Source organism: Antedon mediterranea, chromosome 4, assembly GCF_964355755.1.
Source record: "Antedon mediterranea chromosome 4, ecAntMedi1.1, whole genome shotgun sequence".
Lineage (NCBI taxonomy): Eukaryota > Metazoa > Echinodermata > Crinoidea > Comatulida > Antedonidae > Antedon > Antedon mediterranea.
Window position 1 is genome coordinate 27,596,923 of NC_092673.1, and position 109,836 is coordinate 27,706,758.

At 35.5% G+C, this 109,836-nt stretch overlaps 9 protein-coding genes and 1 non-coding gene across 17 annotated transcripts in view; 6 read left to right on the top strand and 4 right to left on the bottom strand.

The window, feature by feature from the left end:
* Positions 1–403: 403 nt before the first annotated feature.
* On the top strand, positions 404–6,350 carry LOC140046216 (flavin-containing monooxygenase 5-like). The gene is made up of 6 exons (XM_072090782.1): positions 404–522; positions 1,229–1,687; positions 3,130–3,185; positions 3,583–3,973; positions 4,449–4,684; positions 4,887–6,350. Exons 1-6 carry the CDS (start codon positions 408–410, stop codon positions 5,202–5,204), a joined length of 1,575 nt encoding a protein of 524 aa, XP_071946883.1. The 5' UTR covers positions 404–407; the 3' UTR covers positions 5,205–6,350.
* Positions 6,351–8,384: 2,034 nt separating this feature from the next.
* LOC140047106 (uncharacterized) lies at positions 8,385–22,504 on the bottom strand. The gene is made up of 4 exons (XM_072091924.1): positions 22,457–22,504; positions 16,985–17,073; positions 9,496–16,292; positions 8,385–9,295 (listed from the first exon to the last, which is right to left on the bottom strand). Exons 2-4 carry the CDS (start codon positions 17,037–17,039, stop codon positions 8,945–8,947), a joined length of 7,203 nt encoding a protein of 2,400 aa, XP_071948025.1. The 5' UTR covers positions 17,040–17,073; positions 22,457–22,504; the 3' UTR covers positions 8,385–8,944.
* Positions 22,505–25,276: 2,772 nt separating this feature from the next.
* On the bottom strand, positions 25,277–26,350 carry LOC140047749 (uncharacterized). Its single transcript, XM_072092784.1, has one exon. It carries the CDS (start codon positions 26,348–26,350, stop codon positions 25,277–25,279), a length of 1,074 nt encoding a protein of 357 aa, XP_071948885.1.
* Positions 26,351–32,772: 6,422 nt separating this feature from the next.
* LOC140047108 (uncharacterized) lies at positions 32,773–33,850 on the bottom strand. The gene has a single exon (XM_072091927.1). It carries the CDS (start codon positions 33,747–33,749, stop codon positions 32,865–32,867), a length of 885 nt encoding a protein of 294 aa, XP_071948028.1. The 5' UTR covers positions 33,750–33,850; the 3' UTR covers positions 32,773–32,864.
* A 4,857-nt stretch (positions 33,851–38,707) lies between these two features.
* Positions 38,708–60,517, top strand: LOC140047107 (laminin subunit alpha-1-like). Of its 2 annotated transcripts, XM_072091925.1 has the most exons (24): positions 38,708–38,768; positions 39,634–40,045; positions 41,548–42,185; positions 42,573–42,754; positions 43,957–44,124; positions 46,699–46,878; positions 46,997–47,142; positions 47,349–47,653; positions 47,870–48,210; positions 48,939–49,070; positions 49,556–49,699; positions 49,851–50,172; positions 50,744–50,986; positions 51,501–51,871; positions 52,256–52,423; positions 52,762–53,040; positions 53,358–53,501; positions 53,665–53,840; positions 54,354–54,573; positions 54,896–55,077; positions 55,580–55,846; positions 56,236–56,473; positions 56,885–57,063; positions 57,733–60,517. In XM_072091925.1, the coding sequence occupies exons 2-24, from the start codon at positions 39,755–39,757 to the stop codon at positions 58,210–58,212; spliced, it is 5,796 nt and encodes a 1,931-aa protein (XP_071948026.1). In that variant the 5' UTR covers positions 38,708–38,768; positions 39,634–39,754; the 3' UTR covers positions 58,213–60,517. The 2 variants fall into 2 exon arrangements, with proteins under 2 accessions (XP_071948026.1, XP_071948027.1); XM_072091926.1 differs by lacking the exon at positions 38,708–38,768 and having other exon boundaries at positions 39,507–40,045.
* Positions 60,518–60,883: 366 nt separating this feature from the next.
* Positions 60,884–68,887, top strand: LOC140047110 (uncharacterized). Of its 3 annotated transcripts, none has more exons than XM_072091932.1 (10): positions 60,884–61,101; positions 61,562–61,753; positions 62,135–62,253; positions 62,447–62,601; positions 62,902–63,060; positions 63,637–63,904; positions 64,317–64,431; positions 67,004–67,075; positions 67,267–67,370; positions 67,749–68,887. In XM_072091932.1, exons 2-10 carry the CDS (start codon positions 61,583–61,585, stop codon positions 67,873–67,875), a joined length of 1,290 nt encoding a protein of 429 aa, XP_071948033.1. In that variant the 5' UTR covers positions 60,884–61,101; positions 61,562–61,582; the 3' UTR covers positions 67,876–68,887. The 3 variants fall into 3 exon arrangements, with proteins under 3 accessions (XP_071948033.1, XP_071948032.1, XP_071948034.1); XM_072091931.1 differs by having other exon boundaries at positions 60,884–61,110; positions 67,749–68,885; XM_072091933.1 differs by lacking the exon at positions 67,004–67,075 and having other exon boundaries at positions 60,884–61,110.
* Positions 68,888–69,169: 282 nt separating this feature from the next.
* On the top strand, positions 69,170–78,242 carry LOC140047109 (2-aminoadipate transaminase-like). Of its 2 annotated transcripts, XM_072091929.1 has the most exons (10): positions 69,170–69,277; positions 70,403–70,612; positions 71,069–71,187; positions 71,504–71,655; positions 72,874–73,032; positions 75,850–76,114; positions 76,562–76,676; positions 76,995–77,066; positions 77,263–77,366; positions 77,571–78,242. In XM_072091929.1, the coding sequence occupies exons 2-10, from the start codon at positions 70,439–70,441 to the stop codon at positions 77,722–77,724; spliced, it is 1,314 nt and encodes a 437-aa protein (XP_071948030.1). In that variant the 5' UTR covers positions 69,170–69,277; positions 70,403–70,438; the 3' UTR covers positions 77,725–78,242. The 2 variants fall into 2 exon arrangements, with proteins under 2 accessions (XP_071948030.1, XP_071948031.1); XM_072091930.1 differs by lacking the exon at positions 70,403–70,612 and having other exon boundaries at positions 69,175–69,277.
* Positions 78,243–78,841: 599 nt separating this feature from the next.
* Positions 78,842–84,684, bottom strand: LOC140047111 (PR domain zinc finger protein 12-like). The gene is made up of 5 exons (XM_072091934.1): positions 84,540–84,684; positions 80,316–80,644; positions 79,665–79,773; positions 79,294–79,494; positions 78,842–79,060 (listed from the first exon to the last, which is right to left on the bottom strand). Exons 1-5 carry the CDS (start codon positions 84,682–84,684, stop codon positions 78,912–78,914), a joined length of 933 nt encoding a protein of 310 aa, XP_071948035.1. The 3' UTR covers positions 78,842–78,911.
* Positions 84,685–90,453: 5,769 nt separating this feature from the next.
* Positions 90,454–109,836, top strand: part of LOC140047112 (far upstream element-binding protein 1-like) — a 19,457-nt gene continuing 74 nt past the window's right edge. The window contains exons 1-21 of one of the 4 annotated variants that reach the window (XM_072091936.1): positions 90,455–90,639; positions 92,797–92,944; positions 93,030–93,072; positions 93,524–93,579; positions 94,128–94,199; positions 94,615–94,672; positions 95,011–95,155; positions 95,609–95,707; positions 96,354–96,401; positions 96,688–96,753; positions 97,076–97,178; positions 98,558–98,655; positions 99,359–99,614; positions 100,074–100,234; positions 100,990–101,057; positions 101,187–101,295; positions 102,007–102,148; positions 102,837–102,926; positions 103,991–104,208; positions 104,822–104,870; positions 107,194–109,836. The exon at positions 107,194–109,836 is cut by the window's right edge and continues 74 nt beyond it. In XM_072091936.1, the coding sequence (XP_071948037.1) occupies positions 90,556–90,639; positions 92,797–92,944; positions 93,030–93,072; positions 93,524–93,579; positions 94,128–94,199; positions 94,615–94,672; positions 95,011–95,155; positions 95,609–95,707; positions 96,354–96,401; positions 96,688–96,753; positions 97,076–97,178; positions 98,558–98,655; positions 99,359–99,614; positions 100,074–100,234; positions 100,990–101,057; positions 101,187–101,295; positions 102,007–102,148; positions 102,837–102,926; positions 103,991–104,208; positions 104,822–104,833 (2,076 nt within the window). In that variant the 5' untranslated portion in view covers positions 90,455–90,555 and the 3' untranslated portion in view covers positions 104,834–104,870; positions 107,194–109,836. Of the gene's footprint in view, positions 90,640–92,796; positions 92,945–93,029; positions 93,073–93,523; positions 93,580–94,127; positions 94,200–94,614; positions 94,673–95,010; positions 95,156–95,608; positions 95,708–96,353; positions 96,402–96,687; positions 96,754–97,075; positions 97,179–98,557; positions 98,656–99,358; positions 99,615–100,073; positions 100,235–100,989; positions 101,058–101,186; positions 101,296–102,006; positions 102,149–102,836; positions 102,927–103,990; positions 104,209–104,821; positions 104,871–107,193 lie in introns of all 4 variants that reach the window. The other 3 variants (XM_072091935.1, XM_072091939.1, XM_072091938.1) reach the window with 3 other exon arrangements.
* On the top strand, positions 98,791–98,865 carry LOC140048152 (small nucleolar RNA SNORD36). Its single transcript, XR_011845060.1, has one exon. It is a non-coding gene; the product is annotated as a small nucleolar RNA SNORD36 (small nucleolar RNA).

Sequence of the window (109,836 nt, forward strand, 5' to 3'; positions counted from 1 at the left end):
GTCCTCCCCATTGTAAGTATCACTGAAAGGAATATTTCATTTCATTTTTCATTTCTTTATTCGACAACAAGCGGTCCAGGGGTTGCGACAGCAACAGAGCGCCATAACACATTTGTGTCCGCAACCCCTGTAACATACAACTTAATACAAGTTAAAAATGAATATAAAATATACAGAATATACAACAAATTTAATTAATTATATAAATATATCTAAAGTAATTCTGTAGCTTTGCCGCGCGCTATATTTCAAAAGCAATAGTATCGAAGGCATGCGCAGTATTGTTTTATTACAGTATGTTATTTAAATTATCAACACGGTACACCTGAAGTCATGTTCACGGTTGACTGATTTTTTAAATATAATAAATATTCACCGGTGTGCGTTGTTAGTTTAAAGATCACAAAATGGGTGAGAAGCGTATAGTCGTGATAGGGGCTGGAATAAGCGGTCTTGTAGCCATTAAATCATGCCTAGAAATGGGCTTTAAACCGTGCTGTTTTGAGAAGCAATCGTCCATTGGTAAGCTTGCCGTATCATACGTTTTGATACCTATTTTGATAGTGGGCTGTCTAGATTAGGCCTACTCAGTCAGGGAGGGGTGCTTATCCGGATGTCAAAGCTTTACTTATGGCCAAGAATTGTAGGCTATGCAATACGAGTCCAAGGATCATTTCATACAATAGGAATAAAAAAATACTGTTTTATTCTCTGTGATCATTGGCATGTAAGATGAATATATGCCTAGGTTTTGGTTGTTCTGTATTCCACGATTGTATCACCGCGTACGTTTCATTTCGACTCAATAATGTCATGATAGGAAACTACTGTACAATGATTGCAATTACCTTATTCTACTGTACAGACATAATCGGAACAATTATGCATTATCTCCTTTAGCTTTATGCATGTTTAAATTCGTAAAGCAAATCGCAATAATATATCGTGTGGTCAAAGAAAATTCTGCCTTTGCACGCCGCCATGTGTTGTCAGGGCAACTAGCAGGGTAACACAGGTGAGGTAGAAACGTGTCTTTATTATGGAAACAGCGTGCAATTGTTTATTATATTATCGTTTACCTTGGCGTACAGCGTAGCATATTTATACATTTTGCGGGTTGTGCTCATGTATTTATTAAAATTAATGCGTTCAATAACATCTGGCTGCTTTTACGAAATTCCTATTTGTCTTCCAGAATAGTAATGGTTTGGTTTGTCATCTTTTTCAGGTGGAGTATGGGTCTACGATGAACATATCAACAGAGGAGAGGCTAGTGCCATGTACGATAACCTAGTAACCAATACCAGTAAAGAGATGATGTGTTTCAGCGACTTCTCATTTCCCGAAGATTATCCGCCATATTTACTTATTCATCACGTGATTAAATATCTACGCGATTACGCTAAACATTATGACTTAGAAAAGTACATATGTTTTGACACAGACGTCACGGGCGTCAAACCGGTAAGTGACAGTGCCATAGTTGGACAATGGAATGTAACAACCAGAAGCCTAGAAGGTCAGGCCGTCACGACGGTATTCGATGGTGTGATGGTTTGTACTGGAGTTCATTCTAATGTAATAATGCCAACGTTTCCCGGAATGGATGAGTTTAAAGGTCAGGTGGTGCACAGCAACGCTTTTAGAAAAGGAGAGACAGTTAGTGGAAAGAATGTTTTAGTTATTGGTAAGTTAGGGTATACATTTGATTTCTTGTCTTTATCTGATGAAATTATTACAGTTTTGTCATCAGCCACGTCCACAGTGATTATTTAAGATACTATATTGATGACTGTAATGCTCTGTCTACACTATCAAACTTTATGTGACAAAACATGTGATGTGACCATATATGGACATGATTGTCATATCACTACCGTATTTGGGCATATCACGGGTGTCACGAAACCTAAGACCACGAAAGCTAAGACCCCTAAGACCTAAGATCACGAAAGTTAAGACCCAAGACCTAAGATTACAAATATTTATCTTTCGCACCTGCCTTGTATTTTAACATTTATTCTGAATACCACACCTTAGAATTGGCACTTTCATGAAAAAGAATCACATAAAAAGTAACAAATACATTTTTAAATTGATGATTTTACAGACGTTTTTCTCGCACACAAAATGACTAGCCTACAGTACAGTAGGCCTACCCCATGTTCAATGTTTTTGTTTCTATGGAACGTCAAAAGAGCAAACATTATATAGAGGGCTGAAAACTCTGTGGAGTCCATCTACAGTGTGGATGGAACAATGTAAAATTAAAATTGTAATGATAATAGTATAATCATGCAAGTACGAAGAAATAAATACTTGCAAATAAATTTTAATTTAAAAATCATGATAAGTTTTTTTTTGTTTCGTTTTCTTTCTGTTTTTATACTTGTACTATTATTGTTGCTCTTTTGGCGCTCCATAGAAACAAAAACATTGAGCATGGGGAGCTCGAGGAGTTACATTACAGTATACAAAGAAACACATCTGTAAAATCATCAATTTAAAGGATTTATTTATTTGTTATGTGTTTCTCCTTCTGAAAGTACTTATAAGTCCTAATTTTAAAGTGTGGTGTTCAGGATAAAGTTAGTCAACAAATTTGGAGTCAAAATACAAGAAAGGCAGGTGCGTAAGAAAAACATCCTCTGAACCAACACAATGGAGTAAATATATACCAACAAACAACCCGTCAAGTTTGTTTGCTGTAAAGAAAAAATATACATTTACTCAACGGGCGAAAATAATGTGAGTTTATCTATGTTTTGCGGTAGTATTAAATTATATTTATGGTAATAAATTAAACCTACTGTGTTTAAAATTATGTATGGATAAACAAGTATTGTTTTTAAGCTGTAGTATATCTTAGTATTTGTAATCTTAGGTGTTGGGTCTTAGGTTTCGTGACACCCGGCATATCACTACCATATTTAGGAACTTAACAAACTAGTTTGATAGTGTAGACAGAGCTTAAGTTTATTTGTTTTCTTTTACTTTACAGTTATTATGGAGACTTCCCAATGAACATTCATTCTAGTTGCATTGCGTTTGAACTACAGTGTATGTGTCATTTTATTCTCATCGTTGCATTAAAATATTTTATATAGATATTTTTAAATTTATTTGTAGGTGCGTCTCATTCGGCAGGCGATATATCAACCCAGTGTAGCTACTATGCAAACATGGTATGTATTAATTTTTTCATATTGTATATAAACACAGTGACTCACCGTGTTCTTATTTTCAGCACTAATAGCTCGTACTGTCTTTGCAAACGTTACGTAAAAGCCAACTCAGACAGCGTTGTACGAGGCCCGACGAGGAGTCGTCTCGTCGGCAGAAAATTAAACATGTTTAAAGTTCTCTCGAAGCTTAAAACCCATGCCACGTCTGGATTCAACAGCAGTGAAGAGTCAAGACGGCTTGTCAGACCTCGTCGTAGTACGACGCGGTCTGAGTTGGCCTTAGGCCTAATTCGATGGAAATAATCATATTTTTTATAATTTTGTTGAAAATGTGACCGTTTGTGGTATATTGCATTCACTGCCTTAAAATCGCTTCATTCTCTGTGTCATTTCTCAGACATATATCTGTATGCGTAGCGGTTGTTACCTACTTTCTAGACGAGGTCCTAAGGGACAACCGCTCGACTCCTTAGTAAGCCGAGGCACATTACACGTACCGGAATGTATACAAGCAATGGTAATCCAACGAATGTTTGAATCTAGAGCAGACTTTGACAGTCTCGGTGTCCGATCAACCAAATCGATTTTTACTGCATCTAAAATTATGTGCGACACATTTCCGGATCGGATCATGAACGGAACGATTAAAGTTAAGGATAACGTTAAGATGTTTACGAAGACTTGTGTAAAATTTGTAGATGGAACATACATTGACAACATTGACATCGTAATCTGTGCCACTGGATATCGCACTACTTTTCCATTCCTCGATCCTGATATTTTTGACGGTAATTTTAATAATTATCCGGTATTTTTGGATAGGCCTACTTTTTGAATAAACAGTAACACGTGCAATGTTAAAGACAGTTGTCCTATTTGGAACACGACACATTGTATTTATTTATTTCAACAATATATCGTTGATCATTAGGAACAATACCTTATGACAAGACATAAACATGAAAAAATTAAAATAGACATCATAACCGTCTACAGTAATGCTTATTTAGTGAGTACCACAACTGCTGTTTTGGCAATTTTTAAAGTATCCACTTTTTTGATATGATACAGCCAGCAGTCATTGAATGATTTAAAATAATGCTACTATCACATCAATTACTGTAATAGTTTTTTAGGTTCATTTATGCGTCTGAAGATTGAAACAAGTGGAGAGGAGGCTCCTCTACTCCCCACCCCATGAGCTACTTGCTTACCTATTGCAACTGCATCACTATAATAAGTATATTACTGTTTGTATTGCAGACACTAGGTTTGAGCTGTATAAGCATATTCTATCTCCTAAGTACCCTACTCTTGCGTTCATCGGCATTATTAGTGTGTTAGGAGGAGCTACATCACCGGTGGCTGAGCTGCAAGCCCGCTGGGCCACTTCCGTCTTTTCCGGCAACTTGCGAATTCCAGAGTTACCGACTCGACAACGTGATGCCAAACATCGAATTGATTCTCTTATCAAAAGGCATGGCTTCCTAAAATTAGCTGTAAGTAGGTGTATATATTATAATACAGTTATATTGTTTAAAATATAGCCTACTGTACAGTACTGTGACATGCTATTGAAGATGAGAATTTTATAAAAAAATAAACAGTTATGATGCAATTGCAAATAGTTTATTTCAACAATATTGCTAATGTTACTCCTTTTACGGCATTAATTAATCATATACATGACGTTTATTTTAGATTTCACACTTACCATACCAGGAAGAATTAGCCGGTGATATTGGTGCTAGGCCCAGCTATGCGCTGTTTTTGACCGACCCAAAGCTTGCTGCTAAGGTGTTCTTTGGACCGGCATACCCTTCGTCGTACAGACTTCAGGGACCACACCAATGGCCTGGGGCGAGAAAAGCTATCATGAATGCATGGGAAAATACAGTAAATCCAACAAAAACAAGGCAACTTGATGTGCAAAATCACGCATCCATATTCAAACCACTTCTCGTGGTCACCGTTTCTTTTTTGATTATGTTTATAGTATATTATATTAGCAATTTCTAAAACATATTGAGACTTTTTTATTACATGGAACGCTACAGAATTTATATATTTCTATAATTGTTTATTTTTATATTATCAAATTCCTAAAAACCGTTAACAGTTCGTCATTCCATGGAGGTACCTCCATGGTCATTCAGTCTTTGTGTATTAATAATCTGCATATTTTAAAAACACCTTTGGATTTTAAATTTATAAAATGGATAGATTGATATTGATCAACTTTACTTTACTGTGACACTGAAATCGGTTTTTATCCAATTCAGAGCGTTAAGTACTTTAAATGCACGTTTCACGTGACGGGTTCATATTTAATATTTACAATCCGTTAAGCTTCGGTCCTCCTAGGACGTAAGCGCAACATAACACAAGTAGTTGGACCAATCACGACACGATGTATCACCATCTATCGCATCGTGAGTGGTCAAATTATTTGTGTCGCGTCCTACTGACCACTCTTAAATCTAAATGCCACACAACGTATTTACCGTAATAATGGCTAAATATGGCGTCTGCAATACCTGGATGAAACAGCATTCACAATGCCTTTGTAATGTTTTGCACGTAAATCCGGTTATCTGATCAGAGAGGGTTTCTTTATTTCCATCAAACACAAGAAACATCAAACAAACATCAATTAGGCAAGTAGAAATTTGAGATTAGGTACAGATTAATTACTTCTGAATTATATTAATTCTGTAGTCTGCTAAATTGGAGTATTCCCATTTCACATTATCTACCTCAAATTACATTAATGGCAATATTAAAACAAAGTGTATGCATTCATAGTTATATTAAAGAGTGTATCGCTTTGTGCACTTTCATTGTGTTATTGTATTTCATAGTTTTCCATCAGAAAAATTTAGAAAAAAAGCACGGTCATGGTGATGTACTATTGCCAGATTTTGTTTAGATTTCTTAAAAGGTTAAAAGTAATTTATTAAATTGCTTTTGAAATTAGTTTAGTACGACCTATATTATCATTGTTCCAATTGTAACGGAAGGTTCTTCATGTACGGTAGTCTTCGAGGAAAGAAAATCTCGAATGACTAAATACAAGGAAGACAGAATGAATGTTTCAAGTTGCATAGGCACTGTATTTGTTGGTTTATTTGTTATAAATAAAGCTCTACAATTATCGTTAGTTTACTTGTTCTTTATTCGTTGTGTACATGTGCTCTTACTATAACATGGAATCATGGGATGTCCCAAAGGTAGACTACAGATGGCACCAGAACTATTAAGATGATCATCAACAGGCCCTGCATCACCTATTGATGAAATTGTCTTTTTTGATGTTTTTTATTCGGCATTTGTTGCTGTTGAAAATGTGTTTGTGGCTGTTATAATCGCGTGCACCCTTAGGTTATGGAAAAAACAAAATATTTTTATTTGTTCGTTAGCATTGTCTGACAAAATCTGTTCGTCTTACTTTTATGCGTATGAATTCGCAAATGTACGCATTTCAACACGATAAATTAGGGTTACAAACGCTTTAATGCGGCATAGGAACCACGTCTGTTCTAACGCTAGGCTCTATTGCCATTGACCGAGCCATCGCTCTTGTATGGGCACCATTTAATTATGACTTTATCGTCACAGTTAAACGCTGTATTATCGTGTGCGCTTTGATATGGACAATCCCATCTTTGTTGTATGCCGCAATAGTTGTGACTTAATATTAGTAAGAAGATAAATATTTTGGCACATGGCGTTTCATACGTATAGGCCTACTATTTTGAGATTCAAACTGTATTTCGGGCCCGATTTCAGGTTCAGACAAACATCGAAAAGCCTCGAAATAACTACAGACTTAGAGCAAGTCTATGGATGGTACTGTATGCCCGATATACTTTCAAGAATTCATACGAAGATCATGATTGGGATTATTTATATAAGATAATGTAACACTCTGACCATCAGGTCAACAACCCCTTTTCACTATTTCTCCCTACTCCATCTATTAACATTCCTAGTGGTTTCTTCCTATCCCTAGGTACTCTTTGTTCACTATCCTATAACCCACATCCTTAATCAATTACTGTTTCCTCATCATCATGGAATGTTCCCTTTACTAAATAGTCCCTTCCCAGTACATGCATATTAATTAGGACCATTCCTTAAATATGAATGTATACTGGTAAGAAAAAGAAGAGAAAGAAAAGAGAGCTTGATAGAATAAAACGTTTATAAATAGAGAAGAAAACGTATGTGATATAGCCAGAACAGACTGTATTGTATTTAGTATTGAAATAAAACTGTATCTGGACAAAACCATAATTACTGTTTGTACATTCTGTGACTGTGTGAAATCCTGCCGCTGAGACTATATGATATAGTAACGGATACACTAAAATACCACCGTTACAATAATATAAGATATACAATTATTTATTTGCGTTTTTAATTAAAATGTAGGCCTAACCTGTCACATTAAAATGTGTAATACTAATATAATGTGTCCATTGTAACTGGAGCTATTATTAATATAATTGTACACATGTATTTTATAATAAACAGTTAACAAAAAAAACAGTAGAATATCTAATATGGTCTTGCGAGAAAACTTCTAAATTGTGGGACGATGTGTTTGATTGGTTCAGGAAATTAGACATCCGTTTTAAAATAGATTATATAGACATATGCTTTGGTATTTTTGAATACAAATTTACAATTTTATTAACATGTTTTTTACTTCTTACTAAGAGATATATATATATATATATAAGTGCAAGATTTATAAAAGTCCTCTTAACTTCAATCACGTTAAGGACTGGGTACTTTTTACAGAAACTGTGGAGAATAATATTGCAAAAAATAGAAATAAGTATAATGTACAGTCCATATCAAAAAAGTATTGTAAACTAAATTAAGGAATAAGAGTTGAAAATGCAAAACTTGGTAATCGTTACTGACAAGGGGTTATTATAGCCTGGTTTAACTTAAGAAATGATTATGATGAGGATTTGTGGTATATCAAACATTGAAAGAGATAATGAAAAAAGAGAATGACGATTGAGATAATGTGACGTCCTCAAACGTCTTTGGTTTTTCTTTTTGTTTCGTTCTGTTAAGTGTAATGTTTTTTTTTTGATAAAAGGAGAAAAAAAATTAAAGTTTTTGAAAAAAAAAACAACAAAAAACAGTGGATACACTAAAAAACGAAGCATTTCTTTTCGGTCATTTGTATTTTTATTTTAACTCTCAACAACTAAACATTGTTAATAAATAAATATTAATTATATAATTTACCTTTAATAATAAATAGTATATTCATGCTTTAACCCTTCCTAAAATCTAATTTGATTACAAAACACAATACTAAACACATGCATGCATTATCATGTACATTATCTAGAGTTTGTGTATGATAAGCATAGTTAATGGCTTAGCCTTAGTTAAGTTACCCGCTAAGTTGGCTTAATTGACGAATATTAACGCTAACTTTGCTGGCTGAGTAACCAACAACTTACCTGGTTGCAACTAACCCTTACTTGCATTGAATCACAAACATTTTTTAGTCACTTTATAACTGTTTAGAGCGTCTCTCTTGGATTCATTTTACCGAAATTTCATACCATTTCTAAACATTTTCATGTATGATTAAACAACATTTTTACATTTTAGTAAATTATACCGCAATCATTCGGTACTACTTCGCAATTTTCACCAGTTCTCTTCGTTTTGTGTTGTTTATTTAGACTATGTGTTTTTTAAACACCATTAATGTTTTTTTAGCTAACTTACTGTGGTAGTGGCAACACCGTTTCATTGTTTAAAGACTTTTCTAGCAAAAGCTTAGTGGTTATACCTCCTAAGATATCAAGTTGTGAAACAACAACATTTAATTCTTTACTAGCCCATGTAACCATTTCGACTGCCATCAGTGAGTCGACTCCGTAGTTGATCATGGGCTGGTTGATGTCAATAGTTCCCGCGTCGACGCACAACAACGCACCCAATTTCTGCTTAACGCGCTGTTCTACATCTTCTAAGCTTAGTGTACAGTCGGTCTTTGAAATGTTGTCGCTAGCAGCCATGTGTTTGTACTTCATGTTTTCTTTGTAGCTGAACATTTGTGTTGCTCCCCAATCCTACAATTACAGAAAAAAAGACATAAATTACGATTAGGCATACAGACAAAATATGAACATTTTATAAATGAAAAGGAATGTTAAAGGAGAAATTTAAAAGTCGGCATAATAACGTACAGTAGACTATCATCAAAACGCTGTGATTATTTTCTATCATAAATTATTTAAAAAAGCTGTAATAGTGGATTAATATAACTTACCTGATTGGCAAGGCAGACGACAGCTGGAGAACTTGTTGATTGGAAAAGTGATCCAAATACTTCTAGATATTCGTCGATATGAAGAGAGTGATGTCCCTTTAATGCCAGACTGTGTGTGACCTCAGCTCGGTTTTCGAGAAATCCTGCACCTCTAACGGGTCCAATCTGAGCACTGATTGCAGGCAGACCGCTAACTCTTCGTTTTTCAGCGAGTGAATCAAGGTATGTGTTTGCTGTAATGTACATTGGTTGAGATGCATGACCCCATGTAGCTGTTACAGATGATAAAGTGAAGAATACATCTAAGTCGCAGTCTTTAGTGTAAGCATCCAGAAGCTTGGCACTGGTTGCTTTTGAATCAAGAATTTTATCGGTTTCTTCGTATGTAAGAGATTGAAGTGACTCATCGGCGATGTATCCGGCTAAATGTAATACACCTTTAATGGCTGGAGCTCTTTTCACTTTTAGATCTTCAAACATTTTTTTAATGTGCTCTGATTTACTAACATCAGCTGCGAATTGGTATACTGTGACTCCTTTCTTTTGAAGGTACTGAACGGCCCGTCGTCCAGCTGCGTTGCGACATCCACGACGAGACACAATTGCAAGATGCTTAGCACCTTTGTCTGCCATCCAGCGGCACATTGCAAGACCAATTCCACCAAATCCGCCAGTGATGATGTAAGTTGCATTGTCCTTGAAGATTGTAGAAGATTTGTTTACTCTGGGAGGTTGCATGTTTTCTGGGATGTTGAAAATCATCTTTCCAATATGTGAGCCTTTGGCTGTTCTGGCAATTACTTCTGGGTAATTTTCAATAGATGACACTTCAAATGTAACCGGTTTCAAGGAGTTATTTTCAAATAGTTTAGATACTTTCTGTAAAAGAATTCTTGCTTTTGGTTTTTGAAGATCCAGCATGAAATCGATTTGACAAGAGAGGAATGATTTATTCTCAAGAAGAAGTTGCATCTCAAGATCCGCATTCTTCAATATGTCACGTTTACCAATTTCACAGAAACGACCACCAGGAGCAAGGCACTTGATACCCTTAGTCAGCAGATCACCACCAAGAGAATTCAACACAACATCGACACCCTTTCCATCTGTCCACTTCATTACGTCATCATAGAATGCATCTGATCGTGAATCCGAGACATATTGAATGTCATGTTTTTCTTTGAGATATTGGCGTTTCTTTTGAGTTCCGGCTGTACACATTATCTTTGCACCAACCATCTTTGCAACTTGAATAGCACTCAATCCAACACCTCCACAAGCTGAATGTATTAAGACTGTTTCACCTTCTTGTAGATTAGCACGCTCAACGAGGCTGTGATACGAGGTAGCAAACACGATGGCGATACCAGCACTTTCATCCCATGATAGATTTGATGGTTTGGCGACGACAAGATTAGCATCGCAAACAACGTGTGAGGCAAAGCAATGATCACCAAATCCAACAACCTCTTCACCTTCTTTAATGTGCGTCACTCCTTTTCCAACCTTCTCAACAATACCACTCATTTCAAGACCAAACTTTCTGCCGCCTTCTGATACCAATTCCTCAAGCATACCAAGTGCCATCATCACATCCTTAAAGTTCAATGCTGTACTCTTGACACGGACTACTACTTTACCCTCTGCTGGTGGTGGCAATTGAGGTGTATATGAAACTCCTAAATCATCCAAAGACGCGAGTCCGCCGTCCTGTGTTAGCTGCCAATATGGTGTTTTGACATCAACAGCATCATTCTTGATCTGTAATTTTGCAAGTCTTGGGTACAGATATGTGTCGTTACGGATTACAATTTCTCTTTCTCCCTCTGGCTTATTAATAATATACTTCATTACGAGTGCAGCCTGAACTAGTGGTGCGTTATTTGGATCGGCATCGATAGAGAATATGGGAGTTTCAGATTGATTAGTGACTGCTCTAAACAAGCCAACAGCTTTACTAGCCTCAACGTTAACACTGTCTTTGTTTCCTCCTGCTGTTACAAGCCAAACTCTGCTGAAACTTGCTGGATTTTCATCAATGTGTTGAAGGAATTTGAGAAGTGAGTGGCAGTTGCTATCAGACTCACTCCATACATAAACAATCTCTTGAGGTTCATCAGTCGAACGTTTCATGACAGTGGCTAATGATTCGGATGTACAACTAGATGTTTTCTGGATGGCCTTTGATAGTTTTGTCTCCCGATCACATATCAACGTGTATTTTTGTTGAGTGGGTTTAATCTGCCCGGTTTTGAAGGATGGTTTTCTGGCAAGGTACATGCTGTGGAAAAACTCTCCAGATGTTGTAGCGGTTTGTACATCTACAAATCCGTTGTCGATCATGCAGTCTGCCCATTGCTTCTTCGAGAGCCAGCAGTTGCTTGTTCTGAAATCATCGTAAACCCAGCAGAGGTCAAGAGATCCAAAGACAAGTTCAGAAATGAAGTGTGTGTTGGTAGCCTCGTACATCAGGAATAAACCGTCATCGCAAAGAAGATCCTTTACTCGAGACAGTGTATCATTGATGTCAACAACTGAGTGAATTGTATCCATACATACAATAAGGTCTACGGTGCCAGGTGCAAATCCTTGTTCAACCAGATCTTTTTCAATGTCCAGTTGTTGGTATTTAACAAATGGGTAGTCAGCAAGTGTACTCTCAGCATGCATGAAAAAGGTGACACTAAGGTCAGTGAAAATGTACTCAAGACGACGGTCATCTCCAAGTTGTTTTAGTGGTTCCAAGACGTATTGTGCCAATCCACCCATTCTTCCACCGATCTCTAAGACTCGTACAACCTGTTTCTTTTCAGCTGCCATTTGAACAGCTTTGTTGATTACTTCTGTTCCGGTTTTGTAAAAAAGCCTTGTAGTTATGGAGTCAATAAAGTAGCTTGGAAGACACTCTGGTCTGAAGAGAAGTTTCACTGCACTACCTGGGTTTACCAATGTCGTAGTAAAGTTGTCACCCAGACCTCTGATCATTCCTAACTCATGTTTCATCTCTGGAACTTGTTCGTCGAGTTCGTTCAGCTTCTTTTGGATCATCTCATAAGACAATGGATTGGATGTGTTAGCAGCAACATTGTTCAGGCAATTTAGATAACGAGGGTGAACAGCATATTGCTTTGGATCAACGGTGTTCAATCCATGACAAATATACGATGTACAAACTTTCTTAATATCATCTACATATTTCTCAACCTTTGCGATACTTTTCATTTCATCAGGATAACGTGATTGTAGGTTCTTTTCGTCGAACACTTGGTTTAGGATTGATGTATCGTTCATGCAAGATTCAAATGGTTGCCAAACTGTTTCATACAGACAGTCATCGATGTTTACGTCGGTCTTGACGCCGTCGATTGTCTTGAATTCAACTTCGTAAAGGTTGACTAATACATCTCCACTTTTTGAAACAATTGTAATATCCCCTGTCATCGTTTTACTATCGCATTCATTAACTTTAGCGTATGCAAGAACCTCTTCGAATGGTTGGAGTTTAGGCACTCGCATTCTGATGCTCTTGATTCCAACGGGCAGGTAAAGAGTTGTTGTATCACCAACCGCACGTAGTAGAAGTTGAAAACATCCATCTAGTTGAACTGTTTGTATGCGTTGTTTATTATCTTCTGGTGCGATCAAGGTTCCAATAACTTCGCCGTCACCAACGCAAACGTCAGAAACAACCTGGAAAGAGGGGCCATAGTTAAGACCAAGTGATGTAAAGCTGCTATAAAATTCGTCCTTATCTTGACGCTGAGAACATCTAGCTGAAACGGCATCTATGTCGAAAGGTTCCACTTTTGTCTCTGTAATGGATCGTGGGATTACACTTTCACTGAAGATAAGTTTATCGGATGAAATCTCAACACGGTTGCCAGCCTTGGTACAGTTCAACTCAATGTAAGGTGATCCATCAACGCTTGAATCGTTCCATGTGCACACACGTTTAAATGATACATTATCCAGATTTGGGCACTCATCTGCTTTGAAGAATGACTGTAGCGCATACTCTACATAACCGGCGGCCGGGAAGACTACCTTATCTTTCACTACGTGATCAGCAAGGAATGGGAATGAGTTAAGAGATAGTTTGCCAAGTTGACCTCTGTATGTTGGGTCATCAATACCAAGACGCTTCTTGTAGGTATGTTCTGGTTCTTTCCAGAATGATGAGTGTTGCCATGGGTATTTTGGTACATCCACCCATTTACCATCGCCGTTGGTGATATTATTCCAATCCAAGGTTACTCCATTGATGTATAGTTGCCCAAGTGCGTTAAGTGCAGCCATTCTGTCATCATCGTTTCGTTTTCCTGTTGCTACCGTAACGATATCAGTTTTCCCTTGATCTTTTGCGGTTTGTTTGACGGAAGAAATGAGTGTATTAGAAGCAGCACATTCAATGAAGACATTGGCATCAACATCTTGAATAACATTCTTAAGAGCAGACTCAAACTTGACAGTGCTTCTGATGTTTTTCCACCAGTACTCGGTACCAAAATCACCATCATAGATTTCACCAGTCAAAGTAGAATAGAATTTGACGTTGCGGGTTCCTGCTGGTGTGATAACAGCTCCTCTCATCGAGGCACGGTATGGCTTCTCCATAGGATCCATGTAAGGTGTGTGGAAAGCACATTGCACACGGAGTTGTTTAGCTTTGATGTTCTTATCATTGACTACAGCTAATATACTTTCTTCAGATCCTGCCAGTGTTAGTGAACCAGGTGCGTTTTCAGCAGCTATGTACAAATCGTTGTATTTTGAGCAAACCTCTTCTGCTTCAGCTGTTGTTAAGCGAACGGCAACCATGCTACCTGCACCCTTGAGACGTGCTTGATTTTTGCTTCTGTAATAGATGACTTTGACAGTTTCTTCTAAGGTTAATCCTCCACTGGCGTATGCAGCAGCAACTTCTCCAAGACTGTGTCCAACAACTACATCAGGTTTCAATCCCCAACTGCGCCATAATTCATATAAACCTATCTGCAGGAAGCATATAGCAGGCTGGCTAATTTCCATATCGTTGATATTTTCCTCGTTGACCATATTTGCACCTGTGTTACCATTGAACAATCCCTTAGATTTGACCAGCGACCATCCGCTAACTTTACAGAATATGTCATCGCAGGTGTTGATAACGTTTCGGAATGTTGGTTCTGTTTTGTAGAGTTGTCTTCCCATATTCACCCATTGCTGTCCTTGTCCTGGGAAAACGAAGCAAACTTTATGTGATGGGTTATATGTTGTTCCAGACCATATTCCCTCTCCGTTTTCATTTGTGGTGAACTTTGTCAGTCTTTCTCTGAATTCCTCTCCTGAAGATGCGATGACAGCAAGTCGGTTTTCGTGGTGCTTTCTGCGAGTTGATTGCCAACCGATGGCGTGTGTGGCGTCTTCAGATGTTTCAAATTCCATCCATTTTGTTGCTACATCTTCTAGTGCTTTAGATGACTTTCCAGATAGTGGGACTAACACAGGTTTGCCCTTGGTCTTGTCATTACCAAACGACCACCCAACTGGTTCTTGTGCAGCTTTATCTTCTGTCTCTGGTGCTTCCTGTAGAATAGCATGAGCCAATGCTCCAGCAAAGCCAAAACTGTTAACACCAATTATTCTCTTCCCTGTACGTGGGAGTGGTTCAACCTCAGTCTGTACTTTCAGCTTCCAGTCGTCTAAATGAATGTGTGGATTTGCTGTTGTGTAGTTGATGTTTGGTACTAATGATCCTTTGTTTAGCATCAGTGCTGCTTTTATTGTAGCAACAGCTCCTGCAGCACATTCACTGTGACCAAAGTTTCCCTTGACGGATCCAATCCTCAGAGGCTCTTTACGATGAGAACTGAATGCTCTTCCGATAGCTTCTGCTTCAATTGGGTCTCCAACTGGTGTACCAGTACCATGAGCTTCAAGGTAATTCACATCAGCCATGTTGATACCAAATCGTTTGTATGTTTTTTCCATCGTGTGTTGTTGTGCTACCATCGAGGGCATAGTAAGACTCTGACTGTAACCGTTGGCGGCAATTGATATTCCGACGATAGAAGCATAGACGTGATCATTATCTTTAAGTGCTTGGTCTAAGGGTTTAAGAATCATAGTACCCCATCCTTCCCCTCTCACGTAACCTTTGGCTGAGGCAGAAAATGGACAGCTTTTTCCATCTGGTGAAAGTACGCCAAGTGCACTGAAGGCAACAGATGTTTCTGGAATAATTAAAGCATTGGCACCAGCAAGTACGGCAACATCACATTCCTTCCTTTGAAGAGCGGAGCAGGCGAGCTGCATAGCAGTCATGGAAGATGCACAAGCGGTGTCTACAGCAAAGCTAGGCCCCTTCAGGTTAAAAGCGTATGATATCCTGTTTGCGGCCACGCTATGTGCAGCACCCGTCAACATGTAGGCGTTGATCGTTGAAGTATGACACGTCTGTATACTGTAGTCCATCAGTCCAATGCCAACGTACACACCACACGTAGACTTCAATTCATCGGGAACAATTCCGGCATCTTCAAAGGCTTCGTGGGTAACCTCTAGTAAAATTCTCTGCTGGGGATCCATCGATGATGCCTCTTTTGGTGAAATCTTGAAGAATGTGTTATCGAACTGGTCAATTCCATCGATGAATGCACTTCGCCTGCACACCATCTTGCCTTGTTTGGTTTGGTCACTATCGTGGAAGGTGTCGAGTGACCAACGGTCAGATGGGATCTCAGTTACGCAATCTCTGCCATTTCGAAGGACCTCCCAGAAGTCATCTGGTGATGTCACACCGCCAGGCATTCTACATCCTGTAGTAGATTCAATATTTAAAACATTTAAAATGCTGTTTACAGTTAAGAATCCGTTGTTAATTATAGTTCAGTTTATTGCATATATTCATTATAGCAAATGCTGGTTGGCGCAAATTAGAAGGAAATACAAAATTATTCATGTAAGTTATACAGTATCTAAGCCAGTGTCGACAAATATTGGATTGACAGATAAGTAAGGTATGGGTATACAAGCCAGAGTTCTTGAACGAAATAAATGAATTAAATTGAAATAGGCACAACATAATTTGTAACTGTAAAATCACTTAATGTTCTATAGACGACGATTTGGTTTAATATTCCTAAAGCTCTGTCTACACTATCAAACTAGATTGACAAAAAGTGTAATATGCCCATATATAAGCACATCACATTTTATGTCACATAAAGTTTGATAGTGTAGACAGAACTAACAAAAACATTTGTATTAGTACTTGCTTATTTATTTTTAAAAAGAATTATTGTATAAAAAGTAATTTTTCTAAAGCTTGGTTCCCACTTGGTAAAGTAATTTGACCAATCACGACGCGATGGATCACCCGAACTGTCGCATGTGATTGGTCAACTTACTTGGTTATGCCTAGTCGTTGCGTTTTGGGAACCAATATTAACGAGTAGATGCCCTCTAAATAGGAGTTCTATAAATTAGTAATAAAATATCTGTAACTTACCCATGCCAACAATGGCGACTGGGCGAAAGTAATCGTTTCCATTTCCAATATCCATGTTATTTTGTTGTTAGTTGTTACTTCTTTACAATCTTTAAAAAAAAACATTTTATATTTTACACTATTATGCCTATATGCTTTTGTAGAAAAAAAAAAGATAGAATAAAATAAGTAATCATTACTGTATCTAACGGCAAATTCCGTGCTGGAGTATCTTTTTTTACACGTGGCTCCTGTAACCTTCCATGATACAGCCATCACATGAGCTTACTGTTTCATGGAATTTGCCTATGATACAGGACTATTTAGATACAGATACATGTCATATGTGGAGATACAGTACTGAGAATTGGGTGCATTGGATGCAGTATAATAACTGAAAGGTTTATTAATTGTTCAATAATAGTTTTAAACTTTACATTGATAATGCATAACGAAGAGAATTAAGAGACCGGAAGCATACAACTTTATAATAATGAACATTTCACATTATTCAAATAATTTACCACTAAGAATGCAATTAAATTATTCATAACCATAAATTTAAATTTATCTACGATATAGCCTAAATATTTGTTTTTGATTATGGAAGTATTTGATTCAATATATTAATTCATTAGTTAAAATAAATAAATAATATATACAGTATGGGCTGTATAGATAGTTGTTTCAGAAAAAAAAATAAAAATTAGTATTTGACATAAATTATAGGTATTAGATACTGAAATTAATAATTGGCGTAGATTTATGTTTGCTTACGTTGTCAATTAGTTGCTCCCACGCAAGGGCTTAAGCCCACTGTAAGTAATTTGACCAATCACGGCGTGGTTATTGTGACTGTCATTTGTGATTGGTGAACACATTACGTTGCGCAGTGATAAATATGCTTTATACACACATACGTCATTTCATTATGTAATTATTTAATGTTGTGCTATTTATAGAATAAAATTATGTTCAGTCATTATATATCGTTAGGCAAAATAGTTCGTATAGTTTTGTCAATTTTGACAACATATTCGTTAAAGTGGCGAGTGAGTGGCCGAGCGGTTAAGACAGTGGAACCGTAATTACGTAGCCATAACATCGGCAAGGGTTCGAGGCTCCACTCACTCCATGGTTCTGGTGGTAGAACGAGTCTTCTCGGATAAGGACTATAAACCGTAGGTCCAGTGTACACATAGCTCATGCGCACTTTAAAGAACCTAGTACATCTTTCGAGACGAGTAGGGGGTTACCCCGGTGTACTAGTCCACACAAACACAGCCACTGTCACACACAGCCACCGTGCAAATTGGGACTGGACCGTTTTAGAGGTGTTTACCACCTGTTGGTCCCGATCCTTCACTAACTGAGTTAGTGAGAAGTCGAATAAATAAAATATAAAAATAAAAAATAACTTAGGTAGCCTATAAAAGGTTATTACTTTATTAATTACGGTACTACCGTACCAGCATATGCAAACTGTCAGAAGTTAAGACGTTTCTTGTTTTGTGTGGTTCATTTTGCGTACTTAAAACAACAGTTATGACTACCAGCACATCTATTATACATACTTAGTTATGTATATTTACATACTTATTTTTACCTGTGTACATTTGCATTATACATAATATAACAATCCTATACACTATAAATAAATCCTAGAATAATATGATTAAGTATATTGCCTGTTCGGTACTAATTGATTAATTAATTAATTCCTTAGTTGCTGGTTTTACTAGTAAACAATCGTTCAATGTGTATACTTGTTTACTTATGGTATATCTATATACCTATCATGTAGTCAAATGAAATCATCATTTTAGAGAATTCTGAACATAAAATGGTAATCATTACTAATACAAATCAATTGGTTGCTTGTATAGTAAATATTTGCTTATTTTTTTCTTATTTTTCTTACCTAGATGATTGATTGATTGATTGATTCTTTTATTTTTTCACACAACATTCATAAAAATATAAATAAAAAATTAAGTACAATAAAGTGTGAAAAACAGGGTAACCACAAGCAAGCAAAGCTTTTAATCTGTGGCACCCTAACTTAAAATATAAATTTACAAATATATTACAAAAATGTTTTCATGTAGTAAATAAATGAACGAAAATACAACGTACTATAATATAATATATACTGGTGCGCGTCCGTACAACTGAGGACTAGTGCTGTTCCGCCGTACCACGCCGAGAATGTTAGAGAGTCGCTATCCAATCAAGTTCGAACAATACCATGAAAGCCCCAGTGGTCTAATGGTTAGGACATCTGCATATCAAGCAGGCGGTCCGAATTCGAGTCTCGGTTGGGGCGACTTTTTCTCATTCTCACAGATTTCCTCATCTTTATCGTTTCAAATTAATTAATTAAATTTCAGTATATCACCGGGCGGTTTAGAATTAATGTTCTGTGCCTGATTTGTTTAGGCCTATATATATAAAAGTATCTCTTCTGAGATCCCGCCTCGTGAATAAAAATACTGTAAGATGAGGGCGTATCAATTTGATCTCTGGTGCGCGTGCGTACAACTGAGGACTAGTGCTGTTCCGCCGTACCACGCCGAGAATGTTAAAGAGTCGCTATCCAATCGAGTTCGAACAATACCATGAAAGTCCCAGTGGTCTAATGGTTAGGACATCTGCATATCAAGCAGGCGGTCCGAGTTCGAGTCTCGGTTGGGGCGACTTTTTCTCATTCTCACATATTTCCTCATCTTTATCGTTTCAAATTAATTAATTAAATTTCAGTATATCACCGGGCGGTTTAGAATTAATGTTCTGTGCCTGATTTGTTTATATATATATATATATATATATATATACTTCACAGTCTCAGAATATATACGAAAATGTAATTAATTAAGTTAATGTTAGACATATTTTACAAATGTTGTTTTCGCAAAGATATGCTGTTTCTTTATAACTATTAATGCATTTAGTTAGTAATAGTTTTTTAAATATTGATATATTTTTACTCTCTCTTATATTATTTCTTATAAGTTGATTCCATAGCTTAGGTCCTCTATATGCTATACTTTGCTGACCCATTAAACAAATGATTTCATTATTATTTTATAAATTAATGTGCCGCTCGAGTTATCTCCAAGTAGTAGGGGTGTGATTTGATTTGAATTTATTAGGAAAATCATCATAAACAAGACATAAGTGGTAACATAAATTACTGACATTACAAATAAATACATTTATAATAGATTTTCCAGGATAGCCCAAAAAGCTATAAGCTTATTTCCATTGGGATCCTTTTATAATCTAAATATAAATGTTACAAAGTATTGTATTCAATACTTTAAAGCTCAGGTACAGGCATGAATTTTAAATATAATATTTGGTTAATTGTACATAAATCAAATATTTGTAACAGAAATCAAGACGAAAAAACATGAATTTCCCTTAATATGGCCAAATACAACATTTTGCAAAATTATTCCATAAAAACCAGGAAGACCTTTTTTCAGTAGTTAGGTAGTTAACTTAATGTAATAACATGTCTTGTGACTCCCTAGAAGGTGAAAAAAGATGGTGGATATACGGTGAATAATTTTTGCTATAGCATGAAAATAAAAATTTGAAGTTGAATAAAAATTCCAGAAATGTAATATTCAAGTTATATTACCTATACTTAGTCATCTGCTAAAATTTTTTACCACACTGTTTATTTTTCGTAGCTTTTTAAAATGCCTCTCTATTTACAAACTTTGTGTACAAAAGAATAGAGATTTTACTGTGTAATTTGAACTATTCCCCCACTGATAAGAAAGTGCTTATTTTCAACAAGCTCGTGTAACACAAATAAAATCCCAAAAATTATGAAACATAGGGGAAACTATAGATCGATAATTATTGGAATGTATGATCAATAGAAATGTTTTGCCTTTAATGTAACAACAACAATAATGGGTGTCTAGAAAACTCAGCTCAGATCTCAGATATATCTGACTTTTCTAGATCTAAAAAAAGTCAGATATCTGAGTTTTCTCTAGATCTAGAAAACTCAGATATCAATATCTGACTTTTCTAGTTCCAACAATAATATTTAAAATAAGTTAATTAAAAAGACTTAATTAACTTAAAATTATTTGGTTGAACAGAAATTCAATTTAACAGATTTCTTAGAATTACTTTTGTTTGGGGGTTGGTCGGTGTGTTAAAACATATATTATTTGGTTCACTTAATTATTAATGACGTCTCCTTTGATTTCCCTAAAGCAAAAATATAGTCAAATTGGTTTCCAGTCAATGGGTTTTTAGTTGAATTTTATCGTTTATTTTGTCACTTTATATAAGTGAAAACATTATTTGTTAAGGTTTTTTACTACCGAAGTGATTAACTTTGTTAAAACAAGATGGCCTAAACGAAGTCTTATTTATTAATTTTCATTTTTCATATTTGTGAGAGATGATACGAACATGCATTTGATACAATAATTGAAAATCATTAATTAAAGCCTAGCTTTAGTTGTATTATGTTCAAAATCTATTTACACTACTACTTGTATTCAGGCACATGGATAGAAATTAACTCTTTTTTTCTACTAGAAAACATTTAGTTCAAAATCAAACTCAAGCAAAAACAATAACTGAAAATCATTAATTGATTTGAAATAGGCCTAGCTTTAGTTGTATTATCGGTTTTTATCAAATACTATTTACACTACTACTACTGCATCCAGGCACATGGATAGAAATTAACTTTTTTCCTACTAGAAAACATTTAGTTCAAAATCAAACTCAAGCAAAAAAAAAGCAAGCAAGCAAATTTGTTAACAATTAATTGATTTTTCAATTAATTTGCAGGCATCAAGTACTTAATAGTACTAGACTAAAAGTAGCTATAAACAAAATATAACTAAGAAAACATTAACTAGTTTTTAACTACTTACGGTATGAAAAACTACTATATCGAAGGGTAAATTTCGAGCCCTGGACATGAGTGAAAAAACAATTTATACCCAAAAACATTGTTCATGGCAATATTGTGTTTTAAATTGTATACCAGTCAATAAAAAATACATAAGTGGTAACATAAATTACTGACATTACAAATAAATACATTTATAATAGATTTTCCAGGATAGCCCAAAAAGCTATAAGCTTATTTCCATTGGGTCCATTCATGAGTGAAAAAAACAATTTATACCCAAAAACATTGTTCATGGCAATATTGTGTTTTAAATTTTATACCAGTCAATAAAATATTTACAATAAATCAAATAGAATTAAGGGAAATGTTAAGATAATTTTTCAAAAGCAAACAACTTAAATGATTATATTAGTAAATTAAATTTAAGAAATTGCCACTGACTATGACATTTTTTAAAAAGCAAACAATAAACAATTTTAGTAATAGTAAAATATTTCAGAAATTGCGACTGACTAGTTATGACATTTGTTTTAAGCAAACAAAAACTAACAATTTGAATTATATATAGTAAAGTATTTCAGAAATTAAGACTGGCTTACCGGAATAAAATACTGTGGGACGTACCAATGGTGTAGCACAAGCAAAACTTGAGGTAGGTATGCGATTATCCTCCAACAACGCTAAGTATTTAAGGACCTCCGTCGCAATTATACTTTCAAATTTTAGCCCGCTTATTCAATGTTAGAATAACATGTATTATTTTGTGAAATTTCCTGGTACAAAAAATAACTATTACCGTACCGTATCTATTAGCATATCCGTCTAGTTAAATTTACACACAACACAAATAGGTTAAGCTTCCAAGTTTATTCAGAGTATCCATATTTAACAATACAAAATATTTATTTCTACTGATACTGTACAAGCAATGCTAAAAACTACTAAAGCTTAATAATAAACTACATTGTGGCCTCTTGGGGGCTACCACTCATATGACATCGCTGTATGAAAGGAAAAAATTATATTATGTAAAACGATCAAAGTAAGAATGTTCATTGTTCTCCTATTAAAGGCACTAAGGGCATGCCATAAATACGCTCGTTTGGATTAAGTTTTTGTTGCTAAATTCATCGTTTATAACATAAATTCGGATGATTTTTGCTATAAAATTTGGGTTTTCATAATTAATTAACCATTATCTATTATCGTTTGGTAGGTATTTGCAACATTCTGAGTTCCTTTTGTTTCCGTTTTGGTGTTTATATAGGAGACCATCCATACCCTTCGCGAGCGTGTACTAACGCCTCAAATTGCTTAGCTTGGGTAGTCCCCGGAACTCCACCCCAAACTCCTCTTTTACTTTCGCAAAAATGCTCTTATTTATTATCTGTGATTCTTTTCTATTCCCTGCCATCCTTCCCCGTACTTTCTCTCCCCCGTACTTTCTCTCCCCCCACAACTGAATAACATATCTTGTGATTTCATTCATCCACATACATGTTCACTTCTTCGTTCGACTGTCAAAACCACGAGGAAAACACACATCGTATGCGACGGTATCTGACCCGGGGTCACAACTGTCAATCAAATAACCGTTATTTCGTGTTGCAGCTAAGAATTGCTCAGCGATAACCGGTTAAACGGCGTTCTAACAACGATTTAAATTGGTGTTTTTAACCGGTTATTTTGCGCTGCCTTTTAACCGGTTACCACAAATGTGTCCTGTTTCTGCTGCCAAGAAAATGGAGTTAATTTATTCACACTGATTTTAATTTATTCACACCGATTTTAACCGGTTATTTTCTATGCAGCAGAAACAGGCCCTGGGCCAGTGTGTTGTCACAGGAGCCAGTAAATCAAATGGTTGTTATTAAGTATATCGGTAAGGATGTAAGTGACATCCGTTAGGTAAGTTGTGGAATTTGGGGGCAAAATAATTCCCCAGAATTATACCAGCCAAATGAGCGAATAAAATGAGTAGAAGCCCCCAAAGACAGTATTTTAGTTATAATAATGTATATTATTTTATTGTTGCTATTGTGGATGAGAACGGAGACATAGAGGGTATTGGTGGAAGATGCGCCCAGATAATTGGATGAAGATCCAATGGGAGATAAGCGCTCCCCTAGTTGAACATGTGTATTTGGATGAAGATCCATTTTTTTTTTTTTTTTACATGAAGCAACAGCAGGGAGGCCAAGATAATAGGATGAAGATCCAATGGGAGGAAAAGCACTACCCTAGCCGAACATGTGTATTAGGAGATCCACTTTTTTTTTTTTACAACATGAAGCAGTGGCAGGGAGGTCTTTGAGAATTGGATGAAGATCCAATGGGAAGGTAAGCGCTCCCCTAGTTGAACATGTGTATTTTTATTGCTTTTTTTTTGAAGCAGCAGCAGGGAGGCCTGAATGAAGCAGTGGAAATGAGCAAGTGGTGTGAGAGAGGTGAGGAGGAAGGAACGGGACGTTCTCACATGTCATTTTGAGCTTCTTTAACTACTTCTAGATTTGTTCTGATGTACCTAATATAGCAGTTGGATGTCCAACGACCCATTGTTTTAATAACATGATCCTCCACTCCTGCAGCCGCAGCTGATGTTGCCGCCCCTATTCTAAACGAATGTCCGTGAAAATGTTGGTAATGACCACAAATTGTAGTATATCATGAAGCCAGGATAAGAAAGTTACTCGTGATAAGGGCTCCGTACTAGATTCGTTCTCTAGAAAAAGTGGCGCTAGTGGAGATGCCCCTTGTCTTAACCTAATAGCGATGTAGTTAGACATCGTTCGAACGGGACTTAAATTATCGTTTTCGGAAATAGGTATTTCTACCCCTGTTCTAAATGGGCCGGTTTTAGATGCCTTTAAACGAAGTAAAAAACATTTTGACTCGGGCTTTAATGTAACATCATTAATTTGTAGGTATGCACCTGACCCTCTTATACTTGTAAATTAAAAACCCATAGAAAGCTAATTTAAAAATACATTGTAACATAATATCTATGAAAGGTGTAATTATTGTCCTACCAGCAGAAAGTATGGCGCACATATCGCTCAGGATTGCTGACGTTATCGGGGCGCGTTTTGCCTTACAGGTGTTTTGCGACTTCTTAATCCCTCGTAACACATAGTGGAGTCTGTTTTCCCCCACTGTAACATCTCGTAAACCTGCTTTAATATAGTGGAAACGTATTCCCGCCAGATACAAGTTAATTGTTTCAAATTTCAGATCTAGCGCTTTTTGGCAGTGGGTAACAAAGTATATAAGTTGGTCCTCGTCAATTAGCGGAAGTGTTGCTTTCTTTACTGGTACGCCTGACATGGTCAAGAATGTTAGGAAACACCGCAATGCAGATTTATATACTCTCTTCGTAGAATAAGAAATAGAGTTGTCCCATAACTGTTCAACTTGTAGTTTCAATTCATTAGAAGCTCTGAATGGTGTACGCATGGTGTCGGAAGAGCATTGGCTGTTGGTACAAGCCGTCGAAATTTCTGCATCTGGTGGCGAGAAAGAGCATCAGCTATAACGTTATGTTTCCCTGCAATATGAGTAGCGCATATATGATAATTATGGATAGCAGAATGATATGTTAGTTTCCTCATCAATTTCATAATATCAGGTATTCTGGACCTACCCTTGGAGACAATTTCAACCGTGGCCATATTATCGCAAAAGAACATTATTCGTTTCCTAGACCAATTATTACCCCATAATACACATGCCATGACGATGGGATAAAGTTCAAAGAACGCCATGGACGTCTTGTCCGTAAGGTATATTTGTGGGAAATTTCCCTGAAACCATTCGTTCCGATATATACCACCAAACGATGTGCGTGTTGCATCGGTGTACAGCGAAATGTCATTAGCAATTGTTATGTTATCATTTAAAAAGAAAGATACACCATTCCAGTGTTTTAAAAACAGGGACCACATCGCTAAATCGGCCCTACAATCTTTGTTGATACGTATATGATGGTGTAGTTTCTTGACTGTAGTTGACAGGCTGATTAAGTGCGATACAAATGAACGGCCAGGGTGTATGACCCTACAAGCAAAATTTAGATGCCCCAAGAGACTCAGTAATTCTCTTTTTGTACAGGAGGCACGCTTACTGAATTCCGTTGTAATATTTTGAATTCTAGCTATTTTTTCTGTTGGTAGTCTCGCTTCCATGTTAATCGAGTCGAGGTATATACCAAGGTATTCTAACGACGTAGAAGGTCCTTCTGTTTTCTTTTCTGATAGCGGAATACCAAGGGTTTTAAACATATCCAGAAAACGTATTTTGGTTGACTGTGCGTTTGCCGTCGGAGATTCAATTACAAGAAAATCGTCCAGAAGATGAAGAATATTATGAATGTTATAAACATTGGAAGCTATCCAACAAACTGCTTGGGATAGTGTGTCAAATATTTTTGGACTTGAACGACAGCCAAAAACATGTTGTTTAAAAAAGTAATAATTGTTCGTTCCATTTAATTCCATGGTAGTATCTGAGTCCGGGGTGGATGGGTATTATTTTGAATGCGTCGGTTATATCTGTTTTTATCAATAATGCTCCACGACCCTGATTTTTAATAATTCTAATAGCGTCGTCTATTTTGACGTATTGTAGTGAATACTGCTCTTTATCTATAAGTTCGTTCAAGCTCGGGTTGTTAATATCATCGTGCGGAGCGGACAAGTCAACGATTAGTCTCTTTTTGTTTGAATATTTGCCTTCTGCGATGCCAATAGGGTTTATGCGATATTGATTGTATGGAATAACGTTGTATTATATGGGCCTAATAAATATCCCTTGGTAACTTCTGTTTTTATCAATTCGGCAACCGTATCGGGTTGCCTTGTAGCCGATTTTAAGTTCTTACATTCAATCGATTGCTCTGGAAGTGATTTGATACCTGTAGAAAAACCATGTACCAACCCGTCTAACAAATAGTTCTTTAGATACGTGTATGGACACAGTGCCATATGCTTATGTAGCTGTTCAATATTTATAGGGGTGGTTATTGTTGTATCGTAGTTAGCTGTTTCGTTTAACGTTGTGCAGTGGCCCCTATCATTTGAGGCCCCTGTCCGTTTTTTGACCACCTGCACGCTGACTGTGAGTGGCCGCCTTAACATAACAAGCAAATGTGAGCTAAATTGCAGTTTGTCTTTACACACCCTCTATCACCCGTTATAATTGTTGCAGATTTCTCTGCCTTGATGAAAGACGCGTCGTCGACCATACCAGTCGTTGTCTGCGTTAGGGATGGTCGTATTCCTAGTAGCTTTCTTAGGTAAGTTTTCGGATATATCGCAGAAGGCTGTACTGTGTAGTGTGCTGCTGCAATAGTTGCATGTGTTAGGGCGACTATTGGCAAAAATGTTACAGAAAAGCGTGTTGTTTCGTATGGACCAGTCGACAAGGACATTGTTGTATCTCAAATGTGAAGCCGCAATTAAGCTAAATTGTTTGTGATATTCATAAAAACCATTTCCAGGGTATCGAGAAGCCATGTCTACAATGTCCCTTTCGTATTTGTCGAGCTCCTCTCTCCGCTGGGGGTGGGCAGTGCATATGATATGTTTATAAATCCGAAAGGCTTGGATAAATTCTCCAATATTAAGGGATTTTGCCAATCGTGGATCGTGTTTGAACAAATTAAGTTCATCTTTATTGTCTCGGGGCGAAGCATTGAATGAAGGAATTAATAGAGAAGCAAGATTAATGTTCCTACCTGATACTATTTGTTGGCGGATTGCAGGTGATATAGTTTCCACCATGGGCAGTGATTCCGCAGCGTATCCAAACCTGGTCCGTATGTGTGTTCCTCTTTGTGAGGATTCTTCAACAACAGTTGCCGACGTACTAGGCCGTTCGAATGCCTCGACTACTGAATGGCTCCAGTGTGATGTCCTCACTTGTCGGTGCTCTAGAGCTAGTGGCAGTATTATTGATTAGTGAAGGACTACCAACTGCCGGCTGTTGTTGAGAGCTCAGCGAACTCACTTTTTGTGTCAATGATGCCACATTTTGTTGCAGATTTTGAACTGTTGTTGACAACTTAGAAACTAAGTCTATCAGTACCCTGTTTGTAGGATTTCTACTCTCGGCAGCTTGAGGTTCAAGTGCTGGCCGAGCAATAGCGGCTTCATTGAATAAGCGCAACAACTGTGCTTTTGTGGCCTTAGATGAGTGTCCAATTCCAAGTTTCTTAAGTTCACCTTTTAGTTTCGCTACTGACCAATTATCATACGGCGCTGAGCGTTTGCTTCTTGTTGGAGCCATTTTAATAATATCAGTAAAATTAATGAAACTGCCGTTGAAGAATAATAAATGAAATTGTGTCTCGAATAAATTGATTACAGATTCGCTTGAAATGTACTGAAATACGCACAGTAAACAAAATGATACAATAAACCGTTGTATAAATACTCCAAGTAAGATGAACGTTTGGATGAAGGTTGAACGATTCCTATTATGGAACAAAGGCTATGATATGGACAATTAATAGTACTGAGATTCAAAGTAATATATCCACAAAGTATCCAAAGATTGAAAAGTTTGTACTACTATCGAACGGCTAATTTAACAATGAAGTGTGCTAGTATGCATCTTAGTAAACAACTGAAAACACACTGAATTCCCATTGGTTGCCAATTAGAAATTAGCCTATCCTACATTTTTTTGGTTCCACTATTAGATATACCCGTTGGTCTATAGAAATACATTGTCAATTACTGTGGTTGGAACTTTGATAAAGGGTCTCCCTTGACTAACATTCCGTTTTAATTACCTGTAAAAACAATATACCATTCATCCTAACACTTCTATTACTCTGAAATCTACCCACATTTATATACCATATCCTTAGTTAAAAGAAAGTACTTGTGCTGTGTATAAACTATAATTTATTACTTTAAATTTCCTGAAAAAAAATATTTTTGTTTTTTTACGTAAATAAATTAATGTTATTACATTTCGTCTGGAAAATCGTCACGAGCGAAAGTAAACAAAGATTTCAAACTACGAGTATGCATTATGCATATCCTAATTAGGATTGTTTACAACTCGTCGCGGTTGAGAAGGTGTTTTCACAATATCGCGAGGAAGTTTATGATTATGCATACAGAGTAACCAAAATAAGCGCGTTGCATTATGAGATATGTTTTGATCGAAAACTTTGACTGAAAGTCAAAGTTATTTTTTTTTCAAAAAAACGTCTGTACTTCAGTTAAATTTCTTTTTTCGACTAATTTTTGGTGAAAGTTAATAACTATTATGATACTTCAAATTGACCCACTTTTTTTCGAAATATTAAAAAATGTTTTTTTAGTCAAATGGACAATACATCTTTAATATTTTAATTGTTTGATTAATAGAAAACCGTTACATACAGTCTGTTAAGGAGACACTTTTCCATGATATGAACTAGGGGAAGTAAATAAACTATACGGAGTGTAGAAACCACATATCCACACGAAGCGCGTACGTACGTGCGCAGTGTAAGGTTAATAGGCTAGGCTAGTTCAGGACAATAATATATACAACGGTACAATAATTGAAACACGATAACATACAGTAACACGTAGTAAAATATGTAAAGTTAAAACGCTAAATATCAAAATGTAATAGTGCTAATAATTAGGACAACTAATTATTATCGTAAAACTTGTATTAAAACTCGCAATGGTTTGCTCATAAAAATGTCGATGTCTTCTCGTTGAAAACTTGACGCAGAGAGAGAGAGATCGCTCGTTGCGCGTTCACTATATTTACAACAGCAATTTGCATAACTTTACGCGTTGAGCGTACACACGCAAATATGTGTGTGAAGTTCCTACATAGCTCCCCCCTAGCTCTTTGCCGCTAGGTGAGAGCGATAGAAAAAATAAGTTCATAAAGTTAGTAAAAAGTATTCAGGTACAGTAATGCTCATTGAATTTTTGTGGCCAATGTACGTGTCGTCCAGAGCGAGTTTGGCGGGGTGGCGACGGTGCGATTGCAATGTGCGTCTCTGTCGTATGATGTTGCTGCCTGACTAGGTCCGTAGAATTAGTTTGATCCGTATCTAAGTAAGCCGGTTTCAGTCTATCGAGACTTACTGTGTCCTGTTTTCCTGCAAGTTGTACAACGAAAAATTTGTCGCTCCTGCTAACAACTTTAAACGGGCCATTGTAAGGGCACTGTAGAGGCTTGCGGACTTTATCACAGCGAATGAAAACGTGTGTACACTTAGCTAAATCTGTATGTACGTGTACCTTACGAGAATTGTGTCGCGTCGGTGTTGGACGTATGTTTTGCATAATGCGCTGCAGTCGATGAATATAGTTACTAGGGTCCAAGTCAGCATTAGTGGAAGAAGGCGTAACAAACTGCCCTGGCAAACGTAACGTGGTGCCGAAAACTAATTCTGCTGACGATAGCCCCAAGTCTTCCTTGACCACCGTGCGAAGACCAAGAAGTACTAGCGGTAAAGCATCTGACCATAGCTGAGGGTCGTCGAGGGCCTTAAGCGAACCTTTGAGTTGGCGATGGAACCTTTCTACTAATCCATTGGCTATTGGGTGGTATGATGTAGTGTGTATGCGTTTCGTACCCAGTAAGTTCACTAGCGCATTAAACAGCGATGATTCAAACTGGCTGCCACGATCGGTAGTAATGGTCGATGGTGCCCCAAACATGGACACCCATTTACAAACGAAAGCTTTAGCGACGGTTGCTGCCGAAATATCGGGAATAGGTATGGCCTCTGCCCATCTCGTAAAACGGTCAATGCATGTCAATAGGTAGCTGTTGCCATCAGACGGTCGAAGCAGACCAACAAGGTCGATGTGGACATGATCGAAACGCGCGTCTGGTGTGGCAAAAGTTCCCAACGGTGTAATAGTGTGGCGATGTACTTTTGCCTTTTGACACTGCACTGAACACAACACTTCGCCCAGTTACGTACGTCTCGATTCATGCTCGGCCAAACGTATCGAGTACTCACTAACTTCAATGTAGCCCTAATTCCAGGATGCGATAGTGAATGTAACGAATCGAAAACGTACGTCCCTGCGCAACTCCTTAGGGACGAAAGGTCGAGGAGTGCCCGTACTTATGTCACATACGATAGTTCCATCACTGGTGGCTATTGGTGCGTCATGCAAATCAAAAGTCAATTCCTGCAAATGACGAAGTAACTCCTCATCATTCTTCTGCTGCTCGGCCATGACTGTGAAGTCAATGACATCTGACGACTTCGCAGTAAGGACAGGTGTGTTAAAGGTGTTTTGATTGATGCGAGATAATGCGTCTGCAACTTCGTTTTGCGAACCCTTAACGTGTCGGACATCGGTGGTAAATTGTGAGATGTAATCTAGGTGACGAATCTCTCGAGGTGAGTAGCGGTCCGAGCTTGCTTTCAGTGCAAATGTGAGCGGTTTGTGGTCTGTGAGGATGAAAAATTCCCTTGCTTCAAGCAAATGACGAAAATGTCGGATAGCAAGGTAAGCGGCTAACAGTTCTCGTCCGAATGTGCTGTACCTTGTTTCAGCTGGATTCATTCTGCGCGAGAAGAATGCGATAGGATGCCAGACGTCTTTTACCATCTGTTGTAGCACACCACCAACCGCAAAGTTAGATGCATCAACCATTAAACATAATGTGGCGGATGAATCGGGATGTTCCAGATAAGTTGCCTCTGCAAGTGCTACCTTAACAGCCTCAAAAGCCGTAATCGCCGTCGGTGGTAATGTAATTGATTTTCGAGGTTTACCTGCCAGTAAATCAGTCAACGGATGAACTATATCTGAACATTGAGGAATAAAACGCCTGTAGAAGTTGATTAATCCTAAGAATTCACGCAGTTTACGGACTGTGTCGGGTACAGGAAATGTTTCGATAGCTTCTATCTTGGAACGTAGTGGTCGGATACCCATGTCGTCGATATGATGTCCCAGAAATGTCAAAGACGAAACTCCCCATTCACATTTGACAGGATTAACTACAATACCAAATTCTTCAAGACGGTCGAACAACAACTTGAGGTGAATTTCGTGTTCTTGTTCATCATTGCTGGCTATGAGAAGATCGTCGATGTATGCGTATACAAAATCCAAACCACGTAAAACTTTATCGATGAACCGCTGGAATGTCTGTGCTGCGTTTCTAAGTCTAAACGGCATTCTTAAAAATTCGAACATCCCAAATGGTGTCGTTATTGCGGTTTTCGGCACATCTTCTGGTGCAACAGGTATCTGGTGATAGGCTCGTACCAGGTCAATCTTAGAGAAAACTTTCTTTCCCTGAAAGCGTAGCTGTGAAATCGTGAATATGAGGGATTGGATATCTATCCGGAACTGTAGCATTATTGAGGGCTCTGTAGTCTCCACATGGTCTCCAATCACCTTCTGTTTGCTTCGCAACCATGTGAAGCGGCGAAGACCAGCAACTTTTTGACGGTTGAATAATGCCCAGCTGAAGCATATGGTCGAACTCAGCTCGTGCGATTTTGAGTTTCTGTGGAGCCAATCTCCGAGGTCGGGCAGCGATCGATGGACCTTTGGTAGTTATACGATGAGTGACATCATGCTTTAGTTTGGCCTCTTTGAAACTCGGACGTGTAATTTTGGGACTAAGCGAGCAGAGCTTAGATGCAGTACCTTGCATACTTAAATTAGTAGTAGAATCAATTAACTTGCGGTGTTTAACATCGACTAACAAACCAAAATGTTGCAGAAAGTCTGCGCCGACAATTGCTGAGGGAACATCGGCTATAGTAAACACCCATCTGCATGTCCGTCTAAAACCAAAATCAAGTGTTAAAGATCGTTCACCATAGGTGTTGATTTGAGAGTTTGTTAACGGCTTGCAAAACAAAATCACTTTGTCGCTGTTGACGGTCTTGTTTTGTTGCAGGAAGGACGCTAATCTCGGCTCCCGTATCTACTAAAAACTTTAGTCCAGTATCTCTATCATAAATGTGAAATAAGCGACTATCAGAAACGGTGCCGGACGAATTCGTCGCAGTTATTCGCCGGCTTTGGAGTTTTCCGAAGTTGGGAAACTGCATGGCGACCTGCACCTACGTGCTGCCTTGCCAAACCGGGTGTGATACCAGCACTGCTCTGAGTCATTTTCATTGGTTTGTGTTCGTTTAGCGCTGGAAGAACGGTTCCGATTTCGGCTTCTGCTCCTGCTCTTATCCCGATGTTGATCGTTTGCCAAGGATGATACCATTGCAGTCAACTTGTTAATTTCAGCTCGTAGCGTTTGAATTTCGTTTCGGTCGGCGTTAGCACTTGTCGGGTTAGAGATTGCGGCTACTCTGGGTTGGCTGGGAGAAACCTCTAAAATTCTGTCGGCTAATTCCGCTATCTGAGCGACGGTAACGTTTCCGCCTGTTGCGGCTAAAATCAGTTGCACGTTATTGGGCAATCGCTGAATGAACAACTGTTTCAAGATCGAATCCTCTAATGTGCGGCTGCCTAACAACTGATACATTTTGCGCAATAGTTGTGTTGGTTTTCTGTCACCCAATTCCTCCGTAGTGAGCAGTTGGTGCAACCGTTTCTTTTCCGAATCGGAGGTCCGCTTAATTAACTCTTTCTTTAACTTGCTGTATGGACCCTCAGCAGGAGGAGCTAAGAGCAGATCACGTACCTCCTGGACGATCGAAGGCTGTAACGACGCCACGATATAGGCAAATTTCGTAGCTTCCGTGGTAATATTGCGAGTTGCGAACTGCGCTTCCACTTGGGCAAACCATATCGCGGGATCGTTAGCCCAAAATGGTGGTAGCTTGAGGGTAAATGCCGCTAAAGGTAATGCGCGTTGCGTGGCGACTGGTTCCCCAGCATTACCTCCCGCTTGATCCACAGCAACTGCTGCTTCGGCTGGAGGAGGATCTTCCATTTTCGCCTCAAAAAATTAATAATTGTTTTAGGCCTACCTTATAATTAAAAGTAAACTGTGTTTTGTAACAGAAATGTTTTCAAAAATAGTTGTACGTAGTACTATATATATAGTACGATCAATGCTGTTTGCTGCCTCGTATACAGGATAGGCTTAGATAGGCCGAGTATCGCTAATAATAGCCTACAAATGTTACATACAAGAAGTACAGCCTACAGATGAATACTCCACTAGTCCATACGAATCACGTCGGGGTCACCACTTTAGGAAATAAGTAATTCGGTCTTTACTTACCCTATTTAGAATACGGTATGGAGTATTGTAGCAGTCAAACGATGTCCAAAGCTGGAAGTATCCTAGGCTCGAAGTAAATAAACTATACGGAGTGTAGAAACCACATATCCACACGAAGCGCGTACGTACGTGCGCAGTGTAAGAATAGGCTAGGCTAGTTCAGGACAATAATATATACAACGGTACAATAATTGAAACACGATAACATACAGTAACACGTAGTAAAATATGTAAAGTTAAAACGCTAAATATCAAAATGTAATAGTGCTAATAATTAGGACAACTAATTATTATCGTAAAACTTGTATTAAAACTCGCAATGGTTTGCTCATAAAAATGTCGATGTCTTCTCGTTGAAAACTTGACGCAGAGAGAGAGAGATCGCTCGTTGCGCGTTCACTATATTTACAACAGCAATTTGCATAACTTTACGCGTTGAGCGTACACACGCAAATATGTGTGTGAAGTTCCTACAGAGGTTTCGCAACCTTACGAATACGATAACGAAAACGGATACGTCACACATTTGTGAAACTTTTGAGCTGATCCCCATTTCATAGTCGTAAGCGTATTCGTGTTGACGAATATCACCAGTCATCATATTCGTAACTACAAAACGAGTATAGTTTTTGATCTATTTTGCACATTTTGCATTTGAATCAGGAATGATTCATGATTATAATATAATTATAGATTTATTGAAAGTAGGCTAATTTACTAAAGTAATTTACTAAAATGCCAAGTCAATTTATTTGATAAATAGCAGTTTTTAAAGTCCTCACTCGCTTTGATGTTAGGCAGCCAAGCACCAAGCAACACGTACCACTCTGCACCTGCGCTTCGCTCAAATTTACCGCAGTTATATTTTGGACGGCGCCCTCAATATTTCGTTGCCATCCGAAACAGATTTTTTTATGGCTTACGAAAAACGAATACGTGTGCGTGACGTATCCGTTGTCGTTATCGTAGGTTGCGAAACCTCTCTATTAAGTGGTTAAATTCAACCAAAAACCCATTGGCTGGCATTGTTGCTTGAAATTAAATGTTTTTGTTGGTAAATACATTTTTTTTTATTCAATTTTTAATCAAAGTGAATATATATTAGGTGACATTGAAATGGTTTATTCAACATAAAAAATTGTAAGAATTACTGTATATTTATTTATAGGCCTATATATTATTTTATTACACATTTATAATATCAATTATTGTATAATTATTATATAAATAAGAATGATTAGGAAGGGTTAGTGCTTCCCGAAAGCTCTGCAATTTGTTTCTGACTGTTTTGCCTTATCATTTTGATTTCGCTTTTTGGTGTTTTTATTTTCCCAAATAAGATCCGCCAAGAGTGTTGTCATTTTCGCATTTTGATTTATATAAAAATAACATTTACAAATACACTCTTAATTTTCGTTTTCAATCGTTCTCAATATTGTTCATTTTTATCGTTTACAAAAATAATACATGAATTAAAAATGTATGTATTAGCATAATAGGAGTATATAAAATTGCACAATATACTCGTTGTTTTACTTTTGACCCCTGAATTTCACAATACCTTAAACAGAACACAAAGTTGAATACCCTTATATATTTTAAATATGTATAGGAATTCTAAATCGAAAGATTGTATTGTATAATAATGGTACCAGCAATTTATATCTACATTACCAATTTACATCTATCAATAGGACTTCACAGCATGTTTGCGAGGCGTTTGTGGAATTAAATCAGTTGGCACTACATATCGTACCGCGCACTGATGTAGCACCCGATATTCTCTTCACTGTATCTCAACACTCTCGCATAGCATTTTCTGTCCAGTATCATGTCAAATTCTGCAATACATTGGCACATCTGGTATCTGTAATATGTTACGGTTAGGTTAGTCTTTGGGCCTACGATGTAAAACCGATTCTCTTCACTCGAACGGTATTTTCTATTCTGTTTCATGGCAAATTCTTTAATACAATGTGACATGTTATATGTTAAGGTTACGGTTAGGTTAGTCTTTGGGCCTACGACGTAAGACCCGATTCTTGTCACTGTATCACCACACTCGCATGGTATTTTCTGTCCAGTATCATGGCAAATTCTATGAAATTATGAAAGCGAATTCCATCATTGGTCGGATCGGTAAGCCTTATACACATTTTCAAATAATATTTAATGTTTGTTGAAGGCATAACACGTCAGTCTACGTTTAAAATTAGCGCAAAAAAGTTAATTAAATTCTGGACTGAGCGAAAAAATGCGGGTGTGCTATTTAAGAATTCATATATTAAATATAGGGGCCTAACTCGAGGTTTTGATAAGTTTTTGTGAATTAATTCATCATACATCAATGATGCTGAAAATCAATGCCACTGTAAGTATGCCCAAATATTCAGGAAGATCTGAAAAAATTGTGTACTAACAAAGCAACAAACACAACCAAGAAAGTAGGCTTTCGTCTATATTTGCACATTTCATTTGGCCAAGTAAAATACATCTTTTTTTTATAGCGCATACCATTAATATGGATAGACAAACTAGGCCTATATAGATCATGTTTCTCATCAAAAAGAGTTATTTCATGTTTTAAATGTTCTCCGCGAGGAGCGAGACAGATAGCCGAGTTGTTATCCATGACACATACAACATTGAATATGGCGCCGTGGTTTTAAATGCTCTATCCGCGAGACAGATAGCAGAGCTCGTTATCCGTGGCACATACAACATTAAATATGGCGCCGTGGTTAAATGTTCTATCCGCGAGACAGATAACAGTCTAATCTAGTAAGAGGCCCATCTAAAACAATATAGGCCTACTACTGTAGTATGTAAAAGTATGTATGTATATTTGTAATTGCACACGAAAAATATAGTTCTGTGAGAAGGTTTGTTCAGAATCTAGAACGATCACACCCGAGACAACCATCGGCAAGGCGGAATAATAACGCCTTCATAATTTACAATTGAAAACAAAATATTTCAGTTCAACCGTCGAAAGATGAGGGTACATCATTGCTATATTTGCAATTAAAATCCTTTAGTTGTAGCACGTGTGATGTGCGTGTAACAATCATGTTCATGAACTTTACCTAGTACGTATGATCAATAAACATTTATTCTTGTCAATTAACAACATACATTTATGAAGTTAACCCTAATGACGAATGCAACAATAAGATATGTCTAACATTAAAAATTAAATGTCTTTCAATTTCTAAGCAAATAGGCCTACGTTGGTTGGAAGACGCCGTGTCAATCCCGGGGGTTCAGCGATGTGGGATGGGTGTTATAACTTCACCAAGACAACAGTATTGCCTATTTTGACAGAAACCCTCATCCCATGTGCCGATGATACTGACAGCCTTTCCTAACGACATTTCTTTCTGGCGGTAGCTTTTGGTGATTGGTTATAGGCTATATACTTTGACTGAGCTTCAAGTCAGATAGTAGACGGATTCGAACCGCAACTTGGTGGTTCTTTATAGTGAGATGATTATTTAGAGACTTAGGTTAAGCAGAGACTTGTAAATTATACAACTCAAGACAAGTTAATATTTAATAAAGGTAAATTTTTAAAGCAATCGCGACAACCATCGAATCCAAGACCGCATCCATAATCTGTACACAACAGTGTTACTATTGGTCATGGAGCCGCAGGTATAAAATAAAAAGTTATTGATGTTGCACCATAGAGATATTAGTGAACAATAATATCCCTATGGTTGCACATGCGCAATTTTAAAGAACTATTCCTATATTTCAATTGTCTTCACTTCATTGCATCATGTAAACTATATGATGAAGTTGACAAATAGACAACAATTTATAAAATCTATTCTTCGTGTTTTTTTCATGTTTTTAACTTGATAAAATTAAAACATACTAGTTAAGACAAATTTTTCATTATTATATGAAGTCTGTTGTTTTTTTGGAGTTCCTAATTTTGTGATATTATTTATATTTTATTTTTATGTTTTGAGGAGCCTAATTCACTACACAAGCTATGCTTTTATTTAGGCTCCTCCACTTTATAAAGTTATTTATTAGTAAAATGAAATAAAAAAATGAAATGAAAATATTTCTTACAAAAAACGCCGCTCGACAGTTTAATTATTGTTTTTACTTCATTATCGTTTTATTGATATTCTATTTAATAATCTAGGACATATTATCTTAAAATGTTGATGTATACAGTATTATGATTGGATCAAACCGCAATCAAACACGGAGGTCCGGATCCCCTACATTTTACAGGTGCCTGGTTTTACACAACGGCAAAAACAAAAATAGAATTTTCCACGATGTGCGAGTCAATCAATAAAAAATATTAATGTTGTCGTAAATTACAATAAAATTATTGACAATTAACACAAATATCTTTTGGTCGAGTAGGCTACATCAGGGAAGGGTGAAATTCAATTCCCTATTTGTAAAAATGACAATAAATACTGTCGTATCATTAAAGTACTCGTAATATTTTTATGATACTCTAGTATTTTATATGATATAGCGCCATCTACTCAGAGATTAGCAAATCGTATCTACATTGTGATCTCTGTATTTATTCTCTTTACTTGAATACCTGATTAATATTCATGAGTGAATTCGGACAGCCAATCAGTGATCGATATTTTCTCAACAAGTTTAGCACGAACTGCTCCATTCATGGAAGGACAGCGTCCCTAACAATTAAATACAAAAATTGCTAAAACTATGGGAATTATTTTGGTAAGTACGATAGCCAAAAAGATATACTATTTGTAAAATAATTCACACTGTTATACATTAGTTGTTCCGTGCAATGAGTATTTATTATTTAATGAAAATGTTATATAAATTAAGACTTTCTCCCGCTAGGCCACCACCAACCTGTTTGAATGAGTTTACTGCCAAGTACGTGTTATGTCATGTAAGCCTGTATTGCAGTGCGGCATCGTGTGTTATTTTCTTGATGGTTGAGTGAAGCCAAGCAATAACAGTGACTCTATAAACTTCTATTATTTTTTTTTTTTTATTTATGGTAACGCTGTCAAATAAAATATAATGCAATATTTATTATGGTAAAAATGGATCAACCTGAATCATACTGGGGAATTATTCAGCATGCTCTAAGTTTCAGGGGGTGGTGGGAATCCGTGGGCCGGTAATAGTAGTTCGACCCAATTGCTTTCAGATTAGATGGGCCATATAAATTATTATTAAGCATACTAATCTATGTCCCGTATCGCCTGGTGGTAGAGTTTTATGATAATGTAAGTACATTTTTTAATAACATGCTAAATTTAATTTTGAGTTGAGTGGTAAATTTTACATTTTTTTTACGCCGTGGTTAGGATTCCGGCACCGGAACTCAACTGCCCAGCGTTGGGGAATCCGGCACGCGATTTTCTTATTATTCTCGATATCACTTTAAACACTTCGGTATAAATCAAGGACTTACGAAAGTTGGAAAAGCTCTCGAAAAAAATCCACAAAAGCAGCAGCTGATATAAACTACTTTAAAAAAAAAAATTTTTCTTTCTAGAAACGAGTTAAAAAATCATTTTCATAAATTGTACTCTACATAAATAATTTATTTTTTTTTAAATTTCAGACCAAGCATCCCAGTCATTCAGTGCTATAATAAACAGCTAGTATATTGATGGGCTTCCACTAATCTGATGCATCAACAAAATAGATGCTAATAAACTACATAATTATTTGAATCTATCAAAATGAAGAAACCACAGACTTTAATAATACAGCTATGCGAAATGTTTTTTCTACGGAACTATATACGTCATTTAGTACTTTTAATACTCTTGTCACAAGCATGGCTGCTGTGTTCGGGACAGTTGTCTCTGCAGTCATGTGAAACAACGGACATAAACGGTACAGTGGAATATTTCGCGTGTCTTGGAAGCACAGAGGGGTTGGACTTGTTAAGTATAACTTCTTCGGTGGAACCGGAGAATGCTACATGTGGACTAAGCTCTGATCCATTCCGGAGAACATTTTGCACATTAGTAAGTATAGGAGTTTTTGTGAAACACAAATAAGATGATTTATAGTACTGTACACACCTGTATACAGTACTGTACAAGAGCAAAAAGCATCCTGTTTAAAATTATGCATTTTGCAAAATCATAAACACCTCCATTAAGGGGATATCTGGATCCAACAAAGTGTCCCATTAACAGAGCTGTAGGGCTATGTTTCCATATGTGTTTGATCCAAAAAAAATGACTGAGGGTAATAATGTTCAGAGCTACAGTAGAGGTTTCACAACATTAGGCGCTATATAAATCCAGGATAGGCAGGGTATTATTATTAGGTGTTTGCTGATATTGAAACATACAGTAAATATGGCCTATCGTTTTTATTTTCTAGTAGGGTCCCCTGAAAAGGTAGATAATAGGTGTTCCCTGAACAGTGTCTGTAAGGAGATTACTGTATGTACCTGTACTCAATTGAAACACTCCATCCTGATAGGATTCAATATTCCAACATTTATTCTGTCATCACAAATGATCATCTGTAGGCCTACAGTAATATCCTTTTGTACAGTAGGCCTACTGTAATATTATGTGTATATTGGAGAGTGTATTTCTAAATGTAAATGAATATTTTGTGCTTTTAAATGATTTTTTTAATTTTTTATTTTTCCTAATTATTATTTGTGTAGGGCATACAGTACAGCTGTATGGATCTTCTTTAACAATAGCTATGATACACACAGCAACAGCTGTCATTCAAAGCATGATGTGTCTCTCAATTGTGTCGTTTCAATATTTAAATTCAAATAAGATTTTCTTTACTCTTATTAAATCAAAGCTACATATTATTGTATAAGGAAAATTGTGTAATTTAAAGATAATTTTGTACTGTACAGTAGTCAGAAATCTAGTGTATACTGTAGTACAGTATACAGTAGAGTATACTGTAATTATATTCTATGTGTGAAACAAAATTGGGTTTTTACACTCTTCCTTTTTTACATATATTGTATCGGGAAAATTCTGTACTTTAAAGATATACTATTGTACTGTAGTAATACATATTGTTTATTACAGTAACATCCTTTATTGAAATAAAATCTTGTAAAACTGAGTGTATACATAGTATACAGTGATTATACTGTAATAATTGCATATGTCAAGTTTTTTTATTTTATTTCTGTACATTCTTCTTTTTTTTTACTTTTTACATTCATTCATTGTTGGCAAGTTTCTTTATACCAAAATCAATAGATTGAAACTACTACATAGTACAGTGAACAATTTTGATTGTAAATTTAAATGAGGAAAAATAAATTGTTAATAGTTAATTTATGCATACAATGTAAAAAAACATTTACTAATCAAAAAAATTTACAATAAAACATTTCTGTCATTCATTCAGCAGTAAAAGAATAACATTTTGTTATTCTTTATCAATAAACATAATTATTACAATAAATAAACATAATTAGTTGAACCTTGCTAAAATTGACATTTGATTTAAATTTATTTATTTGTTTTGTGTTTAGAATTTAGAATTGGAGTGTTTTGAATGCGATGCTACATCAGAGCAATTATCACATCCACCACACCTAATGTACGATGTTGAGCCATCTCAAGATGCCAGCCAGAATACATGGTGGCAATCTGTGTCCTGGTATGATTATCCCGCTCCTTTGCACATCAACGTGTCCGTAGAATTTAATCACACATACTTTTTAAATAGTGATATAACAATAACGTTCCAATCAGGGCGGCCAAAGATGATGATTCTAGAAAAATCTGCAGACAACGGGTTGTCATGGGAACCGTATCAGTACTACGCTCAAGATTGTTCAGACTTTGACATGGTCCCGAAACTGAATACCGAGCTTGAATCTCCGACAGAGGTGATTTGCTCGGAGCAGTACAGCGGGACGCTACCCTATTCAGATGGTGTAATTGTGTTTCCTCTGCAAACACGATGGGAACTATTAACAGACAGCTTGTTAACGGAAGATATTTACGAAGCTTACGAATTAAATGAAGAGTTTCAGGAGTTTCAAAGATTAACAGATTTAAAGCTTCGGTTCTTGTATCCGGCAACTGACGGGCTAGAATGGACAGCTGAGCGTATAACGTTACTCTCGTATTACTATGCTGTTTCCAATATCAACGCATTCGTTTTGTAAGTTTGCTTTACCTCATTATTTTACTGTATTAAGATACTTTTAAAGTAATTACGATGTGTGCTGTATTTTTTATAATTCTGGAGCCTGACTAAAAGTACTGTTACAGTACTCATAGTACAATAGTCTCAGATTTTAAAGTTTTAGAATGAATATTACTAAAGCTCTGTCTACACTATCAAACTAGTTTTGACAAAAAAAGCATGATGTGCCCTGGTAGTCACATCATTGTCACATAAATTTTTCTATAGTGTATACAGAGCTTAATATTGAATATTCCAAGTCCTACTCAGGACTTGGAAGGTATAAAATCCAAAACCAGAATTTTTTTTAAAGAATGTACGACAGTACAGTTTACCAATGTTTTGTTAATTATTAATTTTCAGCTGTGATTGTAATCTGCATGGTCAATTCTGTGAGGAAGATTCTGACGGAATAGTATCATGCGTCTGTAACCACAACACTATGGGTTATAACTGCGAGGTTTGTCAACCTCTTTATAACAATCGCCCCTGGCAACGCGGATCATACGTCCCGTATCCTACGGGAACTGCAAACGAATGTGAGAGTAAGTTTGTACAAAAGATTTGTTTGCATACCATACTACCAATTTTTAAATCGGTATTGTACACTTTAGACATGCAGTGGTGTAGTGTACATAACACAGGCCCCTGGTTTAGCACTCCTCAGTGGCCCTTCAACGCTATTGGAGCCCAATTGCTTTGTGGCCCCTTAAGCTGGGAGCCTCTTGGTTTAGCCAGTGAGTGCTCGATAGCCATACTGCACCACTGTTTAGTTGATCTACTAATATTCTACAGTTCCAAAACTTTGGTTGGCACAACATGTCTAGTTTGCTGATTGTTAAAAAATGCTCTAACACTAACAGCAAATAATTTGGAATCTCATCCCCTTTTTGCGGAGAGATTTCAGATGGTCCATTTTGGGGGGGTTGACATACTGTACAAAAGACAAATGAAACACTACAGTATGTAGTAAACTTCATTAAATCCTTTCATTCATATTATTTTAGAAACCACCTTTGTATTACTGTTTAATTCACTTTTGCGATTATACTGTAACTATACCAAACAATCCCCTCTTTGTATTTCCTCATTCCAAAGAGGTTTTCAATGGTCTGGTGACTATTAGATGTTTTATGTTGCTATGCCTACCAATCTAAACAATGTGGGGATCAGTGCATACAGTTTTATTAGTGCCTACTGTATTATAAAGTATTTTATTTCCTCTTGTTGATTTGTTTTTATAAGTACTAAATAAAAATTACAAATCAATGAAAGTACATCGACTACGAAAGAACATGTATTATAAGTTATAATATATTATTCTAAAATGTATAAACCTAATTTCTTCATTTGTTACTCCGTCAAGGAGGTTATATTTACTGTTAAAATGTGTTTGTCATTCTTTTTTGTCTTATGATTACAATCCAATAGTAGTATTTGTCTATAAAGCTCTGTCTACACTATCAAACTAATTTAACAAAAAAACAGTGATGTGCCCAAATATGGTAGTGATATGCCCAAATATGGTAGTGATATGACATCATCATGTCCATATATGGGCACATCAGATTTTTTGTCACATAAAATTTTATAGTGTAGACATAAAAAACATGAAGTTACCTTTGATTACTGTAACTGACATTTTTATTTGTATGCTTTGGTTTTTTTTCTGTAGCCCACTGAGTGTACTCTATACATTATAGATTTAGTTTTGAGTGTAGAGATACATATTTTTGGTCATTTTTAGAGTGTAATTGTAACAACCATGCTGATAGCTGCCATTTCAATGAGACTCGTGGACATGGTGTCTGCGAGAATTGTTACGATAACGCATTTGGGGAATTCTGTGAGATTTGTGTGGATGGTTATTATCGAAACACATCTACACCAGCATCTGATATCGATTCCTGCATAGGTATGAATACATAATTTTCATTTATTTTATTTTACATTCAGTGAATGTAGTGAAGTCAGAAACCAACATATTGGACAAAATTGTACGAAAAGTTTACTTGTATATAAAATTCTTCATAAATAAACCTCAAATTATCTCACTAGTACTGTAAGACCTGAATATAAACAACATAGCCTTGCATAAAGAGGAATGGAATACTGTAATCCTGACGCTGATATTCATTTGTCCATGCCCAATCATTTAAAACATGAATTTAAAACACTTATATTTTGTACATAATATTGTTGACAAATTGTACTTTTTAATAACATTTATGAGATGCTTATTTTAAACCAAAGATTCATAATTACATCTCACTAGTCTTCAGAACGTGAGAACGCCAAAATGTGTTTTTAATCTCGATTCATGTTATTGATTGTGAAATTGTTCCTTTATAAACCGTATTTGTTCATCAGACCAGGGCGTTTTCTTTTACCACTGACTAAGTACTTGCTTAATATCAGTTCTATTGATTAATTAGCAAAAAAACCTAGATATCAAATCTCGGAGTAATTTACACCAAACAGTAAATTAAAATCGTGTTACTGCAGTAATTAATAGAGTTCATTAACAATGCACAACATGTTTTAGTTTAATTAAATTCTAGCTATACCGTCTGTTTAAACATATTGGCATAAAATTTGAATAATAATTTAAAATATATATTAGCCTGTAAATACAGGGAAAAATATGTTATTCTTTCAATGACATTATTGTATGCTAATGCACATTGTTTAAAGATGTGTTTTCCCCCAAAAACATGAAAAATTAAGATTAATTAAACATTTAAAAAAAATAATGTTTTCACCTATAAATTGACAAAATAAATGGTTATTGCGATTTTTTGCTTTAAATTACATTTTTTCAGGTAAATACATTTTTTTTTTTCGATCCACTTTTTGGTCAAAGTGGATAACTATTATGTTACATTAAAATGGCATATTCAACAAAAATTTTGTTAAGAATTATTTTTTCAGGGGGACAACATCTTTAAACATTTTCATTTATTTTATTGACTATCACCGTAGTTACAGTATTGTCATATTATAGAACACAAAGAAAACAAATAAAACACAGAACAAAAACAAAATGTAAATGTTTACAGAAAAATCAAAGGAAAAAAAAACGTTTTGAAAAGATTTTGGAAAGATTTTTTCACAGTAGATGTTTGACCAAACAATACCAAATTTGATATTCATCGATCTCGAATGCCTATTTTAAAAACAGTAGAATCCCTTCTATTCAGGAAGTACCCATATTAAAGGGACACATTGTTGAAGTAAAGAAGAAAAACAGTGTAAACCTAATAGAAAATACTGCATAATGTGAAATAGAAAAGTTGAGAAAATAAAAGTTTGTAAACAATAATCTTGCTGTATTGTAAGTAGTTAAATTATTTTAATTAGAAATTTATATTTATTCATTAACTTGTTTATATTGTTATACCCTGTACACATATTTGTTTGAATATTGTTTTGAAAAAAATGTATAATAAATATTGTTAATTTTAATTCACTTGCTAAAATAAGATTTAATTCAGGGCGTTTCCAAATGTAGTCCCTGTGGTCAGATGACTAAACAATGCCTTTTGATGTATTAATTATCAATATTCAATCACCATAGCAACGATTTAACTGTCATTTTCATTGTTAAAATATTTGAATTGTAAGACCCAGGTGTGAGGTTGTGATTCGACCAGCTGGCATGACTAACCACAGCTCATTAACATATTAAGCAACGCCTAATCAATATACTATATCAATAACCTATAATAATACCTGTTCTCAGTGTGACTCAATAATACTGCAAAACTGTTATTAGAATGAGTCATGTTGTATTTATTGTTCTATTGTTTGGGCAACGTTTACTTGTGAAAATCATTTTTGTTTTAGGGTTGAGTATGTGAAATTCACATGTCAGACCTGTTATTATTTAGTTTAATAGGTGAATAATTTTGGAAAGTCAATCTATTTAGTAACAATCAGGCCTATTAATAATAACAATAAGCGGCGACATAATATTAATGGAATATTTGGCAAGATAAAAAAAAGTACATCAAACTAGAAGCAAGTGATAGGCATGTGCTTAACAGAATAACTCTCTCGTCAACAGCAATAACATACAATATACTGTACATAGAAAGTACTAAAACATTTTGGACTTTTTAAAGTAATAATGACAAATCTCTATTATTTTCTTATTACTGTATTAAATAACTAATAATTTTCATTTGTGTGGCTCCTTTATGCTACACTAAACCCCAAATCGTCTTAATATTTAGTGCACTGGACTTATGGTTTATAGTTCTTAATAATAAAATAAATATGAGAAGACTCGTTATACCACCAGAATCATGGAGTGAGTGAGTGACCCCTTTCCAATAATATTATGGCTATGGATTACGGTTTGTCTTAACTGGTCGTCCACTTACTAGAGCCTTTTAGCTGTCTTAACATGTATCCATCATTGCCCGTGCAATATACTGTACAATTTAAAAACTGTTTCTTGATAAATATTAAACATGTTATTTTACAGAGTGTGGCTGTGAAGTACTTGGAATTCAAGTCAACCAAACGTCTTGTGCTCAATACCCTGAAGGCAATAAACCAATTGGTCAATGCACGTGCAAACACATGGTAACAGGGCGCTCATGCAGTGACTGTATACCTGGCTTCTTTGGTCTTGTCTTAGAACCGAACCCTGGAACTTGTAAAAGTAAGTTTTGATTTTGATCATCAACTCAAAGTTTATTTGTGATAAGCAGTCACTTTCATTTGGTATATTAAAAAATACACAGGTTTATTTTTCCATTTTTTTTCTTCATTTTTTTCAGTCTGTGTATGTAATTTGATTGGTACTCAGTTTTCTAGCAGCATATGTGCACAGGACGGACAGTGTCCATGTAAGACGGGTACAGGTGGTATAGAATGTAACATTTGTAAAGATGGATTTCACACATATCCACTTTTATATACAGAGGTAATATTTCATATGTGTCATATGTTTCACATGTGATATCTTTATTCAAGCCCATAAGTTTACCGTAACATAATACAGGCATCATACTGTACATACAGTGCATATGTGATACTGTATTACAGAATTTGCCTACAGTATGATACTGCACATTTAATGTGTAATGTTCAGAATCAGAAAACTAAATATTTTTGGTATATTCTATTCAGGACTGCATTCCATGTGGCTGTGACTATGGAGGTGCCATTTCACAAGTTTGCGATAAAGAGACCGGTAGATGTAGCTGCCGGTCAGGGTTAAGAGGTGACCAGTGCAATGAGATCACTCCCTCAACATACTTTGAACATTTGGACTGGAACACATACGATGCCTGGGAAGCAGAGTCCACATGTGAGCAATGGTCGGATCTCCCTGCGGACGCATTCACCGGTAAAGGATTCCGGCGTTGTCGAATGGATCAAGATCTGATCTTCACAAACGTAATGGGGTTTACATCTTTGCCATTTGATGAGACGTGAGTTTCTGTTTATTTAAAATATTTACATAGCTTTGTTTATTAATGAGAGATTTATGGTGTCACAGTCATGTTAGTTCTAATTCTTTCCAAAAGTAAATTTACAGACGTAGAAAATTCAAGACACAAAAACATTTTAATTTATTTTATTCCGTAAGTATATTTCATAATATATATTGATGCCAGTTACAGTATAAACTTGTTCACTTGACTTAGGGTTTGGTATCTTGTATTGCGGTATACTTACATATCTGCGATGCCATGGAGAACCACCGAACTTATTGTGTCAGTTGGAGGAGACAGTCTAACTACAACGGGTGATCCATGTCCGATTGCAGCACTCACCGTCATCAATACTATTGACATAGTTCTTGAGCCTGGTGAGAGAATAGCTTGGATGGGAAACATAACCGTGGATTCCTTGTTGATGGACCGTCGATGTCGCTATGTTGTGTCACTTTACTTTGGTGATTCAGGCCCGGGAAGTGAAACCATTGATATAGATGAGTTGGTGTTACTTCCAGAGCCTGAACAGTTTTTCGTCTACCAAGGAGCAGGTAAGATAATGCAACTATAAAAACTATTCTACTGCATTTGCTGCAGTAACTACATTTGTTTACTGCAATGATGTGTGATTATAGTTTGTTTTAATGTAGTCAGTCACTGCAGTAATTACACAATAAAGTGTGTTAAATATTTACAAAAACAGATTTTATATGTAGTTACTACATTAACTGTAGTAGAATCATTTCTTTTCATGGCCCTTTAATAAGCTCTGTCTACACTATGAAACTAGTGTGATGTGCCCAAATATGGTAGTGATATGGCCAAATATGGTAGCGATATGACATCAATTCATGTCCATATAATGTGTTTTTGTCACATAAGTTTGTAGACAGGGCTTAAGACCATGAATCATATAATTGTTTCAGATTATAAAAAAAAATTTTTACATTGAATATTATGATGAGAACCTGCTATAAAATACTCAATGTATTCTAGATGAATTGTATTCCGTCCAGTATATCAAGGCCAAATTTTAACCAGCCTCTAAATAAACACTTGAGACCTTCCAAAAAAATGATATTTACTCTCATTTGTAAAATGCATCTATTTATGAGTTCTAAGAAAGCAAATTGCATATGCATAATACAATTACCTTATTATTATATGTATATTATGTTTATGAGTCTGTTTCTTTGTATTTATTGTGTATAACAAGTATAAAGCGAAGTGTTATATCTACACCTAATTAAATTTGAAATGTCTTCCTCTGATTGGTTAGATTCTGATGTGCAAGAGCAGTACTTTCAGTGCTTGTATGACATCGCTGAATTGGTGACACGGCAACAAGCTATTGATAATTGTGAAAGCTTTGCATTTTCGGTATCGACAGAGCTTAATGATGGCGTATTAGGTGAGATATTTTACCTTTAAAATCAATAGTTATATACTGTATAATAATATTTGAATACGTGGCATTATAAGTTCATATTAAACACGTTTTTTAAACTAAGAAAATCAATTCTGCTTATATAATCAATAGTTATTTACTGTAAAATATTGCAAGTGTATGGTGCGGAAAAGTTAATGTAAAACAACTTATGTCTTGGCCATTTTAAAACAGCTATACTATATTTTTAAATATTGAGTGGCCTGGAGTTATTGCTTGGTGGTTAAGGTGCTCGCCTACTGATCCAAAAGTCCTGGGTACAAATCCTGTCAGATGCCAAGATTTTTTCTCATGACCAAGTATAACTCCACTCGCAAAGACTCCCACATTTGTAATCGCTTATGGCTATCCTTGGAAACATGTCTAAATTGAGAATAAAATATAATAAATGAATAAAACAACCTACAATAATAGTTGTATTTTAACTAACAACCTATGATTTTTTTCAGCTTGTAATTGTGACTTCATTGGTTCTCAGCTCAGTTTGTGTTCTACCTATGGAGGACAGTGCATTTGTAAGGCAGGGGTCGGAGGTCGTAGATGCGACCAATGTCTACCCGGCTTTTATAACTTTGGACTCACTGGGTGCATTCGTAAGTAGTTAACAGTAGTTAACAATTATACTACAAACAAATTTATTTAACTTTGTTTCCGTTTTCAGAGTGCTATATAGTTCCAACTTTGTCGCGTGGCAGGAGTCACAGTTGACCTATTTTAAAATAGCTTTGTGATTTTTATTTCCAGCCTGTAACTGCAATGCGACTGGTTCCGCATCATTAGCATGTGACTTCATTGACGGCCAGTGTCCATGCTATGAGGGTGTCGCTCGTTTCGGTGACTTAAGCACACGGAATGTAACGGATGACCTCCAGTGTCACGGATGTTTAAACTATTACTATGGCTACGATACCGGTGTTGGCTGTTTACCTTGCAATTGCAATGAAAATGGTGTTGATAATTTGCAGTGTGATCAGTACGGCATGTGTATTTGTAAATCAACGGTTGGAGGCTACAAGTGCGACAGTTGTCTTATTGGATTTTACAACTTTAGTGCAATTGGTTGCTTGTGAGTTTTAATTTCTCTATTGATTTTGTAGTGGAGCTGTAGTGGTGGTTAACATGCTTCCAATTCTAATGTTCTGGGTCCAATCCTGACCTACAGTCAGGGTTCAATCCTGCTCGCCAATGATGAGGGTTGCAACTGACTGTTCAGATTACTCCACTCCCTAAGCCTCAAATAAGACTTACTTTATAAGCACGATAAATTATAGTTAACATAACATAACATAACATAAATCTCTTTATTCATCTCATAAACAAACAAAAACAAGTGAGGAGTAAAACATGTTTTAAACGATGAAAGGGACCTCCAAGAAACCCAAAGGGGCTTGTGATAGGAAGCCCACTAAAACTAGTTACATTAATTAAGATACCTTAAAAAGAATTTTTTTTAAATAGATAAAATTAATAAATAAAAAAAAAAAAAAAAAAAAAAAAATGGCGAGTTTCTCAAAACAGTAGTATCAGGCTTACTATTAGTTTTTCCAACACTACCACCTAATAGTATAGGTCTTTTGCCAAGAAACAATTTAATTCTAAATATTCATCTACATTATGTATTTGTATTACTAAAATAGGGAATGCCTTTGTGATGAGATAGGTGCTGTTGGCTTTGCATGTGACCCTATGTCCGGCCTTTGTACTTGCAAAACGTACACAGTTGGCGACAAATGTGACCAGTGTCAAGAGGGATATTTTAATCTAGATTTGAAGCACGAGGGCGGTTGTCAGAAGTGTTTCTGTTTTGAACATGGAAGTGAATGCTCATCTGCTGCTGGATTCGTTGCTGCTACTCTTACGTCAGAATTTACGGACATGAAGTGAGTTTTTTTTAATTTTATATTTTTACAAGTTTTTGTAACTTCCAGAAAAATGTCTATGTTGAGCACCATACAGAAGGGTCTGTTTTCGAAGAGTTCATTTTATTTGTCCATACAGACAAGAGCGTAAATTTTCCACGTTTGTCTGTATCACCAACCAATCAATCTTAAGTTTGATAATATTTAATAAAAATATATTTAATTTTGTTAGCCCTGTCTGCGGAATAGAGTTTTCTGATACTCACAGCATTGTCATTTTTTTAGTGGTTATTTTATTTGTATCTTCATTGAGATCCAGCCAATGATACCCACAGCATTGTCATTTTTTTCGGTGCTTATTTTATTTTGTATCTTCATTGAGATCCAGCCACTGATACCCACAGCATTGTCATTTTTTCAGTGCTTATTTTTTTTTTTATCTCCATTGAGAACCAGCCACTGATACCAACATCATCATATTTTTTTTATTAATTTGGATTTATTTCTATGTACTTGTGTATTTGATGTTTTTCAGCCTTGATGGTTGGGTAGCCAGTGATTCAACTGCTTTGAACCCTGACCTCGATGGCCTTCGTATATCACATCCGCCGGGACAATCAGCCTACACTTATGTCTACCTCATAGCACCTGAAAAATACACTGGTTTTCAGCTAAGCTCCTACGGAAACACCATTACCTACTCCATGAAGCTGGACCTTGGGCCACCTGAAGAATTCATAGACAACAGGTATCTAGTGATTCAAGGTGGTCCTGGCAACTACCCTTTGTTTTACATAAGGGATCAGTTTCTGCCAACGGAAGACCGAATGGTTTTTCAAGCTATCCTACGGGAAGAATACTGGACATCTGACGGTAGTTCAAATCCCACTACAACAGAGTTCCAAGGTGAGTTTCTACTACTCAACATCCGCTATCTTTGTAATAGGATACGCTACATGATTTGCTTTGGTTTTATTTGTGTTCATTTGTATATACACTACTAGTAACTGCTCTCATCATATTTTGGCTATTTTCAAGCAAGGTAATTTTTACAGATATAGATCATTCATTGGGTAATTGCCACCACACAGTCATTTGCCTATTCACTTCAATTCAATTTATTCTGGATTTTACAATGCAAACAATAACACATACATCACACATGCTAGACCCGGGGGACTCCAACAGAAAACTGAACACATACATCACACATGCTAGACCCGGGGGACTCCAACAGAAAACTCGATCGCTTTCGATTCTATTACAACATTTTTAATTATTTCTTTACAGCCGTATTAGCCCAGTTGACCAGCTTACAAATACGTGTAACCTTTGGCCTGAACACGGTGAGCACTCTGTATGATTTCAGTATGCAAACAGCAGCCATAGTTGAAGAGGGTGGTACTCCTGTTACTTACGTTGAAGAGTGTGTCTGCGATACACCTACACTCACTGGTGGTATGTCTGTATTGTTTTATTTATTAATTATATATTTATTCGGTAGATGATTGATGTAGGCCTGTAAATAGCCAGCATTTAGGACCCTTTTTGCTCATGTTTGATCTGAGAGGCTCATTTGAGAATGTTTAATGTTTGTGTGTGTGGGTCTATATACACTATTTATAGCACTATACATGCATTTTGATGGAACAAAATTTTGTGAGACTACAGTTTATCTATACACTACATACATCACTAAACTGTTAATTTAAGTGTAATATCACATACTCAAACCAGTCCCGTTTGTGCCTAATAATCACTAGTATACTAATACAATTCTGTGCATATATTTATAGGATTATCTTGCGAAACATGTGTTGCGCTTAACCAAAGAGAAAACCTGACGCTTGTGGCAGTCGGAGGCGATGACCCATACTACACGTGTGTGCCATGCGATTGTAATGACAGATCAACGGATTGTGACCCTCTTACCGGTATCTGTACGGAGTGTCGACTGGGAACCGCAGGCGATTATTGCCAATCATGTGCAGAGTTTGTTCAGGAATCTGCCTGCGAGGAATGTATAAAGGATCATTATGGATTTGGAACTACTTTATTTGAAGGTGCTTGTGCAGGTAATAAGGCAAAAAGTAGTTCTACATACCTACCAAAAATAGAGTCTTGAAATCAACTAAAACTGATTTTCTCAATTTAGTTTTCTCTTTTTTAAATAATTGTTGTCAATATTTCTATGATTTACAAAGACATTGCTTAAGCTCTGCCTCCACTATCAAACTTCATGTGCCCATATATGGACATGATGATGTCATATCACTACCATATTTGGGAACATCACACTTTTTTTTCAAACTAGTAATGTTTGATAGTGTAGACAGAGCTTTAAATTTGTTAATGACAATAAAACAATTCATTATAATCTTTCATTTGACAGATTGTGCATGTAACGTAACAGGCACTGGTGGGATCACTGCCTGTGAAAACATTGACGGTCAGTGTCCCTGCACGGGCAACTATGGAGGCCTGAAATGTAGTAGATGTACTTATAATTACTACAACTATGGGGCAGGCTGTGTTCGTAAGTAAAAATAATTGATATCTGATTGTGTAACTTGGACTAATGTTATTAGTTATGGTATTTTTTATGTTTTTGGATAATTTTACATCATCATTGTCATTTTTTCAGTAATTTTTTTTTTTTGGATTAACATAATAAAATGTATTTTATAATTATTTTGCAGCATGTCCAATCTGCTACAACCTAATTAATGATAACTACTTCACATTGGTGTCTGAAAGTCAAAATGCGACAATACGCACAGAGTATCTGACATCCCAAGATAACTCGTCCATCATTGGTCCTTTCTCGGAGCGTTTGCAAGCATCCTATGATCAAATGCTGCAACTTGTTGCTGATGTAAGTTCTCCTCAACATTAATAATCGTTTCCCTCTTACAAAGTATTTTTCTAAAGATTATATGCTTCTATGAAAGGTTTTATACTGTAAAATTTTCCTACATAAGATTTCTCCGGGAAAAAATATATATATGACGAGATCTAATAAGATCGAAACAGTACTGTCTGCAGATTGGATATATATATATATATATATAAACAAATCAGGCAAAGAACATTAATTCTAAACCGCCCGGTGATATACTGAAATTTAATTAATTAATTTGAAACGATAAAGACCACATATGCATATTCATTTTGGTAAAGATGTTGTAATTACTTTTTGAGTAATCCTGCTAACAAACAAAAAACAGACAAACATACAAACACACGTGATCGATTACATATACCTCCGCCAAGGAGGTAAATGAACACTAGCTGTATGTATACAGTATGAATGCATGCAAAAGCAAAAAACAAACATTTAAACTCTCTCTCATTGTCAATTTATCAAATCTTTATCTTTTCATTTTAGTCAATGGATGTGATAAATGAAGGTCAGGATGTCAACGCTGACCTCGACCAATTGAATGCAACAATGTTTGAGTTAATGGCGACCTTAGAGAATGCAGAAATGACCATACCACTTGCTAATGCCAGCGGCTTTATCTCTGTCAGTAACTATTTCCAAGCTCAATCAGCAATAGCTGTAATCCAAGAGAATCTGCAGCAATCATTTCAGATACTAGAAAATGGTAAAATACTTTTATGTTTATTATTTGACAGACTTTCAAAGTGATTTGGACAGAAATGTAAAGCTCTGTCAACACTATCAAACTAGCGTGACAAAAAAGTGTGATGTGCCCAAATATGCCCATATATGGGCACATCGCATTTTTTTTCACACAAAATTTGGTAGCTTTAGAAAAATCCTTAAATATTTATTTACTTGAAAATGGAATTACTTAGATGGGAAATATTTCACTGTGATTAGTGAGTACAACCAGTGCCCCATATCAATACAGATATTACTGTACTTTAATATATTACATTAAAAATATTCATTTCTTTAAACAGGCACCTTTGAAGAGCGCCATCTTGTGCTTGCACAACTAAGAGAAAGTCTCGGAGGAATTGAAGACTTGTTTTATATTCTCGTGGCAGACACCACGATTCAGACCACACGAGTTGAGAGAGAGACCTCAGACCTCCGACTTATTGTAGAAAACAACAATGATATCACAGAATCAAATCTTAATGTGAGTGGAACAGTGTGTTCTTAAAATATTACAAATAGTTAAATATACATATAGGAAACCCACGATTTTTAAACAGAGTCTCATATGAGGTTTAGGAAGTGGCAGAAAATCTGTAAAGATTTATGTGACAAAAAAGTGTGATGTGCCCAAACATGGTAGTGATATTACATCATCATGTCCATATATGATCGCATTACATTTTTTTGTCACATGAAGTTTGATAGTGTAGACAAGGCTTAACATGATTTGAGCCAAGGGAATTCTGGGAAAGCAATCTTATCAACCAAGCCACAGTGGCAATACATAAACGTCTTCAAAATAGAACGAATATAAAAATGGATTTACTGTATGTATTATGTGTATTATGCCATTTGTTATAAATTTTTATTTGAGAAAAAAAACAATTTTTTATGTGGATTATTTTTTTCAGTCTATTGCCATTATACAGGTAACTCACTTTTATTTTGAGTCTCAATAGATGTCTTTTGAAATTAATTAACAGGTCGCCCAGAGTGCACAGGCCACACATGACAACACAACCTCAAGGACAGCGATGCTTCTCACGGATGCCAATGAGATTGAAGATTACGGTTTGAGCACCGAGGTCCGTGTGGAAACAGTTGAAATGAGGGGGATGGAATCTGATTTGCTTGCAAGAGAGAAAAGCATGTTGGCAATGGCGCCAAACAATAATGCTGAATCCGATATCAACTCGTTGGCCATCTCTGCCATCTCTAAAGGGTCACAAGCTGATGCACTTACTGACCTGGTAAGTATACAACGAACAGACATTGCCAGCCCAAGAGGGCGCACTGGCATACATCATTCCTTATTCTGATAATTTAATGTTGAAATATTAAAATCCTGACATGATTGTGTGTTTTGTTATACAATCAACTTTTCCAATACTGGACACTTTTCGCTGGCCTATTATGTCTGGTTTTCCGAAAAGTCTGGTATTCGGAATGTGTTTCTAATAGTAAAAGTGAATTTGGGACATTTTTGGACCTAAAGAAAAGTCTGGTTTTGATAGAGTTTCCGGTTATCATAGAGTCTGGTATTGGAAGCGTTGATTGTATACATCTATTTTTAATTTTTTTGCATAAATTACAGTTTTATCTAGTGTTAACTAATAAAGTTATTATAACACTTTTACAGGCTATTAATAGTTTAGAGTCGGCTACAGATGATTTTGAAACTGTGGCCGAAGCCGGCTCAGACACAAACGTGCTAATTACCAACGTAAACAATACGATAAACAGCGTGAATGCTCTCTATAATCGTGTAATTGAGGCTAATAATAGCGTGACAGCATCGAAGAAGCTGTCAAGTGAAACGTTTCAGGCCGCGGAGGAGATGCTGGACGTCGTATCAACCTTTAGTACCCAAGCGGCAGGTAACTATATTATTATTATTATCCTCTACAAAAAAATAATTTGCCGTTGCTACAGATATGGTATTGTGACTTTTGCTTCTGGCTATTAAAGGTACAGAATGAATGAACCTTAGGCTAATACCGGCCCTTGAAACCTTAACAAAGTGTCCCTCTAGACAATGAAAGACAAATGGGATTTAGAACATGATACAGATCAAACAATTCCATTGCAGACATTTGTTGATCTTCTATCTTTTGAAGCCATAAATATTTTTTATTCTACTTTGTTATAGTCAAATTTTGATACAAATATTTGTTAGTGTTATTATTTATACATTTTTATAGCTATGACCCACTCTCCTCCCCCATGAACATTTCTCTATCCATGTCTGTAAATGCGGAAACTAATTATTACCATTTAAAAAAAATTAGAGGTTCAGGCCGCTGCGGATGAAGCATTAACTAATGTTGCATTGATACAAAGCAGTAGCGAGGCTAACATACGTAAAGCGAATGATCTTGAGAACGAACTAAGACCAATAGAAGCTGACGCAACAAGAGGACGGCAAGATGCTGATACCGCATATGCCATGGCTGAGGAAGAATTTCAGGTGATTTATTTTGTGTAGCTTAAAGATGTATTGTCCCCCAAAAATATAGAAAATGAAGGTTAAAAAGTTATTCACTTCTGTAAAAAATAACAAACAAAAATAATTATTTCACTTAAAGACAAAAGAAACAGTTTTTTAATTTTTTTTATATATTTTTTTATTTTTTAATAATTGTTTTTTTTTTATCCTGTTTTTTGGTCAACGAGGACAATATATCTTTAAATATTTTGAAATTGCATGAACGGAGAAAAAAATATTAGTACGATATTGTCTTTACATGTCTACAAACCAATGTTGTCAATAAAGTCCTTGTAGTCCTGATAATAGACCCATGGTCATATCGTTCATGTTTCTACGATCTTGCAGTTGTGCAAGTCCTATTATGTAGATAAGTGGATAAATATTTGTTGATTTGAAATCCTTTTCTATATATCTTGGTATTTTTATTTCAACAAGTACAATACAATTCAAAGGCTGAATTTCTGCATTTTTTACACTACTTAAAACGACATCAAAAAGTGAAAAAACATTCATTAGGAAATATAAAATATCTATGTGTATCAAAATACTTTAAAAAAGTAAAAACAAAAATCTAAAAAAGAAACATCTTTTTAAACAATACAATGACTTTACATGGTAATTATATTGTTTGTTGCATTTATGCTTTAGGAGGTATTTGCTATAAACGATAGAGCCAATGACATTGCAATAGAGACTGCCAACACCCTTAACAACATAGACACAATCACAGAGAGTGTTAGAACCATCAACTCTAGTTTGGTGTCGCCCTCTGGCGAAAGCTGTGACTCATTCACTCCTAGTATCTCTGCGCTTGAATCAATAGTGACACAGGCTTCTACAGATGCCCAGTCAGCATCCAGCACCGCCAGTATGTCGCAACGCATGATTGAACAGCTTCTTGACGAGGTCATCGGCATCAGTCATGTGGACACATCAGCTTTGCCAGCTCTTAGTCAGCGTATAGTAGATGCACGTAATTACTTCACGCAAGGTCAGTTTGATACTGCGATTGCGACTTTAAAAGTATCGATTGATGAGCAGCAGGCGTGGCTGGACCAAACTGTTGCAGAAGTTGAAGAGATACAAAGGCAAATTGACAGTCTTGAAAGTTTTAGAGTGCGGACGTGATCAGTACTGCACAAAATGTAAAACTATTTGCGTTATTTCAACATTTCCATTTTTTAAGATCGCAAGAAGAAAAAACAAAGTAATCGTTCACAGGTGGATTTATTGCAGGGATTCACCCACCCCACCCCCAATCTCCTTTTTGTTTAAAGGTGGAATAAAGAACTTCTATGAAATATTTTCCGTGGAGTACCACCACCACTTTTCCGACATCTTGGAGTTCACAAAATATGTAAACATTAGTAGGATTGATTGAATCATCCATTAATCTTTTCCATCTGAAAATGTATGGGCTTCCAAACATTCAATTAGTATCATTGTAGGTAAGTTTAGTAAGCATCAATTTAAGGCATTCGATAATTTGTATACTTGGGAACGTTCAACCTCGTCTAGACCTGGTTGATTGAGAGGCATATGAAACTAATACCGGATTCACACGTACAAGATTGTACCTGTAAATTTTCAAAACAAGTTGGTAGTCTTTACAGGCCTCAGAAAGGCCTGTAAATATTACTTCAATGTCACACAATTGTATCAATCAATGATACACACTTATGTTTCTAATTAATTTTGTACATGTACATTACACTCACTGTAACAAACTAACGTGAAAATGCATTCTAAAACTCTGTCTACACTATCAAACTAAGTTGAAAAAAATGTGATGTGCCCAAATATGGTAGTGATATGCCCAAATATGGTAGTGATATGAAATCATCATATCCATATATGAGCAGATCACAATTTTTTGTCACATTAAGTTTGATAGTGTAGACAGAGCTTAAGATTATGTAACAATTTTGTTGCATGTCACGTGTGTTGTATGTGTAAATCAGGTATTAGTTCGGGAATGTTTACTTCAATCATACAAATTGTATTATTTGCAATTAAAGTTGGAAGGAAATATATTGGAATGCTTTATTAAGCATTTTCTGTTGAATTTAGAGAGTAAATATGCAATTTGATACTAAAGTGTTTTTTAGCATGAATTTTAATCATGATTACAAATGTATTAATAGAAATTATAAAGAACAATAAAATGCATTTGAATGCAATTTGTTGTACATAATAGAAAAGTAAGGCAGTAGTTTTTAAAAAGGGTAATTGAAATTTTTTTTAATTTATTAATTTAAAAAAAACAGTGAAATAATAAAAATGCACAGTTTTAACATATTTGTAAAAATGTTGGGGAAACAGAACTACCGCCTATTTTGATTTTTTGGTTTTTTTTTACCTAATATGCTTGTATATACATTTCTGTATCTGGCAAATGAAAATTACACTTAAAATATCCTTTGAATCGGCTCGGAATGAATCAATGTATTTCTGGGTCAGCAATAAATTCACTCTTTTGTCAAATGCACTTTTATCAGTAGTTATCTAGATATAGCCTTTCTTGAATATATAATAGGTTTGATTTGAAATACACAACTTTTATAAAGTACACACTGACGACAAAAGAAGGAATGCACTACTGGCAAAAGGTATTTCTATCAAACTGAAATGAAAAGATATTTTAATTTGAGTGGAGAGAAATACAAAACACTTTGTGGGGTATTCAAATTTAATTTTAGACACTCGTGTATTCTTATCTATATTGTCCGTTTTGGTCCATTGATTAATTACTGTATATCACTTCAGAGTTGTTGACTTTTGCATCAATACTCTCTCATTTACATAGAATAGGATTTACTTTCAATAGTTCTTTGTATGTGTCCAATCCTCTAAATTGAAACAGGTCTTCAATTGACTTTTTAACAGGGTTTCTCATTTGAAAAATGTTATTTATATACATTATACTAGTAGTGCAATATTGTGTATTTTGGTAGATTTTTTACCTACAGTAGTGCAAACTGAAGAATTTAGAATTTCTAAAAATATTAAAGGTTCTCTTTATATTTATGATTAACGCTCTATTGTAAATTATAATTTTGCTTATTATTTTACTTGTTTTTCATTACTGCAGTAAATTCTGTACAGTATTTTATTCATTAATATGAGCTGCAGTAACCATGTACTTAAAGATTATTTTAAATCGTGAAGTCCAATTGTCCTTGATTTTGTGTGCTTTCATTTAGAAATATAACATTTTTCATGTATATATTAATCATTGTTCATATTTTAAATAATTATGTTATTTTATGAGGGTAGTGATCCTTTTGTGGCAGGTGCAGAAGGTGCTTTGATGTGGTTTATTTGATTAAGTTTTTAATTTTTGTCAAATGAAATAAACATTCCATTTTCTATTCCATTTGCTATTCATGAATTTTAAATAAACATTAATCACAAAGGGTGCATTTATACTAACATCTGTGACAGGGTAAACAACGCAATATGCTGCTTACGTTAATTTCACGACATTGTATAATGTTTTTTGTCATACGCAACAGCGAGGACAAACTCGCCAATTACAGGATGGATAAACTTTTAAAATTTATCGTGCTCATTTGAATAAAGTTGAAAAAGTCGTGATTTACAACCCTGGCACTAGGTCAGGATTTAACCCGGACCTTGGGATTGAAAGGCAAGCACGTAACAGCTCCCTGTTACACACGGTGAAAAGACAAAACAAATGTTACTTCCGCGTTCATACAATCATTAGTAATGGTACACGCGCGCGTACACACGCTGATGAAAATAATACGCGCGCGTGAACTTTGGGGGTGCTGCATGTTCTATAATATGGGCTGTATACGGGGCGGTATACTATGACGTAATTATTAACGGCGATGTCAAAGCATGCAATTGAACGGTTCATCGGGTTCGCTTCCTAACTGGGGTCAATATTCAATAATATAATAGAGTAGAGTAGAGCAGTCCAGTAGTAGTAGTAGTGTTCAGTGTGCATGAGGTGTTATTTGCCTACTAGGCGTTTTATTTGAATACGGAGTGGTAAGTAAGGTGCGTAAGTTACTTTTGAGATATTATTCAATTGAATAATGAGGCATAATTGCAAATTATTCATTTACGAAGTCTATATTTTCCCCAATTTTCACACGATTTGTTTTAGCGCCTAGTAGTAGGCCTTGTATAGGCAAGATTGTGTTTACTATACTGTCTGTACACACAACACAGCTTGCATCGTAGCCTACTGTGGACTCTAAAAAGTGAAGGCTAGGCCTCTATTTTATTGAGATAGATATAATATCTGCAGTACAGTTGTGAATAGGTTGTTAGTAGGCTGTACTTCAAAGCCCCCTTCCCCCCCCCCCCCCATCTGCTATAAATAAAAACAACGGTACACCTTACGTACGGGATACACCGTCACGCATGCATAGGTCTATATAATTTTCCTCTCCTTTTTTTTTGTGTTTTGTGGTTAATTCCCTTTTTTCCATAATGATTTTTCCAGAATTTTCTAAACCTTGACAAAATGGAGAACGGATTCAAGGTTGAGGATAGGGACTATAATCTATACCACACATCGTATTATGAAGATCATGATATTGGTGACGATAAAATATCACTAAATGTGGGTGCACCAGGAGTCGATGTTCTTCGATCTTCAGCCCAATTTATGCTGAAATCAACACAGATGAGACTAGTAAGAAACGTATTTTTTAAATGTGATCTCGATAAAGTGTTTGTTTATGCGTTCGTTTTCCAAGCGCTCACATTTTACGCTCGATCGTAAAAAATCGTGGTTTTGTGAATTTGTTTTGTTGCTAACACTCGCCATGGTCGAGTAACTCCATGCTCTGACTATATTACTAGGTATATCGCAAATTGCATGCGCGACGCATGGTGGAAAGGGTTTGGAAGCAAACGTCACAACGCGTACGTACGTGATTTGTTGTTTGTTGTACGTGCACGTCTTGACGTTTGCTCCCAAACCCTTCCCATCATACATTGTGCAATGACGTTCCTCGCGGAATCAAGCTGTTTGCGATCAACCTTATTACATAATATTTTCTAATTCCTATAGGAAAAAGAAATAGCTGGCAATGGAGACCTATTGCAGTATGGGAGTATGATGGGTGATCCCGATTACAGAAAAAACGTAGCTAAACTTCTATCAGAAGAATATAATGACGATGTCCACTGGTAAGTCAGATGTTTGCCCTACTTTAAATAAAGCTCTGTTTACACTATCAAATGATGTGCCCATTTATGGACATGATGATGTTGTATTAATACCATATTTGGGCATATTGTACGTTTAAGTCTAAACAATTGTGAACACAAGTTGCGTATAATCTGCATTCAAATTTAAACTCAAAATGGGCTCGATTTCCAGGTCTTCTCTTTTAACTACTTCCGGTGCTACGGCTGGCCTGTCTCTACTTGCTGGTGCGTTCTTCAATGCCGGTGACTACATCTTCATTGAAGACCCCACTTACTTTCAAGTAAATCGGATCGTTGGTATTGACTTAGGGCTCAAGACCGTACCAAGTAAGTTACATCAGTCGCCAGGAAGTAGATCAGGGGGTATCGTGTCGGGAATAAGTAGGCCTAAATGCTCCTATATACACGTACCAGAAAAGTTTGTTGTGCGGCTAAACTGCGTTTGAATTAACGCCCTGCGCTCTTTTCTGCTGATTAATCACTAAAGCTCTGTCTACACTATCAAACTTTATGTAACAAACAAATGTGATGTCATATCACTACCATATTTGGGCAAGTTTGATAGTGTAGACAGAGCTTATACAATAATTCCAAATGACCAATAATGATTTTTTGTTATATAAATAGTTCCATTTACTGACGATGGTATAAATTTGGAGATTTTGACGAAGGAAATCGAAGTTAGACGGCCGAAAGATTTCCGGCCAACTACTGAACGACCTTTCTGGGCTCTGATGTATGCTATCACCGTCTATCAAAACCCTACTGGAATATGCTATTCTAAAGGTAGATATTAACAGAGTTGTCACTGAAAACATGATCTGGGGCCAAAATCGGTCGTGTCGGACCAGTTTTGGCTCTAAATTGGTGGCCAAAAGCATTCCGCCACTGCAAAAATAGTTCGGGTTTTTCTTCTGTCGATTTTAATTAAATTATTAGGCATACGATATGTTTTAAGTAGTTTATGGCTAGAACAATATCAATAAGTTATCTCATCGGATAAATACTATAAACAAATATATTTTATCTAAAAACATGACTTGATTTTAGCCTGCCACACACTCACATGGCGGGTACCGCTGATATTGCCAGCTAGGTGTTTTGAGGCCTTTTCCTTCCTCGGCCTAATCAATATAGGTATAATTGTTTTCAATTAACGTAAATTGATTAACCATAAATCAAAATAAATTTAATTGTTCGTCATTATGGGGAAGCAAACAAAAGAGCAATTAAACGGATTTAAAAAAGCCGGCCGATTTGGGTGTGACACACTTCATCTACGTAGTTATAACAACCTTTATTCATGGGGATTCAGATGTGTTTATTGGTTTCTAAATGAAATTAAATCCTTTTTTATTTCAGAAAAATGCGAAAAACTCCTGAAACTTGCTCGGAAAAACAATATTATGATCATTTGCGATGATGTTTACAATTTACTATGCCTAAACAAGAACGACGGTGATGACTTTGAAAGAGCGCCGCCAAGGCTTCTGCAATACGATGTCAAATCAGACGAAGATTATTTCGGCAATGTTGTGTCAAATGGTAGCTTTTCCAAAGTTCTCGGACCGGGTCTTCGTTTGGGGTGGATTGAAGCACCCCTAGTTGTGCTCAGTAAACTTCTCATGAAGTGAGTCAATGTCTTTGTAATAATAGGAAACCTTGATTTTCGCAGACCTAGCCTATGACCTGCCCGGAAATTACGTCATGTTTATTTATATTTTTTTGTTAATCTTTATAAATTTAATATAATTTTATTTGTTTCATATTTATGTCTTGTCATGTTGTATTTTTGTGAGGGTCACTAATGATCAGCTTCGGCTGAATGGATGGACCACTCGTAAAATTGAGATAAGATTGAATAAAAAAAACTTTGCGCATGTGACATGAGGACATTTTTGGACGTTAACCGCAACGTAAGCGAATTGACCAATCACAAGCAATGAATTTTTTCAACTTTAACTTGTGATTGGTCAATTTGGGAACCAAACATAATCGTACATACGTATAGTAAACATAATGATACATATCTGTTCTTACAGTGGCTGCTTAATTGGTGGAGGTGCATTGAACCATTACACGTCCGGCATTGTTGCATGCTCACTAAATACAGAGTTATTCAACAACTACTTATTGATGGTAAAAAACGAAGGAAAGGTATAACATTATGTTCTTCTCATTCGTTCCACAACTCCACTTTATCCACTTCATCCACTTCACATAATGTTCTTGCTTATTCTCTGTATCTTCTTGTTCATTATCTCCTATTTTATTATCTCCTTACCGCCATTGCTCGGTTACCGCCATTGCTCGGTTACCGCCAATTCTCAATAACCATTACAACGACTGGGTAATTACATTCAACGAATACAGTGAGGAATTATACATCCCAGCATTCCCGCATATACAGCGTGCAATGACTTTACTAGGTCGTAGAATAATTGAAAGGTCCACATGTTTCAATGTGTCGCAACCAAGTTGAACCACTCAACTGGTTCGAGAAACCAAAATAGACACACTCGCGTCATATTGCGAATTTTGGACAAAAAGTGTTTTGAGAGCGCTTTTGATTTAAACATTAGCGCGAGCCTATCTTACCGCTGAGAATTGTATTGGGAAACCCGAAGACTTCACGCGAGCGAGACGAACTGACTAAGAACATTATTACTATAGATTTTCACTTCATACACGCTTATTATTGAACAATAGTTAGTATAAATAACTGCTAGTTAATTAGAGACATTCGATGTTACTAAGAATACTAAAGAAATTACTTATAATACAAATTTAAAAGATTTATAACGATTCTAGTTTAGGTAACATTCGCCCATTAACAATGAAAACAAACAAATCCTGCGTAGGAAATCGCGGAACTCTAAAAAGTTTGTTTTAATATCACGCTAAAATTGTTTCCGAATTTTTAAATACATATTTGTAAATAGCATGTTAAATTTCAATATCTTTACTTTTAATCCTCAAAAAATCAAAATGTTGATATTTTTTAAAAGAATTTTATGATCATTTGAAATCGGGTATATTTACTATCGATCGCGCTCCGCCGGTGCCCGAGTAGGTGTGTACGCGTCGCTTTTGCAGGCTCTATTCCCAGTAGCGAGTTTCGGTCGCGCTAACATAAGCAATGTTTTCTACATTTACATGCATTAGGGGTAAATTATGTTTAATTGTTTTTACCGCATAACAAAATTCCCAAATTTATTTCTTTTCTTGCCTAACCGTTTCTGTCACCCTAAAATCAAATACTTTAACTGCATAATTTTAAGTGACAATAACATACAAATAGGCCTACTTTAATTTGATCACTTCTTCGTAATACTTTAAAGTTGTTGTATACAATTATTTTAAGAATATAAATAAAAACACACAGAAACTAATAAAATGGCAACTAATTGAAAAGTCAAACTCATTTATTTCATCAATTAAATATTTGAAAAAAAATCAAATCAAGTAAGGTACTGCTGTGTAGGCCTTAAATATGATTATTGTATTTTTTAGTTTTAATTTGTATAATGGCCTAGGCCTAATAATATAGTACTAACAACATGTTTATTTCTAAAGGCAAGAATAACAAACAGCTTTATTTATTTACCTTCAATATTAAATCTATGAGAAACCTCAATTATGAGAATCATTTAAATTTCTGTCACCGTACATTTCATTATAATGAAAACCTTTAATTTAAAAGACATTTAATTAATAAGAGCTGGTCAAATTTTTTTGAATGTCAACATGCTGTCCATAAATAGCCGCTTTCAAGTGATGCAAATGTTTTCTGGAGTCAGATCCTATAAAAAATATAGAAATATAAAAAGTATCTTAATTTAAATATGTATTTGAAAGATGGGCTAGAGGTATACTGCATGATAAATTAGGCTGAAAAACCTAAAATGTGGTCCTAGGCCTACTACAAGGCCTAGCTTAATGTTTTAAATCCCATAAAACGTTTGAATTTAATACAAGTACAAAATCTAATTTATATAGAGTTGTAAAGTGTGGTACATTCAGTACATTAATTAAAATAAATGAGAATGGGGCCTAATATTAATAAATAAACATGTAAAAAATTGGCCTAAACGACTACGTGTGTATCTATACGCATTGATTAACACACAGTACGCGTTGGACCATCAAGGCTAGGCCCAGCTTCGCACAAACCACCGTTATACATGTGATTTGTTTACCTATTTCAATCGCCATTTAAAAAATACCTGAAAATATCAACATGCCCATTTTTTGTCAAACGAATATTTACATTACATAGTAACTTTTTATTTAGTCACTCGTTTACTCAAAAATTGAGGAATTTTTTTATGGTCTCGTAAAAATGTACAATATTATTATTGATAAAAACCGTATAAAATTTAACAAAAAGAAGAGCAAATTCAATGATTACCTGACACGATCATAACTGCTATCCTGTTCCAAAAACCAAGTCACATGCTTCTTCAACCCTTGCTTTAATTATTGTCATGAATTATTCATAAGGAACTATAATTTAAGGCTTTCAATTGGTTAAAAGAGTTTAACCCTATTAAAATTTTTAATTCACATCATTTCCGGGTGATGTTGTCGCGCTTCGATGAATCTCAGAAATCACAAATGACCGCTAGAGGGCTCACTACTTTTTTTCTAGTCTAAATGAATGTGTAGACCTACTCGCATGCGCACGTTACAATGGCGATTTCTTGTCACTGTGTTTATTTCATTTTAGAGAAAACTGGACGCTGTTGCAGATGTAGTTACAAAATGTTGTCCTAAAACGGTTAAATACAAGATACCAGAGGTAAGCGACAGTCAACACAAGAATGCTTGGTAGAGGTTGTTTCAAACCCGAATCTTCTGACGAAGGGGTGGGCGGGGGAAGGGTGAAGATACATCCCCTCCTGTGATGATTCACTACATTTTTCCATATGGTGCATAATGGATTATCTAAAAACGACTATGCCTTACTAATTTGTATTATTTTATTTTCAGGGTGGATATTTTATGTGGTTTGAGTTACCAAGTTCGTTTGATGTTCAAGCATTCGGTGATGTTTGTAAAAGAAAACACAACATATCATTCACTCATGGAGTAACGTAAGAAACATTTTGTACAGGAACATATACGACGCACAAAGTAATTTGATCGACCAATCACAAGCGACGGATCATTCAAACTGTGGCTTTTGATTTGTCAGATTTCTAACTAAAGCTGGGTTCCCACTACCGACGCAACGGAAGAAAATTCCCCTTCAATAATTGTGTTCCCCCTCCCCCCCCCCCCCCGCCTGCGTAAAAATAAAACCTGCGGTGTTTGCAGTATTGTTGCGTCGTCGGTTTCCACTTGTGATTACGCAATGCAGCAGATCGCTAGTGGGAACCACGCTTAAAGCTGGATATAAATAGCATGTTATGTACGCGTACAAATACTGATAATAGTTAGCTTTGTTGAAATAAATAATGTTATCTTTACAGATGCTCAACGGCAGGCAATTGGCAGAACTGTATCCGTATATGTTTTATGTACTACCCTGTTGATGAGCTGGTTAAAGGCGTCCGAACGCTACTATGTGAACTTGATTCACGTCTGAACGCACAATAGAATGATATGACGTAACGTAATGAAAATCAGTTTCATATTTTACGTTTTTATTATTACTGCTGACTACTGTGAGACCTTTCGATATTCGAAATCATTTTATTGTTTTAACTGTTTTAAAAGCAATCGAGTTGCAATGTATTTATATATATATTATTTTACATGCCATATTTATGTTTAAAACAAGACGACGAGAATACATTGTCTAGCTCATTTTTTTTACTATAAAAAAATTAATATTCTCGCAGAAATTCCCATCCTGTTCGCTAACCTCCTGGAGGTGGTTGGTATTTCATCGCTTAAATGATTAAATTATAGTACGTTATAAATAAGTGAGATTATACATACCAACGATAAATACTCTATAGCGCACATTATTATATTAGGATTATTAACTTTAGTTTTATGTCAACAATATGTTACGAGGGTGGTCTATGAGTACGTACGTACACGTATATTTAAGACAACTTCGCCGCTACGTCGTTAGCAACTGTATGAAAAAAAACTCCTCTCCACGATATATTATTTTTTCTAAACAAATGTCTGCATAAGAGTATAATATAATATATTCAATTCAAATTTGTTATTATTAATTCAATTATATATTTATTTACTTATTTACTCTTAAATTGCTTTTATTTTTGTTGGCCAATATTTATTATTTTCAAGGGTGCTTATTAGCTTAACGATTTGTGCACGCACATATCTTAACAGTAGTATGTGGAAATAAAATAGAAGTAACGTTACATTGACACTATACGATTTTTCTTTAACGGTGCCGTCCTCCGATCATCGTGAATCGGGACCGGTGTAAATGCACTTTTAATAGAAGTAACGTTGCATTGACATTATACGATTTTTCTTTAACGGTGCCGTCCTCCGATCACCTAACTTCTTTAAAACCAAACCAGTATAATGTTTGTTAATTTATTTTGTTCAACACACAATGAAAGAAATTTAAATAAAATTAATAAAAATATTACAATATCACTTGTAGGTTTACTGTAAATGTCAAATTAAAAATAAAAATCATTTAAAGGGTAATAAGAAACAGAATATTTGTTTGCCTGTGTTTTGTATTTGATCAGTAAATATATAATACCCGAATTGTAAAACAAAAACAATGCCGAGCTACAAGAAAGCTAAATCACCGTTATAGCTTTTCAAATGTGCAGTTCCAAACTAAGTTGTCGTTCGTCTGGCATGACGTATTATTATGCGAAACTGCTGGACCGAATACATGCAGCGGGAAAAGGGCGTAGTTATGATATAATGCAAATACGGTTCATAATTAATTCGTTTGGCATTTAAATTCACTTTCCTGTTTTAACGGGTGGAATTTTTATTGAATTACCCTGGTGTGTGCATATATGTCTATATTTCGTGTATGTATTTAACGTGTAAGGTAAGGTTAGTTATTTATCAATATTAAGGGGCTGAACTTGATTAGTTTTAACTATTTTTAGCCCTTCTCTTGATTATTGATTTATTTATGTTACAATGTATATACTTTATATTTGTGGGTAAATAAAAGAAAGAAAGGCGTTGCAGTGACATTGTTGTAAGGCCACTACCCTAATAATTTGTAAATGGTATAAAATCAGACATTTCATTGTCTTAAAATGTAGGTCTATGAATTCATTGCCTATTTAATTTCATTCCTAAAAATAATAGTATGTACCAAGTAGGCCTAAGCTGAATGCTCGAATTGAAGTTAGCGACACGAATAGGATAATCGTGAAATACAAATGATACTCCAGGGCTACCCGTAGGCATAAGTCATTGTAAAACTATTAAGATAACAATGTACTTCCTATGACGCGCAAAGCTTTTTGGCGCGGTTGCATTCTACCGAAAATATTAGTTTATAACCATTAGTATGTATAAGAAATGCTTAATAATCTAAGCTCAACGAATATTCGGCATCCATTCTGTAATTCTGATGATTGAAGCTTAGAATATTATGAGACGTCCTGTTATAATTATTATTTTCTAACTATCCTAGGCCTATGAAAAACATTGCGTAGTTATATTATGTACTAGGCCTACTGTATACTACATTGGCAAATAATGTGCATCGAATTTAAGATGTAGCTTCGTGGCCTGCCTACCGATCACAGGGTCCTGATCAGATCCAGTCAGAAGGAAAGGAATACTCCCGACTGAGTGATGTCGGCAACTGTATTTATAGTTTTTCCTGTGAACAGGTTTGCCATCTTTCAGAAGGACACAGTGAATGATGAATTATCATTATCCTTGGCAGTTTGCCTACATTAAGCGTGGTTCCCACTAGCGACACAACGCAAGGACGTAACGCAACGCAAGTGAATTTACCAATCACAAGCGATGGCTTATTCGCTTGTGATTGCTGTCTATAACTTCGCTTGTCATTGGTTAAAACGCTTGCGTTGCGTTTACGTCCTTGCGTTACGTTCTAGTGGGAACCAAGCTTTAGAAATAATTACGAGTCAGTCATACTTGACGAAGCGAACGGTCCACTGGAGTAAATGCAAAGTATTTTATCTTACAGTACTGAACTCTCTGGATATAACCTTCCTCAAAGAAGATGGCTACCAAATTCCGCACAAAGGAGGAGGATTATTACGGCTATTACAAACACAAATATTATGAGATTTCGGCAATTGGCGAGGGAAGATATTCGTTAGACATGGGCGGACCTTCAGTCGATATCCTCCTATCTGCAGCTAAGCTCATGAGGAAGTCTACAGAAATTAGATTAGTAAGATTATTAAGAGATAACAGTGATCCCGATATGTATAATTGGGTGGGCTCTGTGTTGAACTTGCTTATGAAATGAACATATGTTTTATTTAATAATGGTAATATTTGGCAAACATGGCATTTCATAGTATCTGAGTACTTAAGTTGAAAACACAAGTTAAGTCTGGTGGAACAAACTAACAATCTAACAACTAGGATGCTAAGCTCCGGATATTAAAGGGTTTATTTATGGCTGCGTGTTCCACGACCATTAATAAATACAGTACTGTTTGGTATTTGTCGCAGCCAAACATAAGATCAAAGGACTTTTACGAGTTCTTATTTTGCAAGGCGAACTGAATGTCCTGTTGTTAGATTGGGCCAATGTTATGGCGCCCTAGAACTTTTCTTGTGAAAACCAACACTTGCTCAAGCCCAACCATACCACAAGTAACATCTAATTTCCAATCAACAGCAACAAGAAATATCTGGCGATGCTGACTTGTTGCAGTATGGCAGTTCTTTAGGAGATCCAGACTACCGGACAAATGTTGCCAAATTCCTCTCAAGTCACTATCAGGACAGCGTAGATCCGTAAGTTACCTTAATGATTTAAAATGGAAAAGTTTTTACGAAACTTTTTATTTAGAGAGTTCATCTATAATTAATGCAAAGCTCCCCACACAGTGACATCAAGTATAAATACCGTTCCGACCAAACAGTAAACCATTGTTGGACAATATCAATTCATGCTTAGTTGTTATTTACCCAATAATCGTGAAGCAAATTGTTACGTGCACACATTATACGACAGTGACCAACAATACGCGCGTGTACAAATATTGATATCAAAGTACGCGCGCTTCACTTGGTGTCGTCACTGACGATGTTGTGTCTTCTATAATTTCAGTGAATCCATATTTACTACCTGTGGCGCTACGATTGGCCTGTCTATTCTAGTGAGTATCTTCTTCAATGCTGGTGACGTCATCTTTGTTGAAGATCCTACTTTCTTCCGGGTCAATCAGATCGTGAGAGGTTATGGACTTACGGTTGTACCCAGTAAGTAGCCTAAACTTAACATACAACGTCGACCTGTAAAGATCGGATTAGAAATTATGGTTGCTTTATTTGAATGACGCAATGAGCATAATCATGACTCGAAAAAAACGCAATACTATTGGTCAAATTTTCGCTGACGTAATGTTCCCACTAGGACGCAACGCAAGGAGGTACACGCAAAGCATGCGTGTTTACCAATGACAAGCGATAGTTTGAATAATCCATCGCTTGTGGTTGGTCAACTCACTTACGTTGCATTACGTTCTTGTGTTGCGTCTCTAGTTGGAACCAAGCATAAAGCGTGGTTCCCAATAGAACGCAACGTAACGCAGCGACGTATTGACGCAAGGTGCTGTATTGCGTAAATCACAAGTGTGAACCGACGACGGAACAGTGCTGTAAAGTCGCAGGTTTGATTTCACGCAGGCGGGAGCAAACACAATTATCGGAAGGGCATTTTCTTACGTTGCGTAGGTTGCGTTACGCTGCGTCGCTAGTGGGAACCACGCTTTAAGGCACAGCATTTGACCAATTAAACTATACTCCCTGTACTACTGTTCTGTCTCTCCCAAGACTCCTATTTGTCAATCTTGTTTATCTTTTAAGGCCAATTTACACAGACGAGCGGTAACGGTAAAGCGTGGTTCTCACTAGCGACGCAACGCAAGGACGTAACGCAACGCAAGTGAATTGACCAATCACAAGCGATGGCTTATTCGCTTGTGATTGCTAACTGTCTATAACTTCGCTTGTCGTCATTGGTTAAAACGCTTGCGTTGCGTTTACGTCCTTGCGTTACGTTCTAGTGGGAACCAAGCTAGCGGAAACCCGTAGCTTGTCCCACGTAGAATCTGTATCTGTCCTGAGCGGAAACCGCCCGCCTGTCCGCTCCGCGTCGTGTGTAAATAGTCATAATGAATAACATAGATTCTATTTGTACTACCGTTACCGCTCGTCTGTGTTAATTGTTTCCCACAAGCGACGCAACGTAACGCATGCTACGCAACGTAAGAAAATGCCCTTCCAATAATTGTGTTTCCCCCCGCCTGCGTGAAATCAAACATGCGATTTTTGCTGCACTGTTGCGTCGTCGGTTCCCACTTGTGATTGCGCAATACATCACTTTGCGTCGATACGTCGCTACGTTACGTTGCCTTACGTTCTAGTGGGAACCACGCTTTATACATTTTGGTGTTTTTGTATATTATTGTTTCATAGTTCCACTTGTTGATGACGGGATAGAAGTTGAGATGCTTGAGAAAGAGGTGAAAGGAAAAAGGCCGCTAGATTTTCAGCCAACTGATCAACGACCATTCTGGGCGTGCATGTACCTGATGACCGTATACCACAATCCTACTGGAATATGTTATTCTAAAGGTAGGCCTGACGTCATACCTGTATTTAGACTATTTTGTCATCTATCGTATCGTGATTCCCCTAGGACGTAGCGCAGGGGTGGCGCCAGGATCTTCCCGACGCGGGGGCTACATTCCCCGACGAGGGGGCTATGCGAGCGAAGCGAGCATCACTAGGCTGGGGGCCAGGGGGCCGCCAAGGGCCCCCGGTGGGGGTCCAGGGGGCGAAGCCCCCGGAAGCAACGCGTTCTAGCGTCATTTGAGGTCATTTTAATCAGATTTAGGGTAGCCATTTTTTCCATTTTTTATAATGCATAAATAAAATACTGCGTGCAAAAAAACGATGCGCGATGACTGTTTCAATCCATATTTTTCAATTTAAAAAATAAAATTTCAGAGAAAATTTAGAAAAATAGAGTTGGAGGTCCCGGAAATTGGACTTATTATACTTCAAAACATGAAACAAAATATATAAGTCCCTATCATGGTTGTGACTGAGCTAAGAAATGTTTGAAAAATAGAGATGTTAGGTCCCGGAAAATGCACTTCTTGTACTTCAAAATATTACCAGCTTTATTGTTGGGGCTGAGCTAAGAAACTGTTTAAAACTAGAGCTGCAGGTCTTCAAAAATTGCATTTTATACTTTGGAAAAATCAGGCCTAGAGGCTTAAAAAACGCAAGCGTAGACCTTTTTCAGTCGGGGAAATAAGTTTATTCCTCCCAAGTGTATGCGTGCGTACCATCTGGACTTCCGAGAGTTGAGAAATTCATGACATACAGGACATTGAAAATGTAATAACTTAGCTATAATAAGATGTTGGCTAAGCGAAAATGGCATGTTTTTTTGTTTAGTAATGGATGAAAAATTTATTTTAGGTGCCCCACGGTACAGAGAAGGTTACTTGTAAATTAAAAAATTGGTGAACATACGGACAATTAACATAATTCGTTTTTGCTGCTGTAGTGTAGCGTACGTCGACGCAGTACACGACGTAACCGTCAGTAAACTTCGCCTGGAAAATAACTACAGTACACATTTTGGTCCCTGGATGGAACATGATATCACGCGTTTCGACCCAACGTTGAACGATTCGTACAAAGGGATACCGACAGACAAGTGCGAACCTAGCTATTGTTTAGTAGTAAGTTAGATCGCTGGCAATAATGATTGCATATAAAGTGCATAATATCACTCTGACGTACTCTCACGGTCAATGAAACGTCGTGGTTTTCTAGGCGCTGAAGCTAGCTACGAAGTGAACGCGAACGCTTTTTACTGTATATTATATTCCCCGACAAAAAGTACCCGTGTTCCCTTCGGTAACCGCCGGTAAACTTCGCCTGGAAAATAACTACATTACACATTTTGGTCCCTGGATGGAGCTTGATATCACGCGTAAGCGTGTCGACCCAACGTTGAACGATTCGTACAAAGGGATACCGCCAGACAAGTGCGTACCTAGCTAATGTTTAGTAGTATTGTAAGTTAGATCGCTGGCAATAAATGAATGCATAAAAGTGCATAATAGCCCTCTGATGTACTCTCACGGTCAATGGAACGTCGTGGTTTTCTAGGCGCTGAAGCTATATGAAGTGAACGCGAACATTTTTTACTGTATATTATATTCCCCGACAAAAAGTACCCGTGTTCCCCGACGGGGGGGCTAGGCTCCCCGACGAGGGGACTAGAGCCCCCGTAGCCCCCCCCCCCCCCCGCTGGCGCCACCACTGACGCAGCGACGTATTGACGCAAAGTGCTGTATAGTATGGAACGCCGTTTACGCAACATTTCGATGATATGAATTTTATGACGCGATATGTGAATGAAATGCATCGATATGAATTAAATGGTGCGATATATGAATGAAATGTTTTGAATTGAATGCTTTGAATTGAATATTTTGAATGAAATGTTTTGAATGAAATGTTTTGAATGAAATGTTTTGAATGAAATGTTTTGAATGAAATGTTTTAAATGAAATGTTTTAAATGAAATGTTTTGAATGAAATGTTTGAATTGAATTGAAAAGTCAAACTATTGGTGGCGTATGTCATTCTCGCTCGCGATTATTTTCTCAACCTCTTAGGCCTAAGCCTGGGTACCCTCATCTCCTTTCTTCCACGCTGCCTTTACAGAGAATCCTAACAGACCTGGGTTCGGAAATATGTATTCCAATGTTTCAGGTCTGTTAGGGAGTCTCTGTAAAGGATTCATATTGATGACAGCGTTGAAAGGAGATGAGGGTACCCATGCTTAGGCCTATTAAGAGGTTAAAAAAAAATCGCGAGCGGGAATGACATACGCCGCCAATAGTTTGATTTTCAATTCAATTCAAACATTTCATTCAAAACATTTCATTTAAAACATTTAATTCAAAACATTTCATTCAAAACATTTCATTCAAAACATTGCATTCAAAACAATTTATTCAAAACATTTCATTCAAAACATTTCATTCAAAACATTTCATTCAAAACATTCAATTCAAAGCATTCAATTCAAAACATTTCATTCATATATCGCGCCATTCAATTCATATCGATGCATTTCATTCACATATCGCGTCATAAAATTCATATCATTGAAATGTTGCGTAAACGGCGTTCCATAGTATTGCATAATCACAAGTGGGAAGGAACCGACGACGCAACAGTGCTGCAATCACCGCATGTTTGATTTCCCGCAGGCGGGGGCAAACACAATTTTTAGAAGGGCATTTTCTTACGTTGCGAAGGTTGCGTTACGTTGTCGCTAGTGGGAACCAAAATTACACCCTACGTGCACTAGTGGGAACGAGCTTTAATGTAACCGCGTATTACGAAATTGATTTCTTTCAGAAAAATGCAAGGCGTTAATAAGACTAGCCCGAGACAACAACATTTTGATTATTTGCGATGACGTTTACAACTTACTTTGCTTTGAAAAAAATGGAAACGCATTCAAGAGAGCGCCACCAAGACTTTTTCAGTACGACGTGAAAGCAGACGATGATTATTTCGGCAATGTTGTATCAAACGGTAGCTTTTCTAAAGTACTAGCACCGGGTCTCCGGCTTGGTTGGTTTGAAGCTCCAAAGGTTGTCATTAATCAACTGCTGTTGGAGTAAGAAACAGTCTTTGTTAATATTTCGAGAACACAGTTATTGTAATGTCCTAGAAATACATTATGGTTTTAAGTACAACGTGTGAATGAAGGTCTAATTGTTTGTATAGTGAAAATTCTGTATTAAATTTTTTCACACAAACTTAATTGCCATTTTAATTCCAAATTTATAATATTAACAATAGTGATATAGAATATGGGAGTTCACACACACAAACGGAAGACGGCGCCGTATAATTAATCCCTGTATATATACATTGTTTAACTAAAATGCACCGTCTCGTTCTGTGAAACGAAAACAGTGTGAATACAGATTTATTGTTGTTAATGGGCGTGAAAAGTTATTGGAAAATAGATATGTGATCGAAAGACGACGTAACGTCTTTTTCGGCTACGACTGAAAATCCTGGCTCAGTTTGAACACAGGTTTAACTTGGTGTTTTCTAGCGGACGTATACAAGGTGGAGGTTCTATGAACCATTACACATCCGGGATAGTTGCAAGTTCATTGAATACAGATTTGTTCAGCGATCATTTGCTAATGGTTAGGAGCAGAGGTAAGGTACGTATATTACGGGTCAACCTTCTAAACACCACACGCTATCCAGTACCATATGCCGTGCCACACTATACCATCCCTAAATGGGATCGACACTGCACTGCTGGTTACCGAGTGGGTCCAATGGCCTACATGTAGCCCTACTCCAAATTTTCTCAGTTTCTAGTTAAGCTTGGGGACGATAAAAACACTTTAATTACTTTTTAGATGAAACAAGTAGGACTAAATACTTCAAATCTGAATTCAGTTGTGTGTGCAGAAAATGTTCGAATATGTTCTTGTTAGGCCCATATCTAATTGTTGTTGATTTTTTGTTTGTAGGAGAAACTTGACGCTATCCTTGGTGTTTTTCGTGAACGCTGCCCAGAAGGCGTAAAATTCAGCATACCAACGGTAACTTTTTTATAGAAATTATTGAATATATCTTTTTCGTATTTCTTTCACAATGATAAACATTATTAGGCTGTCTTTCGCAATTGCGAAAGAGTTTTCCCGCGCAAGGCAAGTGGCGCGCTTACGTCATTGTATTGCGATCAATTGTGAGCAGCCAAGATTGAGTAGATTATTCATTTTATTTATAATATTGCAGGGTGGTTATTTCATGTGGATAGAATTGCCAGGTTCGGTTGACATCCCAGAGTTACACGAGTGTTGTTTGAAAAATCACAACATATCATTCCATCACGGAGTAAAGTAAGTGTTGATTTTTTAAGCAAGTGCTAAAGAAACAAACGAGAATCCACTTAATTAACTTTCAATGTTACTTTGAGATCATTTAGGCCTACTTGACGTGTATAGTGCATCTGTAGCTTGGTGGTTAACGCACTTGTCTCGGGCCTTAATTGTTTTAAAAAATAGCGCTACATCTAGACACGGGATAACTTATTTCCATTTTAGGTGCTCCGTGCCTGGTAGATGTCAGAATTGTATACGCATTTGCTTCATGTACTATTCTGCAGCAGAGCTAGTTACAGCCGCTACCAAACTACTCGAAGAAATTGAAGTTCGTCTAACGGCGGTAAAGAATGTGGACAAGGCAGATACAAATTAAACATGGTCCTTGTTCCGTCGGTAATGTGACTTTATGTGACAAAAAATGTGATGTGGCCATATTATATAGACATGGTGATGTCATATCACTACCATATTTGGACATTTCTCTACCATATTTGGACAGAGTTTAAGTCAGTTGTTCTTGAAATGTCGGGCCGCTTGTTTTGTTGTCATTAATTAATTTTAATGTTAAAGTTTTACAGTAAAGCGTCTTTTAATATTTCTGTTTCAACCGTAATCGTAAATATATGGGATCATCAAGATATTACTTTTATCCTATGTAATCATGTTATAATGAACACCTTACAAGTTTAGTATAAGCATTAAAATGATAAAATGTGATGATATAGACAAATATAACAAGCACAGGTGAAAATCAATTATTTATTTATCTTACAAAATACTGCAAATGGAATGTATTGAACTGCGCATGCAATAATAGAAATATTACCATAGCATACAGCATGGAGCATAATATTATAAATCACAAATAATAAACAGATTTGAAAAACACAATCAATTATATTCATGTGCACTTTTTAAATTTGGTTCCCATGATTCCCACCAATTTCAAGCGACGGTTTGAATAATCCATCGCTTTTGATTGGTGTTTCGGACACGTAGAAACGCACGCCTATATACAACAACTTGCATAATGTACATATTATCGGCACGACCACCCCAGATCCCACCTCCCACACACACTCATTTTCGTTCAAAGAGAATGCTTGTGTAATCTTTTCCAGCATCGACCAAAATGATCCCAAACCCCACCTTCCCTTTCCCTCCCTTCATAATCATATCGACCTTTTCCGATTGAAGCCATTTACATTAAGTGACGGTAGGGGAAACAACTGAAGATTTTAATTAATATACAGACTTACTAATGACTTGTGCTTAGTTATTGCTACTTTTCTGGGCTAATTTTGTCTAGTACTTTTACAATATTTCGGACAATAATCAATTCAACTGGTTTGAGTTTTACCAATTTTGTAGAGCGCCCTCTTTACCGGCACACAAAATTGTTCGATCCGACCGTCAAGAAATTAGCAACAATGTGGTTATTTTATGTTATAGCATTAATGGTCAACAAGTTGTATTTACTTTGGCTCAGCTATTCTATTTTCTCTGTACATTAATATTTACGATGCAGCATTTATTGTGGTCAGATATCGCTTAGGCCGCTCATGTCAACGAGGTCTGCATCGGAGTTTGTGCGATGCAGGTCGATGAAGTTGTTGATGGCCTGTGACGAGCGCTCTTCTGGTGGGCCCTTAGTCCAGCTAATTGTGAATAGGCACTTTCGCAGACCAAGCATTTGTATGGCTTCTCACCTGAAACGTAAGAATTGTTTAGAATTTATAACGTGTCACGTGATTTGATTTGTGTATCGAACATGACGTCACACAAAAATAACGATTACGATCATTCATTGATAGAAATAAGATACAAACAAAATACGAACATATTACGAATGGCAATGAAACGTTGGCTACTCTAATATTATAATAAACAAACTTGGATAATGAAAACACGTGACATGAATCACATTAATTAACATATTTACCTGTATGTAAACGAATGTGGTTCCTCAACGTCGACGATTGGCTGAATCGACGCTCACAAAATCTACACGCAAACGGCTTTTCAAGCGTGTGTATGCGCATATGCGAACGGAGGTTACTACGTGAGTTGAAGCCTCTGTGACAGACGACACAGTGCAGACGACAAGATGGCAAGGCGGGAATCTTTGTTACGTTCAAGTCTTCTGTAAAAACATTGTGTTTCGGTAAGTAATCTGTTATTTATGTATGTATGTAGTGCACTTTATTCAAATATTGAATGCTTGATTAACAAATACAACCATATAAGACAGATATGTATGATTATTCACTTATTTGTTATTTAAATTGATTTATTATTATTACTAAAACTTACCGTTTATTTGTTTGTGTTCTTCGGTTGATGTCGGTGACAACGGGATGCCGAGAAACGTTTCGTAAAAGTTACCGTAATAGACGAGTAATTCTTGGTTTGGAGGGATTGCCTATAAAGACAAGCAGACAAAACAAAAGTTATATCGTGCCTAAATATCTGTAAGTACAGTTTTACTACTGTCTATTGTTAAGCCTAACCATCGGATAAATTGGTTCTCATGTATTGTACGAGTAGTAGCTAACTCGTGCCACACATAGTGGTGGGTCTATGATTTTTTTTAACGAGGAGCTCCAAAATAATTCGTTTCTCCTATGCAGAAACAACAATTATAACAAATGTGACAATATGACCTTCAAAATAGATTGCTTTAGTCTATTAATATATAAAATAGATATGAAAATGTAGTTCGTAATGGCAAGGAAATCTAACAACAGGATGATGAGATCAAAGAGTTTATCTATGGCTGCAAGACGATGCGATCTTAACACAAAAGTACATATTACAGTACTGTATTTGTCGCAGCCAGACATAAAATCAAATGATTGTTACGAGTTCCTATCTTTGCAAAGCAAGCTCAGTGTCCTGTTTGTTAGATTGCCTTAGTAATGCTAGCTCTCCCTTGGACCCCAAACGCAACTGTTTTCGACTTACTTTTAAAGCCCTGTAATATATCTCGGTTCCTAATTGGAACACCTCCAAGTTCTGTTCATTCTCGTTACGAGCACAATTCACGTGACACATCCAGGTCTCGTAAGTTTCCTCCGACGCATCAAGATAGTGAGCAAAGTTACCGTCACTGTCAAACACCTCCCATGCATAGCGATTATCAGTCATAAAGTCCATGTCTTCAGCGGAAACTATCTTACCCGTGAATGGACCCATTTCGGTTCCTTCTTTTATCCATGTTGTTGAGAATATGCCGATATCGGAGCCCGGTAGAGAGCTAGGCATAATACTTAATTGGTTCGGTACTGGCAAGTCTGTGAAGTAAATACATTGCATTGATAACTTGTATATACAACTGCACTGTATCCTTGAAAGTAACGAAAGAAATGGGCTATGAGTGGCTTAGGACCTTGTTGTCTACCCCGTCGTACTATGTCGTTTTTATATATTTTGAAATTTTGTGTATTTTTGAAGAAATGAATATATTATTTACTATTACATTTAACGGAAACGATAACGGATACGACAGCGAACAAACAAACCAATTTTTCAGTACACAGTAGTAAAATTGGTTTTGCTTTGGTTTGAACTACCATTCTATATTGAAAGCAAAACTAATCGGAAAGTTTTAAGCCCGCAGATATGCTTACTAGGCATGTTTGCATTTTGTTAATATTTTTATTCAAATCTATATTCATTATCTCTGATACAATTTCTCGGTTAAGTCGTCCTGTTTCGGTTTATATGGACTAAATCCACTTAGTTGTACGCGATGATGGACATATTTATAGTTATGTGTAACCAAGTTTCATCGAATTGCACAAAATGGTCTAAAACGTCTCCACCTGTAACTTATGCCTATATTCATTGCATAGTAAGCAAATAAATAAAATTAAACAAGCGTGTAATATATGAACGCCAGCGCAGTGATAAAAGAGTAGGCCTAGCAGCTATAATGTTTTAATTAAAAGTTAAAAAAATACACATATGTCATTCAATGCCAGCCAACATACGTGAGCATATGGGTCGTCGCGATGCAACAACGTCAAGTTCACGTATCAAATTAGCAACAAGAGCGGAAATTAAAATTAACTGTTATTTAGCGGTAAAGTTAATGTGGCGATTCTGATTGATGGACCTATAGAAAATGATCTTACATTGTGGTGTGTTTATCGAAGAAAACCTGTCGAAAATACAACGCTTTTTGGTCATCAATACTAACATTAAAAGCGTTGATTGTATTGTTCGCCATAAAAGAAAATAATATCACCCTGAAGCGGTAAAAGTAACTGTAATATTAAATCATCAAAAGTCATTTTAGTAGAGTAAAAAAACTACACCAGTCGTGTAATAGCGGTAACTAAGTATCCTACTAAGTAGTTGTCCGTATCCATTTTCTATTGTTTCACTAATAGGTCTTAACAATTACTTTAAGCTTTAACATAACGTCTTAAACAAGAGAGGTCAAATAGTTACAAAAGCCCCCGGAAAGTCGATCTGCAGCCTCCTGCTCAAAAGCCATTCACTGGGGTTAGCCTCAGGCTATCATTTTCGTGTTTTCTACAGTAAAAGGGTGTAAGAACTATGATAAAAAAAAGGACCCGTTAATGCATACCCGTCCTCGTTTTGCATTGTGATTTTTTTCAAAGAAAGTTTGTGTAATTGTTGTGTTTACATTTTTCATTGTATACATCAATCAAGGAGCTATAACATTTTCTGCCTGCATCAATCAGTCAAGTTACTTAAAACCAAGTTTGAAAATTGATCCAAGTTCTTTATATTCTAGTAATTAACCAATTAATTTATTTTCAATCAACAAATAAAGTTTTATAAATGGTTTTTCTGACTAGTTTTTTTTTTCAGTTTAAACCAATTAAAATGGGTACGTACGTACGTATACGACGTCTGGGCAACTAAACTATAGTAGTTAGGCCTATAATATAATGTGTGTCAGGTCATGAGGTAAATAATATGGTCTGGTTCTAACATTATTTAGACTTATACAATGTAAAATGCCATATCATGTGATCTGACAGAATGTGAAATACGAGGGATTAACATTATACCTTTAAAATCGTGGGAATTTGATTTAGTGATAATGAATATGCTGTTATGGATGATTAAATTTATGATGTTAATGATAATAAATGTTGATAAATATAAATAATTAACAAATATAAATAATAATCATTAGGCCTATTAATGATTACAACCACTTGAATTAAACCAACGAATTCTCACAATAATGGTATTAAAGATGTATTGTCCCGCAAAAACATGAACATGAAGATCAGACCATTGTTTGACAGACATTATTATTTTTTTTAATTACATTTTTTTTTTCAGGTAAATAATTATTTTTTCGATCCAGTGAACTATTAAGTGACATTAGAATGGCATATTAAAAAAGCATATGAAAAAAAAATAATTTTTTTAGGGGACAATATATCTTTAAGTATCAATAATCGTGTAAATGAATAGGCCTACGGACGGTTGATGATGGTGATGATGATGGTATAATCGTAATCGTCCTAGAGGTCAATGACCTCCTCATCATTTTTATAGGTCAGCTTTTGTTTAATTATCCTAAATTAAAAATATGATGCTGGCAGTATTATATTGGATACGTTTGAATACTTTTAAAAATTTCTATTTTTAAAGTAATAAAGTATATCATAATGCGAATACAAACGTTGTAAAGAATACTGTTATTGTGATACTGTTATATATGCTGGTACTTTACGCCGGTTTTTGACCCTGATAACGTACGTTTTTTACCCCGCAAGTGCACATGAAATAGGCCTAAGAACCTTTTTTAAATTTTTTTTTCTATTTTCATCAGCTTTGTGTCTATTCATTGTACGTAATTAAAAGCCTATATAATGTACGTATACCAAGTAACATGTTTAACATTGTATTATTGTGAAATGTACATCATATTATGAAAAATATTATTTATTGAGTTTATTATATTATTCCTTGGTTATAATATTTACTTATAGTGCGCTTTTTACTGTACATCTTTTGTCTCCGCCTTAAACAAAAAAATTAAGAAAAATTATGATTTTAATTCTAAATAGTCCTATAGCAATAGAATAACATTGCGTATATATTTCTATTTAACATGGCAAATTTGTCGTATATGCTTCATTATAGGCCTACGTATATGTCTATATTAATATTATGGCATTCTTTCCTTTTTGTAACATTTTAAAACCATGAATTTACAAGGATGTTATGAGATTGTAGTCGTATTTAATAACCTTACTTTAAATGTGTTAACATGATTAGGCCTAACAAACGAAAAGCAATTGTTGATAAATAAGCTCTATAAACTACGTGCAAACGTAACATTGCTTTTAAATCATTCACATATTGTCTGAATTGTACCGCCAACTGACATACCTACATCGTAGGCCCAGAGTGCTAATGAAGACACAATATGTTCATTTCAAACTCGCGTGATAACACTTTGCGCAATAACGCACGAGATTGGTTATGCATTGTTTCACTACGCCGGGTTCACACCGGTTGCGTTTTACGCCAAACGTGTAGGACCTACCTGGATTCCGTGTACCTAAATTGTCACTGTTTACGACAATCATCTGTTGTCGGTCGGCTATCCTATATTTATTATATAGCTAGGTATTAGTTGTGAGGTCGTCACACGTGCGTTGTATGTAGTTTATCATGCCGTTCTGCTTCTCCATTGTTTACATAACATATTATCTATTTTAGAGTGTCCAACATATTTCCAAATACCTACGATTATCATTTCGAATAATAGTTACATATACTCATAATAATATTATGTTTAATTCGGTATTATTCGTCAAAAACATTCTCGACAAGAAACCAGTAGTAGTTATTAAAATTATATTACATAATTGAATGTTATTTATTATGATATTTTAGCTAAACATCGTTTAATGTAGTAGTTATGTAATAAACACATGATAGATATACTTGATGTCTTGTTATACTGGGCCGTTGGTGTCGTATGCTTGGCACATGCGTAATGACGTATTACAAAGGTCGAAATTTGTCGAAATTTCGACAAATGCCGAACAACTTGTCGAAACGCGCTGTTTATAAATTGTGTTTTTAGAGTTAAATTTCAACTTTTTATCACATAATCTGTTGATAATGGCTATGGGAGTCTACACAGACTATATTTAACTGTAAATTAATGAAAATAATTATGTTTACCTTTCTTTTTCTCGATGATTTCGTTGGCACTGTGTTTCGTCTGCCGGGTGACCGTCTCCCCAACGACGTTACACCATTTACCGTAAAGCGCGTTTCGCAGCAACTCGGCTGTAATCAAATTACTCGGTAAAGAAGACTGGGACATTTTTAAATTTCGTGTATCTACCTCGATAGATGAACTGTTAAAACACTTGTTGAAATTTGCCATTTATATATAGCCAGCAGTCAAAGTGGTTGAATGTTGTCGGGCAAACGCCACATTGTCCTAAATCGCATTTGATTAGTTGCTAATGAAGTAGCTAAACACTCTTTTAACAATCAGGCAATGTTGAACAAAGGCTGACTAAATTTGTGTATCTTAATACGACAAGTGTCTGTTATGATATGAAAACGTGGAGAACAGCAGCACGGTGGCTGCGCCTGTCCTGTAGTTCAAACCTCTAAGCGATGTGCACCTGCAAGTTGTTCTAGCGGGTGCCGCGTGTATCTGGTCAGGACGCAAACGTCAGAGTCATTAATTTCAATGCATAAGAAAAGAAGTAAAGCTGTACTGACAGGTGAAGAGCATGCTAGCTAGGGAAACTCAATTAATATAAATAAATGCCTGATAAATGGTGCGCCAACACACGCTCAAAGTTTGACAAAGTTCGTGGCAGCTGGTTTGGTTAACGTGTGTTCAACGTTACCAACTACACGTAGCCTACAAGCAACAACACAGAAATATAAAATACTTTGTTAAATATTTAATAAGACAGCGATTAAACAAAGCGCGGCTACTAGATAAGTTAGAGTGATTACTAACTTGTTAGTTGGAATCGTTTACAAAGGAGAAATATTGGGGACGGAGAATGACTTATTGACGACATAACCGCGCCGCGAGAAAAAAAAAACAACACATGAGTACAGTCCACCCACACGAAACCATTCAAAACACTTGTTGCATTTACATTATACATTTTATTCAGGCAGATGTTATTAAAACGAATGATTTATCCAACAATGTCATACCAACATTTTCTTCACTTGAGATGTCTTCTTATTAGCAAGATAACGTCATTGCAATTATTTTTTTCCAATATAAAGTTGATGTAAAACCCTTAAACGTATGCCATACGCACAATTCGAAAACACTGCGTATCTTAGCGCAAATATCATTATCGATTTAATACAGACTATTTTTACACAAAAAGTTGTTTTTTTTTTCAATCGTAGGCCCTGATTAAATCGACAAGATATAGTAACAGATTGCGCTAAAATTATTGTTTTATTGATGGTGTAAAAACCAAAAGACCATAAATAATACTTGTATCATTGACGTACAGCATATCATGGAGTAGTTTAAAAGTGATTTAGTACAAGATGATTATTGATTACGTTAAAAAATAAGTATTTCTAAGGCCATATTCTCATTCAATTATCAAAAATGTACATATGTAATAACCAGCGGAATTATAGGCCAATTAGATAATTGTATATACTCTACAGTGTATAATATCTCGATTCCATCATCTTCTATTGGAATAATTTAAGTATCCGTACGCACAATAAGATTCATAAAACTGTTTATAATGGTACACGAAGATACACTTTAACATGAATATGATTTATTTATCCTTTTGATATGTTATATAACCTGTAGGGTAACAGTACGTTCTAGTCCAGCCCCTTCTAGATAACTTTTGTTTTGCATTATGTCTTTGATGTTTGTTAGTTATACATTTTGATATTTTATACACTTTATACCAGAATTCAGCTTTACAATTTTAATAAATAAACCTGAAATAATATTACCATAATCACCTCAACGAAAAAAGGTATTTGCAGTGTAAAAGAGAGTGATGAAATATGGTCTTAGTAAACCAGAAAAGTGTCTATGTAGAGACATGTAAACGTTTGATCCCAACAATATTTTAGTGTTGTGATAAAAAAGTTTTATCATCAACACAGATGTTAATACGCTATATATTTATATTGAATTTAGCCCTCGCATTTTCAAAGAATTGCTGCGGTTGTTACAACACAAAACAAACACTTGAGATTCTTTGAATATATTAAATACATTTTCTAGCTAATTTGATAAAAACAATATGTTTGTGTGAATTGTATTATTGGAAGTACAAACCATCATTCAATGAATTGGATTAAAGAATTAATGGGAAGAAGAGAATTGGTGGTGTCCACAATCTTAGCCATCGCAACGCTTACGGCATATTTATTGAATTTGACGTTGCCGTAAATGATTATTATGACAATTGAGTTATTTACTGAGAGCAGACAGTGATTATATGATGATGATGTTGAATATGACGATGCCATAGAATTGTTTATGGTGATGGGCCTACTAATACGCCTATGTAGGCCTATGTATTTGATTGGCTGTTTAAAGTATGGCGTAGGGGTGCATACGTTGTGCCCATTGGTTATAACATAAGAGGAGGCCAAAACAATATAGCCAATTGCGGATCCAGAACGAGAGGGAGGAGGACCCATGGAAGCTGTCGCTTCAATAGGTTTACATCCGGGTACATAAATCGGCTTTTCCGATATATATTTTATTTGTTAGGAGAGCAGACTAAACATTATGATTAAATAAAAAAAAAATGTCCATGCGTCTATATTAGGCATATCGAGAGTAGGCCCTATATCGAAGTAATTATATATAAAGGGCCTGAAAAAATGTTATATGCCCATATATAGACATGATGATGTCATATCACTACCATATTTAAACATAGCACTACCATGGGCACATCAAACTTTTTTGACACATAAAGTTTGATAGTGTAGACAAAGATTAAAGATGTGTTTTCTCATTCTCCTCTTTCTTTTCTCTCCCATTTCTTTATTTCAGTGGAGGGAGGAGGGTGGTATTAACTACTAAGAAAAGCAATTTTTAAAGCTTAATATATTTATTTGAATTTTATGTTTTTACTTATGTTCTTATTGTAAAAAAAAATAAAAATTAAGAATAATTGAGTAATTGTATTGCATTTTTTATATATATATATATATATATATATATATATATATATATATATATATATATATATATATATATATATATATATATTTTATATATATACCTTTGTCGTGGATATGTATGTGTGCAATTATGTACTCGAATATAATATGCACTTGTGTGTTTTTGTACAGAGACATAGACCTATTGGTTTTTGTTTGTTTTTTGTTTGTAGAGAGGAATAGTTAAAATAAAAGAAAGTTATGAAAAAAGTGGATAATACATATAAAAGTATAAAGTATATATATATATATATATATATATATATATATATATATATATATATATAACTGAACGAATTGTTTCGATCAAATCGTATAAAAGATAAAAGAAAGTACAAGAAAATTAGGCCTACTGGAAAAAAAAATCAGAATAAGGCCAAATAAAAAAAAATACTTGTTAAGCGTCACACCCTCATAAATTTTCAGGGGCGGGGGGACGGTTTTTTTTTTTTTTTTTTACTTTTTATGGAGGTATAATTTTGTGCGATGGACGTTTTGGCCCACTTTTTTTTAGGACGAAACGTCAAACTTTTAAAATGCGAAACAGAACAAAATTGACTATGTATGAAATATTATTGCCGATGACAAAATTGAGTTTTGTATTGTTTATATCCAGACGTAATTAAAACATTAAATTTAATTGCCACCGAGCGAAATTGTAGGCCCTAGGCTAATCCGTCCAAGCTGCCACCCCCGCCTCACTCACTCGTCCGCCGTCTCTCGCTCGACTCATCTATCCAGGAAATTCCCTATCGCGAGAAGCATGATGTTGGTCTCAATAATACTAAATAGTGGGCTGATTTTGAAAACAGCTTACGGCATTTCTTAAGTGAATTTTTATTCAACGTATTCATTCTTCTTTGATGAATCCTTTGCCAATTGCTGTGTAAATCAGTATTTAAAGTTGTGATGCGAAAAGTGTGTGTAATTATTCCACACAGGTAAACCAGGCATAAGAAAACGCATCGCCGGGCCCATCGCCCAACAGGACCTCGTGGTGTGCCGATCTCGAGCGCGAGATCATCGTAAACAAAATTGGTAGAGCCCATTATGTATGGGGTGTTTCCTATTTACGAACCTATAAAAAACGCGCCTCGACCACTGTGTAGGCAAAATATTTATTTCGTTAAATCCCTAAATTGATAATCGTGTATTCTGTAATCACGTGACTGATGATGTAATCCTCAGCGACGTACTAAATGCACGTGATTTAATGTGTTGGGGAAAAAGCCTGCTGTTTACCACATTACATGATTCGCGGTGCTATTCGCGTTTCCTTGACGTAAATCGGCGGCGTGTAAATGAAACAATTGTTTTCACCAAATTGCCGTTGTCGACAAAGAGCGATCGGTGGCTAGCTAGCGTGGCTAAGCTAAGAAGTACGTATTTTTCAAAAATTACACCAGCCTAGCAAACATTTGCTAGTTTTTTGAAATTTTCAACTAGCAATTATGAAGAATCTACTAGCAAAATGCTAGTTGCTAGCGTGAATTTTGAGCCCTGCTCTGGAGCTGGGCCGGGCCGCTGAACTTTCCGTTATATATGGGTAAAAAAAAAAAAAAAATAAAAAGAGAGGCGGCTGGATAATCAGGAGCGGGCGGTGACGCTTAACAAGTATGTTTTTTTATTTGGCCTAACAAGGGAATATATAATTATTTGGATGAAGTGTAAAATCATTGTATTGATCATTTGAGAATGAAATGAATAAAATAGTGGTTAACGCCACAAAAGAGAAAAAAAAACTACTAGTTTTTATAATTAAAGATCGAATGCACTTTTGTAGGCTAACGTTATTAATCTCTCGCGTGTGGCAGTACGCAGGCCTATTGGCGAGCCCTGTATGTAAAAAACTGAATTACCAAGCGCGATGTTAGTATTGCTTCTTTCCACCATAATGTTAACAGTAGTAAGGGCTACTAAATAGGCTACTCTTATCTACGATCGGTAGGTAGGCCTACACAGTTATGATTGGCCTATTACCAATTACCCGATCGATATATTAATCTTGAATTCCTTATACAAACATCAATAAGCCACTATAATTGTCTATGTTTGACTTCCCTATTGACTCTTTCACGTAAGGCGCCTTAATAACTCATTTGAGGAATCTTAAGGGGCAGAATTTGAAGATTAAGATGGATAAATCAGCCGCGATACTCCCATTGTTAAAACAATATTTGTAATAATATCGGAGGCTACACAATAACGTAAGAAACTTAACTCCTCCGACGACTGCTGTTAGTGAACGTCACTTTCTGCGGCCATGTTTGATTGGTCCGTTCCTCTATGAAATAAATACAAATTTACCCCTCCCTCTAACTTATTTTAATGTTGAAATGTCGTATCGTATTTTCAGAGAGCGGGATCAACGATGTTCATTAGTCTCATGTTGCAAGATTTAGGTGCGGATAAATGTAAGCCCCTACGTTCTGTTTTAAAATCACAAATTAAGGCCTGCAATAAAGAATGATCACACATTTACTACGGAGGTATATACCTCCATACATAAACAAACGAATGTAACGACGTTAAAATTGTATCAAATCAAACATACTGGTACCGGTATAGGCTAGCTAAAAATTGAAAGTACTGAATTGTAATTATAATAATAAATGAAAAAAGTAATGAAATTAAACTTTAATGAAAGTATTTTTTTCTTCAATCAAACCCTCATAAATGTAAAATGAAAGATTCAAAGTACGAAAGCCGTAACATGTACTCTGTCACACAGGATAATTAGTTAAACACTTTAACAATTTTTTTGCAGATCTGAAAATATATAGACTTTGCGTTTTAATATTGGATCTGTGAGTGGTACAAAAGGATCACTTTTATTACTCTCTGCATGCTGTAAGCGTACTTTTTTTGGTCATCCGCCCTCTTTTGCCAAAATGCATATTATCACGTGACCTAATAACGCCGACGACAAAGCCATTTTGGAGTTTGCTTCAGCACATGTTCGTTGTTAATATTTCTGTTTAAAATATTGTCTAAAATGAATGATTTTTCTGCAGTACCACCTCCAGGCACAGCTGGAAACAACCCAGCATTCGCTGATGCTCTGCAAAGAGCGAAACAGGTTTGTAAATGAATAAAAAATCCAAGTTTAAATGAGGCACTCTTTGTGTCGTCTGAAAAATGTTCTGGCCCTCACTCTCTTTCTCGGCTGGCCTTTCGCGGCATGTACGCTTGGCATACATCAGACGCTTGGCGTGTCCCAGCCCCGTCACACAAGGAAACGAATTCTCATTCGATCCTCAGAGGCTATTATTTGCATTACTATGGCATATTTGCTGATCCGAACTTTATGCTAACATGAATATATGATGTTATGATGAATATCAAATCAAGTGAATAATTTATAACACTAAATTAAACAAAAAAACCACTTTATTTTGATTTCATTTCCTTTTGTGTAAAAAAAAGCTGAATACTCTTGTAATAAATGCCCTGTAATAATATAGGCCTAGTTAAAGCCCCATTCCCTACGTTTTTTAGATCTAATTTAAGAAAAATAATACTATATGGTCCTATTGCGATAACTTTTTTCGTCTTTAAACGGTTAAAAATGTGAAAAATAAGTCGATTCTAATAATTATAGCGGCCCGCTATAAATCCCAAAATACATTGCGCGCGGATTGATATTTTTGTTTTTCACCTGTAATTCGCCCACTTTTCGATCGATCATGAGGCCAAAACAAATGGAAGACTCCTAACTTTTCAGCGAAAATACCGGGTTTCCCCAATTTTTATCAACGGAGTCTGGCAAAAATAGAAAGACAATTAATGCAGCAACTATACAACGTCAGGCTAGGGTAGATGTACCAGACCTCGGCAGGTTACAGGGAAATTCGTTATTTACGTGTATTTTTTAAAAGCATCACAAAATATATATATACTAAAGTTTTTAGTATTTATATAAGTAGTAAATACAGTGTGAATTATCGAATAAATATTTATAATTAACAAACAATAATAAAAAATGTGTTTTTTATTTATTTACCAAACCTCGGCATGTGTCTGCCAATCCTCGGCATACGCTGCCCAAGCAAGCCCTGGAATTACGCGCGAGCGATTGCGCAATCGATCGTCGATGAAATAGCAGGCCTAGCTAGGCTAGGCCTAGCCACGGCCAGATGTGAAATAAATGAGTCAAAAAACAGCAATATTAAATTTATTTTACCAACAATTATATTTTGAATAAAATTTAATAAACAACATTGCAAATAATTTAATTTAATTAGTTATTTCCGTTAGGTGCCGAAGTCTGGCACATATCATTAATTATCAACCAAACATCTTAACACCCCTCATAAACCCTATATTTTTTCATTGGTTTGAAAATGGAATATTCTGGAATGTTGATACACTACAGTAGGAGCCTATTTCAATCCCAGACGTGTCCCTCGTGTGTAATTTTTCATGCCCTGGAACTTTAAATGGAACAGTCACGTGTTAGCTCATTGGTCTATTTTGCTGAAATGTCACTTCAGGTTTCAGTGTTTATGGCTACTGGCAGACATGTTTCGCTGGTGTCTAGTAAACGATCGGTGGTTTATATTTACCACCTATAAATAAAGTATATTATACGTTAAGATAAACAAAAAATATCAATTATTTAATTAATTATAACTAATATAAATACAACCTGCCGAGGTTTGGCACATTGCCGAGGTCTGGTACATCTACCCTAGGTATATAGCTCGCGTACGATGTTCGTACGTTACCGATGTTTACCAGCTAGGCCTACAAAACTAAGCCTAGCTAGGCTAGGCCTAAGACCGTCCACGAGAGGTCGATCGCCGCGAGCTACTTAGGTAGTGCATTGTTTCTCACTTTTTATCATAATTTACCATAAAACGTACATTTAAGACAAGGAATGACATGGTTTAATGTTTTTAAAGTGATATATATGTATTATTTTCCAAAAAACGTCCAAAATTGCAGGGAAGGGGTCTTTAAATTGTTTTTTTGCCAAAACATTATTTTAGAGCATTTTATTATTTAATGCCCATTTTATAAAAGAAATTAATAATACATAATAATAATATAGGATGTAGGCCTAACTAGGGTCTGTATTATTATTGAAAAACTTAATTTTTATTTCATAAAAATATGAAAGTCTGGATGTAGATTTCTATTACCCTCCTTATGATTGGGATTGATAGAATGGAAAATGTTAAAACTGTGGTCTACAATACAATATAAAATATTTGTTAATTATTTGCATACACAGATTGCAGCAAAGATTGGCAGTGCATCTGGTGGTCCACCACCACCAAGCATTATAGAACCCCCTCCTGGTATGAACCTAGGCATGAAGCGACCCATAGATGACACAGATGGCATGCCAGATTCTAAAAGATCAGCAGCTGAAAATGACCGTAAGTTTTCATCTCAGCACGCAAAATTAAGTGTTTCTTTTAACTTTAATATATTGAATGCATATTTGTTTTCATTTATTCACAGCTTTTGGTGCACAGTTAGCAGCATTGGCCCAACAACGACAAGGGTAATTATGTTAAACCTATCAAACTGTATGTGACATGATGATGTCAACTACCATTTATTTTCTAGTTTAATCGTGTAGACAGAGCTTTACACTGTAGTTGTATAAATGGATGTAAATGAGTTTAATTGAAGTGGATGCAATCCATGCATTGGAATAGAGTTTAGGTGTAAAATAGGAACTGCATGTGGATATAAGGCCTAAAGAATAATATTAAAGACCATTTTTGTATTCATGGTTTAAGAAAGCCTCTAACTAACAGAAAATATCCGAGACCAAAATAGCAGCATAAAAGTTGTTACTTTACTGTCTGAACAAAAACCTTCATTATTATATTAAAACAAGAAGAATGGTAGAAATTAAATATGTTTTGTTTAGAACATATATTCAAGTTGACTAATACTACCAATGTATAAATGTTGACGTCTGACGTCCCACTTTGTTTCTACTTCAGCATGCCTGCACAAGCCTCAGAAGAATACAAAATACCAGACGGTCTCGTTGGATTAGGTATGAAAAAGATAATAATTGTCAATGTTTTTTATTTATTGTGCAATGTAGATGGATGTAGCCAGAAAATATGGCTGAATACTGATATGAAAGCATTTCACACCCATGTCTTTTAAGCATTCACATCTTGTGGCAAAGATCTTACTTATAATAATAGCTGTGGATATCGCTGGCTGAATCTCAATGGAGATACAAATATAAATAAGCAAAAAGCTAAATCAAAGTAAAACGGCCAGAAAGAAATTGCAGAGATTTTGGGTAACACTAATCATTCTTCAGTGAGAGTACTTAGACAAAAAACTAGACTCAATCTAATAATATAGAATTAAAATACACATATTTTAGTTACATTTAACCATTTTGGGAATGCACAAATCAACTTTTTATATATAAATTGAAAGACTATATACACTTTAAGTAGGAATAGTGTTTTAAGACTATTTACACTCTCAGTAGGAATAGTATTGTAAGACTATATACACTTTAAGTAGGAATAGTATTTTAATAGGTTCCCTAAATTATTAGTTACAATCACGATTGTCTTCCAGTTATCGGCCGAGGTGGGGAGCAAATCAACAGACTACAAACTGACACCGGTTGCAATGTTCAGATCTCACCAGGTAGGCCTCTCTTCCTCAAAAACTGCTAGGTCAACCGTTTAAAACATTTTGAAACGTTTATCGTTGAACTCCTATTTACATTTTAAATGGTCATTTTCAAAATGCTAGTGTTTAAACAATTTACTTAAATGTAATTAATAATTCTACTTATTTACAGTTTGGTTTTTAGTGATTGACAAACTTAATTATAATTTAGTATATTTTAGTTCTAGGTCGTGACCCTTGACCCCTCATCCCGTTTTTACGCATGCATGATATCACTATACTATGTTGCTAATACAAATCTGCATACATTAATCTATACATTAATCCATGTTGTCTCTTATTACTGCTTTTACCGTTTTTGTATGTCTTTTTCAGCAATATCGTCATTAATAACTAAATAGTATGTTTAATGAACTTATTTTTTCTGCAGACAGCAACGGCATGTCTGATCGTGTGTGTACGCTGTCAGGCAGTACTGTTGCTGTAATGTAAGTATTAATTTTTTTTTAAATACATTTTAAAGATAATAATAATGATACCAAATTTCTATAGCGCTCTTTTCATGAATGATCATGCTCAAAGATTTATTGTCCCCCTGAAAAAATAATGATTCATGCCTGGAAAAGTGAATAACTATTTAACTAAATTTATTTTGGTTTTATTCATCCTTTTTTTTCATAAGTGTGGAAACTATATCCTTTAAAAAAAAAGTTCAAAAAATGTGCTTATAAATTCTTTTTTGAAAAAAAAATTATGCAAATGTAGATTTTATTCTTAAAATGTACTTACTTACCGCAAGATAACTATCTGCTTTAACTTATTTCAGGACTGCAAAAAGTCAACTAGATAAAATAATAGCCAAAGCCAAAATGACCGAAGCAGAGGGTACAATGACGGAAGAGATGATGATTCCAGGCAACAAAGTGGGACTTGTCATTGGCAAAGGAGGCGAGACGATAAGACAGTTACAGGTTAGTGAAATTAGAAGTTATTAAGGAAGACAGTGGAACCGTAATTACGTAGCCATAAGACCGGAAAGGGTTCAACGCTCACTCGCTCCATGGTTCTGGTGGTAGAACAAGTCTTCTCGGATAAGGACTATAAACCGTAGGTCCAGTGTACACATCTAGAAAGAACCTAGTACAGTAGACGAGTACGGGGTGACCCCGGTGTACTAGTACAGATGTTTTGCCCTTACTTGGATATATGAGAACACATTTTGGGTGCAACTAGCCCACGACCTCCTGATCACAAGCTTTACGCTCATACCACTAGACTACTAATATTGCACTGATGACCAGGGTTAGGTTCTAGGCCTGAGGAAGCATCAACCGGATGATAATTTTCATTACTGAGAAGTAGTTTAGTATATTGCTGTCAATATCTAGTGTATGCAAATGATTTAATCCGATTTATATTCACAGGAGGAGATTGGTGTGAGAATGACCATGATACAGGATGGACCTCAAAATATTGGTATTGACAAACCACTTAGAGTAACCGGTGAACCATCTAAAGTGCAGGTATGGTAGCTCGTAACCAACTCTGTAAATGTTACATTAATTTGCACGAATGTGTGAAAGAATTTTAGTTTCTTATCATTATAAGTTATACTAATGTTAGGTTGAATCAATGAACAAAATGGTATCTTTTTAATTAAATATAAATGAACTTTATTCAATCAATCGTCCTTTTTTTTATAATGGTAACCATAATGAGGTATAATATTACAGTAGATTTTTACACAAACAAAAAACAATATAAATATTAATTATAAAATATATACAATGATTATTTACAGTAATGATAATAAAAAAAATTAATTGTTTATATTGACTATTATTGGAAACGGAGTTGAATAATAAATACTGAAAAGTTTAATTAGAGGTTTACAGTCAATTTAAAAGATATAATATATAAGTAATATTGTAAGTATTAAAGTAGCAGATAGTGTTTCGGAAGATTACTGAAAATTGGCAACGGTCTACAAATGAACATGGTTATCTGCTAACACATATTGCTTCCATGGTATGATTGGTGGATTGTGTCCGAAAACCAGTCATAAAATGAATCGTCGCTATCATTTATTAAGATTTGTTTATAAATAACTTCCCTCAAAAGAGTATACAATTTCAATTGGGTAGTTATCATACTAATTTTCTATTTCAGGAAGCCTTCCGCAAAGTACATGACCTGCTGGAGTCAAAGGGAAATGAGGTAGGTAAAGTTATCTCTAAATAAGGATGTAAAGCTCTGTCTACACTATCAAACTAGTTTGACAAAACAAGTGTGATGTGGCCAAATATGGTAGTGATATGCCTAAATATGGTAGTGATATGACTTCATCATGTCTATATATGGGCACATCAAATTTTTTTTGTCACAAAGTTTGATAGAGCTTAACAAACTGAAACAATAATAAAAGCATGGACATAAGTGTGCGAAACAGAATAGAAAGACCTTTTGCACCTGTTGTAATTTGTTTATGTTTATTATCTTTTAGATTAATCGTGGTGGAAACATGGGTAATTCATTTCAAAGACGAGGTCCACCACCTAATGGCCGTGAGGTAAGCAATCGCAGCACCTACATTTATTTATAATTTTATTATAATACACATTTGTTCTTATATTATAGTTGTATATTTTTATTGTATAAGTACAATCTTATTATAGTTATAAATTTGGTAGTCCAGTCTTTGACTGAAGAGGTTACCCAGTATAAATAAATAACAAATTCCAAAATTGGTTTGTATAATTTTTTGGAAGATATCTGAATAAATAAAAATCAGCAAGTTTTTTACATAACAATTATTTATAATTTTATGCAATAGTAATAGTCGCATAAAACAATTTTTACTGACCCGTTTATTGACCTGTTTTTTACTTTAGGTGCCGGTTCCTAAATTTGCAGTAGGCATTGTGATTGGTAGACAAGGGGAGACGATTAAGAAAATCCAGGTGGAGTCTGGAGCCAGAGTCCAGTTCCAAGACGGTTGGTTTGTTTTTATATTTTGTAACTAGAAGAATTGCGAGACTTATACAGAATGCGCCGACGATATGAGAGTGATCTCACATTCACAAGCATGTGTTAAATTTTTTGAACTAATTTGTGTTACTGTAGTTACTTAATAGTAGAAAAAGTCATGAGATTCAATAAAGATTGTTGATCTCACTTCTTGAGTTCGGTCAAACCTAGTGAAGCCTTTACTGATCAATGCAACCCTCACAGCATATCAGTTATGTCTGGCAAAATTACTTTGTTTGCTGTTGCCCTACAAAGCCAGGATTTTTATAGGAGCGTCCTTTTTCTGTCAAATTGGGGCAAGCATAAGCAACTGAAAAAAAATGTAGGTCTACCTAAAGGAGTAATCTGGCTAGGTATAGGACTGGACAAAAAAATTTTAATGAGTTGAATAGCATTTTCGCAGATGGTCTCTGTTTGTTAAAAACACTTCAAACAAGCACGAATGTGCAATACTCGGTACAGCGAAAGAAGCTGTATACAGACATATACAGTTATTTCACCATAAAGTTAAAGAAAAATAGGTTTCGCCAGGGCTTGAACCGGGACCTTATGCGTGTTAAGCAGACTTGACAACCACTACACTATGAAACCCACTTACACTAAAAATGTGGGTTACAGAAAGTTTTTTAATCCATTTAAATTACAAATAAATATGGTAATAAGCACAAAGCAAAATAAACATGTGTAAAAGTGATAATTACCGATTACACAAAATAAGTATTTAAAAAATAATAAAAATAAGATATACTGTGTATAATTATCATATTCCGTATACAGTACTTTTCACCATAAAGTTTAAAAAAAAGGTTTCGCCCGGGCTCGAACCAGGTACCTTCTGCGTGTTAAGCAAACGTGATAATCACTACGCCAAGAAGCCGCATATAACTACATAACGCTGTGGTGTGTGTCACACATTGTGGCTTCTTAATTAAACAAATTAATTAACAAAAAAGCACGAATGTGCGATACTCGGGGTACAGCAAATGAAGCTGTAATGACGTCATAAGACGGGATGTGACGTCACATACACATGAATAACCTACCAAATACGGCTATATGGTACCATCTTCGAGACGTCATATGGCTGCATCCGGTTTGAAATTTAAAAATCCGGATCTATAGATTTGAGGACATGTCCCTGTAGTATATTCATGCCAAATCCCAGCTCAATACTACAACTAATAATGGAGGAGTAGTACTTTAAAAATCGCACTTTTTACTTAATAGTGTCCAGATGGAGGAGGAGAAAATGAGTAAGTCCTAGACTCGGGTACCCCGAGTAAAAAGAAGAGGGCTACATCCATGGCAACTCAAGATTAATGTTAATATCTTGTTTTTTTTCTCAGATGATGGTGGTCCTGAAAGAATAGCTGTTGTGTCTGGAGCTGAGGATGCAGTCATGAAAGCTGCAAGTGAAATAGAGACACTCATTGCCAATGCTAATGTAAGTCAGCAGCTTAAATCCTTGTTTACACTATCAAACTTTATGTGCCCATATATGGACATGATTATTTATCACTACCATATTTAACCATATCACTACCATATTTGGGCATATCAAACTTTCCTTGTTTTGAGCTTGCAATGATGTTTGAATTTCTTCACCTGAATGTCCATGTGGATACAAAAACCGAGCTTTTTAATACTGAGCAAGCACGTGTGCTACCTTCACCATATGTATAATCGTACATTGTTTTTTTTTTACATGTGGTTAGTTGCTCTCTTTGTTAGAGAGAAAGTGTGTATGTGGTCAAGGACAAAGTCATGCAACATCTATTTATTAGTCAATACCACACCAATATCAATTTGTTAAAGAATACATTTTTTTTAGATTGTATTAGCCCTCTGGGAAAAAAACATTGGTGAATATTACATTTTAATTTCACATAATAGTTATTCACTTTTACCAAAAAAAATGGATCAGAAAAAAAAATTATATGAAAAAACTAAATTAAAATCTTGAGTGGTGGTTGGTGTTGTATCCTTATTTTTGTTTTTTAAATGCAAAATTGCCTGATTTGATTAATTCTTCATTTTTTTAATGTTTTTAATTACCTGTTGATTTGTATTTAAGAGTTTGTAAATAGTTACTTTATATGGTTTGTTTTGCCTAAAAAAACAACTTCAATTTGGGTTTAATTTTGTAGAGAGATGGTGATCGTGGAAACGGCATGTCTATGAGAGGTGGTAGAGGAGGTGGACGTGGAGGATTTAGAGGTGGACGAGGGGGCTTCAATAGAGGACCACCAGGAATGGGAGGTCCACGAGGACCCCCACCTCATCATGGTGGTCCCCATGGTGGCCCCCCTCATGGAGGAGGAGGAGGAGGAGGAGGGCCAGGTGGTATGAATACACTGGAGTATGGTGTACCGGCTAACAAATGCGGCATTGTCATTGGTAAAGGTACATAATCAATCATAGTAATTTAATTAGGGATCCGGTCAAATTTATTTTACTGAAGTAACTGTTTTTTACTACAATGTATGATTTCAGAAAAAGTTTGCTAGATAATAATTTAAAAAAAAATTTTATCAATACTCTCCCAATACCACTTCCAAAACCAGAATATAAAAGGTCCCAAATTATTTGCACCTGCTAGAACCCACCATCTTTTACCATGGATGTTGGGCGTATAATGTGTGCTACAGAAAACACAGGCTAGGTTTTCGCTAACACTACCAGGGCATTGCCCAATTGGATGGGTTTGATAGTAGGCCTAGCCACAACTGAACAATTCTATTAAATAGAAAGGATTTATTTTGCTATTTTATTTTGTTATCTTATTTTGTTATCATTTGCTTTACTTAAGGATAAAGTAATTATTGTTAATGTATTTGCATATCTAATTTGCATAAATGACAGGTGGCGAAAGTATAAATAACATTAAGACTACAAGCGGTGCTCATGTTGAGATCAGTCGGAACAATGGGCCACCAGGACAGAAGTTGTTCTTTATTCGTGGTACACAAGAACAGATTGATCACGCAAAGTTCTTAATTAATGAGAAAATAAATGGAAGTAATGTAAGTATCCATGTTTTCCTTCTGTAGTTGTAGAGCTCTGTCAAATAAGTGTGATATGCCCAAATATGGTAGTGATGTGTCATTTTGTCCATATATGAGCACATCACATTGGTTGTCACAAAGTTTGGTAGTGTAGACAGAGCTTTACATTCCTAAGACCAATCAATATCTTGGGGTCATACGGTATCTCAACTTTCCCATTATCTTATAGACTAGAATTGTCATTTCTAAGAGGTCCCAAATTCTTTGCACCTGCTAGAACCCACCATCTTTTACCATGGATGTTGGGCGTATAATGTGTGCTACAGAAAACACAGGCTAGGTTTTCGCTAACACTACCAGGGCATTGCCCAATTGGATGGGTTTGATAGTAGGCCTAGCCACACGCATCATTTTGTTTTTGTTCTGTAGTAGTATTTGTTTTTTTTTGCTGCTTTTAATAACAGATTGTAAAATATTATCTTGCTTATTATTGTGAATGAATCACTTCTGTGTAAAGCTTTGTCTACACAAAATAAGTGTGATATGCCCATATATGGTAGGGATACGATGTCATCATGTCCATATATGGACACATCACATATTTTTGTCACAAAGTTTGATGTTTAGACAGAGTTTAAAACACTTAAAGAAACAACAGAAAACCACAAAACTTTACTGAATTTTATTTATGTTTAAAACAACTTTTTTTTTGGCTGCTTTCCACACTGTTCTTCACAATCCATAAGAAACAAATGTACTATTTTCTGTTGTAGAATGATCCCAGAGGACCACCTCCTCCCCAAGGCGGTGCACCACCATATGGACAAGGTCCACCACAAGGGTATGTAGAATGATATTGTTTGAATCATCCTTCTATTTTTGATTGATTTTAGAAAATAAATCAAGACATGGTATATTCATAAATATATATAGTGTGTTTTTTCTAAATGATCCTATTATTTGGTTACAGAGGTCCACAGGGTGGACATCAGCCTCCCCAAGGAGGACCACCAGGAGGTCCTCCACAGCCATACAACCCACATGGATGGGGTAATTCATTTGGACAATGGAATCAACAGGTATGCTTTGATCTAATTCTGGTATTTATCATGTCCACAGCTAAACTTGGTCATTTCATAGTACCTATCGTGTCCACACTAGGATTGACCACAGCAACACTTGGTTATTTCCTATTACCTGTCTTGTCTACTCCACGATTGACCACAGTAACACTTGGTCATTTTCTGGTACTCTCCAGGACTGACCACAGCAACACAGACGGAGCCATATTATTTTGATTTATAATTGTCTGACTGTCTTCGGGTCCTCTTTATGTTCCATAGTCCAAACTCAAATAATAGCAAGTAAGCCCTTTATGTAACCCTGTAGGTAAAGAATAACCAAGATTATTATCTTATTTTACAGTCAACTCTGACTCCCTGAATACCTAACCCTCTTCTTTCAATTGTGAAGTGGGCCGGCCCAAGGGTGTCCAGTTTCATAAAAGTTAACTGTACCACTTGCACCTGCTAGAACCCACCATCTTTTACCATGGATGTTGGGCGTATAATGTGTGCTACAGAAAACACAGGCTAGGTTTTCGCTAACACTACCAGGGCATTGCCCAATTGGATGGGTTTGATAGTAGGCCTAGCCACAAATTATTTATAACTGATATAGATAATTATAATTTAAATCAAGTTAAATATGAATTGTATGAGTTTTTGGGCGAGTTAAAAAACTGTTTATTTTTGTGGTTGTCAAAAAATTATTGTTACTTGTTTTTACAGCAATCGCAGACAGACACAATGGCCGCTTGGGCCTCTTATTATGCCCAGTTCTACCCTCAGCAAGGAGGAGCGCAACCACAGCCATCATCGGCTTCAACTCCATCTACAAACACATCAACACAGTCACCGGCAGCCCCTCAAGGTACGTCCAAGTTCAAATATCAATACATACACCTTGCAATGCAATCATATTTAATACCCTTTTCAACACACTTTTTAGGGTTTGAGTTTTGCATGAAAATTAAATTGTTTTATTTATCACTGGTTTAAGGGAATTAACACAGTTGGCAATCGCGCGTGAGCTATTGCAATATAATATGTTAAGCGGCATATATATTCGACCCATACAGAAATCCATTCTACTAGACTGGTAAATGCGCATTTGTCGTAGCCTAGTACAACCGTGATAATGAACAATTTAAATGTTGACGTTCAGTGTGTGCATGCATAGTTAGCATAGCTATGATGCTGGCACTGTATTGGACAAATATTTAAGGTGTGAAATAAATCCTCCCTTATATTAATCTTTTTTTGCAATATCAAATGCATCCTAAAAAAGATTCTAAACCATCATATAAAGTTCTGTCTACACTATCAAACTAGTTTGATCATGAAAAAGAGTGATGTGCCCAAATATGGTAGTGATATGATACCATCATGTCCTTGTATATCACATTTTTTTGTCACACCAAGTTTGATAGTGTAGACAGAGCTTAAACCATCTTTTAAAACTCTTCTCTTTGTTACTCCCTTTCTTAATTCAACAACCCTCATCGTTCAACAGAATACATCAACGCCCAGCTAACTATTTGATTGGTTCTCTACTTTAGGTGTGAAAATGTCTGCTGACGGCCAACCGGATTATAGCGGTGCCTGGGAGGAATACTACCGGCAATTACGACAACAACAAGGTGGCGCCGGTAGGTGGCGTTTTTCACATCCGACAGCTATCTGCAGCAATGTTGAATTTTCTTTACTCTTCTTTCTTCTAACTTACTTTTTCTTGCCTCCCTTTCTACACCTTAGCTTTTGTATGAAATTGTGCTTTTAAGCTTGCCAGGCATTTCACAGTTTTAGAATATCTATTTAGCAATTACAGTCACTTTATTTTATACAATTGTTGTCACAGATGATGCTCAGATTATTAATTATGACTGCCAACATTTAAAAAATTTTTGGATGCTAAATTTAAACACCATCTTTAGCCCGTTTTGTTCTGGTAGGTGTTTCGCATAAAGTAGAAACTATTTGCACTCCTGCAAAAGCAATAACAAAATTTTAAGAAACTAGAATTCATCGCAAAAAGAGATATAGATATAATTCTGATGCCGACACTTTTTATTTGTGCTTTTCGCCTAGTGTAAAACAGGCTTTAGGAGTGGGGAATGGGGGTGTCCCCAGGGGGTTCAGCATTGGAAGAGTTAACTATAATTAAAAATTATGAACAAATGGGTGATGTTACTGTATACAGTCTATCGTTGTATCTGGTTGCATGTTTGTGTGATGTGGGAATGCACAAGCACTGTGAGCTCACAACAATTTCAGTTTTTGATAAAACACATAATTTTGATATAAACCACAGTTCACTTTAGCACTGCTGCAAGGACCCAAACATATGGCTATTTTAGCTTTACTGTATAGATGTTTAGAAAAAATTTTACCAAAATATTCATAAAGGATATCCTAGTTGGAACCTTGTATGTACAATGTTTAGGTTGACCATGGTCACTCATAGATTATAATGCACAATAGAAATATGCAGAAATGTAGTTCTTGTGTATATTATCATGTGTTGAAACAGTTCACCCGCCATGTAATCTGTAATTTAATTCTAGTAACCAATACACACAATCCTAATTTTAACATTATTTTACTAGTATGATATATTACTGTTTGTTAATACTGAAACATGCAGTAATAATGCATATCACTACCCTATTTGGGCACAGGAAGTTAAAACAGTTAAATTATTATGTCCCTCTAGCTGCAGCAGCACCAACCAGCCAACCACAACAAGCACAACAACCAGCTCCAACGAGCCAGCCTCAGCCTGCCGCTCCCACATCACAAGGGTCAGCAGCAGCCGGCGGCTCTGGTTCACAGGACTACAGCGCTGAATGGGCAGAGTACTGGAGACAGCAAGGCTATTATTATCCACAGACACAGGGAGGACAGGCACAACCACAGCCAACGCAACAACAGGTATTTTGAAGAATGTTATGTTAGTTTATTGTGCATATGTTGGAATATTGGGACGTGTGTCCTCGCTCCTTGTCTTGACACAGTTTTGATGGTTTCTAGGTCCAGGAGACGATCGATTCACCACCTGACCTAAGTCAGTCGTTCTTATCAAAAACTAGTCTTTTTCTTTGGTCAGCACAAAATGGAACTGATCTTTCTTTTGGGATTTTTCAATAGACTGAAAATCATTATAAAAAAATTTGTAATACTTGTTAAGGAAATGGCAATATGTACATAACATAACAGGTGCAGTTTGGTGGCAGAACCCGACATAGAGGGACCCTTAAGCATAAGCGAGTTGACCAATGACAAGCAACAGTTTAAATAATCAATCGCCAGTGATTGGTCAAATCACTTGTGTTGCGTTATGTCTTTACGTTGCGTTATGTCTATGTTGCATTACGTTTTTACGTTGCCTCTAGTCGGAACCAAGCAAGCATTAGGGGAGAAGAAAGTGATTGAATGTGCCGTCCACATCTACTGCAACTTGTTATTTAGTAGATAACGAATTCAAGTTGTGGATTTTAATTGCTTTAATACATCAATTCTGAACCAAACCTTTTTTGTTTTTCAGCCTCAGTACTAGAAGCAAGATAAACAATTTTCACTAGCAACTAAAACAGGTGAACTTATGATTTCAAACTAATATTCATATGGCTCTTTTATTTAATTTGCCAAATTTTATGCAAACATTTTTTTAAACTTTCTAACAATTTTTGCAATGCTTTAATACTGTAGACTAATAGTAATTGTCATTTGTGCAATAAGTTTTTAATAATTCTTGAAATCCCTTTTCTTCATCGCCCGTCCTGCCATTTTTCATCCCCACTTTTTGTACGCTTGTGTGTTGATTGGTTGATGATGTTGAGGTGAAATTGACTTGTATTGTTATAAGAACATTTTATTCTTATTTCTGCATCAATTCCGATTCTCCTAACCTCCCCCAGCCATTATATCCGATCTGGATACAAGAGGGGTCGTATATTACCTCTTATTGGTGTGATTGTTGATGCGTATCATGATATTGAAATATACTTTTCCAGTTCAATCATTGTTTTCATTCTCTTGCCTCAAAACATCTATTAATTGTTTTATGTATACATGGATGTTATTGATTATTATTGTTTCTTTGATGTTAAATAGGCATAATTTGGTTTTGTCTGATTTTAGGTTTGTTTTGAGATAGTTAGGTTGGTTATTGATCTGAAATTGGAACTATTTTAATTGCATAACTTTATAAATGATTTGATTATTTTATGAACTAAAGAATGATTTATTGATGAATTTGATCATGTCAATCTAATTAAACAATTCATGAAGTATGTTTTTTTATATTTTTTTTACCATACATGTTTTTATTTTTAATACAATTGGAACTATTTCAATTGCATAACTATAAATAACTTGATAATTATTTTATGAAATAATGAATGAATTATTAATGAATGATTATTTCAATCTAATCAAACAATTCATGAAGTATGTTTTTTGATATTTTTTTACCATATATGTTTATATTTTTATCCAAATGTTAAAAAATGTACTTATAATTTTTGGATTTTCAATGCATAAGCCCAATAGGTTCTTGCATACCAAAAGATTAGAGGTAAAAAACCCATAATGTAAATATAGCACGCGATATCACTGGTTAGCTCTCAAACGAAACTCCTTATCAAGCCCTTTACAGCGGTAAGTTTTGCTGGAAGGATAACATTTTTTGGTTTGTTTGGAATACCAAAACACCCCCCATGGGCCTTGTAGCACCCTGTCTGTTTACCCTTACATTCACAAGTACATTTTACCCACAATAGCTGTTTACATTATTTACATACTATAAATAAACATTCATAAAACTTAATACACCATCAGGGGAATTATTAGGAAAGTATTACTTATTATATAATAAGGCTTGTTGTTGCATGTAAGTTGTTGATGCATATCATTTACCAAGAAGACTTCTGCCAGGGCTGGGCTTGTACTGTAAGTATACAAATACAAATAGCAATGCTGTCTAAACGATTCATAATTGATATTAATGACAAAGATTTAATGAAATGTTTTTATTAATAACTGACTAAAAATAATATAATTAAATTAAAATTTAAATATTCTGATTATTGATTTATTATGTCTTCATTATAATATAAAATTTATTTATTTATTTATTAAAATGTATTTTTGATACCAATGATATATTTTGAAATATTAACAAACCAATCTTTTCACAATTAGCATAATATTGATGATGCTCACATTTTTTTTACAGTACATGTTTTAAATACAAAACTATTTCTTTTTTATGCTGTTGTATAAAACATAATTTTAATAAATATTTTGGAACAGTTTTACAATCATTCCAAAGAATTCCATATTTTTTCTATTGTATATAAAACTTACTATTACAGGGACATTGTTTGATATATAGTGGCCATAACAATTTAATCTTAATAGGCTACAGAAACTTTTTTTGCCATCAGCTATGCATACTTATCGGTTGGTGTTATGTAATGCAATTTCAATGCCATATTTTCCATATGTTGAATGCCATATCATTTTTTTGTTTATTATGCGATTGATAAACTATTTGAATAACATGTGTTCCTATTTGAATATTGAAGTATAATTTACATATGACTTTTAACCAATCAGTTTTGTCTTGATTTTTAAAGAATAACATTATGTCTGGTTTTTTTCCTAATAATTGTTAGTCTTTGATGATTATTTTTCAATGAATGAATTGTGTATATTATTATTATTTTATTATAGAATTATTCAACGTCAACGTGCATAGTATTTATAGAACATTCACTCAATTTGCATATTCAGTTAATAAACACATGTGGTGCATTTTTAGAATTTGAAGACATTTGCATAAATGATATAATATGATATTTGTTGATATATTTGCTTAGCTTGATCCGTTTTTGTTTTTTACTTTCCAAACAGACTGCTAGAGTTGTATTCGGTGAAGCGTGTAGATACATCACCAAATTAAAGTAACAATTCATTTCATCTTGACAATGATTTTAATAATTTAATACCATAACCATACATTGTTCTTTTTATGATGATACTGAATATGATATGAAATTATATATTTTTTTATGATGATAAACTATCGTACTACTATACTATTGAATTTTAAATGTGATACATGATTAATATTTTGATAGGAAATTTAAATAAACTTCATCAATAACATTGTTTTGTTTTTTTTAAATAAAATAAATGCTTCTATTTTTATTGATCATACCATGATATTTTTAAACAATAATTCATGTCTGGTTTTTTTTTTTTGGTTGCTATTATAAAAATGAATTTCGTATCCTTGCAGATAATTTTACAGTTCTCATATTTTAATTGTGCTTTAAAACTCAAAATGGAATTTTAAATCTGCTGTTAACACTATAAGATTGACATTTTCCTCATTTATTGATTATTGGCTATTGATAACTATTGATTGATTATTGGAAGTATTTTCTGATTGATCACGTTGATGTAATTTGTGTTTTTACTATTCTCAAATCTCATTCTTTATTATTACTACTTTTTGAATGAATACATTTTGATTTATTCTTTTTTTTTTATTTATTCCTCCTCCATGAAAGACCATACATTCAATATTGCAGATCTTTCATAAAAATAGTCCTTGTATTATATAATTTATTATCGGTGTTAAAACATAGGATTTTCTCTTATATACAGTATATCGTTTAAAGCTATCATATTTGACTAAGCTCTATTATAACTAATGTTAGGATATATCTTAGACAGGCTGATTTTTGTTTCTGCATTTAAATATAATGAATGAATATATTAATTAGTATCTATTACAGTACAGGGATAGTTTAAATGGTTACATTTCTAGTTTCTTCCAAATCATGAATTGTTTTTGTTGATGTTGTTTGTTTATTTTTTGTTTTGAGGATTTTTTAAATGTATATTATTTTTAATAATGTGATTTACATGTGTAAGTTTGTACATTTTACAAATACTAATAACTATGCATTTTATTTCACTTTTTATTAATTATTCATTGCTTGAAATGAAAATGGGTATGAAGTTGAAAAATGGTGATGGGTTACCTAAGCATTTCAGTTTACATGTGATGGGTGCACATTTGCACAGGGGTGATTGACCTTAAATAGCGAGAATAGACGATGTCATTGCATGGTGGCGGAGTGGTTTTGCATGGTGATTTAGTGTTAAATGGTCAAGATTAAATTTGGCGTAGTGAGGATTGAATTTGGCGTAGTGAGGATTGAATTTACAGGGACATAGTGAGAATGAAGTCACACTTCCTGATATAGTATGCTTGTGTGAGTTTAATTGTTAATGAAGTTTGTTTTGTTTTTGCACCATGTTGATGAGTGACAGTGATGATGAAGTTGTTAATATTGTTTAAAACACTTGAATTCCATGATGTTGCAACATGTATATTTTTATATATTTCCAGGCTACAATGTTGGAGTTGATCACACATTATGTATTGATAAATTTGATTGATTGGAATCGATCTATTGATTGATTCATTATCGACGAGTATCATTGACCTTTTGACGTCCGATGATGACCATTACCTTCAGATGTTGATTTAAATACTTGCAAGTCCGGTCAAATTAGAATTTAAATATTTAGGAAGTGTTTTTATAGTGTAAACTTCATGTAAATATTTAACGAAGGTAAGAAACGGTTACAAATGTTTTACTGTAGTTAAGATTATTGGGTCAATTTAAGTTGTATTGTATACGCCTGTCAATTTTTTTACATTTTTTTTTCTGTAAATTATCGTTAATATGCTTAAGATGTGCTGTCTTCCTTGAGTAGGTGTCCGATGACCTCCGAGATTGGCAGGATGACCTCATCGTTGTCGTAAGTAACTAGTACAAATTTGAATCATTCAGTAAATGATTCCCTAATCAAATAATGTGCTTAATGTTCACATTCATTATGTATAAAATATAGCTTGTTAATTATATTATTTACCATTGACTTACATTAGAGATGTTAATTGATAATAATACTTGTCTTGGTTGAAATGTAAAATTTTATTTAAGTGAGGAATAAGCATTTAGGTAAGTATGTGTTACGACAACAGAGCCTACAATTTTGTTTCATGTTATTTTTAATTCCTGCAGTTAAACTATGTAGAATTTGGTGAAATACTAAATTAGTTACAGCACTGTATTTCCAATATAAATTTGCTAACTCACTTAATTCTTATCTTTTAGTTGTTTAACAACAAATTTACTATGGTTTTAGAATGATATCTAGTAACATGCACTACTAAATAGTTTGTGAAGCGAGTTCAGGAATTCTACATAATTAGAAATATTGGCAGAATGTTCATTGTGTTTTTACTTCAGCTAATGTATAACTAAACAACATGTTATTGTTGACTTGTTTTTGTGTTTGTGATTGTTGTGTGTGTGTGTGTTTAGGATCAGGCACTCGCATTGAGGTGTAGGCCCAAGTTCTAGAGAAGTCTATGATCAGGTGTGTAGCAGGAGCTGGTACCCACCTCCGTACCATGGATGGTTAATGCAAGCAAGAAGCCTAGTAGGCCTAGCATTTGGTGCATATTGTTAA

Excerpts from the sequence above, each read along its gene's own strand:
- LOC140047107 (XM_072091925.1), top strand. The coding sequence starts at position 39,755 with ATGAAGAAACCACAGACTTTAATAATACAGCTATGCGAAATGTTTTTT. Across the intron at positions 53,502-53,664 it reads CTATGGGGCAGGCTGTGTTC|CATGTCCAATCTGCTACAAC; the intron begins GTAAGTAAAAAT and ends ATTATTTTGCAG. Across the intron at positions 54,574-54,895 it reads ATTTCAGATACTAGAAAATG|GCACCTTTGAAGAGCGCCAT; the intron begins GTAAAATACTTT and ends TTCTTTAAACAG.
- LOC140047111 (XM_072091934.1), bottom strand. The coding sequence starts at position 84,684 with ATGTCCCAGTCTTCTTTACCGAGTAATTTGATTACAGCCGAGTTGCTG. Across the intron at positions 80,645-84,539 it reads AATCATCGAGAAAAAGAAAG|ACTTGCCAGTACCGAACCAA; the intron begins GTAAACATAATT and ends TTTACTTCACAG. Across the intron at positions 79,061-79,293 it reads CCACATTCGTTTACATACAG|GTGAGAAGCCATACAAATGC; the intron begins GTAAATATGTTA and ends CTTACGTTTCAG.
- LOC140047109 (XM_072091929.1), top strand. The coding sequence starts at position 70,439 with ATGGCTACCAAATTCCGCACAAAGGAGGAGGATTATTACGGCTATTAC. Across the intron at positions 71,188-71,503 it reads TATCAGGACAGCGTAGATCC|TGAATCCATATTTACTACCT; the intron begins GTAAGTTACCTT and ends CTATAATTTCAG. Across the intron at positions 73,033-75,849 it reads TGGAATATGTTATTCTAAAG|AAAAATGCAAGGCGTTAATA; the intron begins GTAGGCCTGACG and ends GATTTCTTTCAG.
- LOC140047108 (XM_072091927.1), bottom strand. The coding sequence starts at position 33,749 with ATGGAAGATCCTCCTCCAGCCGAAGCAGCAGTTGCTGTGGATCAAGCG.
- LOC140046216 (XM_072090782.1), top strand. The coding sequence starts at position 408 with ATGGGTGAGAAGCGTATAGTCGTGATAGGGGCTGGAATAAGCGGTCTT. Across the intron at positions 523-1,228 it reads TGAGAAGCAATCGTCCATTG|GTGGAGTATGGGTCTACGAT; the intron begins GTAAGCTTGCCG and ends CATCTTTTTCAG. Across the intron at positions 3,974-4,448 it reads CGATCCTGATATTTTTGACG|ACACTAGGTTTGAGCTGTAT; the intron begins GTAATTTTAATA and ends TTTGTATTGCAG.
- LOC140047110 (XM_072091932.1), top strand. The coding sequence starts at position 61,583 with ATGGAGAACGGATTCAAGGTTGAGGATAGGGACTATAATCTATACCAC. Across the intron at positions 61,754-62,134 it reads AATCAACACAGATGAGACTA|GAAAAAGAAATAGCTGGCAA; the intron begins GTAAGAAACGTA and ends TAATTCCTATAG. Across the intron at positions 62,254-62,446 it reads TATAATGACGATGTCCACTG|GTCTTCTCTTTTAACTACTT; the intron begins GTAAGTCAGATG and ends CTCGATTTCCAG.
- LOC140047106 (XM_072091924.1), bottom strand. The coding sequence starts at position 17,039 with ATGGATATTGGAAATGGAAACGATTACTTTCGCCCAGTCGCCATTGTT. Across the intron at positions 16,293-16,984 it reads AGTCGCCATTGTTGGCATGG|GATGTAGAATGCCTGGCGGT; the intron begins GTAAGTTACAGA and ends AATCTACTACAG. Across the intron at positions 9,296-9,495 it reads TCGTCTGCCTTGCCAATCAG|GATTGGGGAGCAACACAAAT; the intron begins GTAAGTTATATT and ends CTGTAATTGTAG.
- LOC140047749 (XM_072092784.1), bottom strand. The coding sequence starts at position 26,350 with ATGGAATTAAATGGAACGAACAATTATTACTTTTTTAAACAACATGTT.